The sequence below is a fragment of the Lepeophtheirus salmonis genome, chromosome 8 (assembly GCF_016086655.4).
Source record: "Lepeophtheirus salmonis chromosome 8, UVic_Lsal_1.4, whole genome shotgun sequence".
Lineage (NCBI taxonomy): Eukaryota > Metazoa > Arthropoda > Copepoda > Siphonostomatoida > Caligidae > Lepeophtheirus > Lepeophtheirus salmonis.
The window spans coordinates 10,774,571-10,918,749 of record NC_052138.2 but is presented as its reverse complement, the minus strand read 5'-3'; the positions used below and the strand labels follow the sequence as shown (position 1 = coordinate 10,918,749).

General features: G+C 29.9%; 1 protein-coding gene and 1 pseudogene across 1 annotated transcript; one reads left to right on the top strand and one right to left on the bottom strand.

Moving 5' to 3' along the window:
• The first annotated feature begins 47,849 nt into the window (after positions 1-47,849).
• LOC121123302 (cytochrome P450 3A29-like) lies at positions 47,850-49,515 on the top strand (annotated as a pseudogene).
• A 9,618-nt stretch (positions 49,516-59,133) lies between these two features.
• Positions 59,134-118,655, bottom strand: LOC121123214 (protein limb expression 1 homolog). Its single transcript, XM_040718346.2, has 4 exons — positions 118,299-118,655; positions 60,033-60,196; positions 59,835-59,975; positions 59,134-59,773 (listed from the first exon to the last, which is right to left on the bottom strand). The coding sequence occupies exons 1-4, from the start codon at positions 118,561-118,563 to the stop codon at positions 59,363-59,365; spliced, it is 981 nt and encodes a 326-aa protein (XP_040574280.1). The 5' UTR covers positions 118,564-118,655; the 3' UTR covers positions 59,134-59,362.
• Positions 118,656-144,179: the final 25,524 nt, after the last annotated feature.

The window sequence follows — 144,179 nt, the reverse complement described above, 5'->3', positions numbered from 1 at the left end:
TTGGAGTTTTATTTAAATTAAGAATAAGGTGCTGGAAAAATATATTCCTTTTTGTAATGGGTAGTAGTGGACGTGGTTTCATTATAGAGGCGAGATTCTAAAGTTTTCTTTTAAAAAAAACACAGTCAGTCGCTATCATGCGTTGGAGTAGTGAAAAACGTTTGTTTCCCGCGGAAAATAAATATTCCCAAAAAATTGTTGGTCATAATTCTTTATGAAATGAAACTAATTACAATTTAGCTCCTGATTTTTATTAAGAGCGATTTATAAAAATTAGTTAATTAGTTCAAATTCTAATAACAGAAAAACGACTTTTTTAATTTATTTTCATAATTTTAAATTTGCAAATTTTTTTAACGTGAATAACTCTACGTATAATTAAGCTAAACAGATAAAAATAGTGCCATCAGATTTGGTGTAATGCAAGAATTTTAAATTTATTCAATTTATCCAAACTTGGTAATTGTGCCCTTTTTTTCGGAAACCCCAACATTTCTAAGATTGTATCCAAAGTTTTATTTGTAACTGATAACTTGTAACTATATTACTGAGTAGGTACTACCTATACTAACGTAGAAAGCTACAAATATGGTTGAGTTTTAAACTATGGATACGTCAAGATAAGGAAAAATTGCGATTCATTTTTTTATTTCAAATTTTTATCTCTTGTATGTCGTTAAATCTATGAAAAAGCTTATTAAAATACCAAAAAAAATAACCAATGAAATAATAGTCCTAATTTCTCAAAAAAAAAAAAATAATAACAACTTAACTTATTCGAAGAACTGGAGACAAATAACGATTCTTCATGAAACGTATATAATTTTAGGACTTTGGCAGAATAAATGCAGTTTTTCTCAAATAAAAAAATCGGAATGGCAGAGAAAGTGTTTATAAACCTCATAAGAATTGCAGAACTTTTGCGAGATATTCAAGCTGTAATTGATTCTGTAAAGCTAGGAACAAGTTTGGCTCTATCATTGGGATCGACTTCAAAAAAGTTTTGGATTCTATTTCCCCTCATTTTATTCATCATGCTGCGAAGAGGATCCACCCTATTTTTTTTTAATCTGGAAGGTGCACTTTTGTTGAACTTTACATCCTCAATTTCGATTATTGGGGTGACGAGTGATCCAATCTTATTGAAAAAGTGATGTACAGAAGGCTGATCATTTACTCCTCTCCTGTTTATAGTCGACATTGAAAAGCTAGTACGGGTTAAAAAATGTGGATTTGGGTGTAAAGCTCCTGGATTCCTGTAATATCTTGGATCTATATGCAAACAGTGTGGCATTAGCTATAGAAGCTAACTCGGAGCCCCAACTAATCAAGAGGATAAAAGTGCCGCTGAATTTATTTACCAAGCTTAGAAATATATCTGGCTTTGATCTGAGCAAGGAGAATACATTGGTCCTCCCCATAGGATCATGGGTCCCCAATCAAAAACTAAGTATAAATACCTGCAGGGTAAAAACAAAAATTAATATTCTGGGCCTAGAGTGAGTTAGGGATTGAATTCATTTACATAATTGGGATCATGTATGTTCCTGATTATGAAGTTCAGAAGTTGAGTATGTTTAATCTTCAGAAGATGATTTATAATATCCAAGTTAAACCTTTAATACTTTATATAGCTACTGCATCTTCAAGGATTGCTGAAAATGCCATAATAAAAGAAGAAAAAAATGGTTACCAAAGCTATAACTATATGAAAAAATTTATCTTCTGTCAAAAATAATCCATTAAATTTATATGAAGATAATTATAAATGTGTCAAAATACTCGATCTTGGAATGGAAGAACACAATTACAACAAGAATAAAAATTCCAGATAATGATGAGAACAGATCTCACAAATTCAACCCTGGCCTCAGTTGAATTTCTCAGGATTGGGCTGCTGAACAAATAAGGATATGGAAATGCAGGCCTGTAGATCATGGAGATTCATTAATAGATATAATCTGGCAAAATTAAATTAATTTTTTTTCACTCATCTCAAAGATTTATGAAGAAATATGCAATCATTAATGGAATTCTTACCATTAATGATATTGACAACTTTGTACCATTTGAGGACAGAAGATTTAAGTTTCCTCTCACGAAGGCAGCAAATGCTTATAAATATTATAGAATCCCCATGGCATCTTAAAATGAATATCCCTAATTCATCACATGTTTGGGAATAAAATTGTGATGATCATATCAGGCTGTTAGGGCTCCCGGAAAACTGGAGAAAGAGTAAGTTAAATGTTCTGAGAGAATAAAAAAAAGACAGAAAATTTACTGCTCAATTTCAAATTTACGGTGCAATAATTAAGTTTTTTATGCCTTCCAAGGATTGAGGTAATTTTTTTAATTACACTCTACGTGTATTGTGCCGCTGTGGGTATTTTAAATTCCTTGGTAAAACTAAATATACGTACATGCTAATACTAACGTTGCCAAAGGCATGGTTTTGTTCGGGATTTGTGAAAGGAACAGAGCAGGCTCATTGGAAACCAAGGCTTTAGATTTTGATTTACCTAAACTCTAAGGGCTTTATAGCAAACAGAATAACAAATAATTATATGCTACGTCCTCAGGAGATGAGGGGAATTGTTATTGGTGTAGCAGCAAGATATGTTGCACTGTGTATTACCATTCCGTCTTTGGGGAATAATTCGTGGACTTTGACTGGAGAGGAAATTAAGTACCTTCCGTTAACTTCAAGACACCATTTAAGGCTTTTAAAGGGATTTTAAGAGGATCTAAAATTTAAATTTGAGACTTGTATTAAGTATTTTCATCAATTATCTTAGTTTTATTGTGAATATCAGTTTTACAACATATTTTCCGTAAATTTTAGTGACATTGGGATGTAATCTTAACCTGAAGCTTAATTTTAAACCAAAATGTTAATTTATGTATATATTTTACGTAATTGCTTCGGTATTTAAGTGTAAGAACGAATATTTAAAAAAAATCAAGCTTGCTTTTGTGTTGATGGGCTACATATACTTTTGATAAAAATAGTCAATAATTCCTAAAGAGGTTGTTACCTTTGTTTATATATTATTTATTCACTTATAAATAGGTCGAAGATAATCTAATTAAATATTTCAAAATAACTCTTTGTTCATTATACTAGTTCAACAGAATCTTCAGAATGCAAATAATTATTTAGAGAATTTGTCATTTCATTTATAAATCAATCCTTATAGTTCTTGTCACATTCCCACTCTCCTTCTCTTTAAACAAATAAAAATATTACTAAGATTTAAGAAGGCTTTTAAATTCTTTCACAATTCCATAATTCGAAATGGTGATCAATACTACTTTAATATGTGCATAAATACACATGTTATAAAATTCGCCATGCAGAAGTGAGAATCGTGGATCAAAAATTATTTTTCCCATTGTATTCATATCTATTTTATTATTAGAGAAATAATAAAAAAATGGTCAGAATTTCAATGCACTAATAATATTCTCCCTTATATTTATAGGGTCTTTTTATGAATTAATAGATTCTTTTGAATATGTCCAAAGGGAAAATTAATGATTATGGTCAGAGTCAATTATTTCACTTTCATTTTCACCTTTTCTACCTACCTACAATCCACATACCTAACTCTGTAACGAGTAAGAGTAATTTTCTAATTTTGCTTTTCAAACTACTTACATGCTTATAAAATGATTTATAATTTTGTCAAAAAAAAAAGAACATTTTACAGATATGCTATTAATTCATTACATAGAGGGTTTACATTTGATGTCAGTATGGTTGATGTCGGCCATCTTGGGAGCTTAAACAATAACGAATCTATTGTGTATTTAAAGGTCAAAATGGGCCTAATAAAAAAAAACAGAAAAATTTAAGCCTTTACTCACCTTAAAAATCTATCTTTTCAAAATTTATGTACATACCTATATTGAATACATTTGAAATCGGAACCAGTTAACAGTTAACAATTTTCAGCCAATTCTTAATTATAACTTTGCATATACAAGTATATGTTTAATACCCTTGTATGTTTATCAAATATTTAAAACTTTAAGTTTTTACTGTGACTGGATGGGACAGAACAGGACTAGACCGCAGTCCTTGTTCCTATATACAACACTAACAATATATATTAAAATTATGATAATCTTGCATTTACATTGGTAGTGTAGCCAATAAATTAACTAGTATTTTTGTATATATTTCTCAAATTACTCAACTTTTTTCGTTCCTATTCGATCAAAAAAAAAAAAAAAAAAAAAAAAAAAAAAATCACAGTCAAACTCTAGCCATTTCATAGGGATTTTCAGTACTTACTAATACAATTTAATGTCAATATCACTGTTTTTCTTTGGCATCAAATAGTATTCAGAGCAGGTGTTAGGTCCTTCTAAATTAATAAAGCTAATTTGACAAAGTTTTCCCAAGATTTCTACATTTTATTCAATAATATATCAATTCTAGAGCCCTAACACGAATTTACTACTTCTATTTATGATGCAATCTATGACGTCATTAAAAACGGTCTATTAATCATCCGATTCTCTTATGGCCGTATGTGACCTTCATTTGTTAAGTTTCAGAAATGACCCAATTTTCAATTCATACATCAATATCTTATAAATTTCGTTCTCCAAATTACAGTGGCGTCCACAGGATTATAAATGTATCTATATATATTTTTTTTTTTGGGGGGGGGAGGGAGCTTAGTTTTTGAATTTAAAAAAAAATTAAATTAATAAAATTGAAAAAAATCATCCAATATTAGATTTTTTGAATGAACATTTCAAAAATCAATAGCTATTCGCAAAAAGAAAAATTTAAACTCTGATCATTAAATTTTTCGAAACAACATTTCAAAATATTAAATTTGTAGGAAAAATTTTCAAAAGTCCATAGATATTCTCAGAAAATTAAATTATTTTGACACAAAATTTGACAAATTAAATTTTTCTGAAAAAAATTTCAAATATTACAACTTTTGCTCTTCTGCATAATTTGCTCAAATGACCATTTTTTATAGTCCCTCCATAAATGCCTTGCGGACGTCTTTGAATAATATGGCGTTTTTTATATAACTTTTCCAAATTTCGAACTGATCATTTGAACATCTATAACCTACCTAGTTCCTCTCCAGTCCTCCATGTTTCAGCTTCGGTGGGCTTGAACACAAAAACTAATTTGTACATATTCATCAAATAGTTTGTTTTGGTCCAAATTAAGGTTAAACATAAATAAACGTAGACTTATAAATAACCATGTCCGTTTAATATTTGGAGTCAAATAAATTTTATAGATCAAGGCTAATAACATAATTTGCTGTACGTGAGTGCAAAAATCCGTCAAATGATGATGACCAATTATCTTTAATGATCATGTATTTAATTTGTATACTTTAAAAACAAATATTTTCTTTATTTAACAAAGCAAAAGGTATTTCAACTCATACTTGATTAGTATCCCTATTAGCCAAAAAAAAATAGACTATTCACTAGAAGAAATAATTAGTTTAAAGTTATAATTAATAATAGTTACATAGGGTTAAGTCATGGTTGGGTCAACGTATCATGAAATAATATTTTTTCATTCATTAAAAGAAAAAATTATATGATCCTGCATACAAAAAATGAATTTCTAAATGAAGGCCACTTATAAGGGAGATTTTGCTTGTTGTAATTAAGCACCCCCCCCCCTCCCCAAGAAAAAAATCAATGAACTTTTGTTTTTTACTAGAAAATTAAATATTTGAAATTTCATTTTATTTTTTAAATTTTATTTTCAAAAAATAATAGTTAATGTTTAATATTTAACTTTTGAATTTTGTTTTTTTTAAATTATTCCTGTAAATATTTGTGGAAATTTGAATTTTTTTTCCTAAAAAATTAATTTTCTGTTAATAGCTATGAATTTTTCTACAAAAAATTTAATGTTTTCATTTTTTGTGAATAGCTCTGGATTTCTTAAATTTTTTTCAAAACCAATAACCCCCCCCCCCTTAAAAAAAAAAAAAAACCCCAACTATTCTTCTGCGGACACCAGTTAAGCCATCATCTTTTGAAATGACGATTTGTTATTTACATACATACTAGTTATACCCAGGTTGACTTTAACCTGAGAGTTCTGTGAGTCGAATTTTGTATTTTCAATCCGCAGTTAACACAAAGATCACATCTTTTATAACTTAACATTCAAGTTCTTTTGAACAAATTAAATATTTTATTTCTTATTAAACAAGTATTCAAATTCCAAGACTTCCAAGGCTTAAGCATAAGGCTAGAAACGCGGGTAACCCCCACCCTTTTCACACTCTTTCAAGTCACACATTGGATTTTGTAAACATATATTTGAATATTAAAGTGTAGTAAAAAGAATCCCATGATTTTTCGAATGGATGGCATTATTAATGTGTATCTCGTGTTATACAAGTACGATTCTTTTTATTTTAGACGTCGTTAAAAAAATAAATTTATTTCTGAACAAAATTCTATGAGAGTTCTGTGATTGTTTGACAATTAGTGTTGCAAAGAGAAAATACGACATATTTTACATTTTTCTTTGATTAAAGCAAAAAACAAGCCACGCGGGTGAATAATTGAATAGTGTTTATACTCCTAATAAGCCAATATTGCGCAATTTGGATTTTGTCGATTCCTTTTCGGTAATTTTGCTGCAAAAGACAACTTCTTTTTTTAAATATTGTGTTTCTACCCTTATTTTAACCCCTAAAATATAACATGCACAAAATTATCATATAGTTGGTTATACCAAATGAAAATTTAGATCAATAAAAAAGGTTTTACATATGTGCAAATAGTATTGAATTAGTCTGATACTCGTACAATAATGAAAGAAATATAAAGAAGTGACAAAATACAAGAATTATTGAGCAAATACATCAGCTGACAAAAAGAATAAAGCATTACGTCACATTTGTTTCTTTTTCTTACATTAATAATCCACAATTTCAAGAGATAGTCGACTCAGATTTACTCTAAAGATGTAATATAAAGTTAACCAATCTATCATTTAGGTGACGTTGAAAATATAAAACACCCATAGATAATAATAATATATGATTTTATTTCGTTCTTAGACCGGAGTTTATAAGTCAAATAAATTTATTCCAAAAGAAAGAAGAAGAATAATGTTTAATGTGGCTCTCGTGCTTAATAAAAAATCGTATCTTGTGGCACTTGAATCTCAAGTTATCATGTCCTTTATCTTTATTTTTACCATTAGCCAGAACTGATGTTCATTATTACAGGCTAAAGATTTTAATAATCAGCAGCCTTACTACGCCCAACTGCCAATCAAAATTCTCTTGATATCTTGGTGTATTTATTTCTAAATGACTCATATATACTAAAAAAAACCACTTTTATTTAAATGAATAGAGCTTGTCATTATGGTAAAATTTAAAATATTTTCATAATCAATAAAGAATCTAGAAAGATAATCAATCATACATGGACTAAAATTCAAAAAGTGATTTGTAGCACTTTAAAAAGTTTAAAGGAATTTGTCAAATCATTTCCATGTTAATTGTTGATTTGTGTGGATATCAAATATATTTTTCATTTCAAGTATAATAAGGTATTAAATGCTTACGATAACAGCTTTGAATAACCAATTAATGAAATATGAGGAACGTGTCCTTCAAAGAAACAGAAAATAAAGACCCTGCACACGATTGAATGACGTCTATAAATCTACTTTGATCCTTACATTATTAACTAAGTATCTCTTAAATCATTATAAAATGTACTCTCACTGTTGTGTTTGATCATATTTAAGTAACTTTGTAATGTACGAGCTATATAGTCATATGTGAAGGAATTCAATATTTTATTTTAATTTGTTCCTGTATTTTTGGGTTTTTTTCTTCACTACTTGGAAAAAATAACGACATTTTATAACGTTTACGCGTAAATATTAACGTCTACATTTGATCATATCCTTGACGTTTAAACGATTTTGAGTTTATTTGCTTAACCCAAATAGGTATAGGTTATTCCAAACCAAAACTTCCAAGAAATGAAGCCACATATTTAATAATTAGCTAATTTGATTCCCAAGCAAATATTTTTACTAAAAGTGTAGGTGTGTATCAATCTACATCCCGTAAAAAATATACAAGTTCTGATATATATATATAGTCAACTGTCGTGATTATTTTGGTGTGAAATTACCCATACGTCAATAAAATAAAAATAGTACACATTTTTATTAACAGTCCCACCAAAATTTTTAAAATTGTAGGGCTACGATCATAACTATATGGAATATGTAGAGAGAATAAAAATATAGGTGAGTAAGTATTTTAGAGTATATTCCGCATATTATTTTAATGTACATACCTTCCAATTACCTGAATATATAATCAAAAGTATACCAATCTAGGCTTAAATACATATTCCAAGCATATCAATCTTAATTGCATCTCTCCATCTTTCTTCCAAAAAGAGAAATCAATTGACACGAGTTGGATAATTACTTAATTATTCCTAACTGATCGATTAATCTCTATTTTATAGAAGAGTTTTAGTACTCTTGACCAGATATAAATCCATGTGTTATCAGACATGACTTGGAATCGGACTCAAAATCTTATATCTCAGAATTGTAGTTCTTTGGTTTTCGGGGCTGAGAGTTGTTTTTAAATGGATCTCATTCTAACAAAACTATTTTATACAAAATATAGGTTTCTTCTTTTTACTTATTCTCCGGCAATTAGAAACTGATTAATAAAATATCCGTGGTTTTTTTAACTCATTTACAATACAAAATATAATTTATTAAATACTAGATTTAGTAAATGCCATTGCTTTGAATAATTAGGGTTTGGCTTCAAGACACATTTTTCTTAATATAAAAGATAACTTCCCAACAAATCATCACTGTAACTCTTCGTTTTTTTCATGAGCACGATCACACGTAGCTACTTTATACTTGTATCAATTAACAGTGGCGTCGGTGGTCCCCTTTTTATGGGGGAGGGGGCTTGAGCCCTTAAGCCCTCCCAAAATTGCAGTCATATATAAATATATATATACGAGGTGCGTTTTTAAAGTTAAGATGACTTTTCAAATTTTGTGGGCAACGTACATTTGTTATGGTCAATTTTTTATGTTAGTACACACGCCACGAACATATATTTACCGTTTCAGCTATATAATATGTTTAGTTTGTTTGTGAGAGGCATAACGATTAGATGTGTTCTGCGTGTTTTGGGGGAGGAAGGTGGCTTGAGCTCTGAAGCATCTCAAAATTTTAATCATATATGTACACGAGTATATACAACAAACCCAGGTCTCCTCCCCAAATGATGAAAGCTAGCAAAGAGCCCTGCCCATTAATATACGTTATCTTAAGTGAAAAAGAATAATAGTATGAGTATGAGAAGAAAAATTATGATATCATGAGTAATTTAGTCGCTAGGACGCTCACAGGCTGTACTATTTTAGATAACAAACGCCTGCAGTATTTCATTAAATTGATTACATTGTTATTTCGTAGATTTCAAATATGTATATCATATACATCTAGGGGTACTATATGCCGTGTAACCTGTATACACGCTCGATGCTACATGCTAAGCAACTGTGAGGTCGACATTGACTACATTGTTACGTCTTATATCAAAAATGTTTTATTTCCATTTGAACATGCGTACAGAGAAACTTTTAAATATTAATATGCGAGTTTCATTTAATATTTTATCTTCTCAGAGCTGTAGTAATTTAGTGTCTACTCAGACTTGTAACCACCTAGACTCTTACCTAACTTTTAATCAGAAGTAGCAGACTTAAATACATTTCTGACTAATATTTAGAATATAAGTGCAGCGAGGAATGACTTCTTTAGGCATCAAAACAAGGACACTTTTAGTTCATCTAAATGTTTACTAACATTTATTTTTGAGGTGGATTCATTGGGCATTAGTCTTCCAGGCTCTCATAGGTTAAGCTAGCCTTTGATTAGCGATATTCACAGGTCAACAAATATCATTTGAGTTGAATACTCTGAATGCTAAGAGTGCATAAGTAAACAGCTAACTAAAAAATATAAAGGAATTGTAAATGTCATAAAGATGCAATGGTGATCTCATTTTCAGTATAAATCATTGAATATTTCCATTCACTAGATCCAAAAAAAATGTAATTTCACATAGCAATGCGTCAATTTAAACTAGAGTTTTCATTTCCCAGTAAATTTTCTTGGAGTGGGATGAAAAGATTTTTTTTTAAATGAGGAATGCCGTCAGTAAATAATAAAGCTGTATTTTTAGAACCCCCTTTATGAATTTCGTAACCCTATTCCGCCCTTAATAAAAACTTTAAATATTAAGTAAGTTAAGGGCTAATTTTTGGTGGAGCTGAGAGTTGCATAATTGTATAAGAAACAATCCAACTTGCAGGCTTAAAAGTCAACTCGGTATGCACATAAAGTGCATTAAATGCGGTATTTTTAAGGAAAACAAATAGCTCTTGTGAATTTCACGTATGTGCAAAACCCAGAGAAATCCCAGGAAAACGAGATTCCGGTAGATAAACCCCACTTCGTTTATGTGTACATAAACTAAAACATATTATATTAGTGTAATGATACTTTGACTCTTATCATATCAATCAAGTAATATATTTACTCTAAAATCCATCCAACTTAAAATCTACTGCTACAAAGGTATATCCTTTACATAATAAAGATCATAACTTTATAGTTGTCCAATTTGTTGTGCACTTTTTATTAAAAATACCTCTTGGATTTCTATTTTATTTTTCTAAAAATATATCTTTGGATTTTAAATGCCAAATATGCATAAATACATCTTTTTTGTCAATTCCATAAATAATAATACTTATTTGCATATTTTGCATTGGCTTTCAAACAAATTTACATTAAAAAACATGAATGAATGAAGATAATCAATTAATCGTAAAGAGGATGTCAGAGAATGCAGTATGTATATGTAGATAGATATATAAAAATCATAATTTCTTCTAAAATTTGCTATAAGGAAAACCAAATCATATCCTCAATGACAGTTTACACCATTTCGATAGCCAATTGTAAATCAAAGCTTTACTATAATCTATATTAATAAAGCAAGGTATGTCTTTGTATCGGTCTGTCTTATGTATGTATAAATATCTGACTAAATGTTACCGGATGTAATGTAACTTGTGTGTATAACAAGAACAACGTTTTTTTTATTATTGGTCTTTTATGCAAATCATTCATAAATATAATTCATGTTCCTTTCCAGTATATTTTCAGATTTGAATACAATACAAAGGCTGGTATGATAAATTAAATTTTGTTTGTTTTTATAAGGGTATGCTCATTTTTTTTTCAAACTCTTATTATTACACTTTCCTTCTTGAGGAGAGAATATGCCATATGAATTTATATAAGCAATGATGTAAATCCGTTGCGTTTTTTCATTCTTGAGGGTTGAACATCCTTTCCTAAATAGATTAAATTATATTCAAACCCTGATGGAACGTTCGTGTGTGCTCATAAAATACGGAACGTAATCCTGAGGATTTGTTACGGAATTGTATGTCCCACTTGGACTGTGAGTAGAATTGGGGATCGACATCGGGATATAAAAATTTGTACAAATGTCCTTGTTATTCCCTTCTCTCCTTCATCCATTGTCACAGCTGATAGTAGCTGATCCAGTGCCATGAACATTATTTTCTCTCTCCTCCAAAACATTCTTCAAATTGTAAGGGTTACCATATTGATTTTTGGTTTCTTTTTATTTAACATGCCCATTCTATACTGGATTTTCATCATTTCATCATAAGTATTATTGTGTTAAATAGTTATGTATGAGTTTGTTCATGAAAAACGGAGAGAAACACTGAAGATTTCTTGTGGAGTTATTTTCTATATTATTAAGGAAAAATCAGGGCCTTAATTACTCCCCGCAATGCCAGGTACTATCGTTAGTTAGTTATATTTAAACTTTACATCTTTCAACCTATCTACTTAAATTATTTTCTGAATTCAATACTACGTATTGCAGGGGTCAATCATATTTATTTGTACGATATAATGAAAGTTTTGTAACTTCCATTGATATATTTGTCTCAGATTTCGCATGTTTTATTATCAACAGTTCATGGATCTTCTGCATTGTAACTTGATCACTCATTTGTATGTACTTATATTGTATATTGAGTAAAAATAGAATCAAACGTAGTATGATCTTTGACCTTTTCCATTCTTAAAAAGGTTAGCATATACACAAAAAATAGTCAATATCTGTTTACAATTCTTTAATTATGTGGAGATTTTTTTAAGTAAGAAAATACTTTTATTTTTAGGGAGTGATCAACCATAAATCAAATCGAATACAGTGTGAGTAAGGAAATAGTTAATTGTTAATTAGAGCTCCATAAAGACATTAATAATTGTAATCAATGTTGGATTATAAAAAGGAAATTGTTATGAATTTTAACAGAATTCACTTATTCAGAATTCAGAATTGTCTTATTGTTTATGATTCGTCAACAAACAACGACAATTGAGGCAAAAAAGCAACATACTGTGGATCTCCTCCGTGCTCATCACTCTGTAAAGGAGGTTGTAAGCATTGTGAAATGCTCTGTTGAGTCTGTCCTTAAAGTCAAGAGGTTCATTAACAAAGACGAGAGCCGGGCTTTTTGACCGGTGCACCCTATGAAATTGAAGTAGAAAGAGTACCAGGAGGTGATGAATGAGGCCGTGAAGCCCTGGTTGGATACCAATTACCCTAAAGGGTTGACAACTGTTGGCAAAAAGACTCAGCATTTGACCATAAGCCCATAACAATTCAAGCTTCATGCAAGAAAAACCTCACCGATTTCTATCTTCAAACTTGTGGCGGCATCCCTCATCACTGAACTACTGTGGATTATGGAATATGGGGCTTTGTGGAGAGCAGGCCCTGCACAAGTTTCATACCATAATGTTAATTCCCTGAAAGCTTCAGTTGGGAAGGAGTGGGATGATATGTCCAATAATTACGTCATCAAGATGTGCAAGGCCCTCATGCCCTGACTGAAGCCCATGTTTGCTGCAGAAGAAGAACATTTAAGAAATAATTGTCGATATTATAACAAAAAATATTAATGATACTATGTGCATGGAGTTCTTGATGAAGATGCTTTAAATCTTTGTATGAAAAATGTTACAATTTGCTAATGCACACTGTATATCCATATATATATATAGTTGATTCTGTTTTCATATAAAGTTAATAAAATCTGTCATTGTAGTTAATAGTAAAGCTATATAAATAATGATACTCGTAGCTCAACTTTGACTGAAGCTAAATACTAATACCTATCACTAATAATTAAGAAATAAGAAAACGTACTCGACTCTATAATTAGTATCTAAGTGCATCCGAATTAGCCACCGATTATATAATTGGTAATAACTTGAATTAGGAGTGCAATTCGTTTTATAAGTGTACTCGTAGTCTGAATGGTTCGTAACTCAGATAGGATAAAGAACGACTCAGAATTTGGAAAACATGTTAATGGGATTCTTTGGCATCTTGGCCTGATTTGCATATTTATAAACGAAGAATCTTACTCACAATATAAGAAGCAAGTTGTACTCCCAATTCAAAAAGGGACTTGTAGTGCAATGCATTTGTACATATCGAAGTATTACTATAATAACATATGTATTATATATATGTGGTGCTCAGGCCTGTACATGATTTGGTATATGAAATTAAGGTCAACACACATAGTTATTATCTATCTTCTATTTTTCTTTACTCACTCCCTTTGGCACTTCTTCCTATGATGGGTGTCTCAGCATGGTAATTATGTCTTTTTCGATAAACAATCAAAAATATAAAAAATGCACAATATTAAATAAATTAAGAATAATTTGTCAACACAGAGACAATAAAAATTATTTTAATTCTGATGAGCTCAATGCATGATTCAGTCGGACGATGGGGATTACTACTGGAGGCTCTTCTTTTTTTTTTTTTTTTTCACGTCGACCCTCTCCATGGCTTCATTTAAACTATGGACCATTTTTCAAGAACTGAAACAGGTACAGGTACCGATTTTAAAAGCACTATAAAGGACCAATACAACCCTGGTTCATATATTCTATCCAAAGAAAAATTGAATAGAGTCAAATTTGTATTAAGCAGTCAGACAAGGAATAAAGTGAACGCATTATGCAGGTGATACCATAAACCACATTTCTTATTTTGTAACAATTATAAATTTGATAACTGTATATAGCCGATTAGTGCACAGACAGTTCTGAAACAAGTGGCCATTAAACCAAGTTTAACGTATACATATTTTTAAATGCATCAACATTTTTTTACACTAGTTATATCACTTTTAGGCAATGATTTAGCCTTTATACATTTATTTATTTTAACAATGACTAATTTTTCTAAGCCTGATATTCTTAATTATTACATAATCAAAAATTAAACTTAATAAAATATAATCTCTAAACAATGTGACATGGTAAAAAATAATAATATAAAAAAAAAAATAAGACAAAACGACACTAAAAATCACCTTTTTTAAAAATTAAAATATTCAGATGTCCGAATTAACGACCATTGTTGGAGAAATTTGCGAAAACGTTGAGTTCTTTAGCGATTACAGATTCCAAGTTTATTGGAATGTGATTCCTGTTGTATCTGTATGAATAAATTATCTCCTGCATTTGGCTGATGATGGCCTCCATCTTAAGAGTCATTGGAAGATTTGGATCCAAGGTCACTTCCAAATCAGTTCACAAAATCCTACTAAAGGATAAATCGTATCACATTTTTAGAAGATGTGTATTGATGTTTTTAGTTTCTCGCTACATAATTGTAATATATACGATTTATTCGTATAAATTGATGAGGCAGCAATTCTAAAACGGGGCCATTTTTGCTACGAGGAAGTAAACGAGTTTTTAAAAAGTGTTTTCGAATTGATGTCAGACTCTGGGAATCCTAATCCATTCAACTGTTTGGTTAATAGTTTTTCCAGTGAGGTTTCCCTCTGACCTAATAGATCCCTCCTTATCTGTCTATATTTAATTGACTCCAAACCTATTATATAAAGAAGTTGGTGGTCCAAAAGGCATAGTACCTGTGTGCTTCATCACAAGTGATCTATTCTTAAGGTAGACTATTTAATAATCCTTGCAAATAGAGAGACAGAGAGTAAACAAGAGGTATTCTTAGTTCATGATATTATCTCACTAGCACATCAGAATACAGTGCCTTTGGTTGTCAGCTGTCGATGCTTCTGATTTCCCTAACTAGTGTTCTGAAAGTTGATTGGTTGAAAAAAAAATAGCTTAAGTTAAGCTCTAGATGCTTCCCAACAATTTTTGAAAAGTAGTATAATAGTTCGAAAAAATTGGCAAACTACAAACTGATTTTAAGTCATTTTGTCCGTATGAAATGTTGGGTGATATAATAAAGTTAATGATGTGAGTTATATCAAGGAGGAAAAAATACATACATACATTGCCTTGGTCAATCATTCTACCGATTGAACATTCTTTAAATATCTTAAATTAACTTTTATTCTCTTTGGAAGAGAAAGTTCTTCCATGTTTGTTCATATACTTATTGAATGACCAAACTAAATGAACAGGCAAATGTCGAGAAATAATCAATCCTCAGTGATTAATTAGACTTTTGTTTGTTTGTTTATTATTATGATAAGTTATAATTGGTTTTTCTGGTAAAATCTCTCTAAGGGAGTAACACAACTATTTAAAAAATATCAAATATACCCTTGTCTACCCTATGAGCCTAAATGTATACTTTGCATCTCAAATTTCAAGGTTTACAACTCATTTCATTACGGCTATAAAGTCGTCCTAGACGTTGGTAATTATATGTATGTATACGAAAATCATGTAATGCATAATATGCATTTGTTTGTCGTATTAAAATACTTTTATTACAAAAGTATGTATACATGATATTTCGGACCAGACGACGATCTCAGACCACAGATCGAATTTTAATTGTTTTTAACTCGTACACCAATTTTATCAGTCTTTTTCCATACTCCTAATTTATGAGTTATATAATTATGATTTATGTAACACATTAATCTTCATATGACGTCGTTGTACGTCAATGTTCACAATTTTGAAACACAACTGACGTCATCAATAATGCATGCACAGAATCGGTCTCAATCTATGAACTGATTTTCTACCCACTCCTGATTCATGATTTGTACAAATATGATTTGAGCCCATACATTTAACTTCATATGAAGTTATTTTTACAATTTTGAAACGCATCAAATGTCAAGAGATACATTTTTTTTCTTTGGGACCGATCTATACGGTATTTGTCTTTGACACCGGTTCAGACCGGATTTTTTTTAAATGATCGAATAAGTTATGTCCCCTAAAAATGTTTGATCGTTATAATTGAACTCCAATAATACTATGCATGTAATATGTGAAATTTACGAATTTTAGATACTTGAATTGATTAAAATTTTTGTTAATTTGGGTCGTTCAAAAAATTTAAATTTCTCGATGATATATTTGTACTTATTTATTTCCCTTTTTAATATAGTCTTATTTTTTAACAATGAGTTATGATAATTTGAAAACTTAATCTCGATTAATTTTAACGAGTATCATATCGCAACATGTTGTGTATCAACATAAAAGTAGCCTTGAACAAAAATTGTGAAAAGGATAGAATCCCAATTAATTTTTTTACTTCATATATTTAAGGAATTAAATATTTCTTATATAAATATATTTGTGTCAACTATATGCTTTGTATTCAAATGAGTGGAATGAGTTAAGATACCCAAGAATTTTAGCAATATTTTCGAATTTTTCTTTGATTTAAGAGTTATAAATTTAACCCGATATGACCTTTCAAATATAATCCATATTTTATTGTGACAATCAACTTTGGTTAGAGTAAGTGAGATTTGCAGTGCCTCCAAAGGATTAATAAGGATAATTTATTGATAGAAATTGAAGAATAAAACTTTAATTCATACTCAATTTTGAGAAAAATGTTATTGATGTTTGCTTTTGTGTTGTCAGGCCACATATACATACTGAACAGGATCCAAGAATATCAACCCCTGATCGCAGATGGAACCAGCTTTAATTTCGTCTGACAAAATTAGACGAAATATATTCCAAGTGATGTTTTTTAGAGGTTGTCTGACTAAAACAAAACAAAAAATACTCCACTTGACGAAATAAAGACGAAACGAAATACTACAAAGGCTAAAAATATAAAAAAATTGTAACGAATTTAACAATTGCAAACCAAGCTAACAAAATGGGGGGAAAAATTACTCAATTTTCTTACTGTTTTTGGCCTATGAGGTCAGATAAGCCCAAATGAGTTTAACATCTCATCTCTAGAGACTTATAATCAGTACTTTTTGAAAAATAAATATCTACTACCTTACCATCAAATAAGTCTTTTTTCCTTATTATTAGTTTGTAAAGAATTTGACTGAGAGTGGCGCCATCTTGTGACAAAATAGTATAAAACTCAGAATGATCATATTATTTAAGAAAAATTATATGCATGTTACCTTCATAAAGGGCCCTGTAAAAAATTAATATTACGTCCCAAAAGCTACCGAGTGTCCTACCACCTTGAGGATAATAAATTGTATTATAGTTTGCTTATGCTCTATTAAATTTGTTTCTACTTTTACATTATTTTTTCTGTGGATTTGAATATCCTACATAGCAAAAGTACTTCTTTACTATTAGTTTTAAATTTCGAAATATATATAGTTATATCTAATCAATGAAACTCTATCTGACCAATATGAATAATAATAATAAATACAGTTGATAGTCGATTAGATATAACTTTGTAAGTAGACATTTTAGTACGTAAATTAATCCATCTAACCTAGGATATTGAAGTCCATCTACATACCTAATATAGGCCCTCATAAAGAGTGGGGTCTGGTGATCTTGCCTCGTAGGATCCTCCAAAAACCAGCTCTGCTCTGAAAAAAAAACTACAGGATATTATATCTAATGGAGTATTTTTTGGTAATTTTTATCCCTCAGAGCAGTGCCGGTTTTAGAACAGTGTAGAAAATATATCCTGGAAAGCGGGAACGACTTTTTGTACATGAAACCTTACCATGATTTTTAAAATTTTATAAATCTATTACACTTATTATTTCATATATGTAGTGAGAATATTTAAGTATAAAGTAATAACTAGGCCGTACGCTCATAAATGATTAATCTGGAAGTTATCAGTTTAGGTTGAACTTGGAGTTGAGTTGATTATCGACATTGGAGATATTCTCTTAAGTTACTGCACCAAGGAGGGTTCGAAGATATTCAATAAATAACTAAGGGGTTACTACTACATTCGCAAGTCTTTATTCTAAAACTAAAGTATCTTATATCTACATATTATGCATATTTTATGCATTTGAAATTATTTTGGGTATGATTACGGGCTGTGTTGCGATGAAAATAAAAACCACACCTGAAAAAAAAAATCATAAAAATATGGCTACTTTAATGAAAGGTTTGATGAATAATTAATATTCCTTTTATACCATCATATACTTTTTTGAATTTACCCTCTCTGCAATTTAGCCAATATTCACATCCCTAATTTATTTTTTACATGTAATTTCTACTCTAAGTACGACCGAGAATCAAGCCTACGTATTGTCCACTGAGCTACGTCGCTTTCACAATTAATTAAAATTACTTTAAACTCAGAAAAAGAGTAAAAATATCACATCTAGTCCAGAACTTGTTCTGAAAGGAAAATAATATTTACAATTTCATGATTAGCCTATATAATAGGGGTCGTCAAATGTTTGATAATGTCCAGTATTAATAATTCAAAGAGCCATTGTGATTTTATCGGTATATTTCTCTTAACTCAACGCGTCATATCTTAAATGGAGGCGACATATGGGGTAGACTTTGATTTAATGTATTTATTAAATAAGATGAACACATTCCCAATGAAATCACATAGGAATTTTAATATTTATTATTAAATCCATTTAAAAATGAAAAAAAAAAACAATCTACCTGCATCGAATACTTAGTTGATACCAAAGAAAAACAGTTTTTGGGAATTAAATCAAATACCTTATAGACGAGGAAAGTATGATAATAATATTAGTTAATCTATTGTCTACACTACATAAATAAGCATGGACCTAAAAACATATTTTGAATACAAATTATGATCTGATATATGTATACTAAAGTTAGATGTTAGAGATATAAATTTTTAATCGACACTTAAAAGCATATGTCTTTTTATTTGTCGGTACCATTTTGACATCAAAATACCGGGTGGAAATTTGAAACATACACACTTGTATTATATTGATTTGAGAGGTAATTTGTGAGGAAATTGAACTGTCTGTAATTGTATGAGTAGAAATTTATTTCGAATTTTTTTACATCAGACGATAAATGTTATTGCAGTGAGATTCAAGGCTCAGGGAATCAATTCTTCCACGTTTGGGTTACACTCCAACAGAGGTATTCAGGGTGACAGAATTGCTCGTAAGACCATCTACAATGTTAAGAAGAGGTTAAACAACAAGACCTTAAAGATAAGGAAGGCTCCGGAAAAAGCCCATCATTAATTTAGCATTTTCCATCCGAAAGTTGAAGCCATAAAGGCCACTATCGACGAGGAGTGGGTTACATCTGGTCCATAATATCGTTCACAATACTTGCATCTCTTTTTACAAGAGACTTGTTAACATATGTGAGGCCTATGGCGGTCGAATAGAATAAATCAATTTGGCTATGTTTCAGAAAAAGATTAATAAATCTTTTTTGTTAAATATATAATTAAAAGGCAGTCTATTTTCTAGTTTCTTTTCAGTTTCCAGACGGTCCAAGGTAGTGCCTCACTATTTTCTTTAATCATAATGAAGAAAGGATTTGTATTCTTCCTATAAAATTGATACTTTAGTTCAATATCTTTTCTTTACGCCTCCCCCCCCCCCAATATAGTCACCCGGCTAAGGGCCCTTCCCAAAGACTTTAATCTAATGATTGGGTGTTTTTTTTAAAGAAATCAATTGGAAAAGTTGATCCGTTCGGTACGCTGTATAAGTTTGCCCACACGTCATACTTTCTCTTTCTATCTTAAAATTGGAGACCTAGAAAGCGGAAAGTATAAATTCAATTATTGCAACCTTTACATAATAACAAAATAACTTCACCAGGTGTAGGGAAGCTGCACAAAATATATTAATAGAGTAAGAGGAGAGAGATTTCTACCTTTTCGAAAAATTAGGTCAATTAGCACTTCTTGTGAATTTTTATTTTATAGAGTATGTCGGGGGGGGGATCTATCCGTGACTGCTGGAGATCTTTATGTAAGGCACAACGACTTTCTCTTATTATGAGGAAATTTTGATAATATAATTTCAACTTTCGGCATACGCAGTCTCCAATTTCAATATAGAAAGATACATACGTGTGGACAAATTTATACAACTTATCCAATCCTTTTTCTGTTCTTTCACATTTTTACGTTGTTCCCTATGACTTTATTTATGTCTTCTTGCCATATTATTCAGATCTACGAGGTTTTAACCTCTCCAAAGAAAATGGACGTAGATGAGTTTTTATTTTTCACTCAATATTTTTTGTTTTTTTGTACTCAGCTTTTCTAATGCCTTTTTTAATCAATCATATCCATATTTTTTTTAATATAAAATTTACTCTTTATGTTAATATTTTTTACATAAATATATCTAGCACAGGGATCCTGTTAAATACAAGGCTTGGGTAAGTTCTCCTTCTAAAACTGACCCTCATTATAGTAACATGATTCCTAATATTTTAGTCAGTTTTTCCATTTTGTAATAAAATGTTAAATATTATGTATATCATCTTGTGAATCTTGACAAAAAGTAAAATATTGTTGACGTGAGTTATTTTTACTCTTTTGTGATTTAAAGTGCTTCAATATAATATTATATTTGAAATGAATTTAATAAATATTATTAAAAAACTATGCTTCATATTACTTTAATCAAGGTTAATCTTTATTACAATTGAAAATTATATCAATCTGTACATTTACACTGATATATATGTATTTATAACTCTGACCTTAATATATTGTATATACAGTCAAACCTGGTATAACGTACATCTGTTTTAAGCGTGTAAAGAAGTTGTTTTTTCAGTTTCTCTTGTCTGACCGCGTAATACAGGTTTGACTGTATATTATTTATATATCATAATAGCGCACTCACACCTTTCAAATTATGAAAAATCATCAATATCATACAATTCTTATCAAACAATAATTATGTAATGATTAGTGAAGAAATATTCCTGTTACTTCATCATCATTCAATATTTTATAAAATCATGGTATGTCAATGTTTTTTTGGAATTGACAATATATGTTTTGAAATATTAAATACACTTTTTATGAACCTAAATTTATTCACGTTAATTCACATTATAAATTAAATTCAATCCTTAAATCATCCAACAATTATTTAACTAATAAAAATGTTGATAGGATCACTATTTAAGAAAACCTTAATTAAAATTTTAAAAAAGTTCGATATGCACATTTCAACAATATACTTCTTTATATAGATTTAACCAGTATCCCATTCTCATTAAAACTGCGCATCATTGATATTGATCCCTTGATCATCTTCCCCATCCCTTGAGGTATTGCCTTTTATTAGTCCTTGCAGCGTGCATGACTGTCTGTATTTATGCTATCAAAGCTTATTTTTTGAATTATACTGGGTAGTATGATGCCGTTGACACTATACAATCACCCTGCAGTTCCACTTTTCCTGTCCTATCTCCTTCATTCTGCCAATTAATTGCCACACGGACGGGCAAAAGAAGAAGAGATTGTCTGAATTGCAAATGCAGAGAAAATGCATCATTTATTCCCCACTGCTCATTAAATATGCTTATACTTTAAAAGATTGCTATTCTGTGTATATTTATATAATAATACCATTACTATGTAGTGTTTACATGTGACGTCAGCATTGTTGATATTGACCATTTTGAGAGTCCAGATTATCCAATTTTATAAACATACAACCTCTTTATTTTGTTAAGATTGTGAAATATGCTGAATTACAATAGCAGTGGATTTGAAAGTCAAAATAGGCCCAATAAATAAAACAGGTGATTGTATAGCTTTAGTATATTCTAAACCTTAATATGTGTTAAGAATATGTAATTACATTGTTATACATAGTGTATACCCTTGATTTCCAACTGGGTATCCGCGAAATTATAAAGTTCATCAATCATTTGTTTGTTTCCAAAAAAAGTTAGTCCAAAAAATGTTATTAAGAAAATACTAAACCCAAAAATAGAGGTATAACTTGCTGATTTCCCCTTTTCAAAAATATGGGCATAGGGGCTCCGCAGTTATCAAAAGGTAGTAATCACTGTTGTAGACAATTTATTAACTATTACTATCGATTAAAGGTTAAAATATATTTTTCCCATTTGTAATGAGTAATATATGGGACCACTTACCCGCGGATTTTTTTTTTTTTTTTTTTTTTCAAAGTTCAACTTTATTTTAAGACCAAAAGATTTTTATTTTATTTATATTGGTTTTGGGTTGGAAAAAATAAATTATGTTGCAACTAAAATACATTATATTTTTTAGAAATTAATAAGTACGAGAACCTTCCTGTTTCCCTGTTAGTTAACATGTAAATATATCTAAAATGATTGGAATTTATATTGAATAGATATTATAATTATTTTGAAATATAACTGTACTAAAAATCGCTCCAAAACAAAGTTAACTATAATGACCACTCAGTAGAGTGCAAATCTCCCCCTACGATCATTTTTCCTAAAGTGTTTTTTTTTATTATATAAAACATCTTAATGAAACCTACATAAGGACACAAATTTGAGCTTTTTAGCTCAATATTTTCCTAAGTTATGGTCAATTAAGTATTTTTAACGTTTTAGCTTGACATCGACATTTCCAAAATGAAATATCCTCCTACTGTGACTATATATAATTTTCTTACCAAATAAGATATTCTGTAATTTTTTCCATAATTTTTGTAACCAAAAAACAAAGGGAGATGTAATTATAAAAATCTAGCCATTTCTTTCGGATTTTCAGTACCTCGATATTTGATTTTATTCAAATATCACAGCTTTTATTTGGCATAGAGTAGTTTTCAATAAAATTGTTAAGTCCTTTTTTTTTTAAAGGCATTGGATAGAATTTCTTGTGACACCGCCTTCAATTACGATGCAGTTTGTGACGTCTGAAAAAAGTTGTTTCTTAATAAGAATACCTTTTTCAACAATATATTTAGATTTTAAACTCCCCCGTTATTTAAGTGGCTAGAGAGCTTCATGTAGGAGACACATTGTAATAACACAAAATTATGCAAAAGTACAGATATAAAATAATCATATATAGATACGAAAAGTAAAAGTTGACCAATTATTTAAAGTCGAGTCTATAATTTTCAAAATAGTATTTTTGAAAAAAAAAAAAAACTCTTAAAAAAAACTACATCCATCCATACATATATTATTATAATTTATCTGCAATTTTCAGATTTCCATTTGAGTGCAAAAAAAAAAATACATTCACGTACAAACCTTGTTTCACCAATTAGAAGATAAACAAAAATTTTTTAGATAAATTAACTTTTTCTTTGATTTCAGAAGAGAGACATATCATTTTACAGCTTGTGATCAGTCCCACTGTCAACAGTTGAACTCTTTATTATTGTAATAGTGGTTATACCCGGTATTGTCCGGAGTAATTAAGTGGAATCTAAAAGACAAATTTTACTTTACTAATATCCAAGATAACTCCCGTTTTTAATGAGCACACACACACGTAGCTACTAAATACTTTTATATTATCTTTACTCTCTCCTCAAGAATGAAATATTAATAATAAAAACTTGCGAAAATAAAATGATTAAACGTTATGAGTGATGAGCCAGAGAGTACTTTATTCTCTAGAGGGTACCCACCTTACACACGCTATAATATACAAAAGAGAACATTGTTTACAGGATACCCTGGATACATGTTCAATGTTATATGTTAAACGCTTGAAATATTTCATTAATATGACTACATTGTTATTTCTTTGACTACAAATATATTATGAATAGGATATACATCAGAAAGGGCTATATACAGAAGACTTTATATACATGTTCGATGCTATGTACATGCAAAAACGGCTGCAAGATTTGATGAAAATAACGACATTGTTATTTCTTAGATCCGTAATATGAATATGGTATACATCAGGGAGCAATACATTCAGTAAGCCTTGCTCAATTCAACTTGAAAAAACATATAAATTAAAAAATGACTGTTTTTCATTCCAAGGTACAATTATAAACTTCATAGATTCGGATAAACTTTGCTTGGTTATGAATTTTTACTTAAAAATAGTGTTAACACGATTACAAAAAGGATCATATACGTTTAAAAACGTTCCTTACTGTCCCAGATATGTGACAGCATGCATTACATTTACAAAACTTATTGGTCTGAAATAGGAAATGCTGCGGCAAGTGTATGTTTTTAGAACACGTTTGTTTAAGTTTAATTTGTTTCTTTTCGGGTTTTGAGTATTTTTTGATAAATGATAAATGATTTTATAAAATTAAGAGACTACAGTCATAAATTGACATGGGGGTTTCCTGTATCTTGACAAAAATCTTTCACAAAATAACTTAGAAAATAGAAAATAACAATACATAAGAGTCAGAATAATAGAATCGGAAATTAAGCCTTATTTTCCCAATGACGATTCTACAATTTCGATTAATCTCCCAATAATTACTTAAAACGCTGTAATGGAATATAAATTAAAGGTTTTTATTATTATTTGGACACTTTAGGGACATTTACAAGCCACGTGGCTACTTAGGGGGTGGGGCGAAGGGTCAGGCCTAAAACTACATTTATCCTCGTCAGGGACTTAAAACTAGATAGATCTTAAATATTTGCTTTCAAAACAGTCGTTCGATGCAATTCTTTTGAAAAAACCTACAAGAAGGCCCTTAATAAATGTCAATTTTAAAAATAAGTATTAATCAGAATGTATAAGAAAGCAAAGAAACATTGAGAGTAACTTGAAAGATATTTTATAAATATTTTCAATGTCACATTTTCAAATTTAAAAGTGATATTAAATCAATATTACTGCTTGATAAGAAACAAATAACAATCAAAACGTTATTCATCTCCTGACAATACCCTTTAAAATATAGAAGATTTTTGAATTTACATGTTTTTTTTCTTCTCTTAATTGGATAGTTAGATAAAATATTCAGACATGTTAGAACTTAACTTATTTTCTTTGATATGTTAAGTCTAATTTTAATGTGGATTTCTGATTAAATGTAAAAATACTTATATATTAAATATACTTCACCACCAGATTTGATACGTAAAACAAATAGGATATTCGTAATTAGCACAGCAAATAGCTGTAAATGTCGAATATGGTAAATATTAATGGGGATTTCGGTCTTAAAAATTTACGGCAGTCTTAGACCGTTATGATTTTTAATGGAACAAATTTGGTCCTTCAAAGAAATTCGGTACGGACCAGCCTCAAAGAAAAATTAGTTCTGGATTTGACAAATAGGTATCATATAAAATTAGGTATAGAGTAGTTGTGGATTCGGTGTAGGTCCGAGCTCGAAAAGCTGCCATCCGAAACTCATTTTGCGAAACCTGAAAAGATGGTTTCCTGAACCTTCAAGCTCCACATTTATTTCTAATGTAAATCGATGACATCATGTTCGACTCGATGGAATTTTTTTTTTTTTAAACATTTTTTCCTTAGGAAGAAAACATTTAAGGAGAAATTGGGGGTAAATTATTTTAAGGATTTCTTTACTAAAAATAGGTCAGATGATTTTTTTTTTTTTTTTTTTAAACAACCCTCCCCCCCCCACCCAAAAAAAAAAAAAATTATATAAATATCCTCCAGTCTGTTGTATGATGTTTGAATTCATCAATTAGTTATGACATTCTAATGTTTTAGCTCTCAGATCTATATATTGGACTGACTACTTTTATTGTATAGATTCTCATACTTTGGTACGAAGCCTGTCAGCTTGCCCGACTTCTCGTAGACCAACTTAGCCCGAAGCCTGCTATTTTCTAGTCCGATACACCTCAAGGCTAGAACAATTCTATATATAAATTGTTAATGACATCAAATGTGTTTCAAGATTCTGAACATAAGCACAATAAAGTCATATGAAGTTGCATTAATCATATTTGTACAACTCATAAATCAGGAGTGAAAATTGATTCCATAGATTGAGACAGAAAATATGGCTCAACAATTTGAAATAGGTATAATTTCGGTTTACGGTCTGAACTAAAATATTGGTCCAAATCGGTCTAAAAGATCGAAACGAAAAAAAGTCCGTCTGGGATCAAGTTTCAACGATAATAAATAGGGTTCTGTCAGGTAATTTATTAAAATAAAAAAATGTTGTGGAGAAGGGGATTTTTTTCTGTCTCCGATTAGACTTATGTAAATTATTCAACCCCAACTCCAAATCCAACTATAGCAAATTAATCGTCTCCAAAACCAACTTTTTGAAATTATTTGGCTATTACTTATTGAAAACGAAAATTAAAAATGAAATTTGCAGGATTTGTTCACTTATCAGGCACATTATAATAAAAATACGGGAATCAGTACACTAGGAAATACGTCATATTTAATTAAGGGACTATAAAATATTTAGAATCATCATTCCAATGTGTGTAAAAGTGTATGTGACGTCATACAACAATAGTTTCTAGTTTGTTCTCATTTTTGAACATTTCTTTTGCCCTTTCAACTACAACGATTTAGAATTATGCAACTCCATCCATGTAAAGTTCTACTACTCTGACTCCTTCCAGAAACATCCGACAACAATAGCACTGATTTCACAATCCTGTAAATAAGGTTGGCTATCAGACTAGGCTTATAGTTTCGATTTGCGATCATTGTCCATACACAAACTCAATATATTACTGAGCATATATTATACAAACAATATATTACCGCACTATATTTTCTCTCGATTCCTATGCAAGTAAGTAAGATAAACACAGTTTGAAAACAAGACGCATATTTTATGGGATTCAGTGGCCTCAAATGCAAAAAAAAAAAAAAAAAAAAACAGGACTTTTTTCCATATTCCTTGTGGAGTTCAGATCCAGGACATCCATAAAATCTTTTAAAGACTGAAGTACTACTATGGATCCAGAAGTAGTTTTCAAATGCCTAATTTGCTTACAATATATTAGAGCACACTTAAACTTTAAAAAAAACACTTAAAAGTTGTCCAATTTTGGGCATCTTTGACTCAAACATATTGTTGGCTTTCTTCTTTTCCTAGTTGGAACCCCTGGACATTGTCATGTAGAATATGTTGGAGAGGAGAAGTAATGATATTTCAAGCTGCAGCGGCTGCATAAATTATGCACACCAAATACAATAGTACTATATAGAACCTTAACGCTGAAACACATGCCAAAAAAAGAGTATTTTAATTACCTCGATTACATTTTTTATTACTTTCGTAACAAAGTCGAACGGAGGTTATCGTTTTGCCTCTGTTTTTTTTTTTGTTTTTGTCACCAGGATTACACCAAAAGTTACGAATCAACTTTGATCAAACTTGGTAAGAAGAATGGTCACAGTAAGAACCCATTATATTTTGAAAGGTCAATGCAACACAAAACTTTAATTAAAAATGCATAACCTACCATATTTGTGGAACGTATTGAGGTACAGAGCTCAAATTGGTGTCATGATGTAGGTTTAATAAAAGTACTTCATAGAGCAAAGAAAGTCAATCCATAGAAAGTGGCAATGGGCGAAAGTTTGCACTCTACCAAGTGCCCCTTCCAGTATATAAAGAGTATCCTTTTTGGACAGTAAATATTATTTCATTTATACTCTATAGCAATACTTATTCTAGAGGAGTTATGAACACATTTTGATGATACGTAATTAATAACAACCATGTATGTAAAACAGAACAATTGCTATTAAAAGCATGAACGACTTTTAGGCCTCACTCTAATTAAAGAATGAAATAAAATGATAAAAATCTAGGAATGTATAGGATGACAACCTGAAAGGATTTAAATTTGGTTAAACACTGATTAAATAAATGCATTACTTTTTAATTAGATATTTTTTTAAATACAATCAATTAATGTATAATCACGAGGTTTACCTGTCTTCATATGTACCTATTACTTCCCTCATGATCCTTACTCTTCAATTCATTTCAGATATTTGTAATTAGTCACTAAATATTACGTATTTTTGCTTATTTGTTAAACATATTAGTATTTGTTGACGACGAGAAATCATTATTGCATAATAAACACGATACAATATGACTATAGATATAATATTATGATATGTTATAAAGTATTTGGTTTCTTTTGATCAATGTTAATCCGAAGGAATTAATATTCAAATCAAAATTAAAACAATATACTTTTACGTTCCTACAAAATATTGTGCGCATATATTGACGTAGTTTATACATTGTTCTTTAAAACCCTCTGTTAATGAACTCTGGGATATTATAATCACTAGATTTATAAAATTAATACTCCTTTAAATCTACATTTTATGGCATATACTTTTCAATATACTCCTAAAACATTAAATTAGATTGTGTACGATTCGAATTCACGTTTTTTTTGGTTAAAGTCATCATGCTCCGACTCTTACGTCTTTCTAGTTCTATTTTACGTGTCAGGGGCGTTGAAACTGTGGACTGTCGCAATCCCTCGTACGCTCTTCCCTGATTTTTTTTATAAAAAGTAAAATAAAGATTCTGAATTGACAATTCGTCTTTTAAAATTAGTTAAAGAATGGTTATTCTAAAAAAAGACCATTTGAAATAAAAATAAAAAAGTATTTTCTTTGAAGCAAGATCATGTGATTTTTTATTTATTATTATTTGCATTGGAAAACTACCAATAAATACGCATCCCCTCCCAAAAAACAGTTTGCTCTTGGTTCTGAGTTCAAGCCAAGTCCTAGTCCAGAGTCGAGTACTGCAGCCAGATTCTTAATTTAAATGTTTCCGAGACAAGCTTAGTCCATATGGTTCTGAGTTTTCATGGTTCTGAGATCCTGGAAAAATCACTGTAATCCAGACTACATCTCTTATTGTAAATTATAGTAATTTTTAACCTTCTGTTAATTAACTGGGACATTTTGTACCCCAAATTTATATGAATTCTCCTTAATTCTTTGAATCTACATTTTATCGCCAATACTTTTTATTATGGTGCTAAAACATTCAATCAGAGAATATGGTATTCTTTATTTACCTTGATAATGCCTTATTTAGACTTTTTTGTATATTTAGTTATGTTTAAGCTAGGCTTAGTTAATTTAATTTACTGTTTTGCTTAAAACTAGTTTCTTTGTCTTCCCTTTTGTCTGAGAGGTACAAGAGTAATTACAAAGTTATGATATTGTAGCTATTATGTAAAGGAGGGATAGTAGAAAAAAAATCCATACAATCTGATTTAAATTTACAATAACCCAGGCTTCAAGATTTAAGAAAATTAAAGTCCTAACTGTATATCCAAATAAATTACTGGCATCTTTGTAAATTCAACTAACGTTTTGGTGTATAAGTCAAACCAATGTGCAATGTAAATCTTAGAAATGAATAATGAAAAGAATGAGGGGATTTTATATTTTGTAAATCATGAAGTATGAAGTTTTTCATTCTAATTTTGTACTTCTTCATAAATTAGATCTAGATATTATTAATTTGCAAAAAAGTTGAAACTTAATTAATGTGAATAATTCCATTTACTCTGTTTCTTTTTTATATTTCAAATATGTATAAATAGAAATTATGAATTTTGCATTCCTTTACTTTTTTGACTATAACAATGGAATGGACTGAAATTATAGTTAAACTATTATGCTCATCTATACCTAGGTAAGTCTAATTTGATTCTCCCGTTTCTTAATTAAGCGGAATTTACCTGGATTTATTTAATCGTAGTGGTAGTACCCGTCATTTTTCGGATTTATAAGTTCAATTCGGGTCGACTTAATTAACTCAAGTCTATCCAACACTATTTACTATTAGGTATGTATTATGCAACGCATTTTAAATACCAGTGTCCACTTTTTTATCTCTCGAAATTACATAATAAATAATGAATGTTTACTAATGGATTCAAACATGATAGCATCATTTAATGGCTGGAAATTAAAATGACTGGTGTTATAATTAATTAAATTTGACATTTATGACCAATTTGTACAATCTGGCTGTACAAGTTATGATTTGTACAATGGAGTGACGTAGCTCAGTAGAAATTATTCTCAATATGTGTAGATTTACGACAGTAGTACACGTGATTGCCCGGAGTAATTAGGCTAAAACAAAAATTTTATTCAATAATATGGAAAATAACTTCCCTAGAAATCGTCAGTGTTACTGTACCTTTTTCATAAACACACTCACACGTATCTACTTCATACTTATATTCATTCATATATACCCATTATCTCCTCAAGAATGATATATTATAATTAATATTATGTGATGACTTTAGTTCATAGAGCACTCACAAACAAAACACAATCCTACATACAAAACTCATATATTCAAAAATATATGCATGCAGATAAGCTTCGCTTTATTCATAAGATGTATATGGGCTTCCCAAACAATTCCTAGGTCAAATCAAGGTAAATAGAAATACAAAGTTATATCATAATGCTTTTCCGACTGATGTTTGACTTCCACCACGCTTTTTAATAGTGACGTCAAAGAGTATATACGGTTACTAAGAGTAGCTATATATCGTCTTCTTGACTATTAGACACGGCGTTACCTCGCTAACATAAAAATGCTCTATGTATTTTGTTGTCAGCCATTGATTTCCTCCTCTAGCTTGATACGTTATGGCAATTTCCTAATAAATTCGGTTTGATTAATAAACAAGATAAAACTAATAAGTTATGCTCCGTTTTCAAAAGAACTGGAATACAATTTCTTGTTGATCCCTCGTCGTTTATATAATATACATATATATTGGCCAGTTTATTATTTATAATAAGAAATTTTGGCTATCATACACAAATATGTATCATACACATTTTAAACAAAAATATACTAAGCAGTCTAATACAGTATTTAAAAATATTATAGAAATAATATGACGGTGATAGTCTGGGAATGCATAACAGATATATGTATAGAAGTTTATATGATTCACTTATTTGGCTAAATACCAGATGATTTTGGGCCTTTTTTCTATTTCTTTTCGGAGGAAAGATTGCGTGATGCAATAAAAGTAACAACGTGTAAAGTACTCCAGTTATACTCTATGACGTCAAAATCTATCTTTCTTGCCAGCAGTTGGTACGATACATCAAGTCGAAAATTCTGGTAAGCATGTTTACATGATGACGGTAACTAATATTTCTATTAAACTAGGATCAGATGGCGTAGCTATAATTCTATAGGTATTCTTAATCTGTACAGCTCCGTCTAGTCTAATTAAGGAACATTGAAATAAAAAAAAGTTATGATCTGCATAAAATATACATCCCTACTCCGCTGCCGTGCAGTTGACAATGAATACATATCCGCTTCAAATTGTCTGTAAGCCCAATTCGTCCCTGTTAATATTTACTACATTTATAAAACTATATAAATACACATCATTTCATTCGTTAATCGTTCATTTCCTTACAAAAATTGGTCAAGGCACTCATTTGTTAATTCATTTCATTTCAATCGTTCAAGTTAATGAAACAAAATGCTGATTATATAATAAATATTTCTTCTAATTTATTTGTTGATAAAAAAAAAGTATTTGTATTCGTAGTATATCCGTTTTGAGGTACTTTAAATGACGTCACTTAATCATTTGCCGTACAAAATTATATTTTTCATTAACAGAATTCTCCTTGGTTATATTCTTGAAGGTTGTGCAGTTAGTTATAATTTAATTCATGATACCTTTTGGCCCTTTAGCGAACAAAAAGTATTCATTGGTCAAGAAAATGTATACAAAAAATTGATCATGTGGTTTTAGCATTGCCTTGAGGCATCATTTTCACAACAGTATCTCCTTTTACCATTTAAATTAGTTGTGTAACACTTCAAGTATCTTTAAAGACCATAAATATATTGCCATCATTCATAATGTTAGGCTAATGTAACTCTAAAAGATTGATTTACAGTGTTGTCATCGGTAGATACATATATACGAGGACGTCAATAATTTAAGGTTTTATATTTTATTTATATTTGGGAGTTTTTGTGTCTGATTTGGACACATTCTTTAAAATTTAGAATGGGATATCAATATTTTGGAAATGATACATCCCTAATATATTCCCTATGTGTTTATTTCTATTTTGGATATATTAGTCACTAGTGGTAGTACCCAGCATTGCCCTGAGTTATTAGGTTTCGACAAACATACAAGAATATAATAATAATAATACCAGCTTCATGAATTTTATTAAGTATGGTTTAATGTGTGAGGGAGTCCTTTGCCTCGTTGCTAAACCTCATCTACAGTGACATTCATTTTTTTAAATTTTATATAAAGTACTTCTCTTTTTTTTCCAAACAAATTACTTTATTGTGAATTAACCATTAAAACTAAGGATAAAGTTCATTTTATCTTAATAACAGCAACATACTAAAAATAATTTAAAATGAAATACACGGGATAAAAATAATGAAAAAAACATTATTATTTATAAGCATTGAGTATGTGTTTCCCAATTGAAATCCATTATAAAAAGTAATGATATAAATAAATAAAAAATCTTCTGACCCCCACCCCTTCAAAGAAGATCCCAAGCAAGTAAATCTCTCATTAAAAATTCTCAGAGTTAGAGAAGAAGACGGAACAAACAAAGCTCCTTGTATGGACGCTATTTGTCAACAGTGTGATGAAATACAATTTATACAGTGCATCATGTATATTGTCCCCATTTTTTTTCTATATACTGTATTTGTACATGATATACACGAGGGAGCACTATATACAGTCCACATTGTTATTATTTTTTCCTTTGCTTTATTAATATGGATTTGTAAATACTATTTGCTGCAATTATTCTATATTTTCGAACCTTCACAACCCCTTATTTTTTGTTTGTTGATTAGCGCAATTAATTATAATTATTTTTTATTACCTAATTAATATGTTTGATATAATATCTCATTTTACAAAGGCAGTACTGATTAAAATAGGTATACATACGTAATATTTGCAATTGTTATTTAAAATGCATGACTACAATACAAACGGTCGGCTTAATTGCAACTATAATCCAGATGTATTACATATAAATTATAATTCTTTATTTTGTGCATTTTTTCTTCAAGGTGTCTAATACACTTGTTGTATGCATTAGGTCGGTAGGCATTTAGTCTTAATTTCATAGATACACATGTCCTCAAAATTATTTAAAACCTTTATAATTTTTTACTGAACATTCATATGCTCAAATAGTTCTAATTTTGTCTCATCAGACCACAAGACGGTTGATCAAAAGGTGGGATCTTCCTTCAAATAACCTCTAGCAAAGGTCAGGCCAGCGTCTACATGTTTTTCCTGAGCAGTGGTGTCCTCCGTGGCCTACGTCCATGGAGACCTCCTACGGTCAAAGAATACTGGCTAGAGAAAGAATTAAGACAAAGTTGAGTCACATCTTGACAAAAGTCCTTTAATTTTATTACTCATTATTATTTGAGACTTTATGAAAGTGATTTTATTAAGTGATAATTAAATTAAAAGTATTCTTGACTCAAAGTAATTCTTCCAAAGATGAGTTGGGCAACCCAAGAAGTTAATTTCAAGAATCTACTCTTTTCACGAAATAAGAAACGTATGAAGTTCTTCACACCAGTAGTCCTTGAATTACAATTTGGATTTAAATCCATTAAAACTAATCCATCTATTAGTCAATCTTACTTTTACAAGATTAGGCAACAACAAAATGGTTTGTTTTTTTTCTTCGGAAAGAGTTTGTAAATGAATATGGATTGCTCTTCTTATTTCGAAGCTATTGTCAAATAATTTCAATCCTGGCAATCTGTTTCTTTAGTGAGGAAGGACCGACTCACCAAGATAACGAAGGACTATCATCCTATGGGATTAGGATCTTTCAAGCTAATACAAATATAGTCCATTCAGGAATTACTCATTCTCATGAAGTTGAGGAAAGGGACCAACATTTCTTCTCATGAAAATCAAAATAATTTCTATTGAGGAATGATTACCTTCTAGTTCCTTTAAATAAACACAACAACAGTCAACATCTATAAAGAATTTATAGAAATCTAAATACTAGTATGTTTATCGGAACCCTTTGATCTCTAATGCATTGGAAATAAATAACTATGTTTTGATATTTTGTTGTAAATTTTATAGCATTTTTGAATAATATACACAGGACTCATAATTATCACTTCGACCCTTCTTTTGTTATGTTAATATTTAATAAATACATTATGATATCTTTTAAATATATTTTTTTTATTCTGAAATACATTTTAATTTATTTAGTTAGTATTTACCCTATAATTGTTTTGATTAAGTTTGGAGTTTAAATGCAATTATTTATTTTAGAATCCATTGGTTGTGCCTAATACCAAATTATTTGATTTATGTTTTACAACAGTTCTTTCAAATATTTTATTAGAAATTGATAAGATACAAGATCATTCTCGTATTTGTAAATTTCGACTGAAGTTCTCTGGCATGTAGAGGTGCATTTTACCATTTTTCTTTTACAAAAACCAGAAATGCTGATTTAAAATGCAACTTTAGTATCTTTCTATAGAATATCCCAGGATGTATAGTATTTTATTTATTTACCTGATGGATTAATAACAAAGTTTTGAATCGAGGACATAGGTCGAAGGAGTTCTTCTTTATTACAAGTAGTTTGACCATATTGATTCTTTGTGGTCAACGGATCTGATTGGTCATCTTCGTCTTGTGTTGCACTTAAAATACTCTCGTTGATCAGTCTCAGTCTTTACCTCTTCCACTAACATATTCAAGTATTGATCAGGAGTCATAATTATGCTGTTGTCATCAATATTAATTATGCTACCATTCTATAAAAAAGTATTAGTTTATAAATTAAAATTTCTTAGGAAGACTTAAAGACCTTAAACAAGCGCCATTTTCAATATTGATCATACGAAAATTTTCCTCAACTGGATTTTTTACTTACTTGTGACAAGGAAAAATAGATGGAACTGCATCTTATTTCAAAGGGCGATATACTTTTCCTCTCACAGAAGCTAGAGTTTGTCATGGGACTCTGAAATTTTCTTGCTTAAAGTGTTTGTCCATAATATAGAGTATGTGATGACCTCCAGGGGTAACCATTATTGTCTTCTTGCTCTGAGAGCAATCCGCCATTTAAAACATGTACCTTCATTTGAATTGAATCAAAATGATCCTCTTCTTGAGTACGCAGGACAACACAATACGATAGCATATGTATAAATTATAACAATTAATAACTATCTTACAACTTACAAATACCGCAAAAGTGCAATTTGTAAAGATGAAATATTCTTAAAATAGTTAAAAAATACACTGGCATGAAACATCAGTTGACGTAATCTTAAGCAATACTAACGGCCTTAAGCATTCCATGCTGATATTAGCCCAAGCGACAGTGAGTTACGCCCCTGACGGAAAATGTATATTTTTTAGTTTACTCGTACCCTATTGTGAGCAAAGAGTTGAAACTCGGTTTGGAATTGCAGTAAAAGAACCTTTTCCCATTTCTGCATTCCACAAACTCATTTTGGGTCGTTATTCTACTATTAATTTGGGAGAAAAGTTTCCAATTTACAATAAAGGTAACGGACCTGTTCAGCTTTAGAAATTAAAACCCTGAAAGAAATACATTCTAGCCACATAATATAAATTCTACAAAAACTTCCTCTTCAAAACAATGGCTTATTTTTTTTCATGTATTTTTCTCACTCTCTTATTGACTTCTATTCATATAGTTTGCAGTTCCTACATTTTAATTGCAAATAGCAGAAAGAGAAAGCGTGTCCCATAGATACACATGGGCCATGTAAATATACAACGTACTAGGTACACACTTGCATATACATATGATCATTTGTTTTGTTTACTCCCCCCTCCATGATCATAGAAGCGATAGAAATCCTTTCCAATTCGCTGATCAAGAGACATAATAATATCAATATATGCATTTTTTTTGCAAATGAATAGTCCAACTAATAAATAGAAATGACATTGTTTGATCGAGTACTGTGTAGTAAAATGGATTAGAAATTCCTTTAACAAACAAATGGACAAACGAACTAAGACTCATATAATTTCATTTCAAATATTTATTGAATGAGTCATGACTAAAATTGATGGGACCAAGTCAAAATCATTCTGGTTAAATAAAGAGTTTTTACGTGATGTCCCCATTATTTGAAGATACATAATAACCCAGACATGGAGTGAGACAGTTTGGACTGTTGAAAAAAAGTACCAGTAAAATGACTCTATCATTTAAAACAAAATATTATTAACCATATTGAAAGGAAGTATTTTATTCATTTTCAATGCAGTATGCAGTAGTAGTCACGATTTTGACAGTTGAAATAAGAATGAGATAAATCAATAATAGAATTATCAATTTAACATTTCTAACAAAATATTTTTGTAATTAATCAGTTTTCTGTGGCACATTATTAAATATCAATATCCGCAATTATATTCTTTGTAAATCTATATTAATAAAGCAATGGTTTCTGGATGTTTGGATGGATGCATGTTTGCCGTAAAGCCTTTTGATCTAAAAAAATAACAATGTAACAAATTCTCAGCGTGAACCAAACTCAGAGCATCATATTAAAAAGGAAAAAATGAGAGTACTTATTTTGTGATGAAAATCGTGAGCATTTTTTAGCTCGGCCGTATTTGTAAGAGTTCGCAAACGGAGGAGTAAATTTTCCTTTCCTGTGCGTTTGTCGTTTCTATTTAATTAATGAGAAATGAACTTCCTTTTCTAGAATATACAACCACCATGAATTCTAAAGACCTGGAATAATCACACAGACTTTTTATTCCGCATAAGCGAAAAATGAAAGGAGTGATCTCCTCTAAAGCATTCTTTAAATTATCAGGGTTAATATGGGTAAGTTTGGCTCTTTTTTTTTTTTGACATGCATAAAATAGGTATATTATGAAATCAAACTAACTCGACGCCTAATAACTCCAATCAATGCTATGTACTTCCTCTAGTACATAATAATTTCATAATTTTAATAGTTTATAATGAACGGAAAGCATCCACAATTATGAGTAAATTAAATGACTAAACTTATAATTAAAGCGTAATGATGAGTAAAAACTGTAACTTGTACAATCTCATTATATAAGTTAAAAATTGTACAGAAATCGCTGGGTGTATACAAAGGCTCTATTGAATAGAGATAATAAAAAATATATTAAAGAACTGCAACGAAAATGAGTCTAACTAATATAAAACAGCACCGCAGGATCATAAGAATTTGACAACCCTGAGTTAATTGATGAAATACTCTAAATAATTTATTTTGAAAAAAAAACAAAAACATTGGACTCACACTGTTTTATTGAAATAACATTGTAGTTTTCTTAATTGAGGTGGTTTTTATGATAAATAGGAACAATAGTTTTTTTTTATCTTATTCAAAAATAATTAATAAGAAGAAAGAAAAGATACCATGTATAGAATTCGGTACTTTATGAGAGGTCAGAATTGGGGTCGCATAGTTCTCAGAGAAAACTTCTATGGTGTACAAAAAGGAAATGATTATTTTATACATTTCGGATACAGGGTGCAGCAACATCACTTCCTTCTTCTAAAAGGCAATAAATACAAGTTTTATAATCATAAAAGTTCTATTTTTGTTTCCTAATGATAGTACACTTTTAATGTTTTGATTTGCATAGTTTTTAAAATCATATCAAATAGGTGACGTCCCCATTGTCCATACAATTACTTTTTCGTAGAAGGTTTTAGAGGGATAGTTATTTTATACAGAAAGATGCAAAATTTAATTAACAACCTATTTTTTATAGCTATTGATAATTGGTAGATAAAGTAATTAGTTATTGGTGATACTGCAAAGGTCTTAAAAGTGTTTGGGTAGTGCAAAATAAATCAGATTCTAATAACCCAATTTGAACAAGCTGCAATTCAAAATTCTTGGATGACCCCGGAATTGATTGCACTCAATTTAACTCACTAACACATTTTGCGTGGATATTTTCCCGTTCCATGTATGTTTAAATATCATTTTACAATATTTTCCTTGGTCTAACGAAATTTTCAATGTAAGAGGTTCTTCGTTTTATAGCAATAGCTCATTTTCTTTGCATCAACTTCCCCCATATGTCAACTAGCCCCTCATTTTCCTTTAGTCAAAATATGCAATCCTTATTGTTAAGAGGCAGACAAAAATATGAAATTGACCACTAACATAAAATTGACAAGGGATTTATTTTTTTAATCAGTCATAAATTCATGTTAATATAAAGAAGTCGAGATACGATAATTTTCCTTTATGTCTGTAAATGTAATTTGCTATGAAGGTAATCCTATCCCAAGTTATACAAATTAATCTTCTCTCTCTCTATTTTTCTTTACCTATAGGTAGGTAATCTGCTTGATATGATCCATGTTTACAATTGTCCTTATTGTCCAGGTTTGGAACCTGTCACTCAAAATATATCAAACATCTGTATCTTTGCAATTTCAAAGGTTTGCTGTATCTCATTGTATACCTATATGTGTATATATGTGATACACAATCTTTTTAGCCTTAAAATTAATGGGCATACAGATTGGAGAATCAATCAGATTAATTGATTTTTACAATGCGTCATTTTTTATTAAGAATAAATGTAATTTTTTCACAAATTATTTGACTAGTTGGTTCATTTTAATTGTCGCATGACTGAATTAAATGTTCAAAAAGTGACCAAAATCATTTAATCTTTGTGGAAATCAATGATATTGTATTAAAAATATAATTTTATTAATTTAATTTAATTGGAAGAATTGTGAGGGTACAGGTTATTGATATCGCGTAATTTTAACAAAAAAATTACATTAAATTCATTATTAATGTTGTACTAAATATTCTACAGCCGTGGTCATTAATTGGAGAGGGAGAAAAGGAATTAGATCTTCATAAAAAGCGTCCATCACAAATAATTTCATATTTTTATATTGTATATATGGCGTTTACTAGTTTCAATTTTATACAAGTTATAAGTTGTACAAGCAAATTGATCAAGGAACAACCAAAGAATTATTTGAATAATTTAGAGTAAGTGTGATAATGAAAATATTGAATTGAAATGTTCGATATTCTACGATTGTAATTGTTTACTATTTTGATGTAAATTACTAATAAATGATTATGTAGCATTAGTGCATCATAAAGTTCAAATATCCTCTCTCCGTCCTTCATGAGCACACACTTATAATTACAATATATTTGGCTGTTCTCTCTTCAAGAATTAAGGAATAATGATGGTATAGTTTTAGGGGTTCAACAATTTAGTATTTCAATTGATATATACGAGGGTTATTTGAAAATTCAGTGCAAAGTCCGAGAGATGGTACTAGTGGCACCTATCGAGGTTATATTTAGTTAGTAGCATCTCTTGGAAGAACACATATCAACTTTCAGCCAGATTGTTCTTGTTTTTTTTTAATGTTCCTTTTTAGCCACATAACTCGCCAAGTATATATATGATGGATTTTTTGTGTGGAGCTCAATCGAATCCCTTGCAACACCAAAGACTAAGCTATTAGTCGGATAAAGAATGAATTCCAGGGTTTACCGTAAGACCAAGTGGCGAATCCCTGTTTGCACTTTTGGCCTCGTACAGAGACTCTAATTGAGGGTGGAAATAATTTTATTAAATTTAAAATAAAAAAAATAGAATCCGTCAAGCTTTCAGAATTTGTTTTTATTTTTTAAATCTGATTAATGGGTGGAGAGAAAATTTCGTTTGAAAAAAAAAATCCTTTTTATGGGACAGAAACCTTGCGCATCCTGTATGTAATCAACGTGTAAAAAACCTTTTTTATACGAGTGTAGTTAATAATTAAGCATCACTCATTCAGCAAAGACATCATCAGCAATACTTTATATTACAAATATGATGTATATTTGCATACTTAAAATAATCACGAGTAGCATGAAACTCCAATTGGACTGTTATTAGAATATAAAAAAGAATTAGGCTTAATGGAATGTTAAATTACTTCATAAGATGAAGTCGTGTCGTAGTTTTTTTTATTTTATCTTAAATTTATGGCCTCCTATTATTATATAATATAAAAGGATTTGAAATGAGATGGACTTTGTCTCTCAGATAGAAGTCCTTAATTTTATTTATAAAGACTCTATGAAACAGATAAGCTTCTAAATGTGAATTACGATCAGAACAAATTGTCCATAATAGTCCACCTTTGTGTTGGTGGTTTTTTGTTATCTAAAGGTAGATACAGTAGCATTGTGGAAGAGCAATCATCACCATTGTATATTCATGTTTCTCTGTGTACATTTGTGGTGGGTCAACATAAGAACAATATTGAACAAATATCAAGAAAAAGATAAATCCTAATTTATTATATAAACATATAGTTCTATATATCATAGAGATCATTGAGTCCATTATTGACTTTGTATTTAAATTTGTGGGAAGAGGTCAGTTACCCAATAATTTTAGCTATAGTTTAGAACCTATATTGTATTTACATGGCCCCTCAAATCAAATCTGTCAACTTCTCATTATTTTATTGTGACGATCAATTTGGGCTACTTAAGAAAAGCTTGATGTGTCTCCGAAGGGTTAATAAGTTTAATTTGTTGCCAGAAATCGACAATTATTCGTCGAAGAATACAAATGTATTCTCAATTACTTTGGATTTGGAGAAGAATTAGATTTTCGTCGTTAGATATTCAGGTCCGGTTTTAATGTAAGGAAGGTAAAAGGCAAAGATAAATTAACAGAACCTTTCTTTTTTTCACTTCTTTAAAAAATAGAATGAGGGGCATTTATCTTTCAAATGCCTTTTTCTTATAATTTGTTAGAAGAAAGTGTTTATTTATTTTTAAATATCCCTTCATTTCATAAGTCCTTTTTTTAAATACAATTTTCTTTTTTGTGTATGAATATAAATTTTTGCAAAAATATATTCCTACACAGGCCCTTAATCAGGAGTGAGACATATGGAAATCGATGGTTTGACTTCCAATAAATACAAGACACGACTCAATCAGTGTTAATGTTATTGGGAGGAGGAGGGGAGGGGGTTGGGGGTTATATTTTGAATTTGTATATAAATTTTTATACTTGGTTTTTGTCACTCTTTTAGTTAAGGGGTCTCATGATTTTTTTATGAAAAAAGGTAAGTCTCCTTTAAAAAAGGGTAACAAATTATTGAAAGCAAATTAAATAAATTGGTAAGATAAACCTTTTTTCTTTCATGCTTCCAACTCAATCTCGAAAAGGAACTGATACTGTGAGATGTTTCATGAGCTCTTACAATATCAGATTTGGGGTTAATTTATCTATCTAGATTCTAAATCTAGCCAAGGACAGTATAGAGTGTATCCGAGTCCGAGACGCTCCAACTAATCACCGACTTAACCCATAAATGCACAACATTTCAAGAATTTATAAAAAACTATTGGGGCAGAATGAAAAAGCGTTCATTTTCGGGCAAAAAAGGACAGTTGGTTGTCCCTATATAAACATAAAATTACCATTGCTTTAATAATCATTTTTTAGAAGGTAAAGGATTATAATTTATAACCTATAGCTCCTTATGGTCGAAGTGGACGATCATGACCTTGAAGAAGATTGAGTGCTCACAAATATGACTGATTCTTCAAGGAATTATATTTTTTCTAACAATGTATAGCTCATTTGTATGTAACACTTCTGATTTAATCATAAATAACAATCCTTTATAGTGGCATTGAAAAAACACTGAATATAGACGTATTGCTTAATAACATGACGTTTGTAGTTTACTATATAAATCCTTTTATACAAGCATTTAAATATTCTTATCAACGTTGGCAAGGTAGGCTTAAATATTGTTGAAAAGTTGTCAAAATGTAGTAATAGAAAATTGTTCATACTTATTTAGTTTATCATTTTTCACAGGGGAGCCTCCAAAAAGGAATATGGATACAATACATACATATATTGAATAATTTGTAAGGTATATACAGAAAGTTTATTCATGGTTTGAATACAATACAGGCCATAATGGTGTTAAAAATCTTTGCAAAGGGATTAAACTTAGAGTTTAATGTACAAGTTCTAAGAATTTTGAGATATATGAAAATATGAAATAATAAAAAACATAAACATATATCAATTAAAAAAAAAATAATAATCAAAATGCAATATTATCAGGAAAAGTTTGTTAAAAATCAAAATTTTCACAATCCTCATAATCATTTAAAATACATACAATACGTTGATTACAATCACGATATCGACTTTTTGAGACAGTGGAGGATGACATGAAAGCTGTTAAATGATCTCATTGCCATTAATACTCAAAATATTAATATTTTAATGAATGAAAATAATTATTCTTATATTTGTTAGAATAGGAGTGATCTTGATTTCTCATATTTATTCATCTTAAAGTATTTTTCCCTCTATAATATGTAAAGAAATAATGTGCTTCCTAAAGCCGTCGTCTATCTAAGAACCTTAATCAATTTCAATTATTCCCATAAATAAAGTTGTGAATGGTTTTTCTAAAGTCTCCACATACACGTGGTTCTACACAGTCACGTTAAGTTTCAAATCAAATTGAGAATATATTTTTAGTCACGAAGAAAATTATTCAAATCAATTCTAGCTGTTTTTTTGTTTTGTTTGAAATTGGGAATTTAATTTGCCCAGGGAAATTTTCTGAGAATCGTAAAAAAGACATTGTGGGGCACTATTTCATTGTTTCGGATTCAGAATAAAGATTACACAACATACATGGTACGACAATGCATGGCACTCAGGATGTAAAGGTTGCAGCAGGGTAGGCATGGTTTCATTTTAGATGTAAGATTCTATAATTTTCTTGGAAATAGCGTCAGTCGCTATCATACATTGGAGTAGTGAGGAACGTACTTTTGCCGTCAAAAATAAATATTGTCAACAAATAGTTTGACAAAATCTACTATAATATAATATTACACTTGTGTGTCCGCTGATAAAAACGTATAGAGTATTTATTTAATTAACAGAGACTGACACAGACTTTAGTTATAAAACTAAAGTTGTTCAAAATTTTCATTCTGATGACATCAAATGACTGGGCTCCGGAGGGCAAACTTGTTTTTTGCCAATAAGTTGATTTTCTTTCAAAAACAAAAAAAAAAGATTGGTTCCCCGTGTATCAGAGTTTTTTTGGTTTTTTTTTCAAGTATGGATTGTCAATTCGAAAAGGTACTATAAAAGTTAAAAATTAAATAAACGAATTATTGTCCTAACAGAAAAAGGGAGAACGTATAATGAATAATACAAATTACAAAAGGGAATTCGGAAGAGGATTAACGAGTTAGTCTTAGTTTGTCTCTTCCTTATGGTTGAAGGAGGAACCTAATTGGCAATGGGATAGAAGAACTTTAAATGTTGTTTATCGACAAGTTTTACTAAATTCTGGACTTATTTAAAGCATTAATAAAATAATTTGAAATAGAATATTTAATACTAGTATTTTATAAAATAAAACTAATTGCAATTTATCTCCTGAGTTTTTGTTGGTGCAATTTATGAAAACAAGTTAGTTGTTTCAATTTGTTATATGCAAGAAACAATATTTTCAATTAATATTCATGATTTGAAATTATCAAAATTATTTACTTCTCCAATTTTTTTCCAAAAACTAAATTTTCTCGTAATAGCAATGGAATTTTGATTTTTTCCCCTAGAAAAACGTAAATATTTGAATGGTTTTTTTCAAAAAATTTAATATTTAAATGTTGTTTTCGAAAAATTTAATATTTGAAAGGTGTTTTTGAAATTTATACTTTAGTTTATTAACTTATTTTCCAAAATATTAATTATTTTTTAACAATTGTGGATTTTTCTCAACTTTTTTTCCAAAAAATTTAATATTTGAAATTTTTTCACAAAAAAGTTAAAATTTGAAATTTCATTCATTAATTTTTTTTAATTTTTTTTTTTCCTAAAATTTTTAATTTTTTATGAATAGCTGTGGATTTTTAATTTTTTTTCTAAACAATTCAATTTTCTATGAATAGCTATGGGTTTTGAAATGTTTTCTAAAATATGTAATACTTGAAATTTAATTTTTAATTTTTCAAAATATATAATTTTTCAAATTTTTTGTAAATATCTAAGGATTTTAATTTTTTTTTAAAATCTTAAATTCAAAAATCCCCATCTATTCATAAAAAAATTAATTTTTTTGCTCTGCTCTGTGGGGGCTACATCCCACCCCCTTTTGATGCCTTGTCTCCTGTCCCGAATTCGAAAGGACTTGGACAACTTATATTTCCTGCTCCGGAGACTTTGAAAAGTGGGGGGAAATGGATCCTATTGTATAATCAAGGGCTCAACAGCTGCGATAGATCACTGCGTGTAAAGAGCAGAGTAGCTTGTATCCATCTCGTTTGGCTACTTAAATACCAAATAAACAGGGGCAATTTTGGATTCAAATTTTTTCCTCATGCGAGGAAATTATGCAGCAGAGCAAAAAATTTAATATATTTCAAATTTGGTTTTAGAATTTATTTTCTTAAATATCTTATTTTCTGTGAAAAGCTATAGATTTTTAAAATTTATTTCCAAAAAATTTAATATTTGAAATTTTTTTCCAAAATATTTAATTTTTTATAAACAGCTATGAACCTTTAAAAAAAATTTGGAAAAAATATAATATTTGATTTTTTTTTTTTTAAATTAATTTTCTGTCAATAGCTAAGGATTTTGAACTTTTTTCCAAAAACGCCTCTGATGTCATTTTTCATAATCAAGCATACAATATGATATATTAAATATATTTTGAAACTAACATTTTTAAGTTGATCAAGAAATGAAACCAACCAAAGTCTGAGAAGTTTGACTGGATTGGGAACTTCTGATTAAATAATTCAAACATAAAAACTAGAGTTAATTAACTTAAGTTTATTTGTAACAGCTTTATTTTTTGTTTTTAAGACTATAAAGGTTGTTTTTTGTTATGGTAGTTATTTTGTCTTAAAAAGTACATCACGAAGCAAGGCCGGTTTTAACAGGAGCAGGCTCTGGGTAAAAATTAATTGTGCGAGCCCCTTTCATTCTGTCATTTTTTTAAATAAGATTTTTTTATTTAGATAATTTATTTTTTTTTATAAAAGGTCAATACTTATTTAATCAAATTTGTCCATATTTCATTAAATGATGTTTTTGTAGAACATTTTATTACTTTCTTATTAATAAAAGGTCGTTACTTTTTGTATAAATTATTTAATATGTATATATTTAAAATTCAGCCTAATGAGGGATCCCAAACTTCCTAAAGTTGGCCTTCCTTGGAAGGATAGAAACTACTGTAGATTATATCCAATTGATACAAGTACTCTTAAAAAATCAGAATCGAGTAATTATATGAAGGTGATATTTATCCCTATTTTTGCAAAATATAAATATTCTAAGAAATAATATTAATAATAAGAATTGTTACCTGGGCATACTAAGTTAACAATTCAGTTTCGTATAGAGTCCAAATCGGTGTATGTATATACAGTTAATTACAACGTATTTTTGTTTCAAATATGAAATTAATTACAATTCAAACGCAATTGTGTTTTCAATTCTACTTTGATACAATATTATGAGTAATTTGCAAAGATTATTTTTTAATGACTGTAATTATGGGAAAGCGATTAGATAATTGGTGAATTGTATATTCATGTTAAAATGCATTGCAATATTTAAAGAAAAGTGTGAAATCATTATTACATAGCAGTTAAAGTATTACATCATATAAGGATAATTAAGTGGGTTGAATCTGGCAATAACTAGGACGTCATCAAACGTATAATGGACCTGTTTTGTAAATTGAACAAATTATCACATTGTAGCTCAAACAAATCCCAAGGGCCAGATTAGATTTACAAGTGGGGTTATTGGAGGTATTGCTGTTTGTCTTTTGACAAATTTTTAGAGAAGTTTTCTAATGTTAATTTTTTCAATTTTATATTTAAATTTATGGAAAGGGATATAATTTGAACGAGTAACCTTATTTTTATTTGAATGAGAGAATGATTATACTAAGTGATGTATTTCTTAGCTGGTCCGTTTTTTTTTGTTTTGTTTTTTTGGAATGGGTAATCAAAATAAGTAATTTTCTTTTCCTTAGCAATTTTCATTATTCTTTCATTCCTGAGAAAGGAACATCCTTTCCTAAATGGATTCAATTATTTTCAAAACATGATTCAACATTCGCGTGTGCTGATAAAAGACGGAGCGTAACCCTGAGGATTTGTCACAGGGATATAATTGTAAATACTGTTTGAACTCAGAGTAGAATAGGGGATTGACATTCATTAATTCCAGGAAATATTCTTGTTTATATCCTTTTCTCCATCCTCTCTTTTCACAGCTGATTGTAGTTGATCTAATGAAACGTCATGAGCATTATTCTTTATCTCCTCCAAAACGTTCTCCAAATTGTCAGGGTTACCATGTTGACTTTTGATTTTTTTTTAACATGCCCATTCTACACTGGATTTTCATCACTGCCTATTGGCAATTTTAGAAATCTTTTGTGAAAATTGTTTTTCAATGTGATTGCTTCAAATGAATACAAATGGGATAGTGCGTTATAACTCAAAGAGACAATTTAACGACATAATGTTTATTTATGATATTTAATTTCCCATCTTCTACTATTATATAATATTATGCATGTTTGATATACATTTTTGTGAATAATAAAACCCCTACGAAAAAAAAGCAAATTGAGAGATTTTAATTTCTTCTAAAAGGACACAATAATAAATAACTCGATCACTATGCTAATTCCACAAAAGAAGGACGTGTGAGGAATGGTCCATTGGTCCCTATGGTTTCGACACCACAACACCAAAAACATATTATATTCTGTGTATAGAAATTATAATACATGAAGAGGTTTTGTGATTAATTATTGAAAATTGTTCCGAACTTTATTAATTAATTAATATACGTATTAATTATTGTATATGTACATTGTATTATATACATAATATGTGCCCATCTATAATGCTGGATCATTGATTTTTTTTAATTTATTGATTATTATATTAAAATTGGGGTGTTTTTTTTTTAAATCTCATTATTTAGAATAAGTTTCTTACTTATATTTAGAAATAGAATGGTCAAATGAAATTAATATCATAAAAGGGATTAAAAAGATATATTTGATATTATCATGACGAACCAAGGGCGTCTGCAGTGTACGGCTGTACCCCCCTAAAAAAAAAAAAGAAGATCTGAATGTTTGTTTTCTACAAAAAAAAAAATGTGGACGCCCCAGCTAACTATACATTTTTCACAATTGTGGGAATTAAAGACTTTTTTAACTAATAGAATATCAATATTTCAACTGGAATAATAACAATCATTAAGATTTTTAAGTAATTTTTTTATTACAGTTGTAAAGTTTTGTTGCTATGCACACTTATTTTTTTATCTTAGGGCCAAAGTCTGGCGTGTGATGGAGAAAACTTGTTACGCAATTAATAAAAGCTTATTTTAGGCAGGTATTAAGACTTAAGAGGAGTGAGTTTTAAGTGTTGTGAATGAAATACAATGATTTTTTTGATTCTATGGTTCGTGATTAGTGTATCTCTGCTATACTTTTATTTAAATCGCCGTCATGGATATCTGGAAAAGTTATCACTTCCTCACGAAAAGGCATTCCTTTGCTTTGGAAGCCCTCCCATCCTCTGGTATGACCATATCCATCACTTCTACTTCATGGAGGCATTCAAACGCTTTCAATCTCAAACCTTTACTAGATACAATGGATCCCTTCCAACCCTCACTACTATCAATCCTAGCATCATAAAACAAGTTACTATTAAGCAATTTAATCATTTCCACAGTACAATGCAAAGTGGCAAGTATTTGTTTCTGTTTTGGAGTGAGATTAGAAACTAACATTAGTTTTTATGATTTTAGAAGTACAAGATAAGAATTTGTTATTGTCTTTATCGGGTGGTTCCCTTTGGAAACTTCTTCGTAAAGATATGACACCAGTGTTTACTTCTGGAAAATTAAAGGAAATGATGGAGCCAGTTTCTGAAATAGCAAATCAATTTGTAGCTTATATTGAGACGCAAAGTTCGGAAGGAAAGTCAATCAAGATTAAACATAAGTTTCAAGGGTTAACTTTGGACATAATTAATGCTTGTGCGTATGGAATTAAGACAAATTCCAGTGAAGAGCCTGATCACGAACTTTTAAGACATTCAAATATGTTATTGAATGACTCTTTTGGAGCCAAAAATGTTATAACAAGTGTATTCATTTTATTATTTAATCTTTTTCCTGGAATGTTGAAATACGTGGATATATTTGGAAAGGCTAATGATGAGTTAATTAAAATAGCAAATTCCATAATTAAAACCCGTGAAACCCACAACATAGAAAAAAAGGACTTTCTAAATGTTTTAGTTCAAATGCGGAAAAAAGTCATGAAGATCCTAATTCATTGTTGACTGACGAAATTATAACTGCTCAAGCCATTATTTTTTTCATAGCAGGCTATTCTACTACGTCTATGACACTGTGCTGTTTGACTTACATCTTAGCAACTCATCCTGAGATTCAAGAGAAATTGTATAAAGAAATTGTGTCATCAGAAGACAAAGACTTTTCTGAACATAGCTATACATCAGCTGTAATTAAGGAAACACTCAGAATGTATCCACCCGTGACATTGCATCTCAGAGCCTGTGTGAAGGATACTGAAGTTGAAGGAATCCTCATAAAAAACGGAACTATTGTTGAAATGCCAATCTATGCCTCACACTATAATCCAGAGTTCTTCCCAAACCCAAATGAGTTCAAACCAGAAAGATTTTTCCAAGAAAATAACTTAGAAATTATACCTAATACGTATCGACCATTTGGGGATGGAAATCGATCTTGCATTGCTTATCGGTTTGCAATGATGGAGTTACAACTCATACTTGAAAAATTGGTTAAAAAATTTGAAATTCTCCCAACACATGAAACCAAAATGGTGCCCTCAAAAGGAAGCCTGTTTTTGTTTGAGGTTGAGGACATTGGAGTTGAATTCAAAGCGAGAGTTTAACAAAATAATTTGGTACTCAACCTATTATATTACCAACAAATATATGAGAATCCCATTGACAACATTTATTATAATAAATTTGCTTTTCTACAAATTTATTTTAAAACTGTACGTATCCTCAATTATTTTTGGTCCAAATAAACCAAAACTAATTCATAGCTCACTAAAATTATATCATGTTATAAAAAATACGTATTTATTTAAGTAAAGCTACATTTTGTTATTCACTAGATACAAAATTAGAGGTTAATTTTTCTCAACTATTTATCAGTCTTACCCTTCCACGTATTAGTCATCTGGATACAAATATCTCCAAACATTGAAAATTAGGTAATGTATATCTCTCACAATGTCAAGCATTCATATGTAGGGAGCTGGACTAGTTGAGATAAAATTTTTGGCATATTTCTCACTTTGCAAAAGTGATATTTAATGCTTAAAACAATTTCCAACTGTCTAAATATTATATTATTATTTTACATGTAATATTTTTTTTTTGTCAACTTGCCGCATCGATGCTGCATACAATATGGATTATTTTCAATAAATGTTGATAAATAGTAACAGAAAATGATAGTGCTTATTGATATAACTGAAACAAAATTTAATGTACCCCAAAAAGATGAATTATTTGACTCCTGTAATTTCTAATAATTTCAACATTTAATAGCTTCTAGTGCTCTCCTCTACTTATAACAAATTAAAAAGAAAAATGTACAGTAACAAGATTGACTGTTTTACTAACTTCTGATAAGGTATGTCATAAATACAATCACTCAAATTTTGTATTTTAGTTTCATGAAGTTTTCAAAGAAAAAATTTCATAAACATGGGCTACAAAATTCCGGGCCTCACACATAGATGGTGCTATTTTTTTTTTAATTCACCTCATTTTTAGTTAGTAACAACGTTTAAAATACAGCTGTCAAAATTTGCATAACAATATATTCCTTAGTTTGTGAGTTATTTTGCTAAGTTATCTTCCAATTGCTTTTGATTTCCAAGATGATAATATATATATATATTTTTAAAGAAATGCCTCATCCTCTCCTGTACATATGAATATAGAGGATACATTCTTGAATATGTACCTTTAACTTCATGAACTTATATTAGTAATTAAGAACCTAAGAGTAGATTTCTCAACATGCAGCATATTTCTGTGTCGATCGCGAACGATTCATTCTTTTGTAGCTTAAGTTTCTCATATATAGAATATATCTCTCAACTTCATTCAATTGTTTTGATCCACTTTGAATTTTTTCTTAAGTAATTATGAAATATTAATATATTCAAGTGAAGAAGTATATATTTGTGTATCGCTCGGTAGTAAAATCGCTTGATATTTTGAGGGTACTCTAAATCGCGCACACGAAAGATTCCTAAGTCACCAACTGAACTGTTTCAACAAAAGAACGGATCCATCAAAAGAACTTAATTTTAAAATAATTGAATCATAAAAAAAAACTGATTTACTTTAAGAACTGATTCAACAAAATCACTGAATCCTTTACAGATTATTCGTATTTCGAAGAGGTGAAGTGCTGAGCCCTCAGATAGTTAAAACACCACCCTGGCTGCATTAAGTACCTCTTCTTATATGCCATAATACACCCCAACCATAAATTTTGCATGTGAACTGCTAGGCCCCAAGGCCTGCATCACTTTACTAACACATACCTTTTGGTGTCAGATGTGGATGTTTTATATTCATTTCCCCGTATCAGTGTTCTGAAAGCTGATTGATTGAATTAGCTCTTTTTAAGCTCAAAAATAATTTCCAACAATTACTGAATTCAATAGTTGAGAGGAATTGCATTTTTTTCTGTTGATTTTTGGAGGAAAGGTTGCAAAACTCAAAAAAGGTAACGACATGTCATTAATATATTATTTTAGGATCGTCGGAAGTGTAGTGGAGTAACACTTAAAGGCTAGAATGGCCACTCCGTAGTGCGCAAAACCTCCATATAAAATCCCTCATTTTGTTCCAAAGTTAAGGTTGACTATTTATTTTTACGTTCCGTGTTAAGTAGACCTCTCAAAATTTAATGGGATTTTATTTTGACCATATATTTAATCTTCGTATCAAGTTGGATCAAAATCGATTTCTAACCTTTGCCTTTATCCTGGTGACTAACAAACAAAAAAAGGCAAAAAAAAACTACGTTCTACATCGTTAGCAGAGGTAACCAAATATATTAGTATACTGAAGATTTGGGAAGGATCACTCAATCGCTCAAAAATGGCTAACTTTGCCCTTTTTTGTGTGAAAATGGTTAATTTTGGCCTTTTTTATGTGAAAATGGCTCATTTTTCTATACTGATATAAATTAAATACGTAAAGTTGGGGTTCTAGTTAGATTACACAATAGCTTTGGATGATTATTTGATGATATTTTTTTAAGGAAAATGTAACTGCGAGAAACCTTCTTTCATTACGTTTTTTTGTTCTTCTTGTAAAATATGTATGTATATTACAACATCAGGGTTATGATTACACAATCGAATATATGAGGGAGCTGACAAACAGCTAATTAGAAGAACCATAAATTTGGTACAAAATTGACAGTTGAATAATCCCCGTAGAATCTTGCAACAAATGAGAAATACTTTTGAGTAAAATTGCAAAATACAGATGCAAAAGGTTGTACTTAATACCAGTAGTGGTGATGATAATATGCCTCCATTTAACAGATCTCCTGAAAATCTTGCAAGCTTCAAATTTCCTTCAATGACTTATGTGGATGTTTTTATTATGTTTAAGAATTATCAAAAATGATCGAGGTTAAAAATTAACTTGAGATAATCTTTCTAAAAACATGATTTGTCGATAAATTATAATCAATATAAAGTAACACCAATTACTTTTAACTTATTCTTATAAAACTGAATTTTTCTTGACATACAAATGGCTTTATTTTGATATTTTGTGTGCTCATTTTCCAAAATTTTAACGAACTTTTTTGCAAAAAAATACGTCAAAAATTATATGTAATTATATCAGTAATAATTTTTTTAACTGCGCTAGAGAGATCTGGCAAAAAAAAAAAAAAAAAAAGAAGTTAAGTGCGTTGAGTATCTGATTGCCTCTCGCCATTGCACAGTCAACGCACTTGATAGGCATTATATACATAACACTCCTTGACTTATATTTGAAAGATTTATACTTATAACGTCACAAAATGGGGCCTGTTTTTTTAATTTTTTCCCTTAAAAACAGTGTCCATGACCAGAGCTGTATAAAATCAGGGGTGTCCGCAGGAATATATTTTTGGGGGCTTGTTTTGGAATTCTTTTGAAAAAATTCAATAATTGAAATATTTTGAAAATAAACTTTAAAAATTAATTTTTTTTTTGAAAAAAACTTTAAAAATTAATTTTTTTTGGAAAAAAATTCAAAAATCTATAGCGATTCTTAAAAAATTAAATATTTTAGAAAAAAAATTCAAAAACCCTCAGCTATTCAGCAATAGTTATATTTTTGCAAATAAAATTTAAATCTTATATTTTTGCAAAAAAGTTTCCAAATTTAAATTTTTGAACAAAGTTTCCAAATTTTAAATTTTTTGAAAAAGTTTTGAAAATAAAATTTTCTTGTAAAAAGCAAAAAAATCTTTTTGTAGGCAACTTCCCCTACATCTCACCCCCTGCAGACACCCCTGAAAATATGTCCTGGAAAGCCGGAGCTACATTTTCTAATTGGCAATTTGAACATTTCAGTTATTTATTTTCCAAAACTGCTCTCATTATTTTTGAAATTCTTAAGAAGGGAACATCTAAGAATAAAGTAATAATAAGTGCATGGGATCATGATAGATGGAGAGTAACAATGAGGTTTTGCCCGGGAGTTAGAATTGGACGTCCTTATTGGACTCAGAGTAGAATTCAGGATCGACATCAGAGTAATTCCAACCTATATGTCTTTCATACTGGCTATACATGTTTTATGCATCACTGACTAAGTTATACCTTATCACTAGGTATCTTAGAAGGAGATACGAGGCATTTGTCCTCCTCCCCCAATAATTAAAATTTTATTAAATACAATTTTTGCACGTCTTTTTTCCTCTTCAATATGGAAACAAATGACCTATGGGTATATTAATAAGCAAAAACGGAAAATAAAACATGGTAACCCTGACAATTTGAAGAATTATTGGGAGAAAAAAAGCTTGGCTCTCATGACGTTTCATTGGAGTACTTACAAACAGTTAGAAAATGACGAAAATAAGTACAAATACCAATCTGATTCAATTCTCTCCGAGCCAAACAGGAACTTACTTCTATAATTCCCATACCAATCATTGATGTTATTCTCCGTCCTTTTGGAGTACACCTACATGTTGTGACTCCCCTGAAGAATTATACAAAAATGATAACAGCTTTGGATAATATAAATAAAGTTGTATAAATTGCAATCAACAGTAGTATCGATCTCATTATAAGTCATAGTTCATACAACTCTTACTAAAGGTAACCAACCACCGATTTAGGGCCTTTTAATTTACTGATAAAATCTTGTGGTATATCTAATTAGCTTAATCAGAGTTGCACTTCTGAGTCTCCTGAGTATTTATTATAGCATCAGCTCTTTCTTTCTGCAATCTAAAAGAATGCTCCATTAAAGAAATTAGGGCATTTCATTATGTGACTATGAGGTACAATTTGAAAATTGAATGAAGTAATACAATTTGACTGAATTGAGTTTCTTCTGCAATTTTTTTTTTGCTAATTGTCGTGCAAAAGTCTTTATAAAGTAATATTCATTCAACATTGGAGCCATCTAGTGAGTAAAAAATAATTAATGAAAACACGTCACCGGGTGCAGTGTATATAGTGCTCCCTGATTCATACACCAGTACAGTATAAAGAAGAAAGTATAGGAGTATAATATACAGGGAGCACTTTATAAAGGAAATGAAATCTTGAGGCGTTGAGTTCAACTTATATTTATAAAAAAAAACAAAAAAAAACGGGAAGTACTTCATATAAAATTTTAAAAAAGAATGTAACTTTCTATCAGGGGTCGGGTAACTTATTTTAGCATTAACCAAAAAGAAAAAGCTTAGAAACGAGTTAAAGTACATATAAATTTTTTTATTTTTTTTCTTAATTGACAATCTATTTTATTTTTGAGGAGAAAATGTATTAAGTAATTCACTACGTATGTCTGTGCTCATGAAAACAGAAAATTTATTGGGGTGTGATCTTTTATATTATCAAAGCAAAATTTGTAAGTTCGTCAACCCCTCATAACTCCGGACAATCCCCAGTACTACCGCTATAATACGATAAGGATCACATCAAGATTTTATACATTTAAAAACAAATGGAATATGACGTTCACTAAAAGTATTGCATGATGATCATTTCTTGGTGAATCCCAAACTCTGTTACTACTCCACCTCTTTTTCCCCCTCATTTCATATTATTGGAAGGATGTTTGAGAGAGTTATGAACATTTTAAAACTTCAAATCATGTTAATTAATTATAATAACTAATAATAAACAAACGCTAATGAACATATTATTTATCCTTAAAAAATGCAACATCACAAACGTATGTATGTTCTTTATAAATCTAATTAGTATCCTGAGTGAACGTTCCCACATCCGACTTTTAATTGGAAGTAATTTAATTATCATACATAGATTAATTATTTAGTATAAATATTGATATTTTGTATCATTGTCTTTGTATGATTTGTGAATGATATTCAAATATTAAAATTATTTTAAACAAAAAACCACTGAGTTGCAATAATGGTTCAAGAACCAAAGTACAGACATTTTAATACGTATGTGAGAAATTAAGATAAAAGATATATGTGGTTCGTCAACACAAAATCAAACAAGAAGAATTTATCTTATAATTGAGTGCGGATTACATTTGCATTCTTCGACAAATTATTCTCCATTCCTATCGACAAATTATTCTTATAAACCATTTGGGTGCGTCCCAAATTTTATTTAATGTTGCTAAAATGGATTGTCACAATAAAAGAATGTGAATTTGATATATTTGATTTAAAAAGCCATATTGGTGTCAATACAAGTTTTTTAAACTATAGATAAAATTCTAGAATATCTTAAATTATTCCCAAAATAGGAGTACAAAGCATCTAATTGATAAATAAACAAGTAATAAGTTATTTTATAGTTATGCTCCGTTTCCAAAAGGACAGGAATACCATTTCAAGTTGATCTCTTGTCCTTATATAATATATATATATTGGCCATTTTATTATTTATATGAAGAAATTTGGGCTATCATATACAAATTTATAGTGGAAAGCAGATTGGGGTTCAAAGTTCCAACGTAATCTCTACAAACAAAGGAGCTGGCGGTTTCTCTGAGGGAACTGATGTTGGAGTTTTCTTAGAGTGGTCAGCTACATGAGAGGTAAACTTGTCAACCAAAGATATTGGAGAGCTACAGATACAGCATAGAAAACAAGATTATACCTTATCTTGGGATATAACTTCAAACGTTTTGTCTAACAATCTTCACAATTAATCTTTAACTCAAAAAATTTCTGATGTTCTCTCATAAGAGGCAGAAAGGGAAAAAGTAAAATAAATTAATATAAAGGATCGAAAATTCGAGCGACTTAATCGAGAGAAGAGCTAAAATGGTGAGTGCGCTCCCGCTTTTGCTCGTTATTCAAAACGATGAGCGTGCTCCCGCTCTCGCTTAAGAATTTAGAGCAATACTCACTAATGCTTTGTAGATATATAATTCCAACCTTATAACGTGTGATGTCAATAGCACAACGAAGTCAGTGGCAAAAGTGGGTGGGGAGCAGAATTGTCTCTTGGCCCTATAGTTTCTGTACCACTAGAATAAATACATATAACATAATATAATGGAGTACCTCATTATTATTCATCTAAAGGTTTTGTGATTAATTAACGAAAACTGTTCCGAACTTTTCTATTTCTATGAAAAAATTAATATATTGATTAATTTTCCATATACATTGTATTATCTACATCATATGTACCCATCTTTAGTGCTGGATAATGGATTGTTTTTTTGTAGACTATATTATATTAAAATTGTTACTTTTTTTAAAAGTCTCATAAGTTAAATTTAGAATAAGTGTATTTTTTATATTTAGAAATAGAATGGTCAAATGAAATTAATATCATTAAAAGATTACAAAAAATTAATGGAAATATTGCAAAAATTAAATAATCTGCAGTATGGTAAATACAGCTTACGTAGTAGCAGTTCAATAAATTCAAATTAATTTCGAAAATGTCATCCATTATGAGTAATTTTGAGTAGAATAATTATAATAGACTTTTAAGTATTCTCACTTTTAAGAAATGTTTTCTCGCATGACAGCAAGATATTATATTATATCAATTAGTAGATGTGTATGTATATTACAATAGCCAATATAAATTGGAGTCAATGTAGACCCATTAATAAAGATTGAAATGTAGCTATATATAGAATTTTTATCCGAACATATTTGACAAAGTTATTTAACACTCTATGAAATTCAAGCCCATATTTATAGAGCAGCAGAATGGAGAATTGACTTAAGCTGCTTAACTTAATAATCATGACTTGCAAAAATTCCATATTTAATAGTTTTAATTTAGAACATATTAAATAAGAGTTATCTACAAGTTTGTTTTTGTATTAGAATGACCAATTTATGCAAATTACATTATTACTAAAGATTTTTTAGAAACAAAAATGACTTCAGATCCTATTTACACAAAAACACACTTATAAATGTATTTACATTATTTTTTAAAGACTTTCAAGCATATTTTTGTTATGATTGTTGTAAAGATTTCAAATTTGTTCAATTGCTATTCTTTTTGAAGAGTTTTACTTGAAACCATACAGATTTCTTCCACTCTTACTATATTACAAAAAGAGATGACTTCTTAAGCCGAATCACATTTTAAAATTTTAGCATTCGAATGAGATCACACAAAATAATATTTTTCTCGTACAAAGGGGACGTATTGAGTTGTGAACCCTGAACGCAACGGCGTACCTTATATAACTTTGTTGTTGAGTCACTATTAAAATTATATTTGAGTTCATTACATTTTACAGAATTTAATTAATCTCTCATCATCAGAAAAAATATCAAATAAAGTATCGAGTCTTAACTTTGGAGTCCAAATCAAGTAGTGAGTTGTTCATAGAAAGGTCATGTCGAGATGAAGTCCCTATCTTTGTCTGTTAGTATGAGCTGTTTACATATACAATTATCAATCAATCCCATGTCAATTCATCAGGAATAGAGAATCAAGGTGAAGTCACATCTTACAAAAAATACATCTTTCAACTGAATTTTTTTTTTTTTTAAATGAGAAGCAAACGTTTTGGACTAAAAAAACTTGTTTTAACCAAATGTTCAGACTTTGGGTTCTACATACATTTATTATAACATTTTTTTTAAGACCATCACAAAAAAGTTAGATTGACTTTGTATTGAAAATTTTAGACCTTAAAGTAAGGGGTTGGAAGGAATTACATTCAAATTATTCAAAGTATTGAAAGTTTGCTATATATTGTCTCATTTTTTGAGAATAGGTATAACATAATTAGATAAAATTATACTACATAATAAAAACATACAGTTGTTACTTTTTCTTTAAAGTCAAATTCATCAGTTTAGATAATTAATTCAATAATTTTTTTAATATTTACTTTAGAAACCCCTTTAACTTATATCTATTTTGAGTTTGAATTGTATACATTTAGCCTGCCCCTCTATTTTTACTCAAAAATATTTTTTGGGAATTTTAAATATTACATCAAAACGGAAGAGTTGATTAAGATTCACATGATGTGTTGTATGAAATTACAACTAAGATAAAACATTACTTTTCTCTAGTTATACAAAGTTCATACTTGTTTACCTATAGAAATTTCTCAAAATAAGTGATGTTTTTCACAGCAAAAGCTTACGTGATTTGAGCTGATGATCCTCTAGATAGTAATATAAGGACAGGAGCGACCGCAAGGGGTGGACAGGAGGGACTGTAGCCGCCCCTCCCAAAGGAATTTTTGCTTTTTACGCGAAAATAGGGATATAAATTTTAAAAAAATTTAATTTTTTAAATTTTTTTCCAAGAAATTTAATTTTTGTAAATAGCTATGGATATCTGATTTTTTATTTTAGAAAAAATTTAATATTTGACATTTTTTTCCAAAAGATTTAATATTTGAAATTTTATTTTTCTATTTTTTTTCAATAAATAGAATTTTTTTGTGAGCAGCTCTGGATTTTTGAAATTTCTTGTGCATAGCTATGGATAGCTGGAATAGCAAATATATGATTGTGGCGAGTGCACTAACATACAAAACTAAAAAAATTGAGAATATCAGAAAATATACTAAATTAACAAAAAATTAAATATGGAGTTCACTTCCTACAATATACTTACATAAACTTATAATTTATCACAAAGGTACTTCAATGTAATATATTTGAGTTCATTACATTTAGTATGATAACAGACTATTCTGTGCATGAAAGATACTTGATGTTTTGCTGAACTAATTCAATTTGCAAACTGAGGCACTATACTAAAATATTAGTGAAAATGTTGCATTGCAAGAGGGCTTTTTGAAACTTGGGACTTTTTCAAAGAGCGATAATAGAGATGGGACTGATTTTAATTAGCATATTAAGGACTGATACACCACTAGTTTTCAATAATATAACCTCACAAATCATGGCACTAAATTTATATTAAACACAACAATTAATTTTAAAAAATGTGTTACAATTTCAGATGTATAAATTCCAATAAATTAATATAAATTTCACAAGAAAAAAATAATGAAATACGACATCATATATTGAATTAGAGATTTCTTTTTTTACATGATAACAATATCTTATAAATATAATTGCAACAATACACCATTTGTGAGAAGATCATAATGATATATTCATCAATCACAAACTAACACCGTTCATTTGACTAGCCGCCAACATAAGGATGTCCTTTTTCTCTTTTGGAAATCGAAGCTCCTTTCCAGCCAACCTTGAAGTATCTAATTCCCGTTCACAGACTCGAAGCTCTTCCTGTAAAGTTCCTGGACTTTCTTGCTCACGACTAATCCAATCCAACGCCATTTGAGATCGCATGTCATCGTTTAATGGTCTGCTTGAATAATGTTCCACGACTTCTTGTCTGGAGCATTGACGCTCACGCATGGCTTTGAGAGAGCCATTCCAATGCAGAAGTTGAAAGACGGTCATAAGTTCTTGGAATTCTAGCATGGTTTTACCAACATTTGTTTCCAACATGAATCGAAAAGCTCCAATCCCTGTGCTTGGATTGTCTGCAGATCCGTCAGGATCACCCTAAGAGATCAAACGTTAATTTTCTGAGTATCAACACTAATGCATTCTATCATCATCTTACCTGAAAGGACTGTCGTGCTTCTGCAACTGCCTTTTCAATGAATTCATGTGATATTTTCCTAGAGGGGTGTTCATTGAAAACAGAGTTCATGAGGGCAATTTTAGCAGCCGAGCGCCGGGCTTCTGCCTTTGTGGGACAATTCTGCAAAATTAGAGAAAATTAAGGATCCGTAAAGGAATATAAAATTAAAAAATATACTTGAAAACTTCCAAAACATGATCCACCAGGTAACGTGACGTAGCAAATATACGGAGGTTTAGAACTAGGCACAGATTCATAAATGACTAAAGCTCCATTTTTCAAATTGGCCCCACGGGATTGCTTCATTTGCCAAAAGTCCTGAAGAGCTTCCACAATATTGACTGAAAATATTAAAAGATGAAATGAATAATAAATATGCTACTGAAACAATTAACAAAAAAGTTAAATAAAATTTGCATGAAATATTATGCTAAGAATAGGATTATTTTATGAAAACAAAAAAGAAAATAGCTTGTACACAATATATTAAATATAAAATAATTCTGTGAATTAAGAAGTGAAAACAAAAAGATGTGAATAACCTGTTATAATGCAAAGATTATAATTGCTTAATACTCGAAAATATCTTTTGATTAATAATTCTATGTATTTAGAAATAGGTATAAATTCCTTCCGTCCCATACAAAGTTTTCCAATATAATGTAAATATCTAAAAGATTAGCAGAAAGACCAATTTTTAACACTTCTACCGCATTTTTATTTGCAAAAATATAAAATATTTTTGCAAATGATTAATGAAAAACGGAAGGGATTTAAATTATCTCACATCATGTCAAGGCAATATCCCAATAATTTAATTACATCCATTGTATCCCGCAACTTATAATCAAAAAAAAAAAGAAAAAAAAAAAAAGAGGCTTGAAATCAGTTGTTTGTTGGACATTTTTAGGTATATTCTTCCAAAGTAGTTCTATATCTATTAGGAATAGTTAAGAGCTTTAAAAGAGTGAATTCAAATTCCTCCAATTAACGTTTAGAACACTGAAAACAAGCAGAAAAGTGGATAGCTGACGACAAAATACTTTGTAAACTGTTGTTTAAGTAAGGTAAGACCCAAATTTTTCCCTTTATTAGCGTTCGGGACGTTGATCAATTAAAAAATAGACAATTCCCAACTATTTTAGAAAAAATATTCCAACAGCTAAGAAGAATTGGCCGACTCCTAACTGATTTTGACTATTTTTTTTCTTTCTCATTAATGAGGAAAAGTTGCAATATAACACATAGATTGAAAAGTCCCGAGTAATAAAGAAAATACGTTTTTTTTTGTTCAAAATTGATTAAATTATATTATTATTATAATTTATTTACTTTATGGAACGAAGTCCACATAACATTTTTCAAGCCATTGCTTAGCTTTAAGAGTATTTTTTCCCATCAAGAAGCTCTGTAAAATTAAACTACTAAATTGTTTTTGATCCATTGTTATGAAAATAACAATGGATCAAAAACTAAACTACAGGTTGTCATGAAATTTTGACAACCTTCTTTTGGAGGTTGGTATTAACTGAAAATGAAGTGAACTTTTAGAAAAATAGCGCCATCTATGTATGACACCTAGGACTTTATATCCCATGTGTTAGATATTCTAAAAATAACTTATGAAATGTATTTCACAATAAACTCGACGTGGTATTTGATTTGATATTGAAGGAATATCGTTTATTGAGAAGATTTTATCATCAAATCAGTTAACCGACTTGATTTTATGATTTAAAGAAAAAAAATTGCAATATACGCAGATATGCACTAGTATAAGCATTTGAATACCTTGTCTTCATAATATGAAATAAATGAATGAAATTTTTCAACACAAGCAGTAGCCTCTTATTTTTTTATTCCTGTTATAATTTTTAATTAAAACTCAGTTTGCCAAAAAATATAAATACATTTTTACAATTAATTTATGCACTTCTTAGTGAAAAGTAATTCAAATATTACCTACATTATACACTATAACTTTAAATGTAATTTCAAAGTGTATCAAACTCAAATCGAAATCTGAAGTAAGCTATCTCGATTTCTGGTTAATATTTTCCCTGATGCCGAAGACATTAAATGGGACCATCAAGAAACTTACTTTGGCAAAGTTTGAGGTCGCTCAGATCATTCCTGGCGTACCACAGACAGTTTAACCCTTGAACACTTTATTATTATTTTTTTGGCTTGAGAATAATTTTATCGAGTAAACAATATTTCATAGAAGTATTATAAAAAGAAAAAAATGATTTTTGGTTTATTTTTTTCCAATTAATAATTACCTACTTAGCTTAATTGCCGATGAAATATCATAAAAGCAACTACTCACACTTACCAACATAGTTGCTACAAATGTAAAGAAAGTTGAAATTTGACATATTTTTAATGAATATTATATAAAAAGGCGTTTATGGTATGTTGCATCTGTGCAACAAAAGCAATTAAAAGTTAAATTTGAAAATATAGATTATTTAGTTCATAAGTGGCCATTTTTAGGCATCTTGAACCGTTCAAAATATAAATGCTACGATTCAAAAATGGGACTTTATATATTAGGTTTATGAATGATAAATCTTGTGGGTCTTTTGTTTAAGAACATATAATCTAAGACAAGGGTCTATAGAGGCGTCCCCAGAGGGTGGGTTGTAGCCTCCTCCCCCCAAAAAAAAAAAAAAGGAAATTTTGTTTCTTACTAGAAAATCTAATATATTAAATTTTTCAATTTTTTTCCTGCAAATTTATTTCCTGTGAATAACTATATATTTTAGAAATTTTTTCCGAAAAATTTAATGTTTGGTGAATAGCTGTGGGTTTTTAATTTTTTTCCCAAAAAATTTAATATTTGAAAAGTTATTTCATTGTACCCAGCAGAAAATGTATTTGTGAAAACGGGACAACCTAATATATATTGTACCTACACTGGAATGCATATATACTTGTTTAACAGACCAATTTGTCTTAGTAAAATATTATTCTATAATTGTTTCTATATATTACGATTGTTAACGTATATGTGTAGAGCATTTGTCACGATGAGTGGTCAAAGTGTACAGTAAATAAAATAACATTCTCATTACGATGTTTAATACATTTACAGATTATTTGCAAAAAGGTATTCGTAAAGCATTGAAAATATTAGATTAATAATAATTTTTTTAAAAGGACTCATTTTAAATTCATCATATTGTTAATGGAAAAAACTGGTTAACATAAATGATTTTTGGGTAATTTATATCCCCTCATAACTAGGGAAATGATTTTTGAAGTGCACAAGGAGAAAGTGGGAGCAAGGCTTTTGTGATTACTAAATTAAAACACTTGTAAACATCAGCTGCCTTTTATATGAGTATGGTGGCAAAAAAGGTATCATTGCTATAAAAGGAGAACCTTTTTTATTTGAAATAGGATATAGTGCAGGGAAAATCATTTAGTCGTATCAAATCAATATGTATATATTATTAATTTATTATACTATTTTTTTTTTAAATACACCAAAGATATGCAATAACTATTCCTTCAGTGATCAACATTAACACCACATAAATATATACAAGATACATCGTTCCCTTTACCGTCTCACACAACCTTTCTTCCGGAAAGAGAAACTAAAAAAGAACCCAAATCAGTTGGTAGTAAGCCAATTATTTCCAACTATAAAACTATTATTGGATAACTCTTGAAAATAGTTCATAGCTTATTAAGAGCTCCTTATAATTCAACAAATCAACGTTCAGAACACTAATAAGTGAAAAAAAAGCAGATAGATAAACAGCTGACAACAAAATATACTGTTTATTTTTTGTTAGCTAGGTAAGGCTCTGAAGACTGAATAATATTACAAAAAGAACACATTTCACACAGTTTTTTCTCTTCTAATCTCAAAAAACTTGTTTTTCTCTTCAAAAATCACATCATTCATAATTGATTAATCAACTATGTGTATCGATTATCACGATCCCTTTGGAAACTATAAAACCCCGTTTCTTATAAGATTAAATAAGAACAATATAAATCGATGAATGGACTTCCTCAATTCAGATATTTTTAATGCAGCATATATTTATGTGAGTTGTCAAGACAGTCCCATTACCAGCCCTCTAAATTATAAGGGGCCGTGACTAGGATCTTTCTTTGGAGTGTTGACTAGCTTGAAATGACATTTTTATATATGTTTTCTTGTAACTTTTGAATGACTTTTAATTTTATACTCGATGCAAAAATTTATAATTAATTTTGTTGGACGTCTTTTTTATGAAATATATTTCTTATTATTATTATTACAGGTCTGATAGGCAATTGGTTTGGCACAAGAATCTAAGATGAGATCACAGTTCTCTAGTTTTAGTGGAATATAATTTGAATTATGATCTGCGATGTCACGTGACAATAACACTATTATGTATTTTAAGGGTTCAATGTATGATAGGACTAATGTATTTTAAGGGTTCAATGTAATTATCATTATCTTCTAATTATCCAATGTAATTTCATGTTCAACATCAATTGAAGTTGCATTAATTATGCATCCCTTGAAGCAATTCCAACTTGTATATGTAGCACCTATTATGAAGAATACATTAAGGTTTGTTTTATGAACAAAATTATCGTGATAAAAGAACGTTAGGAACGTTCATGGAATGATCCATAATACAAATGGGATTGATATATGGGAAAATGAGAAAATGCATGTACAGTTAAACCTCGATCAAGCAATAGAAAAAATCTGCTACACCCAATTTTGTAGGCTTGGCAGTACAGGAGGTTTCTTTTGTTTACCGCAGGGCTTCAAAGGGTATTTTAAGCTATATCTATCTTGTTTTCATTATATTTTGTAGTGTAGCATTATCATTTTGCAACCCTGTGTTCCAAATTATTACCATGGTACATGTAGAGAAAAGAAACCTATGTGATTCGGTGCATTGGTTATATTGGCATTATAACAAATTATGAATTTAGAAGGTACTGTTTCTGTGTCTGCTGTGTGTGAAATTTATCCCTTGCTGTAACGGACTATCGGCTTTAATGGACACACTCTCCCCATATCAGTCCGTTAGATCGAGGTGTAACCCTATATATATTACGTAAGTGTATGTATTTGTGAGTAGAAGTGTATTACCCCTTAGAAAGTCTATTAATTAAGGATGATAACAATGCGTCTGTCTTGTCTTTTTGAGTTATGAAGAATATGGATTCATGAAGTAAAGTATCAATATTCATGTTCCTTTTAGAGGCGACAGACTTATCAATGTAGAAAAAAATCATCAACTTTATTTCTGATAGGTTTAAATATTTAAAGTGCGTATCTTCTGTCTCATATCATTGTTAGGAATGTGATTTTTTTTATACATATTACTGTTTATTCTCCTAGCATTCTACAAATGTCCCATCGCGGATCTTTTTTGGAGCATGGGTGTGTGAATGTCACCTCTTCCCTTTAAGCTTCTTTTGTTGATACCTGTTAGAATATAAACACAACGCTTTTTGTGCTTTTACAAATAATTTTTTTACATAGTTCATTTCCATTATGTCAGTGTCTATTATCCTTTCAAAGACATTGCAAAATCATCCCTGAATGTACACTCTCACAACCTTTCTATCAAAAAGGAAAGAAAACAGACCTGGAACGTTTATAGTACGGTAATTAGTTCGACAATAACGCCATTTTTCTCAATATTGGACTCTTCTTCATTTATCACGATAAAGAATGAAGAAAATGCCCAAAGTAATTAGCCAATGAGATTAAATTAGTATAAACTCCACAGCTGACAATTGCAAACAATTCATATTTCCTTTTTCCGAAGAACAATAAAACAAGTTTTGAAATATAAGCAACTTCCATAATTGTACATACACTAAATTAATCGTACTAAATTAATACCTGGTGATTTTTTCATTTTTTTGGCGTTTCTTTAAATGACTTATCAATAAGAGCTTATGGACGGATAATTACATTATACAAAAAGATGCAAAATTTAATTAGTTATATGTGTTATATTAAAATTGTGGATAATCAGTCGTTTAAAACAATAGTGATTGACAATTCCACAAAGATCTTAATAATGTTGGGTTGTCCGAAATAAGTCCGCTTACAAATATCTGATTAAGACAAAATACAATAATTTAACATTCTGACATGTGATTGGATGTTAAGGTACTAATTTTAGCACCCTTGAACCTTTATCCAGGGAATTATTGACGTTTATAGAATTTTGCAATTTTCAAATTATAAACATGAATTAAAAAATCGTTTTTATATATTATAAATTGAAGCAATTAACTAATTGATTAGTTTATTTTGATGACCTATTCGGTCAAACCATTTTTTTGGGAATATTTATTTTCGATAGCAAACGCACGTTGTGCATTATTTCAACATGCGATGCGATTGACTGTATTTCTAATAAAATTTTAGATTATCCCTTTTTAAAATGGAACCAATCCCACTCCGAAACTACATCTACAGTCTGATAGTCACGCATTATAAAATAAAGTTATGTTGCTACACCCTGTACAATTTCTGCCCTCAGGTGATAAAAATAAAAAGGATCAGAAATGATTATTTGTTACTCAATGCACAAATTGCCCGACACTACATACAAAAAAAGACAAGCACTTTGAAAAGTCACGACTTTTTTTAAAAAATATTTTGTTCTTTTCAGTCTTTGGACAATAGAATATGGACGTTGAACAAAAATACGAGGATTTTTTTGACAGTAGAATTTAATCCGCTTACTTTATTTTTCTTCTTGCTGACTATAATTTCCTTTTTAAGGAATATAGAGTTTTACCTGTTTTTATATTGCTTGACTAAAGCCGGGCTATGGAGTCGGCAAATAAAATGCCCAACTCCGACACCAACACACGATTTTTAATAGTATATTTTATAGCCTTATAGTACAATTGAGTCCTTTGAGCCTAGAGACTATAAATCTAAATCTAATTTAAAGCTATATACTATAAATAATTGTGTCAAGAATAAAGAAAATATTTGGAATGTTAGATATTTAACAAGATGAACAACAAATGAAACTGATCAAAATCTTTGCTACGACATTCACAAGTTTTTGAACATAATTTATGTACACGTAACCGAGGAACATCAACACAAACAACATTTCACTGCAATGTTATTCTTTACTCTGATGACACCGACAATTCACAAGACTAAGAAATAAACTAGTATGGCTAGTGGCTATTCTCTACCCAATATAATAATTTAGAATTTAAATATATTCGAGAATTGTCATTGTATAGACAAAAGAAACCGTTCGAAATGTTTGAATCAAACTAATAAATGAGCTAACTTTCAAGTTTAATAAATTAATAGAACTTAATACCTGCATTTTATAATCATGCAAAGAAGCATCTGCATGATTATAATATTTAGGGCAGAGGGGGCTTAGGTTTTGCATTTTTTTTTTGAAAAAAATACAAATAATAAAAGTCTTGGAAAAACATACGAAAATTGAAATTTTTTGGAGAAAAATATCAAAAATTCAGTGGAATTCGAAGAAAATTTATTATTTTTCGGGAAAAAATTCAAAAAAAATAAAATCATAAACTCATAACTATTCTCCAAAATTCAAAAAAAATTTCCAATATTATATTTTTGGGAAAAATATTTTAAAAATTAATAGCTATTCAAGCAAATAAATTTTTTTGGAAAAATTTCAAAATCCATTGTTATTCTAAAGAAATTTAATTTTTTGAAAAAAACTAGAAAAATTAAAGTGTGTAGAAAAAAAATTTGAAAAATTAAATTTTTTTTAGTAATAAGCAAAAATTCCCTAATTTCAAGGGGTGCTAAAGCCCATCCAGCCCACCCCCTGCCTACGTCCCTGAGGTAGGAAAAAAAACTTTACAAACACTCTATATAAAGTTTTACATACTGTAAAATTTTTTGTAGCCGGAGCGTAGTTGGTACAAATGTTTCTGACTCCAACTCCACAATAAAAGGCATGAACTTCGACTCCGTAGCTCTGGGCTAAAATCAAATTGATCATTAATAGATATACAGTAATGTTGTGATTCGGATTTACAAAAAAAAAAAAAAAAAAAAAAAAAATCGACCTCGATCAGGTACCACGAGGGGATAATAGGATTTGTCTTTGAGAGAGGTTTTGAATTTTTTTTTTTTTTTCAAATTTCCCGACTGAAATCATATTTTTACGACTCTATTATGAGATGACTTCTTATATAAAAAAAAATATGGGCCTTTTCAATTTTGAATGACCTTTTTTAATACAGGCAAAGCCTTGATTGGTTCCCCTTTCCTAGACTGTGTCGAGATTTAGTGTATTTTAAAGCCCCTATTTCGATTTTTTTTAAGTAACTGCATGAATAATCCAAAATGTATACTGATATCCAATTTTTACGGACTCTAAAACTCCAAGGGGTTCCTCCATGGCACAGCACTGGGTCCCACGTCTTTCTTATTCATAGAAAAAGAAACCACGGCTTGAATTTCTGTCCACGATAAAAATTTCTATCCAGGGCTTATATTTAAGTCTGCCTGAAATATCAGATTAAATAACTTAGGACAGAACCGAAATAATTATGTGTTCTCTAACTAAGTCTCAACTCTATTAGGCACGCAAAAATTTCAAGATTTTGAATTATATTGAGGAAGCTTCATATTTTTGAAATAATGGTTAATCATCTTATAATGGTTTGTGGATAAATCAACATATAAGAAGTGAAACCCACCTATTGATTTATAGCAATTTCTTGTATCTAAAAAGTTGTACTCATTGGAATTCTAAAAAATAATGTTTAATTTTTGATTGCATTGAAGGGAGATAAAAATGCATGAAATGTCAAAATAGAATCAAACTTATAAATTAATTTACATGTTTATATATGTACATATTTAAGATGCATTTGATTTTATAGGTACGTCAGTGCATACTTAGGTAGGCTCGTAGAGACTCAGGCCTGATATTTCCAATAATTAATCATTTCGATGGAAATCATGAGCTCATTATTAAGGTATATAAAGAAACTTTTTTCTATATGATTGTTACGTAGAAAGTAAATTGATATTATTTATTATACCTGAAGACAAGACGAAACATTGATATGCATATCTAAAAATAACGAGTTATTAGTAATAATGGTTTGGATAAAGAAATTATATCAGTCTACTGCGTTATTTAGGATTTAAGACATAGATTTTATTGGGTAGATTATGTTCATTTAGTGTTGATATGGAAGTTTTATTTCATTTAGTAATTTAAATAATGTTTTGTTAAATAAATAATTTAATTTTGATAATTACATTAAGACATAATAATATTAATAACTAAATTGCATTTCTATTATAGAACAAAACGTTTCAAACGTTTATGCGTCCAAACAAGGTGTCAGAATAAATTTATAAATGGGTTTTAGAAAAATACCATCACATATTGATGTTATCATAATCACGAAACCATCATTGCTATTTTCAATCATTTGGGGACAGATTGATAACCCCTTGCCTCTCCCCATGTTTCAAACCTACTATGTTTGTTTCAAATATTGAGTCTTAGAGGTCGAGGCATCTTATTTCGAGTCCGAATTATAAGTTGAATTGTAGTTTAATTATACTGACTTAGAGTTGGATCGTTCCTAAGATAAATTGCAAGTAAATAATATGATCAGAGCCGATCTTACGCCCTTAAAACTACAGCAGTCGTAGTGGGTTTTATAATAAGTTAATTCTTAGAAAATAGAAAGGAATTTTTTATATATAAAAAAACGTCATTAAATGAAACATTGAAAAACTTTATTAATAAGCCGAAGGGAATAGAGTACCGCACATTTTTTCTAGGCCCTGCTTACGCTAAAACTGGAACTGGCCTCAGTTACTTATGATTTATTATTATAGTTGTCAAGAATACGCAATCCTTTTTGGAGTTGCAACTTGCAAAATAACAGCTTTGGAAAATAAACAAAGCCAACATCATTATCTGTTACACATAAAAGATGAAGAGTTATACGGAAGATTTGTTGCAGTATTTTAAGTGTAAGTCTTTGTTGAACTCTGTGTAGAATTGACAATCGACAAAGTAGTACTTCCTTCCTATACCCTTATGAGTGGTATTTGTGTTAATTTCTGTCATGCCATATCTGCTTGCAGCTAATATAATGAAACGTCATGTCAACTAATCTGTTTTTCTCCTAACATTCTTCAATTGTCAAAGTGACCACTTTAATATTTTGTTTTTAAATTAAAATATCGATAGGTAATACTTTTTCACGTACAACTATTATCATTATTACTACCCAGATTAGGATTTGACCATGCACAATCTGTTTCACATAGGGAGTGCCATATATATCGCCGACCCTGAATATAATTTTTTTTCTATTTAATATACAACTTTTAACCAAAAAGATTAATTTCAATGCTTAGAAAAAACAAAACAAGAACACGTGTTTTTGTAATTATGTGCACCAATATGATGGATTGACAAACATGAATGCAATAAATACATATATATAATACAAAATATCTCATGATTTGAAGTCAATATTTTCTTAATTGCAAAAGTAATAGAACCTCACAGGAACGAACGATTAGACTATATTAAATACTATAATGTTTGTTCTCAGTACTTCATACTTCCCTCTTGAGAATGTACCCATCGATATCATAATCCCTTTTTATATAGCACCGTCTAAAACTGTTCTTTTAACTATATTTTCCTTCAATTGATGATAATTTCGTATGAAAATTATATTTTTTTCGAGTTTTAAAAGATTTATTCTAAAAGCAAGACTAATATATTCACCATTTTACAATTAACTGCCCCTGTTTAATTCATTTTCCATGACAAACTTTATTAATTTTTTTTATTTGGATGGTTTTTAGGAAATTTTGAGTTTAATGCAGAAACTTTTGTTTTTTTAAATCTTATTTTATCTGTACATATTTATAAGTCTGCTTTTGGTGTTATTACACATGAAATCCAAAACGGTTAAACATATCAATCTGAAATTTAGGAAATCGACATGTAAAATAACTAAGCATTTAACCAATAATTATAGTAGTTTTTGGACATACGAGGTAATTAAGAGGCTCTTTTTGACCGAAATAAACCCTTATTTACCTTCTCTCTTCCTTCTTTTCTTCTCTCTTCCTTCTTTTCTTCTCTCTTCCTTCTTTTCTTCTCCCTCTGTCTCTTTCTATATCTTCCTCTCTGCCTCTTTTCTTCTACCTCCATTCTTTGTTTCTATTCACCTCTATTTAACCTGCAACGCGGGCTCCTTCTGCTAGTTAATTATATTAAGACTGAGAATTTACCCCAAAACTATTCTTAAAAAATAGTAGGGATAGTCACAAATGAGCAAGATTCGAGTTCTGAAAAATCAACAACGAACAAAAAAAAAATTTCAAATAATATTTTTTCTTTCTACGAAATATATTATTCATTTTGACAAATCATGGGTCATATTATGATCTATGAACGTCTGGATAGAAGTGAAAAATTTCCTTTTCATTTTAATATGCTTATTTGACTTTAAATGACGCATATAGATGTCTAACAAAAGGTCTTTTGAATGGCTCATAACACTTCAAATTTGTCATATTTAACTCATTAATCAAAGAAAGAAAGAAAAATGTAATCATAATGAATCAAGGCTCTATAAATGAAAAAGAAGAATAAGTATGGACTTAATAGTAGTCGAGGAGACACAAACGAATAAATACTGTAATTGTTCAAAACAAATTCGTTCAATGTATTACGAAACGGTGAAAGTTTTTCTTAAATAATCATAATACCATGTACTTTAAATCCAAGTCTCTTATTAATTGCTGTACATTTATATACCCCTTAAAGGCATGGACTCTTCACAATCTATGATTGGATACAATTAAAATAAGAAAAAGGACTTGGGTAGACCTATCGCATGTTCCAATATTATTATATTCGTATATACAAATGTACATGCATATAGGTATTGATATTATTTTAGAATTCAGTGAACGATGCTACACGAAGGTGCTACACATCTAGCATAATTAATTTGTTTCTTCGTATTATATATTATAGCTAAGCAGTGTGGATTTTAGAAGAACTACACTCAACTTAGAGCCTACACTTAATTGTAAAACGTAATGGCCTAATGCTAGTGTTGTGGCAGTCTTAAATGGGACCCAGGACCTTGGTCCAGTCCACGTTCACATGTCGCTCCTTAAAGAAGGTAAAATCGATTAGTCGTGACGTCATAAAGATTATTTTTTCATTATTCCCTTATATATTATAATAAATTACAGGAGTTTCACACATAGTGTAGTTTCAGAAACTGCAGATTCCGCATAAGGCGGTACATGGAAGACTATATAAAACAAGAATTTTTAAGTTTTTGATGAGTTTGTAGATATTATGCCTTCATACTCATATTTCTAGAGGTAGTGTCCTGTAAGTATTCGATTTGGTACAGCTAGACTTTGAAACTTTTGGTTATTATACAAACTTGCGATTAAGAAGTTTGCTTAATTGAATTCTGATTATTTAAATTTTAAAGTATTGAAATGACCGGATTAAGAATCAAGAAAATAACCAAATAAGATTAAATTTGACAATTATTTTACAACTATCTTGTCTGGCATACACTGTTTTAAATAATTCATCATGAATAAAAATGATTTTATTGTCCTAACCATACTTTAAAAAACAAACAAACAAAGGAAAAATAGTAAAGCAGTTGACTTTGTAAACATTTTAATACTCAAAATGTCTCTGTATAACGTGGATTTCATATAAAGCGGCTTTTTCTTATTCCTAAACCCGCAACCCCTGTAAATAACTAAGTAAAAATATAATACGTTTATATTATGTTGTATTATAATGAAAACATGAATATTTATTGTAATATATGTTCGATGATCTTTATACATATCCCACATATCTTATTTTGATTAATAATCAATCGAAATTTTTATGGAAAATTCTAAGGCCCGGCCGTTAAAGACCATGTCTAAGACTGGACTCGACCGAATAAATAAGGAACGACACAACACTACTCTACGCAATGTATATATTGAGAATGAAGAGCCTTGCTTTTTGTTTAAGCTTATTGCTCCACTCACTGTAAAACCAACCCTCGATATTATAAGGCAATCGTAAGTTATGCATAGCATACGTTATTATTCTTATCAAGTATGTATTAGTGCTGAAACTCGGTCTATGAAATAATTTTTCCCCGGTTCGGTCTTAAGTGCATTTTTCTTGGCCCGTTGACCGAAATATAATTGCTTTCAAAATGTGGATCGATAAAAGGACAACTTTATTGGTCTCAATCTATGAAGCAATTTTTTTCCCACTCCTGATTTACAAAGTGTAAAATTATGACTTATATAACACATTAAACATAATATGACGTTATTGTAGGTTGATTTTCACAATTTTGAAACAAACATGATGTCATCAACTATTTATCCTTTGAATTGGTCGCAACCTATGGACCAATTTTCTCATCTATTCTGATTTATCAGTTGTACAATAAATATAATTGATGTAACACATTTAACTTGATATCACGTTATTTTTTCGATGTTCACAATTTTTAAACAGACATGACGTTATCAACATTCCAAATTACACTGAATTTTAAGTGACTGATTCACACCAAATTATTCTTAAGGACTGATCATGAACGAGTCTTTCTTTGAGACAAGTCCATACCGAGCATCTTGAAAAGATCAAACCCCAACATTAATAAATAATAAGTATGTATTTAGTGAAGTGCAATCGATTTACAGGACTATTTTATCAAATATAACATTAAATAAACAATGGAGATTGGACTTGTCTCGTAAAAATATTACTAAACTTATCACTACCAATTTTTTTTTTCACTCCTTCAATTTTAAGCTGTTTTACAGACCAAAATTAAATACATGAAAGTATTTACAACAGAATATACCTTAAAATAAACGACTTTTGCCTTTAAAATAACGTAAACACCGATGTTATTTATTACAACATGAATTTTAAAATGACAATATTTATTTACAGCAGTTAATCATTTAAAATGGACCATTAATAGTCGATAAAACTTTCATTAAGAGCTCTAGGTTCCTTTGTTAACTGATAAAAATCTATAAATTGTAAACACATATTTTAGGATTTTGATATAAACACTCATTAAGTAAATACTTCCACCATTAATAATTCCCAAATATTAACATTCTATAATGGTAATTCATGAAAGGATTTCCCCAGAGAAGAAGATTAATTCAATGTCATCAAATTCTATTGTTCCTAACATAAACATCTAAATTTTGATACTCATAACAACTATTAGTAGTTTGGAGGCACTCATTTTTATGTTGCTTTATAGGCATCATATTTAGATTATATAAATAAAACTAAAAAAATGTATCAAAATCTTGAAAATATACCCAATTCTTTTTCTAAGGTTTTTTATTTATTTGTTTTTTATTTTTTTCACAAGTTAGTATGTATAAAAATTATAACTCAGCAAATGTCCTTAGCAAGGAACAGAAATACATATTGAGTCATTTTTCAACCTGATATAATATATTTTGTTTACTGAGGTTAATTTAGGGTCAATTGTTCAAACCTGAAGGTCATGAAGTATAATAAATTATAAGAAATCTACAAATTTGTATTTCTAAAAATATTTTATTTGGATAGTTTGAATCTTTGGTTAAGAAGATTTTGTATGATTTTGGATTTAGCAATTAATAGTAACAGAAAAATAATCACGCCACTGTTCATATTAAGAAATAAAATTGATAGAATTTAAGTTTAAAAGTAAAGAAATAAGCCAAATAAAATTTATCAAATCAGTAAGGAACATAGCATTATGTGGCATTCACAAACCACGTTCTAAATTAGGGGGGATCCGCCCTAAAACCAAGTAGACTTGAATAACATGCCAAGATGGCAAAAATGACATCAAAGGGAATATGGGACAAACATTTTTATAGATTTTTTTTTAAACCGTAATTTATGACAACTTTTTAAAAAGACCATCAGAAGGCTTAGCCTCATCTAAAAAAATGGTCCGTTTTATAAAAAAATTTAACATTTTGTAATAAAAAAAACGCCATCAAATGAAATATGTGGGAAATTAATATTTATAGGGCGGGGCTGTAACAAAACCACATGGTTCTTTGGAGGGGATTAACAAATAGCTACGTAAGTCCATATGGGGGTTGAGTTTTATATTTATGTAAAAAAAGAACAACGTGGTTTAGGAGTGAACCTAAGCAGTTACCTTTTTCTAGTGAGCGGTGGAATTTGAAGTGTGATTTTAATTTCAACTTTGAATTGAGCAACATTTATATGCAAGAATATTCAGTATTTTCACGAGGGATTAGTGATGCATTCTTTTTAAGATCACTGTCACCTAGTGTTGGATCTATCTGATTTCCTAAAAACTAAATGGGGGTCGCTCCGATCTTTTTCCCCATTCAACAGTCCTTAGAACCGGTTAGTCATCCTAGCTATATTTTTATTTTCCTCATTCCTAGCTAAGATGGAAGAGTATAAAGTAAAAAAATAATCAATGATAGCTAGAACTTTTTATACTGGAGTATTATAGGATGTTTCCTACTTTAAACTTTAGATATCTTGTCTCTTTGAAAGAATATATATTGAACGGTTGAAAAGACGTAGTAATAAATACTTCATTTCAGCTGTTGCAGTTTTATTAGGAATGTACTGATAAGACTGCAGTCTTTTTAGTTTTTTTAGGTCGATCCAACACTACTGGGACTTAAACCGGGGCTCAGGGGCGTCGGCAGGGTTATATTTCGAGGGGAAAAAAAATTGGATTTTTTTTTCCAAAATCTGCAGCTTTATATTTCAAATATTTATTTTTTTCGAAAATTTTCTTATAAATCTATAGCTATTCACAAAAAATGTCAAACCTTAATTTTTTCTCTGCTGCATAATTTGCCTGAATTAACTTTATTTTAAGAAGATAAATCTTTAAAAAAAATATTTTTGACCGTTATTTTTCTATAAAATTTGGATTTTTTTTGGAGAGGGGGGACTACAGTCCCTTCAGTTCACCACCTACAGACACCCCTGATACTTTAAAACCTTTATTTGATTTATCAAACTTAATTTGACTCCGATATGATCTATAAATTTATAATTGTTTATTCGTTACTTTGACATTGTGATAATTTAAGTGTAATTTGTGAGACTTCCAGAGACTTAATCAGAGAATAATTTGGTAATAAAAATATAAATGTTGTCCAGGCTCAATTTATGAAATCCGTCACTAAAAATATTTTATCGACAAAAAGGAAATCCTGGAATGTGAACTATACAAATAATGAATTTGATATTCCCTTCTTACTTTAAAGAATGAGACATACGTTTATATATAATGTATGTTAGAGTTGATAAGAAGCAACGCAAAAAAATATGTAAATCAGTTCACCTAAGGCCAGTGTCTGCCTTTTTTTTTTTGGTAAATCTATTTTAGAATAGTAAACATCATTAATTTATGTTTAGATATTGAAAATAACAATTATTCGGAAGATGAAAGAAAAAAAAAGAAGAAAAAATAATCATTAAAAATCCACCTGATGGGAGCCAAGATCACAGTGACTAATAAGAGTATAATATACGATATATCAAGAAATATATATAATTAAAATTCGTTAATATACACACATATCATATATAAATTTTCAAAAAAATTATTTATTTAGTTCAAGGAGGCACAGCGTCATTAAATATCCCTTCAAATAGTAGATAGGAATAGTTAATTAAGCCAATGTTATTTTCCTTAGTTATAAGTTTTAAGAAAAGGAGATAAAATTTGAAATAAGAGGGGCGTAGCTAGAGTATGATGTATGATATTGTTTGAAGTACAAGGATAGCCAATAGGGGCCCCTCTATCCAGTCAAAACTTAACAGAATCTCAAATTTTAAACACAAAAACAACGTTGAATTGTTGTCGGAAAATTCAAAATGACACTATGACATCATTGTCTTGTGATATAAACCTGTCTTTAAGCTTGGATTTTCACATTTCATAATATATCACAGTATAATTTGTAATTAAAGATATAATATTTATCCTTAACTTTTTTCTTCTTTAATATTTTTTATTTATTTTCAACACAAAGAAAGCCTCTAACTCCAACCGCCCAGGGGCGTTGCCATGATTTTTTTTTGTTGGGGAGGTGGGTTCAAAACATTTGCTGATCCTGGTCTTCATTTTACCAAATAGCTTTTTTCTTTAAGAAAAGGTAACTTTTCTTTTTAATGTAAGACTATAATTTTGTGTTCTTAGCAACAAAAATCCTTCATATGAACGGTTCCATCCCCTGCGGACGCCCTGCTTCCAGGCTGCTTCTAATATTGGATAGAGCAAAATTGACATCCGGCAAAAAATACAGAGTAAACTTTTGAGACGTTGTAATATTTAATGTATGATCCAATCTTTTCTTCGAAAAGAAACAAAAAAAAAAGACCCTAAATCAGTTGGTAACTCTTCCCAAAAAATGGTATTATTAAACAATAATTTTTTGAAGAATTGTTCACAGCTTAGTGAGGGCTGAATTGAATTCAACCAATCAAAGTTCAAAACACTGATGAGAAGAAAAGAAGCAAAAAACATTTACGGTTAACGACAAAATATACGGTACATTTTCCTGTTTGCGAAGTAACGCCTGTTTACAATGCAATACATATAGGGACATATATTTTTTGCAGAATCCAATGACTATATGATTTTTTTCTCCCTCATTATTCTGATAGGCGCATTTATTTGTCAAAGTCATTCTAATGAATCTCTTGATTATTATTCTTCTTTAAAGGAGCGTTCAGCTATATCATGTTCGATGATGATTAGTGATTTTTCTAAGACTTTTGTGTTCATTTTGAATATTATAGTAATTCCAAAAAATAACAAACAAATACTGGCAAAACACATAGCTTTTATTTTATGACGACTCACCTAACCTCACCATCACATACACCATTTTTAATGAAGACTTTTAAAATACTATAATGAAATGTCTATTTATGGTTTCTTTCTATTAAAAATGTTCCATAGAAAAAAAAAAAAAAGATTTCGTGACTTGATGTCACGAATAAAAAGAATGTTAAACTTTTTTATTTATTTAACAAAGAGCTAATTAACTACCTTACTTATTCACATGCATGCGTCATGCATAGGTATGTATTTCCACAATCTTTCTGATATTTGTAAGGACAATTATGATACTCAATTGTTCTTCTCCACAAATGATTAATGATTACTAAACTAACTTTGTTATTTCTTTGTCATTTGGGGGTTGACCTTCAAAAAGGACTTACTTATCCTCTTCCGTCCCCTTAAAGTTTATCCCACAAATTATACATCTCATAAACATTCAATTGGATTTTACTCACTCAACCTTTAACCCTTTAAATATTATGTTTAATAATATTTATAATTAAATTACGCCAAACAATATATAATAACTTTTTATGGCAAAGGTTGAATTTGCATTTATTCATAATTTACAAAACCCTTCGTTACATCTACCCTACAGACTACAGGCTCAGGAACCACTCGGGTCAGTTTGATGTTGTTGTTATTTTTAATAGTAACTCATAATGTTTTTGCAAAAAAATGTTGTATTTATGGGTGAAGATGCACACCCATTCTCTACTCTCCTCTCCTCTGCATCTCCTATTATTTATATTGTTGTTAAAAGGGTTTTTAGTGATCATTTTGCCTAGTTTTTTATGCGTGCCTAATATAATTTTTGTAAGGTCAATAAATAATATGATATCACACAATGCTATCCAAAATAGCACAACTTTTATACATTTTTTCCGGATCTCGAATTTGACCTTTTCTTTACTCTTATTTGATACAAGAGTTCCTCAATATCCGAAAAATTCCGGGATGAGATAGTATATCTATATTAATAAAAAAAGCTTATATGTATGAATATATGAAAAGAGTCATGGGGTGCACTGAATTTAGTGCTCTCTGATGTATATCATAAACATATTTTGATCTGCGAAATAACAAAGTAGTCGTATTTATGAAATAAATATTCCTAGCGTGTACATATAGCATCAAGAGTGTATGTATACAGGGTATATTGTATATAGTGTTCCCTTATATATATCACATATATATATATAACCCTTCTCTCCTTCATGTGGACTTACGTATTCATTTTTTTCACTCCCTCCCAGGAATCACGTGTATATAAAAAAAAAATTCCTCCATATTTCATTTAATGTTTTTTTAAAGAAAATAATGTTATAAATAATTTTTAAATTTAGTTTTTTTTTTAAAGATAAGGTTGGATTATATTATGACCTTTTAAGAAAGTTGTTCCGTATTTCATTTAATGATGGTTCTTTAGAAAATATTTTCTAAAAAACGTTTGTCCAATGTTTCCTATAACGTCATTTCTGCTATTTTCAGTTAACCTTTTTATATTTCGCCTCTATTAATGGCAAATCCTTCCATAGGTAAATAATTTGGCTTAAAACTATTTTTTAGACCGATTTTTTCTAATAAATTGTAATCTTTGATTTGGAATTGGGAAAATTAAAAAACAACAAACAATTATCCTCCCCTCTCAATGAAGATAGACGTGGTTTTAGCATCTTCTTAAGTGGTTTGTGAATACCCTTGATATTAATTTGTTGAACTATAATTAGCTCTGTATAAGCTGTAAACAATCTCCTACCATGATATGTAGAATAGTACACGTTTCTGATTAATTTGTTTACGACCAATTTGGTCTGATTTCTTTATCTTTTTGTAGGAAAGGTTGAGAGATACAATGAAATCTTTATATCACATATGATCTTCGGATTCTTTATCGACATTATATAAATACACAGTAGGTGGGTCTAGTTCATATTTGAAGGGCTTCAAAGCAAACACATATATAATTAATTATATAAACATGAATATTTATTCCACAGCCAAATTTACGATTTTTAACACTCCCCTTAATTCTTAGCTTATGCCCACAACCAAAGGATTGTTTAATCATTAAACTTTTATTTTTAAACCATGGCTATATACATACAATTAATCCTATGTTAAAAAATGTGTAAAATTATATTTGTGGAATATAATTTGCATTCTTTTAAAAAATTAATTATTGTACTCATATATTTGAACTAAATAATGTCCAGTAGAAGAATATTTTTCCATTAATTTTGCTTGATTATGAATATTAGGCTCACAGTTTTTCTGATTTCATTATCTTAATAATAATTGTTTTAATCATCTAACAGATGTGTATTTTGCCGAGGAGAATCACGTTTATTGAGGCTCGTTTATACCATAGTAATAATTATCATAAAGGAGTAATTTGCAAATTCACAAAAAAAAAAGAGAATATTTGATGTAATAAAAGTTTTTTATTCGTTCATATTAAAAAATATGATTACACTATAGATTTAGATGAAACATATATGAAGCATCATCTTACAAGTCAGGCTGTAACAGTTTTAGACCATCAATTAATACTTATTATCCGTCATTAAAATTGATCGAATTTTACAAGCTCATAATTATTATGGTTGGGTTTCGGTTTGAAAATCTTATACCGATCTGAGATCTTTGCAATTTTTAGTGGACTGAAACTTATTCCTTAAAATCGGCTCCTTAGAAGAATTCGTCCTGGATCGGTCTTACAAAAAAGTACGTCTAGATGGATGTCCTGTCAAATTCGGTGCATACTCATTCCATAGATGAATTGTTGATGAAGTTGTAGTGTCTTCTAAAATTGTGAACATAAATCTACGATGGCGTCATATGAAGTTAAATATCGTATTAATTGTACAACTGATAAATCAGAATAGGGGAGAAAATCGGTCCACGATTTGAAAATGATTAAATTTCCGTTTGGATCTAAGATCCCGGTCTGGAACGAAATATCGGTCCAAATCGTTCAAGAAAAAAATAACTACAGACCGAACCAGGAAAACATTTTGGTCTCGGACCGAGTCTCAACACTAATTTATGTGACAATCAGAAATTTATGGTAAGGGGAGGGGGATGGGGGGAGTGGACATACTTTACCTTAATAACTGGGACTATGATTTTTTAAAAGATATTTTTTGATGGCTTATTATTTTTTTTTTTTTTTAGAAAAAACTGAATTTTGCAAATTTTTTGAAATTTGTATGTAGCAATTGCACTTCCGCCTATTTAACCTATGGATTTATTCAATCCTTAGTTGAATAAATTTTGAATTTAACTGATTAAACTTCAAAATAATAAAGGCAACATAGTGATAACAACAGCTGAAAATAAAAAAATTAGTCTTGTTGTTGCAAGGGTAACATTTTGATTAAGGGAGGACACACGGTGTATCCTTTATTGTATCTCGCAACCTAACTTTCAAAAAGAAGTATAAAAAATGGGCCAAAAGAAAGAACAGAAAAGTTAAATAATTTTGAAAGAAAATTGCTACAATTGTTAAATAATAAGTTTTTTATAATATTATGGTAACAATTTCTATCCTTCAACTTTCGTTGTCAATGACTGTTATTTTTTATGACGGAAGTCTACTTGCAGAAAATCTTACTTAAAAGTTACAAATGTTCTTAAATTAGAAAGGTGCTCTAACGATCTTGATCTATATATACTGAGCCACAATCACGATTTTGTTATTAATTTGAGTTTCAACAGATGATTCACCATTAATAACTGACAGAAGGGATAAAATGTATAAATTATAATTTCTTTGAGTAGCTAAAATAATCCATAATTCAAACCTTAAATTTAACATTGAGATATGGTTTCTAATGTACTAAATAAACATGATCCTAGTTTTTTGAAATAAAATAAACATAATGTAATGTCCGAAACTATCAATTCTACAAGGCATTTATCAATGAAATAATCTCCGACCTGTTTGATTATAAATCAAAATGTATATAGGGTTTTTTTCAAAGGAAGAAATTAAAACAAAAGAAAATTGGTCGTCATAAAATAGTTCTATATAACGAATTTATTTAAATAAAGGGAGGGCCTCTATTCAACAACCAAAACATGCTTTGTTTTAATGAATTTTCTCCTAAACTAATCATCCAACTTTAATAAAAGTCTTTACCAAATGGAAGCTGAATAAAAAAAAATACTTTGATTCAATATAATTACCTTTGGAGTCAATAACAGCCTCAACTCGACCAAAGAAACAGGAGCAGTCTTGATAACAGTCTCCTTTGTGAGAATCTGTAATGCCTCTTGGATGCAGGACATCAGTTCATATTGTTGCAGGAGGATCTCTTGTTCTATTAATCAACTTCCCTCCGCAGAAAGAATTCGGTAGAGTTGACGTCTGTTGAGCTTGGAGGCCAAACACTGGGTCCAAAAAAGTCAAAAAATAAATAAAATCTTACAATCAGTTCAACGTTTTTCTTTACAATGTGGTATGGAACAGTCTTTTTGATAGAGGAATGGCCTTCTCAAGAAGTTTGCAATCTCAATACCCTGTGCATATTGCAACGAGGATACTCTGCCTTTTCCACGATTGTGAATAAACACTTCGTTGATCGATATCCTTTTTTTAACTGACGGCAATACTTCTAGCTAGTCGTCAAAACAACAAACGACATTTTACTTTCGCATACTATCAAAGTTTCTTGTTAAACAACGGCCAAATGCTGTATGTAATGCCTTATGACAAAAACAGTCTGGGATTTTATATCTAAGAAAAGAGACATTCTAAATTGATTTTTTAACTCACAAAAACATGTAGTCCTAAAATATATAAACATATTTTGATTAGTTATGGGTTTTGCAGACAAATTTACGGGATGAGTTCAAATACTCAATAATATTCACTTAAGTTCAAAACATTCGTTTGATGTATGGGTTTTTATGTGGGCCAGCTACGGTCTTAAGACAAAGCTTGCTTTAGTTTTCGCGGCTATACTATTAATGAAAATATGATTAGAGGCACTGCCCATCTGTGATTACAACAAAGGTAGAAAGGGCATGTTATTCAAATTCATTCATTCCCGGTTGTTAATTTGTAATATTTGAATGCATGCAGTATTGTAAAAACATACATAATGATGCACGAATTTAAATTGTTGAAACGTGCATTGACTTAGACAAATGGAGGTGATTTTTGCATAATATAATAATCTCCATACTTTGGTTTGGGATTGAACCAGCTATTACGCTAATTGTGATTACCTATTAGGAGAAACATTTGTTCAACCGCTTATTTATGGTATTTTATTAATTTGCTTAAAACATAATAACTAAATCATAGATGAGAGTTCGCACTTTATGAAGGTACATTAATGAAGAACAATTTACACCTGCCCTTAATAAATAATGTAGTATAATGATCAAAATATCTTAATGGATTTTAGAACGACGGCCATCATTATGTATTATATTTCAAATATCGCAGATTTTTTATTTATTTAATGAAGATACTAATAGAATTCCTACCCCTAATAATTTTTGTATTTATTAATCAGGATTATTTACACACAATTTCATTAATAGTTTCTGTTATGGGTTATACCAAATAATGTTAGGTTTATTATTTTGATAATTATTTTCAAATGAGCAGAATACATTGTTTATTTCTGAGTTAATTAAATGGAATATGCAGACAATTAAATTGATTTATGTTTCGATGTTACACGTATTGAATTCCTTTTAATGAACTCTCAATTATTACATACATATATAGTATGTAAATTTCCTTTTTAACACGATTGGTTTTCTCAAAATTTGCTATCTAACAAGCAATAATACAAGTCCCATGTTTTTTACTATTGTCTTATTATTAATATATCCATAATTGTAAATTCTAAGCATTTTTTAACTTGCATTTTTTTGTATTTTTATTTTCCAAAGCTGTTATGGTGATCAATGACTGAGAGTTATAAGTACAACTTTTCTATGGGCTAAGAGTAGAATTGAGAGAGATAAAGGAGTGATTTTTGTTTAGAGTGGGGATCCAAAACTTGGAGTAGCTAACTAAATTACGAAAAACATGATTTTTATGTAATACAAAGAAGACAAATCAATACTAATTTCTGATATATTTAGCTATATTTTAATTGAACATGACCTCATTCATAAGCAATGTCCGTCTCGATACGCCGGTGAACAGATTGGTAGCTCTTGAGGATGAAGGGCGTACCACATTGTCATGATGGCAGCTCGGAGCGAATCCAAATTTTGATGAGAGGTTGTGGTAGATATTCTTCCCTAAGACACCTCAAACTGCATTGTTGAGTTCAGGGCTGGAGGAGGGCCAGATGGAGGCAGTCCAGAAGTCATCCATAATATTGCTCCAGAAGTTTTGGTTCTTCTTGTCCATTAACACCTTTCAACACCATTCCCATCCTTATCAGACTTCTTAATGTTGTAGGCAGTGCGGATGGAGATGCCTACGGACTCTGTAGTCTTTTGTCATTGTTCCGACATTTTTACAGTTAGAGACATAGTATAAAAAACTTGTTTCTCTTTGTTTTAGCTGTCGTTTGGTTCCCTAATTAAACAACTTTGTATTTAAAAATAACAGGGATGGAATTGTAGTTAAATCCTACTGCAAGTTTTGGTTTCCTACTCTGTTTATAGATTTACAAGATATGAGTAGGGCTTGTGCTTACTTCTTTATTCTCATAGATGCATGCAGCTAATCCAGTAAAAATTCATGACAGCTAAGTTGCTCTTCTCCCAAACTTTCCTCAAATTGTTATGGTTACCAGGGGAATTTTTCGTGTTTTTTTTTGTTTTTTTACGTGATTCCCAACCTATATATATTTATCTGATACTTTTTCGAGTAAAAAGCTTGTTGTAAGAACAAGTTTTTATGTAGTTTTAACGTACCTTAAGGTAAAAAAATAAAATAAGATTTTAAATAATAAGTAATGATCGATCAATGTACTCTCTAGTATGTTTTTATCATATTACAGTCCCTTTTTTTAAATTGACTCTAGAAGCAAAGAAAGAAAATTAGATTTTGAGAGCAAGGCCGGTTTTATCGTAAGTAGGGCCTGGAACAAAAATAAACGTGCAAGGCTCTTTTAGTTATTTCCTTTTTATAAATGAGATGTTACTAAAATAAATTTAGAATGTTTTCCTACAAATAATATCACTTTTTCTTAAAAAATAAAATGAGAATTCCTTTAAAAAACATCCTATAGTCTTTCTTAGAAAATACTTTTTTTAATGACATTTTTTATGAATATGTATTTTTTCTAACCGCTTTTTTAATCAATTCTATATATATATGTATATATTCTTTGAATAACGTGTATTTCTTAGAAAATAATATATATTTTTATTTAAAAAAGGTCAATTATTTTTATGGCCTTTTTAAAAAAAATATCCACCCAGACACGCCCCTCCTCCAATAAGGAGCAGTGCTTGGGACAAGACCCCCCTAAAATCGACCCTATTTGCCAAACATATTTGTGAGAAGTTAAAAATACATCCATTTCGCTTTCATAAGAAAGGGAATTGATCTTAGTATGTAACAAAACCTTTCATTTTTATTAAAACATAACATGAAATAAAATAAATCTCAATTCAACCTTTGAACCATAGAGAAATAATTGGCAGTAGTCGCCTTAATCAAAAGTAATATATATTTTATGACCCTTGTCGGACATTTTGGAAGTCTGTCAAAAGAGATATTTATATTACTTGTAAATATTCACAATTATACCCATAACCATTGTCTGATTTTATGGTCAATATAATATGCCATATGTACATATTATGTTTCCTGAAAGACTCTAACATAAAACGTCAATTTTTGTAATCGAACAACGTAATTGACATATGATATAATGATATATATGCCATATGATATGAATGCATTTTACCTGTCTTGTAATTAAGAATTTATTAATAGAATGCAACTTCTTAGTTCTATTCCTGATTCATTCATCAATTGATTTGAAATACGAATTGACAATATATAAAGGTAATTATGAGGTAGGGAAGTTTTCAGTTACCTCAAAAGGATGTATAGACTAAACTGCCTGGATTCGATTTAATATTTTTCGCCCTCTGAAGAAAGACTTTTTCTGCTGGGACAATAAAAAAACGAACTTCGCTGCGGTTTGAGGCCTGTCAGACCATTTTTTTTTTTTTTTTTTTACAGAGCGTAGTATTTGGAAAAAATAGAGCGTATTAATTTCCTCTTGCACTGTCCCAAATATATATTATTTGTATAGATTAGTTGTTTGTAATGAAAAAACTACCTTTAATAATTAGAAAAGGAAAACGATTGTGCTCTTTTTCTTTTTGTCCATTATTGAATCGGTCGTCGTGTTGTTAACTTCTCCTTCTAATGTGTGCATTATTGCCTATTTTTGGTGTAAATTGTTTAAAAAATGTATAATAAAATAAATGATATAAATTTAAGTATAATTTCAATATATTCCAAGCACTACTGCTGTCTGAAAAGTTTACGACCTAACAAAGATATAAGACATTTTTTCTGAATTTTTTTTCATCTTTATAGTCTCCTTGTACTTCTATACATTTCTTCCAGTGATGCTCCCATCTCTGTAAACCTTCCAACTAGTAATAAGCATTTTCCTCTGCAAAATAATTGTTCACGTGACTCTTTTTGTTTTGGGGTCAATTATTCCGAATTGGATTGACTTAGACGCTTCCAATTTTAACACACCAAGCATTTATATGTTTACCATTGTTTGAATCTACTTAAAGACTACACTTTCAAAAAAATATAGTTTATGACAGCTCGATACTCTTTTTTGTCTATTTTCACAAAAACACTTTTTTGGAATACCCACGTATATTTAAAAGTGGAAGGTTTTCTTCTTTATATCAGTATTTCCTTTTCTCTCACCCCCCTCTCCAAATAAAAAGCGTATAACAAGGCTTAATATTTACTACAAGAGTCTTAATTCTGATGTCCCATATGTTTTGCTTTCGCCTTCTCCTAGTTATCTACTCAAGTCTTACTATAGATATAATATTGTACTTCTTATAGTTTTTAGTAGACGTTTTATAAGTAAAACATATTCTACACTTTATATTTAATCATAAAATGCAGTGTTGTGTCGGTCCTCATTTAGGACTAAAGACTGCACTCCCTTCCAGATCAGTCTTGGTCCAGTCCAGTTCAATCCTGCATATCAGTCCTAAAACTTATATAGTTCAATTCTTGTTCACGTAACACAACTTGATTTCTTCTTTTATATCAGTTCTGTTACAGATAGTCCGAAGGACCAACGTTCTTAAAGAACAGTCTCAATGACCTATAGGACCTGTCTTACGACTGAATTGAATCAGTAAAGACTGACTCAACACTAATAAAAGGAGTCTAATATGTCCTCAATGATTTACATTTTCCATGTTTTATGAAACATAACACAAGATAATATTTCTCGTTTTTGTTTAACAGCTAAGGTTAATTTTTGATATACGGTACAAGATAGCTAAAAAATGGCCAATTTTAAACAAAAAAATAGCAATTTTTTCATACTAAAAGAGCCTTTACCACTTGATTTGAAACTTTGCCAGAATTTGTCTTTGAATGTTCCCAGCAGAAAAGGTCTTTGAGCAGGGAGTTATAATTTTACACGAAGATAGATCAGTCTAATGTATAAAAGTATACCATTAAGAACCATATGAAATACTATAGACTTATTTTGCAATCAGGTTTGTTGAATTTAATAAAATAACACATGGGCTGAAAAGTCCCGGCCTTAACAAAGAAAAAACATGTTCATTGAATTGGAATTTAAAAAAAGTAGACTATCACTTAACACAATAACTCACAAACTAAGGAACAGATTGTCATGAAATGTTAGCATCTGTCTTTTGAAGGTTGATACATCACTGAAAATGAGGTGATTTCTAAAAAAAATAGCTCCGTCTATGTGTGCAGCCAGGGGTTTTTTAGCCCATTTGTTATGTATCATAAAAAAATAGGAGTGAACAAACTGTTCAATAAAACAGCCACATTAAAAAAAATTCTAATCTTGAAAGAGTTGCATTCTTTACTGAATGTGTCCCTATAAATATTATAACTTTTTTCATGTAGTCCATGAATTGTTACGTTTGCCAAGTCTGGTAAATGTGAATTTATGGTGATTGGCAATACTGGATATATAATATGATTCAAAAGTTCTTTGTACACGTAGACCAATGCTTCGTTTAATAATAAACCTTATTTTACAAAATATTTATAGGAATATATAAATTATATCTCTAAATACGTCCACACTTTAATCATGAAATTAATTAATATAATTGCTTACTCATCCATCTAAATAAAATACCATTTAACTCGTTTATAGATTTTATGTAGCAAGATCAAATAACTAACTAACTAAAAAACGTTGATTAGAAAACTCCAAATAGAAAAATGAATTATCTTTTTTCATTAACAATGAATAAATGATAAAAAATGAATCAAATTCAAAAGACTTCCATAACAGGAATGAAACCTTATATTTGTTTGAGCATATACCGATAAATTTAAATGTATGTTGAACTATGTAAAATATACTTATATGAGAGTGGTATATCAATTAGTAACGAGTGTTATCATCTTGTAGAGCTACGTATATAGAATATATTTTAATAAGAATTATTTATCAATTACTGTAAGGGAACAAATCAAAATCTTCTTGCCCAGTTATTGATCACCAATGATCGTTTTTGTATCACTTTTGTCATATAATACACATTCGTTGACAAATTCATTTCTTTCATGCATAGGATGCAACCAAATTATTGATTAATTAATTATCATTAGAAATTAAATACATTATCGAGGAACGATTTTAATTTCAATTATAAGAATATATATCTTGAACAAATGTTTGTTCAATACTCCTAAAACTATTCTGAATTTGTTTGTAATAACTTCTGTACATGGTTTTTGGTCAGTCAACTGCAAATATCTAATGCAAAAATGGGCAATCCTTTTTTTAATTTAAACGTCAAATATACATAAAAACACATCGTTAAAGTTTTGTTCAATAAAACATTAATTTTGTAAAATTGGGCAAAATATTTCCATAGAAAAAACGATTGTTTTTTAATAGTTTATATTCAAATACAACAATATCACGTTTTTGCTATTCTGCGGTTCTTCATTTCAATATCATTTTAATACAATTCACCATATAATGTATAATACATACAAAAATAACAAAAAGTTAGTTCGTAGCACTGAAACAACGCCTTCCGTTTCCAACATTACAGTAAATCCACCAGAGCAATTACCCATAATATTCGGAAAATTGATTTATGTATATTTGATTATGAACAAATCCTATGAATCACATTTATAACACACAAAAAAAAATATATATATTTTGCAGTCATATTCTTTTCGACGAATCTGATAAAATCATTTCTCAGGATGCTTTCATTCAGTCCACTCATGATCTAAATAATTTGTAGACTGCCCCCATTCCCCAAAATTTCACGAGTCTGACTCTTTCTAAAAATCTTTTAGACGTTTGCATATGGTATGAAAACTATGACGTCCATTTCAAAAGAGGTTCCTAATCAATTTGCTACTTGTATAATTTAAAATTTGTACCCAATCTCCACCGTTTCCCTTGGTAACATGTATAGATAAATAAATGGTTGTTATATGGCTACCATGTGCGATGTTGAAATGTGAACAATAAGTAATTAGTAATTCATAAAGATCTTAAAAATAGTATTTTGTTCGGAATGTATCCGGTTCCAATTACCTCATTTGAACAAACTGCAATAATTAAAAATTTGGCTAATTGAGAGGTTCTGGTGGGTTTTTAAGAGACGGACATAAGTAAAGTTAGGCACGGTCAACATTTCATAACACTTTATATAAATTTCATTTGTTTATCTTTTTTCAAGCTATAAAGAATATGACGTCTGAGCGTAACACTCACGTTAAGATCCGTGTGCTACTTAATACAGGACATAAGATATGGAGGCTAACTTCCTCCTGTGAGTTCGGGCTAACTTTCTTGATGATAATATGGTTCTGAAAAAAGACAGTGTCCTGGCGACACTACTAAAGATGATTGAGCAATGATATCCCACTTTGGACCACGCCTTCTGATCGCATGTAGAGTCCAGGGCCTGTACTCTTAGGCACGAAAACATCATGGCCATGAAGGCTACCCTATACAAACACTGGGCCAATATGTTTAAAGAATACATAAGAAATACTTGCCAAGCCAACAGGAGGCGTCTTGAGGCCATCACGGACCTCAAAGGGGGCGTCATTGAAGATTAGATGAGAAATATATCGTTCTAGGTAGTCTCCCAATTTGTTTTGACCAAGTCCAGTGGCTACAAAAATATATCTCGTTAAAGTTAAAAGTATTGATTGTTCAGATTTCAACGTTTCACCCGGTATCTTATAATCATTTCAACCGAAAAAAAAACAATTATTTTTGACCTCATAAATATGTAATTAGCCACATATATGGTCGCTTTTGTTGCCAATATATGGATCTACACAAAGTATGAGAACAGTCGTGCCTAATTGAATATATGGGCCCTCATTATTCAGAACAATATATATTGATTTTCTTTCAGATGATTGTCAAAGATTGTTTGCAATATTAAGATAGATAAAATAGATAAACCAAAGTTTCACATCCTATAATTTTCGTTGAATATAGCGTCGATATAATCTTTTTAAACTACATACAACCATGAAAAAAAATGTACAAGGCATGATTATATTTTTTATTATTACCTTTTTGGCTTCATAGATGGAATCTTAACTTTTAACAATACCTATGTATATTATTATCATTATAACGATGAGTAGGTATTATTATTATTAAAATAGATAAATGTATGATAGAGAAACAGAGAGAGAAGACTTGGCGCAGCTCATGAGATAGTCATCTCCACATGACAAATTATACAAAGCATCAGCTCACTTTTAAATAAATATATATTTATAAGATAATAAAAAGGAATTCTCAGGAATCTAAAAACATAGAGCAATTTATTCACTCCAAACTCCATTTATGATGAATTGTAACAGCACCACATACTTTGCATCAATTCAACAACAGCCTCTAGGTTTTTTTCTCTCTTCTCTTTGTGTTTTTAATAATTAACATAATGAGGAATATAATAGACCTGGAGTACCTTTAGAAACGCAAAAATGCGACTTAGGTAATTGTAGGAGAAAATAGGGCCTAAGAAAACCATTAAAGCATATACATTATACATATTTTTATGTAATAACACAATGCTATCCTTAGTACAAAGGAAATTACCCAGGTTTTAATTATGTCAGCTGTGGATTTATCTACTCTATTATCCCGTATTAACAGTCTGCAAAAATATTAAATTTAGTCTGGTGCAGTATAGTCCAAAAATAAGGCCCTTGTATCCTGAAACGTGACCGGTAAATAAATTCTAGTACATTAATTCCCATCTTTTCCTTGTAATTTCATTCCCAGTAAATTATTGCCCTTCACAATTCATTCTGGGGCATTTAATTCCCCTTTTGAAGAGGGAACATCTATGATGGGATTTACTTCTACCTCCAAAAGGTATCAATAAATAATGATATCCACGGATTCATTCCTTCTCACCATTAAAGACTTATAATTATAGTTGAGTAGTTTGTATTGAAAAAACTAACATTAAAATGTGAAGCGTGTGCTCTTTTTTATTTTTTGTTCATTATTTAATTAATCGTCGTTGTCTTAACATATCCCTCTAAAAGAAGAATTATTCCCTTTTTTTTTTTTAATTGATTTAAAAATAAATATATAATTTAAACATAATTATAATATTTTTTCTGCACTAATACTATTTTAAATGTAGAAGGTTCTCTCTTAATAGCAGTAATTCATTTTTCTCCTCCAAAGTCATATAACTCTACTTATGATGACACCATTTCTAATCCATGAACACCATGAAACTGAGTCGCTTATAAATCATATCCATCTCCCATCAATCACTAGACATCTAGTGAGCCGCCCATACTTCTTTTACAGTGTTACACACAAACTATTAACTAGGTTAAAAAATAAACCGTATGACGTCACTAAATATCCCTCTACAAAATGGGAAAGAAATGTTCGGAGATTAATTTTGCTAATTAATATGTTAGGGAACTAACAGGGAAGACAGGAAATTAATTTACTATGAATGTATTTGCATAGGATCAACCCGGAGGTTGTTGGTTTTGGACAAGTGGGAAAACTTTTCATTGAATCGACCACATCAAGCTAATTGTAATTTTTTAAAGGATAGATTTCGAAAAAGTACATTTTTTTTAAAAAAGTTGAGCTAAACAAATATTTAATTTGTAAAAAAGGAAAAACATAATATTTATACGAAAATACAATTAGCATGAGCAAACTAAACCTAACATATTACCCGCAAGATGGTGTGACAGTCTGTAGCTTGTAGTTTAAACTAATTGTTTTAAAAAATTGGCACATGCCGATAAGAATGTTCACATCACCCTCTATATTAATAACATGCACCTATATTTTATAGGTAAACAATATAATCATTCAGGGAGCTGTATTATTTTGCCCTTATGCTATGTTTACATACTAATATAAGTAAACAAGGTTCATGCCACATTAATTGTTTATAAAGATACGTACCCCAAATTATGAAAATATTTTGTGTATTTTCCACTTTTCTTACACCTTACTGGTATTTTTATTAACAGTGACTGGTTGAATATGAATTCACGGTTGCTAAAGCTTCACCTTAACCTGTTGGCTAGCTACAATATACATACTTTAAGATTTTCTTTTTTCTTTTTAGAGAATGAAAGGTTGAGAGATACATAATATTGTGTTTTATTAGTATATTCTAAATAGTATAAAAATATGTGTGAGATGTACGTTCCGCTTAAAAAAAACAAAAATAAAAACGTATTTATTTCAAAAACGGAGACAAATACACCCTCTAGACATAAAATAATTGTTTTTCAGAAATATGAGTTACGTATGTAAGGCTATTTTTCTTTTTCTGATCAGACTAAATTCATCGGCTCTGTAGAGCAAGTTTGATTTTTGGCAAATAAGTTGATTTTTTTTATTAAAAAGATCGATTCCCTGTGTCTCAAAGTTGTTTTAAGGTATGGGTTGTAGTTTGTCCCCTTTTGGTTAAGGGTATGACTATTGTACCCATATCAAACTCATTTTGACCGATAGTTACAGCAACATTATTGTTTCGCTCTAAGACCAAGAAAATTAAATAAATCTAACAAAATTACTTCACAAACTAATCTTATCCTTAGGCCTGTATTTTGATAGCCATGTATATAGATATATATATTCATAGTTTAACCATCTTTGATTGAGATGAGAAAAAATAATACTCAGAACGTCATCAATGATCTTACCACTTCTTAATAATTACTTATATATCTAATTCTTTTATGTTTTATATGTGTGGGAGGATCGAATTTGATTGCAGTTCTTGGTAATACATCATTTAAGGGAGATTCAATACTAATAATCGAGTTTAAATTACATCTTTGTTAATATATTGATAAAATTAAATAAAGACGAGTTAAATATTGGGGGGAAAAGACCAACGGATTTGAGGCCCATTATAAGGTTGAGAGGTGCAATTATGATCCCTATAATCAATACATAACTTAGTAACATTAATATAAAATTTTCCCAAAATCAACATGTATAATATTATAATATCGAAAGAGCTTGAGAAATAATGTCTCTTCTACAGATTTTTTTTTTTTTTGAACAATAGATTCGAAATAGAATATTCTTTGTATATTCCCCTTAACGTAAATAGTTATAATCCCTTTTTATCAATTAATTAATGATAGATGAGGGATTATGTATTTGAAACTCCAAGTAATGGAGATTCACTCGTCGATACCCACTTGAAAAAGTAGTTTTTATAATACTACTACCTGATAAAAAGCACTCCATTTGACCTCTATATTTCTTAGGATGGGTGATAATTAATTAGTTAATCTATCTAATTATGCATTTAGTGCACTATTTCCTTATTTTTTCATTATGATTGCATGCATAATATCTACATCGTACACACCCTGTCTATTAAATTTTAATAGACAAAGAGAAATATTCTTTCATCTCGTCCGTTTTTGTATTATGGAACTGTATACCTAATAAAGACAACAATTGTATTAGGATACATAATATGAAGAAAACAAAATGTCTTCCATAAGTTGTTCATACATAAAGATAGTAGTCATGTTGTTGTACATAGACATATTTAATACTATTAGGTGTAGGGATGTGAATATTGGCCAAATTTAGGTTAGTGTAAAAACTACGCCTCAGGGAATAACATAAAAAATATGTTAACTTGGAGAGATAACATATTTGACTGAGATCCCTTAGAGATGTTAAAATTGTCTACATCCTCGTGAGTGTAAATCAAAAAGAAAAGTATATTTTAACAAGTTTGAGGGACGATATAATATTATTAGCTGACAGATATCACTATATAATCTATTATACTCCTTCATTGCTTGTGTTGAATCGGTCAAAAAAAGCTTGCAGTTCATTCCGGCCCTGATGAATAAGTTCACTCTTAGGACCGATCATTATTGGTATTTTATTTTAACTACAACAACTGTTATGGCGTAGTTAGTAACTATGTTATTTCAGATGTTGAAGTTTTATTATAACTACTCTCAACATGAAGAAATACCTGAAGTTTAATGTAGGAGGTATGTGGCTAGAACGTATAATACTCAAACAGTATAGCTACTATTCATTATTTTGTTCGTATTTGTTTTTTTTCAAATCTAGCTAGGAGTGAAGAAAATAAATACGAGTTACAGACCGACTAATTGGTCCTTAGTACTGATGAATGGAAAAAAAGACCAGACTGATTAAAAAAGACATGTTGAGGAATGCAGTCCTAGAACTGATCCAACATTATTGATCGCTAATACGTTTGAATTGCTAAAAAAATGAACAAATAATAATTGAATGCACTGATCATATTTTGTAGGTCACTAACATATACTTTTTTTAAATGTAGGTTCACAGAAATTTTGACCATTTTCACAACCCTAAATATAAGCTAAAGGATCCAGGCTTCCTGAGACGCTATAATTTTCAACAAGAGAATTATAAATGTTATATATTGATAGAAATAGTTTTACAAGATAAAACTAATTGACATTTAGCTTCTCAGTTTTTTTTAGTGCGATTTATGAAAATCCATTAATTGCTTCAGTTTCTAATATACAAAAAGGATTTTTGTATGTCATTTTTATAATTTGAACCTCTCAAAATTGTTTAAACGCAAATAACTCTACAGATACTTATGATAAAGAGTTCAAATTAATACTATTAGATCTGGTCTCATGGAAAAATTGGTGTAATTTGTTCAAATAAAGTAATTGGAACAGAGTTTAATGCTGGAAAACCCCATTTTTTTAATAATTTTGCAGAATCGGTAATAACTAGTTACTTTAAAATAAAATACATTTATCGTCAATTTAAAAAAAATATTTAAAGATAAATGGAAAATGAAAAAACTCACCGGCTATTAAAATACCGAAGCTCGGATTAATCAACAACGGGGAAAGTCAACTGTCGGATATGATTTTTAAAACTATGTAAAACAAAACTTTTAAAGTCTACTATCAATATAAAGCAAAAATAAAACTTTTCTAATGTATGAAACTTGTTAAATTGCCTTTTGGAAAAAGGAAGTTATGCTGTCGCACAATGTATTATGAAATAATCAAATTCGAGATTTCCCAATAAACAATAATTTTTATAGAGAATTTCTTGTGGGTGTACAACCCAAGAAAGAACGCATTCAACTTCTTGTGACAATATAGGTTGATGATTTAGTTATAGTCTATTTATTTTTTGGAGCTAATAATAAGCTTCAACTATTTACTAAGCACTCGAAGGGCTAGTAATCCGTGGAGTTAATGCTATATATACCTACTTATGTATAAGTTAGTGTTTGGTTTCTGTTTGAAAGTACGATACTGGTCTGGGATCGATATAATTTTAGTGGACCGAACTAATTTAAAATATGTTGGTTTTGGCCAGTCTTAAAGGAAAATTTGATTTATATCGGTCACAAAGAAAAATGCAGTAGATAAATTGGTTTATATCGTTCTATAATTGAATTGTTCATACCGTCATGTGTGTTTACAAATTGTGAAAATTCAACTGCAATAACGTAACGTCATCATGTGAAGTTCAATATTTTGCATAAATCATATGTGTACGATTCATAAATCAGGATAGGGGAAAAAATAGGTTCATAGACTCAGACCCGAAAAAATCAGTCAATATATGGAGGCCGAAAAATCGAACCAAGATTTAAAAATGATTAAATTTAAATATACGGTGAGCGATTGTTAGTGTTGGTTTATTTATTTGGTCCAGTCAAGTCTGAGGACCAGTTCTATAGGTCCTTAGGAATATCGGTCCTTGAGACCGGGTCTTTGAATTTTTTATAAAAACATTTATAGCTTATCAAGCCAAATAAGATATATGAAATATATATTAAGATTATTGCACATATCTTGCCAAAAATATTATTTTTTCTCTCAATATAATACGAACATATTATATTGTTTTTTAGTTATATAATTTAATTTATTAAATAACCGAATAATCAAAAAAAAAAGAAAAAACGCCCTCATTGACGTCACGAGGGATCAATTTTGCCATCTTTAAGACCATACTAGACTGGACACAACACTAGTGATTGTAATCACGACCAAAATATTGGTCCAAATCTATCTAAAAGAATAACTTAACACCAGACAGAAAAAAAAATCTGTTGTGATCTGAGTCTCAACACTAGTTTCTACGCTTAAATATACAGTCCAACCTGTTTTAACGTCCACCTGTTTTAAGTGTGTCACTACAATATGGGACCGAATCCGTCTTTTATATTTAGAACTGTTACAAAATAATATACCCGGTTTAAGCGGTCACTTGCAATAAGCAGTCGCTTTTTCCCTAGCCTGACTGCTTAATAAAAGTTTAACTGTATTTATGAGATGTTCATCAGAATGGAACAATAATGCCTAAATATCATACAAGCTACAACGAATCATCATTATCGATGTATTCATAACTTATGTATGGATATAATTGAGATAATGATCCTATGATATTTTCTCTTCTTTATTTCCTAATCAATTTCTTCATTTTGTGAGTCTATGAAATTTAGAATTAGTTTATGCGTGAATAGATTTTTATTTATACATAAAACCTTGTTTATTAGAATTGTATTTTATATGTACATAAACTTAAAGACGTCTTCTTCTTTTTTATACCTACACACTTACATATAGCATAAACGGATCATCTTGCTAAGTAATTATTTAACATGACTCAACAACAACGATCATTTCCATAAATTATTTATTCTCCCGAAATCCGCCAAAATGGTCCTATACATAAAATCCTAGGGGCGTCCGTAGGATTATATATTTTTGGGGAAGGGGGGCTTGGTTTTTGGATTTTTTTAAAAATAAAATCAAAAAATTTGAAAAATCCACAGGTGTTCACAAAAAAAATTATTTTCTTTGTACAAAAATTAAAATATTATATTTTTTGCAAAAAAAAATTCCTATTTTAAAATTTTAGGAAATTTTTTTCAAAAATCCATTGCTATTCACAAAAAGTTATAACATTTGGATAAAAATTATAAATATTCAATTTTGTAGTAGAAACATAAAATTCGCTAAAGCCCAGTCCCTCCAGAAGCTCCAGTAACCACATATATCTTTTTGTTGTATATGTTTTTTAACATAAATATCGTATGCATTCATATACAGGCTGTGGCAACATAATTTCCTTTTTTCAAAAGACAAGAGAACAAGTTTTATAAATGAAGATAAGTTTTATTTTCAAGAGGATAATTTCTCCGAAACGCGAGTTGTGTCTTGAACTACATCGTTCCATATTTTTGCTTTCATAATGATGGTACACAATTAAAGTTTTGTTTTACACAGTTTTGAAAATCATATAGTAAGATGACCTACCACATTGTCCATATACCGAACTTTGGTATTGTAATATTCGGTAATTTTTTTGATTTTACTGTTTCTCTTTTAACTCTATTAAATATTATTTCCAGCCAAATTTAATGTGTTTTTAGGATTGATATGAGTAAGATATTATATAACTGGAAGAAAATAAAAAAATAATCCCCCCCAATTACCAATTAGTAGCTCAGGCTAAAACAGCTGGATGCTATTACATATTATTGTAATGTTTCATGTCCATAGCTTACCTAAAAGTGAAGTAAATAGACAAATTAGTGGAGTAAGATGCACTTGAGTTCTACCGCTGTTCCTTGCATTCTAAACAATGATACAAGACACTATGTAGCCTTGTTTTTTCTCTAAATACTTGAATGAATGATAAAATATATAATAGTACTCTACTACTCCAGTTGCAAGACTTTTGTTCAACAAAGTATTTCTGCTTCTATCCACATTTGTTTGAAATAGAACATATTTTCCAATCCCCCTTTTTGGATGAAATAACTTTTCATTAAGAAATTTTAGAGGGATACTTATAAAATACAAAAAGATGCCAAATTTAATAAGCCACATGGCTTAGCCAGTAGTTGTAAATGATTAATTTATAATTGGCGATTTTACTAGGATCTTAAAATGATTGGTTTTACCAGAATAAATCAGGTATCAAAAACCCGATTTGAAGAAATTGTACCAATTTAGATTGTATCTCTTTAACATTATTTGTGGAGTTATTTGAATTCAAAGAATTATACAAATTTCAAATTATGAAAATGAATCAACAAATATTTTATTAAAAATTGAAATGATTAACTGATTTTTATTAATTTCACTAATAAAATCTTTGGATCAAAATAGCTATTAGTTTAATTTTATGAAGTTATGTCAAAATATTTATTTGAATTATGTCTGAGTTCGTTAGGTTTAAGTGAGTTCAAAACTGAATATTCTTCATAAAATAATGGGCGAAAATATCCGTAATACTCGACAAACTTTGACCGATTGTCGATTATTATCAAATATCCTATATAACGCCTGATACATTGATAAATCCCTAACTATAGAATTCCTACAAAAATCACTCGAAGTATACTCTGAAATGATGGGGTTTCAAGTAAATAATTATAAACCACAATTGATCGAAAGGTTCTAAAGCAACAATTAAATTCTGTAATTGAGTTAGTCATTTTAAAAACGCAACATTCTTTGTACTTAGTTAAAAGAGAGGGGAAATAGAAACTTAATTAACCTTTCAAAGCATTTATCATGGTCTTCAACCATACTGCAATATTTTCAACTTCCCCTACATGTATTGTTGAACAAAAAAAAAAAAAACAATGACCTTAAAGTCATATTACACAGGCGTTGACTGACAAGAAAGAATGTCTTTTAGACATTCCCTTAGCATAGTTTGCTATTAAAAGGGTAATTTTGGATTTCAAACCATTTAAGCAATTCTAAAATATACACCTATGTTAAAATTTCCTTAATTATTTTGTCAAAGTCCAGACGTTTTATTGTATATATTATGTGGATACAAAGAGGCTTTTCATATGTACATAAATTACTCTGAACGCTATGTATATTAGGGGGGTTTGTTTTTAACTTTTTTTCAAACTTCAATTAGGGCTATTGAAGAAAAGTTGGGACATGCTATGAAAATTACCTTTGCAAAATTGTATTGTCCAATGAGGAAAAAATACAGATACTAAGATGACATTTTTAGTTATTTTGTATAAAATAATTTTGATAGATATTTATTAATCTATAAGAAATGTTCAACCAGTTTTTTTTTCAAATTGTTGAATGAAACGAATAAAAGAGAAAAAAGTTTGGAAAATTTTGATGGCCCGCGTAGGGTTTGCATCATTTTTTTTACATTTTTAGAAAGGAAGGTTAAAATTTTCTTCTGTTATTCTCACTTTTGCTCCAAAGGGTAGCTTTAGAAAAAAACATTATTATTATACTTTTTTTTTTTGGTGGGGGCTGGGGGCTAGAATAATGTTTATCATAATATATAGATGTAAAATAATGATTAATACATTATTTTAATCTTTATTTAGTAAATAAATAACTTTTGTCTCCTTTCAAAATTTGAACGAGATGTGTTACTTAAGAATGACATTCTATTGTAATGAAATTTTTCATAGGTTATTTCCTTACCAAATTCCAACTTATCCAAACAAACTATAATCGAAATTCGAAAAAAAAGTTGAAACCCCGACCACCCTAATGTATACGTATAATAATTATTATATACGACCAATTATGTATTCAAATTTTTACCTTCTCTAAGTAAGTCAGTCAAAGGAGGGAGTGAAGCATTCTTCTATAATGGTTATAATCAGAATTGCATTGTAATACCTAAATTTGTGCCCCATTTAAATTTCACGCTCAGAGTATGTAAATGAGGAATCCTCTTAATTGGATTTTCGTGAGGGTTTTTGCAGTTTGTTTTATTTCATTCTTTATTTTTTAAGGGCTTATTATTGTTCCTTCCTCTGTAGCCACCTGTACAATATACAACCATACAACAACGGGCCCTATGTAAATAGTTATGTGCATACATATATCACTCTTGGGAATTTACAATACGCACACAGACTAATCACATATATATATGTATGTATGAACTAGTGTTCAGACTCGGTCCAAGACCGATTTATTTTCGGTTCGGTCTTAAATGATTATTTTCTAGACTGATTTGAGCTGATATTGTGGTTCCAGAACGCGAGCTCAGAATGTAGACCGAAATTTAATCGTTTTCAAATCCTTGACCAATTTTTAAAATCTTAGTCAAGAAGCAATATTCATCCCTATACTGATTGATGAGTTGTACAAATATAAATTATACAATCCATTTAACTTTACATGACGTTATTGTAGATCCAGGTTCATAATTATTTTGAGACACAACTGACATCATCATCATCCCCTCATCTTTAAAATTGGCCTAGACCAGGGGTTGCGTAACTTTTTTTAGCGTTACCCCCAGAACAACTAGTAGTAAAATTAATAATACTCAAACTAGTGCCATGATGTTTATTTGTTTACTTCATTTAACAAATAAACAGGAAGTAAAGTCCTTATTTATGACATGGAAATAACACACAAGAAAAATCATTGTAAATTACACATTTAAAAAAAAGAAATGGTCTTTTTATCTTTACTTGACACACAAACAATATTAGTTTACGTCATATTTAGAATTTTGTTATTAGAGTAACACAAGAAGAAATTTAATGAAAAAATATTTAAAATCTTATTTATATCAGCTCTCTGGCCTAGAAAAAAGGATACTGTTTCATCTTTGATACAACAGTCTGAATATCAGGGATTTTTCATGTAATTGCTATTTGGATGCTGTCTTCAAGATCCAAATGACTTATGTATTTCGTTTTGAGATTTATAAGTGTAGAAACCTTGTTCGAAATGATAGGTTGTTGCAAAGGTATCAACATTTTGGTCGCTTCCAAATCTGCAGTTCTATAACCCTTTGCAGCTTCTAACATCCAAAAGCTTGAGAGGTCATCATTGGCCTAAAATCCATGCTTTTTTCGCTGTTGGAACAAAGTTTAATATGTTTTTTTGCCAATCCTTCAAGCTCGTTAGTCAAATGAGTCAGTATACATTTGAAAGGATTAAAATCCAGCTGAAAGTATGATCATCAGACTCTGGAATGTAGTCACAGAACCGTGCCTTGGGACTGGTTCCATTATGTTATTAAGACTGCAATCTTCCATTACCCCAAATTTCTCTAAATTACCCCATTTGAGGTAATTCACCACTTTTCCCCGACCACTGATCTATACAGAACTTTAAATTAGACCAATTTTTCTTCAGGACCAAATTTGCCGGATTTTAGATTTTCTTTGGGACAAATCTAGATCGACCTTTTTTAGTAGACCGAATTAATTTAGCCTACTAAAAGTAATAGGGGTCTCAGACCACTCTATGATTCTCAGACTGAACCTCAACACTAGTATGAACCTATAAAAATCAACCCCAGACTTATGGCCCATTATAATAGGGAGCAATTAAAGTGTCTTGCAAAATGAAAGTCATACGTACTAATAAAGACGAGAAGAAGGTTAAATACCCTCATAAAGAATATTTAATGACCTTTTTACTTTTGCAATATGACGCGTAGAAAATAGGCAAAAAATAACATTATCTATATTTTTATTAGTTACCTATGTTAGCTGTAAGTACAATTTACTTGTCCTATTTTTGAAGTTTCTGTATTATATTTAAAACTGTTGCATAGATTGTTCAATGTACAAGTTGCAATTTTGTAGGAGCTGTAACTTGTACAAGCAGATTGTTGAAGACTCAATTTCTTCGTCTCATAACATCATATTTAGTAACAACATCGTTGAATTACTAACTTGTAATTGAAAATTCATTTAATTCTGATCTATTACAATTGCATATACATTATCTACTGGCTAAACTATCCGGCATTGCTCGGAGTTATAAGGCGGCGATGAACAGACAAAAGAAGGACAAAAATTATTTTAATAATATAAATATCTACTTCCCCTTTTCTCTTCTATTTTTAATTTGATGCAATCCATTTTTTTACATAAGCTAGTTGCTGCATTGATCAGTCTCATCAGGGGCATCTGCAGGATTTTTTTGAGGGGGCAGCAGCTCCTGTGGATACCCCTTTCATAGATCATGTAGTAACACAGTTCTAAGATATTAAAGGCACACTCAATTAAAAATGATCTAAAGAAAAACTTTGCTTAATTAATATAGATTTACAAATACTATAAATGTGAACATTTGAACTACATATTTATGCAAAAAGAGTATCAAAATACGAATATAATATTTTTTGTACTAGAGTTGGTATAAAAAGATGAGAACACTACTACATATCTATGTTTTGACATCGTGTTTTCAAAAATGGATATAAGTTGAAAACGGAATGCCAAGTTTATAAAATAATAACTATTATTTGTTTTTCTGTTTGGAGCTACTTGATAACAATTCAAAGTGGATTTTGACAACCAATTGTTTTTTAATGTATTTTTGTTTTCTGGTAAATGTTGAATGTAAATAAGTAACCATAATGATAATAAAAGCAATAATTTAATGACATCACAAAACATCAAACAATGACGTCATAAATAATATTTTAAATTAACATAAATTGGTCATTTTTCAACATTTGTTCAAAAAAGAAAAACTGAGCAGCCGAACCAATTATTGAGAATATATCTAACTCAAAGTAGCCTCCATTGGTCTCAATAATGGCATCGATTCGGGTCCTCAACGGCACACAGACCCTGGAACTAGAGCCGGATTCTAAATTCTTGCATTTCGGGACGATAGAGTCGATCAGGACTTCTTGGATGTGTGAGGATCTCTGTTGACCTTTGAATCAATGTAGCTTCATACAAAATATTCCATTGGATTCAAATCAGGGTGCTAGAAGGCCAAATATCTGCTGTGTTTTTGGGAACCTCCTTCCTTGTGATCCTTTCTGTTATGTATGTAATTAATTTTGAATCTTGATCCTTTGAATCTTCTTCTTCCTTCTTATTATGGTTGTTTGAGATGTATATATATTAGTCTGGGAGCCTGCCACGGAAGATTTCACCCCATAAGCTACAGATGGTTTGACACCCTGAAATTACTAATGCCACCTAGAAAATTGATTTCTTTTGTCAGTCTGCCCATTCCCCTGCTGGGTCTGGCCTCCAGACCCCCCTGAAAATAGCCTCTAGACAGATTTTTTGAACCCTAAGGTACATGGACAAAAGTTGCAGCAATGTATAGTAAAATGTCAGGACATCATAAAAACCAAGATAGACAAAAAAAAATCGGTCTTAAAAATAGTGCAGACCCAATGTCGCACCAAAAACGGTGGATTTACGGTTTATTTCACCCCATTAGGTACATGGACAACACTTGCATCAATGCATATTTCTATGTCAGAACATTATATAAAACCAAGATTGACCAAAAATTATTTAATTCCAAGATTCAGCATTCTAATTACCAACTGTACATTATCTATTAAAATAACAAGGTTTTTATGTATTTATGAGTAATATAACAATGGTCTTTTGAAGTTGATAACGTGCCTTATGATACTTATATATTAGTAATTTGTAATGATATAGTCAAGAACTACACCATTAATATATTGATCATCCATGGAATATTCAATGATTGCATGATCCTCATCCCAGTACTACTGTAAATCCTTCATTTACAATTACAAAGTTGTAACTTGTACAGAATCTTGTATACACTATATATATAGATATATGATAAAGTAATACCCTTCTATTTACTAGTATAAATAGCTTGTCTATCTTGTTACCGTCAGAGTAGTATGTATAATTTGTGTATGCTAATATATTTGTATATAGAGTATACTGCATTGTCTTATTCCTCCACAGTTATATATCTTCATTCTTTTTTTTTGATTTTGGATCCTTCCTAACAGTTTCTGTCTAATGACCTCGTCAGATACAACACTTCCTCGGGATCCGTTGTCTCTACTAGGCCCTTCCTCAACTCTGCAACCCATGTCCAGTCACTTACTGTCATCGTTGACAACTTAGCATTGCTAATATCTAGATCCTTGTTCACCAAAATCATCACACCAGTTTACCAGTGTTGATCTTCTAAAAATGTAATTGGCTTGTAATCTTCTGCTATTGACTCCATGCCGGTGTTTTGGCTACTATGTAAAATGTTTATATGTATATTTCACCACCAAAAATGGCATTGTGTAATTGTGTCATCATATATCCAGAAAAATCCATAAATCTGAAGCAACAAATTGGTTATTACACCCTGTATATGTGACACATTAAAAGTTTTTCATCTGTACCCGGTAGATATTAATTTATTATTGATAAGTCATTTAATTTAATTATTTGATATAAGATGTGTCTTATACCTGCCAAATGAAACATCCAGCCACACCCAGTTGTATTAAAAATAATTAAAATTAATTATTATATTCCTATCAAAAACTCTATGTAATATTTAAATAATTCTGTTAATAGAATTGACGTTTTGATTGATGTAATGTAGGCTTTACGTTACATCCTTCAAGGATAATTTAATCAATTTGCACACTATATAAAGTCAAGGGATCTTAGGTTTTCTTACAACATACATACAAAGATATAAGAACTATTTTGAACAACACAATCAGATATAATTGTGAGGGATGATAATTTTTGGGTGTGACCACAAAACGAAGATGAGATGATAATTATTCATTATTACTACTACCCTTAAGATTAAACTTGTTGTTACTAGATGATGTAATGAAAGTCCCAGATCTAAGAAAGATTTCCTATCAACAATGATGGTCAAAACAAACAAACAAAATTAAAAAATGACTAATAGATAAATTAATATGGCTTCTGTTTTTGAACTTATATACACATAGGTACAAAAAGAGCCAAATGTAAAATATATGCACTTAAGTACGTGTATAAATTATGTAGGTATTTATAGATATAATAAATCTATCATCAAAATATCAAAAAGATAATCAGATTGTGACGAATTTATCATTAAATTATACATATTTATATATGTTATTTATACTATTTAACCAGTACTTGGATGTTATTCAACCACATAAATATATCTAGCTGTAGCGGCCTGGCTTGACATTTACAAAGGGGACGGGGGGACGGATGTTTTATTATAAAAAACGCAAAGTGGTCATTTTTTTATCAAAGTTTGTTTTCTTTAGAAGAAATACAAACTTAATCTCCCCACCCCTTGAAATATTAAGTGCTGGAGTCCCCAGTGCAGGTAGATTCTGATATTATGTACAGAGTTGAAGGAAACACTTGCAGAAGCATGACTTAAGCACGCAAAAGAAAGGACATCTCAAAACTATTTTGTGACATGCTTAAATACTATATTTAGCTATATTATTTATCATATGTGTCCTCTATCACAAGCAATACCAGCCTCAACATCGGACAAATTGGCAGCTTTTGACAATGAAGGCTGTGTCCATGACGTACAACCTGTACAGATGATATCTTGGAGATAATCCAAATTTGAATGAGAGTTTTAGCATACATTTTTATCAGTGACGCATCAAACATCAAAGTTCAGTGTGAAAAGATCAGGCCTGGAGGAGGGCCGCCACATGGAGGGAAGCCAGAAGTCAGCCATATTGTTGCTGCATAAGTTTTGGTTCTTCGTGGATGTATGTAGTGTTGTGTAGGTCCTTATTTATTTGGGACAGTCCAGTTCAGTTTTAGGACCGGTCCTTGACTGTCGGTCCTTGGAATTTATCATAAAAATATCGATGGTTTATTAAAACAAATAACATATATGAAATATTTATTAAGATTATAGCAAATATCTTGCAAAAAAAAAATATTTTTTTAAATTATAATACGAAATATTATATTGTTAATTAGTTATATAATTATTTTTATTATTATATAACATAATATGTTGAAAAAAGAACAAACACCTTCATTGACGTCACAAGAGATCGATTTTACCGTCTGTACGGAACGACAAATGGGCCTGGACTGGGCCGAGGTTCTTGGTCCTACATAAGGAACGACACACCACTAGCTGTATATACTGCAATGTACTTTTTCACGTTAAAGGCAGTCTAGACAGAGATACCAAAGCTCACTGCAGCCTTCTCAGAACTGACAATGGCACAGAGGAAATCGCTCACACATTACCTTTTTTGTTATTGCTCTGACATTTTTACACTTAAAGACATAGGATAAAAATTAAACTTGATTAATTTTGTTGCAGCTGTCGTTTTGCTGTGTAATAAAACCTCGTAATTCAACATAATGGGGATAGAATAGAATTAAATGCTACTGCAAATTTTGGGTATATTATTTTAATATTTGTAAATTCAAAATTGTATATGGGGTGCTAAAAAAATAAGCTAAAAAGCAGAACCATTTTGAATTTACTTACGTTGCACCACGGAACTTTATACTGTCATACTACTACAGGGGTAATATCCATTTTTTTGTTTTACTCATACCCTATTAATTGATTAATAATTTATCAAAATCATCATGTTATTCATGTTAAGTGGCTATGAAAGGCCTAAATTGGCGTAAGAAATATAAATAAAACTGAAGATATTTAAGAATATTTTATTCAAAAGGATGTTAATATACAAATTTCAAAACATTAAACAGGATGCAGCAACTTAACCTCCTTTTTTATAATGCGTGAAAAATCACTTGGTATTGCAGTTGTTTAGTTTAATTTATTCCTTTTTGTTGACAATGAGGACGTCACATATCTTATATGATTTTTAAACTGTGAAAACTTTTAAATATTTTCTATCATTCTCAAACAAAAAAAAACCTTTTTTTTATTTATAAAACTTGTTGTATTTCTTTTTGAAATAAGAACAATATGTTGCCGCATCCTGTACATGACTCACTCACTGGATCATTTAATCATAATGTTATATATTTAAAAAAATAATATAAATGTCCAGTAAAGGATCCAATTTTGTATAAAAATGAAATGAAACATCATTAGTTAAATATTTATATTACTTGTGATATGTACTCAAATAATAAAAATTTCATAAAATGTACAATTTATGAAGGATGTATTTATTTTTACTTTTATTTTTTAAAGACAATTAGTATTTGATAAATGTTATGTGGTACATTATAAAATGATAGTGCCTATTGTTCCTAAGTTTCTGTATGCACATGATGAATAAGTAATTTTAATAGATTAAAATGAAATGATAGCATCAGATAATTGTTGATAATTATAATATTTAAACATAGCGCTATGAGTCGTATAAATTCAAACTTGTACAAAGCAATCCTATATAAAAGATTCAAAAATGTGCTATTTCAGGATCCACACAAAAGGGGATTTTCTCTTTTATAAATGGATCTCTTATAGTTTTATCAATAACATCGGGGGTCAGGGCTATAGAAATTTGAGCTATTGCATTTTGCAAGAGGATCAGTGTCAGAAGGAAAAAATTAACATGGTTCATTGATAACCTTATAAAAACATGCTATACGTTATACGTGGATATTTGTGTGTTTTAGAGTATGACGTCTTACTAATGTAGAAAAACACTGGAAGATCCATAAATGCAAAAGGTAGAGTGCATGGGGCTCAATTGCCCTACCACTGCTTAGAAACTAATCAAGATCAGGGAAATCACGTTAGATATATATGTAGGGATGTTGGAGGTTTAAAAAATTTCAACTTTTTAATTTTCTTTAACAAAATAAAGTGGTTGTTGTAATAAAAAAATACGTCATCAAAAAATGTATTTTATAAAAAAAAACATATACTGCTCTGTTAACAACTTTAAAGAAAAATTAATTAATTCTTAATTTGTGTAAAAATATTCTGAGCCTGTAACACTCCCTTATCCCAATGAAAATCCTAGTCATAGGCAATAAACCTATATTCTCAATTTGATATTTCATTAGTTGCTAATATTCAGAAACTAATTGATCTCCCCCCCATTAAAATTATCATATCCAACGCCTCTCAGATCTACATATATAGAAACATTCATTCACTATGCAAACCTTACTCATCAGTAATTATAATTGAACCACTTCGACACAAAACTGAACTCACAAAAAAATTGAATATAACCTCTCTACACAATAATTACAAAATAAGAAGGTCAACGCCTTGTTTTTCAACAACTAAAATACATATGTATGTATGTGTATTGAATGCAAAGACTTAAAGCTAAGCGACTAATACTTACACTCTACATCTTCATATAGGTAGGTAACATCACATGGCTTGAGTTCCTCCTTCATTACAACCCATAATATTTAATTAAGCTACACATAAACATTTATATATATGAGTACTGGTGTTGGGTTTCGGAATGAAAGTCCGGGACCGGTCTGAGACCGATATAATTTTTAGTGCACCGAACTAATTCAGTTCCTAACATACGTTCCGTCTGGATTAGTCTAAAAAAAAAGAAACTAGATCGGTCTCAAAGAAAAAATCAGTCTGGATCGGTCTTATAAAAAAACCTGGTATCATTTTAAATTCGGTCTAAATATGTAGATTCTAGAGTGTGGGGAAGAAAAAGGGAGACATTATTTTGGTGACTTGTATTTTTATAGATTTTATTTTGAACACTTCTTTTCTATGGTATCAGCGTTTTAAGTAGTTCAAACAGGACAATCTCCACCTCGATCCAAGATGGAGACCAAGAGCTAATGCGTTTCAGAACTTTTAGACACACAAATTTCAACTGAAGATATTTTCCATTTCATTCCCTCCTCCAGAAAGCATGTGGCTATTGTCACGAAGCTTAAGGAGGGCGGAGAAGATTTTATCAGGAAACAAAGTAGTATTGGGCACAATTTTTGTGCTAAAGAAACACTTGGCGGGATTCTGCATAATGTGGCCTCCTTCATTAACTGTTCTTTCACCTCTCGACTATACGGTGTGGGACGAAGTGGGGATGAAGGCCTGTAGGACACCTTCAAATATGTGATAGATCTCAAAGCCACAGTTGAAAGGGAGTGGCTTATATGTCTTAAGATTTCGCCGTGCAAGGCCGTCAAGGATCGTGCAGAAGTAATGTTGCCTGCAGAGGTAACAGGTATTTAAAAAGTTATATTTTGTATCTACAGTTAATCTCTTACAAAAAAACCCAACTATTTGCATAACTTTTCTTGTATATGAGAATCAGCTCGTCAACGCTACTTGGGATAAATGTTTCGAGTTTTGTTTCCTACACTTTATAGATAAATTGTGTTCATAACGTTATGTTTGATTCAAAATTGTGAATATCGACCTACAATAACGTCATAAGTAGTTTAATGTGTTATATAAGTGATAATTTTACACTTTATAAATCAGGAGTGGGGAAAAAATTGGTTCATAGATTGAGACCGATTCTATAGATGAATGGTTGATGAGGATTGAGATTTAAAAAAATGTATATCTTCTAAGATGGTAGTTTGAGCCGAAATATTGTCCCAATCAGTCTTTAAAAAATCACGTAAGTCCGAATCGGGGCAAAATTCGGTCTCAGACTGAGTCTTAACACTAATAAGTACATAATATGTAGAAAATTAAAGGGGTAAACATAACAACGTCTGATGTTCTTATTATAATTTTCATGTATGGATGTAGACAAAAATTAGCCTTTTCTGTGAAATTATAACAATAGTTCTTATAATTTAAATAATACTTTTTCTTTTTGAGTAAAAAAAAAGGAAAAAAGTTTGCAATAATTAAAAGAACTTAATTACCTCGAAGAATTTTCTTTTCAAAAGTGGAGAAATTAGATATTATATTATTTTTTTCAAATAACAAAAACAACTCAGGCAATGTAGATGAAAACTCTCAAAACAAAGTGTTTAAAAATTTAATTTGCTTTAATATATGTACCCAAAGTTGTTTCTTTTCTAATCGTAATATTTATTCTACTGAATGATAAATGAGGTTTAAAGTATCATGCATTTTTTTTTCAAATACAACATATACATATTTATAAAGAAATGTATCTACTGCATTGTGTATACTTAATTCAAAGTATATAAAATAGGCATTTACATAATATCAACATATAAATGTATGAACTAAATTAACCTCTCTTGGTGAATTGATATCATTTAGTTAAACTTTCGTTATTTCTATGTATGTGTTGTTTAGTGAAACAATACTTAAGTATTGTATTCAAATTATTTTGAACTAATAAGTTTGTGAGTTATTCCACACCAAACGAACACAGGAGTTAACCACATGTTTCAGAATCATCGGATATTCTGCCACATACAGGGTGTGAAGGTTATCTGTAATGAGGAGTGGATATTTTCAAAATCAATTTTCTCTCCAGCCAGTTATTGGATTAAAATAATAAAACCAGTTTCTGAAAGCTTGAAGAATTCTGGTTTAATTTATTTCGTATACTCCACTCCAGTCTCAATTACAGTCTTTATACGAGGCCGAAACACGAGCAAGTCTTCACCACTTGGTCCCTTGGCGAATCCCGGAATTCCAACTGATACGTTACCTTCGATGTTGCAGGATGTTCGGTTGACCTATCGTTCGATCATGCCCTACACAAAAAAAATCTGTCACATTCAAATACGAAAAGTCCGGCAAAATGATTGTATCTAAATTGTCTAGGAGGCATTTGACCTCAGTCTGTATTACTGTTCCCTAAAAATCACCCTTTTAGGCCTCAAATTCCCTCCTAACCTTGAGAACGAACGGTTGACTGAGTCCCAGAGTTAAGCAATTGTTATACTTTGGTTCCCGCATGGATTCCAAGGAGGGCTCCGTGCCTATTCCAAATATTTTGGAGAACGGATTAGTCCATTATTAGATTTATTTCCTAACTGGTGCAAGAGAGTGCACCAAAGTAGCGGCATCGACAGCTTGCTTACCCTGTACTTAAAATTGCCCTTGAATATGTGTGTAAGAAATTACTGCAAGTTAATTTTTATATATTGCATTCCATTTGTTAAATTAATATGCTTTATATAATCTACACACGAATTTTGACCATAACTACCCAGATAAAAATTGAATGAATGATTGATTTGAAAGGGAAAGTTTTCCTTCAAATTTTCCCAGTTTTTTTTTGAGGAAAATTTAATTAATTTTCCTAAATTTTGACGCCCATATATTTATACAAAATCAGCAAATTGTGAGATTTGTGGCTATGTTTGATAAAATTTTAGAACGTTTTAGGGCGGATGTTATGAGAAAAATTACAACTTCCAAGTTTATTTTTCATTTAATATTTGAAAAACTAGTCTTAAGTACCTACATAATATATCAATTGTCTATTTTTTTTTAATAATAAAGAATACACATTTTGACTGCTGTTAATATAAACAGTCTCTGATATAAAATATTTTATGGGATGTAATTACCTATGAAACTTGGATCACTTTATAACGAATAAAAAAATGAACCATGGATGCAGTTCAAAAAATAACATCATAATTAAAGTTATTTCTAGGTATTTATAAGTAAAGAGATGAAAACTCGTTTTCATCTTTTAAGTGGAGGTGGCTTCATGAAACCCCTTAGCGAAGGCAGACTCAAATGCAGTGAATTTTTTGACTAATATTGACACCATTACAATTTTTTTTTATTTTTTTTTATAGCATGTATGTTTGTATTAAACTTTGTAACTTCAAACATCTAAATCTATGACTAAGGCAGGGCTTTTCAAATATTTGTCTTGAGGCTCATAGTGTTTGAGGATCTGCGCCCATATCCTTTCATTTTATTAAGGACTTTTTTTCCTATAAAAATATTTTTTGAAAATCTTTTCGCGTTCCCTTTTGTGATGTACCTTGTCGGTGACTCTTTGTCTTTTTTTTCCGAAAAAACTTCAAAAATCTATAGTTATTCAAGATTGAAATTTGAAAAATTAAATTATATTTCAAATATTAGATTTTTTAGAAAAAAAAACAAACATAAATATTAAATTATTCGAAAAGAATAAATAGATATTAAATTTTCTACTAACTAGGAAAAATTGCTTAATTTGGGGGACAGACCTTCCAGCACACACCCTGCAGACGCCCCTGTACTAGTTGTCTTTCATGAACACATCCACTAGTTATTTCTTTATCGATACTTAGTTGATCTGTCTCAAAGAATTAAAAAATAATAACATCTTTGGAAAACAACAAATCCTGTCCAGATTACCGACTAGAAAAATTCACTCCCCTTTCTAGGACATGTTTTATACACCTCTAAGTATTAACTTCTTATAAGAACATATTTACTTCCAACCATGAAGTAACTTTTTCACAATTAACATTCACCCATCGTAAAAACCATAAAATATCCATTTTTACCTACAAAGATTCTAACTGCATTTTTGAACTGGGTAGGGGTCATCTCTATTTGGATAAGATCAAACATTACATTAATGAAAATTTATGCATGCACATATTGTAAAGGTTTTTTTAATTAGTTATGTACATTAGTGTTTTTACTTTTTTTATAATCTCAAAGTCCTGAACTATGTTTAAATAAATTTAATAAAGAATTGATATAAAATGATACTTTTATAGTAGTTTAAGCTTAAAATTTCAGGCATAAACAACATAAATATTACGTTTATAAGCTTATGAGCGTAAAATTGGATCTATGTACAAATGATAATATAGGTACTTTAATAAAGACTTAATAATCACATCAATAAAAAATTAAAGCAAAACCGTTAGAGCCCTCAATAATCCTAATTAATTGTAGTACAGTCATCGGATTTAATTAATCTCCATAGATGAGCTATCTTTTTTTACGATAGTATCCGCATAAATCGTGTATTAATTTGAAACCTTAAAATTTTCAGCATAGAAGTATAAATAGATATTATATTTACATTTTGGGTCACCTTTTTACACCTACCTATAAAATATCTGTCATCACCTTTTGGGTCCCGACTCCATTATTCAAAAACATTTCTTTAACACACCCCTAAACATCGTCATAATATTAACATCTATAATAAATTTAGATATCTGTAGGAACCATGGGCTAACAGAGTTTAGGGTTCCCTGATATTCGTGTAAAGCATTATTTATTTCGAAACTACTTAATAAAAAAATAAATTGACTTGTGGGGACCCAAAATATATGAAAAACTACGCGTGACAATATTACGCTAATATTTTATAAATATATTCAAATCAATCATCTTTAAAACTGCCTATGCGTGACATTTTATATTATTATAAACAAATAGAAACTTTTTTGTCATTATGAGATATCAATATATTCATTAACGTTACAAAAAACTTATTGAAAGAATAAGTCATTATCATATTGTACATATTATAAAATCATTCTTGCAGTGCAATTTGTACTTATCTAATATTATCACCTATTTTATGTACCACGTAAAATGTTAGTGAATCAAATGGTACATTAGGTACAATACACATTTAAGTAACACTGATATTTCATGCATTATATATCTGGCATATAATACGGTTGTAGGTATATGACATCATATTCTTACACTTCCGTCATTTGTTTTTTTTTTTGACAACATCCATTTTGAATGGCATAATTATGGACCAACGCATGTCCTTTTAAAAAAAAAAACAGATCTCTTTTTTATATCACATACTAGAAACAATGCGTTGATTCCTTTCTTTTTATGCTGAATCATTTGGAAATTGTAAATAAAAAATATTTGTTTTTTCTGAATAACTTGTTTGAATTTATAAGTTATGCATAAGAAAATGAGTAATTACTCATAAAAATGATCACCTAATAGTACAGATTAGTGATGTACATAGTTCGGCTTTGGTATTGAGACAAATGTTTAAAGGGTATTTAACTTAACATCTCAACCCCCTTTACAGACTTGATAGCCTTTTCAAGAGCAAAGTAAATGTTTTCCAATTCTTTTGGCACTTTTTCATTATCACATTTTTTCTTCCTTGCCAACATTTTCCTCTTACCATTATTTATAGTCAAATCAATGCAATTGGCTTAGAGATTGAATACCTAATATTAAATAAAAAAACATGATAGCGTTTAATAAACTATCAATAAAATAGTACAATAATATAGCCCTTTCTAGCAGAATATTAATCCTAATAATGACCAACAATTGTAATCTTGAATCATTTTTTTAATTTATCCTTAATACCAACAAAACATCCATTTAATGCAATAAAATCCACGAAAATGTGCCAAACATTAAATTGTTTTACAACTGCAACCCTCCAGTTGGTAAGTGTGAGTAGTTATTAGTATGCAACAACATACTCGCTAAATAGGTAATTGTAATTAGTGTCTTCAATGTCACGAACGAATGAGGGTGGGGATGTCCACTGTTTCAAGAAGCTAAACTTTTATAATTACTTGTTTATAGTGCTATTTAAAAATTGTTTTATGATTATTTAAATGCAAGTATTACAGTGTTTGGTAACTATGTAAAAAAAAAATGGCCTTTATCCCTTATGCAGTACATTTTTTTGCAACAAAATCAATTAAATGTACAGTTAAATATTTTTGACTTCAAATTTTTTTTTATAAATAATTCATTCTAACTTATATTAGCACATGTAAAATTTTTTCAGCGAATACAAATTTTTTACAGCAAAAATAAACAAATAAAGTATTTAAGGGTTGAATACATAGTATGTCCTCTCCATTTAATAGCAATACAACACCACGATAGTTGAGGGAGTGAGCATGTCGGTCAACTCAATCATTTATAGTAATATTTGGTTTCTCAAAATCACAAAGAGTTTTTTGATAATTTCCGGCTTCTCAAAAGGAAGCACATTTTTTTATATCAAATCCCTAAAGAAAGGCTAGCCAGCTATTAGGAGCAAAAGTACAGTTAGACAAGTTTTACTTCATTCATAAATTCAAAAATAAAGGAACAAGATTAGGAATAATATTAGCTAGTTCTAACAGCTTAGACATCATCGCTCAAAGTAATTAGTCTTCGCTCCTGAAAGGTTTAAATCTAGAGCACAACCCTAGTACAGATATTCAAATCTATTATTTTTTGGAGCAAAAATCATCTGAATTTACCATTGATTAATAACTCTTACTTATATTCTAGTGTTTTCACGGACGTCACAAATTGCAATATAGTTCGTGTTGGATCGGTCTAAAAAGACTAAAAAGTTAACTACAGTCCTATAAGTTTGGACCTAATAAAATTTGTCAGTCCGAGGACCGGTCCTTATCGGTACTTTATGGAAATTAAAATAGCAGAAATTACGTACCTACTACTTAATAGTAACTACATCATTAGTCCTTGAAGTTCCATTATAACTCATAACTTCTTTTAAAAAAATGATACCTGAAGTTAAAAGAAGAAGTGTGTAACTAGCGTTATAAGTATCATTCATTATTTTCTTGGGTTCAAATATTATTCAATACTAGCTAGGAGTGAAGAAAATAAAAAGATAACTAGGTCTGTAAGACTGAAAAGACAGATGTATCAGTCCTTAAGACCAATATAGTATTAAAAAAGATGAGATTGATAATAAAAAAGACCAAAAAGGGGGGAGACCAATTAGGAAATCAGTTCTAGAACAGATCCAACACTTATCAAAATAGAATTCAACGCCGTCTGTGTGTCTCATAGTTAATATTTTTACTAAATAAAATGGCCTAATTTCAAAAAGATCTTGATAAAACTTTGTCAAAGGGTTTGAAAAAAAAAAAAAAAAATTAACAACTGGAATGAATAATGAAAAACATTGATTTTTGAATTAAATCTAGTTAAGAACTACTGAGAATCCCATTTAAATGTCTTTTTTTTCAACCATTAATTTTGTTTTAGATTGATTATGATAATTGGAAACAAATATCCGATACTTTGTAAATGTGATAATTAATTTATTGGCTACATTATTTAATGCTAGAATAACATATTTTTAATGCATATTATTAGGATCTGATTAATAATAAAGCTAGACTTTAATTGGATTAATCTATTTTTAATAGACAATAAGGTTTAAGTTATTCCCGTATCACCATTCAAACACACGACAGTTCTTCACCATTTTCTTTAATACCAATGAAAAAAGGGTATTTATTCTTATAAATTTTGATTATTTAGGCCCTCAAGATGACCAATGTTAATCAAGCACCCTTTATTGACCAATAAACCGTTAAAATGTAATTATATTCGATTATAAACCCTTTTTTTTAAACTGCAAACGAATATTCTTGTTATTTTCCTTTATTTGATGAAAGGTAAATATTAAAATTGCAAATTCCTTGATTTACAAAATACATAAAAAATCAGAATTATCAATTAATATTTTAAGTAAAAATATCATTGCATGATTGTAGAAAAAGATTGAAAATTTGTTTTTTTATGTTCATTATAAATATTTTGCCTTCATACTTAAGGATATATGTATTTTTAAGCAGACACATTTGTTATTTTTATGGCCATTTCTTTAACTGCATTGGATATTAAGTATTATTTTGTATGGTACCTAAAGACTTATGTAGGTATATACATTTTTCTCTTGTTGGAGGTAGATATTCTAGAACTGTTTTATGGGATTTATTATTTTATATAATATTTCCAAAATACGTTCGTATGTTTTGTTTTTTTAAATTCTCATAACGAAATAATCATAACCATATTTTAAACCTTCGATGATAAAAATACCATTAGCATAACCTTTAAAAAATAATTAATTCAATGACTTATCCGCCTAACAGACATATCATACATAAATTTCAAATAAATAAGAAACATTTAGTTATACAATTATAAAAATAAACGAGTTGAATTCACTTTTTGAAATACTCAAATACAATCAAACAAGTATTTCAAGCATTTGAAATGAAGGTAGAAAATAAATATGTTTCAATTAAATAAATTATTTATCTCCTTAACTGCAGGGAGCTGCTGTCATCGAAAGATGATGTTTAAATATATTTAAGAGAGCCCTTAGGGTTGATCAAAATTAGGGCGTAAGGACTATGGTCAAAGTTGTTATGAATTGTTGTCCCGTCCATTTTTCGACCTTTTCTCTCGATTTTTAGGCATTTTTAAGGTTTTGTTATGATAAACAAACTTTAAAAACCAAACTCCTTGAAAATATCCATAAAAAATCACATTATTTCTATATTTTTGATAGAATAAAATTTTCACAGTACACCTATAGGGACTTCTTGAAGACTAAGGTATCAAAAAAGAGTTTTTAGAGACCTAATCTGCAGGATGGCTCATCCGCATACAGTGCCAAAATTGTCCAATTCTGAGCATTTTCGGCATCATTTTTTTTTTTACTGACTGCAACCCTCGAATTTACCGTGTAAGAGCTGATGAATGTGTCTTGTAGTTTTAAAATTTTTATGACATTCAACTTTCAGATTTAGATTTTCAAAGGTAATGGATACAATTACAAATTTGATTCAGAGTTTAAAGAACACAGGACTGAGTGCACACTATTGATCCTCAAAATATATATAATCTTAGATCCTCTTTAGAAATCGGTTAGGGTTTGTATTAGGTAATTATGGATCGTTTTAGCGTAGATATATATAGAATATCTGATTAAAGAGCTGTTTGATTTTGTAAAGTTTTCCTTTCCTTTGTGCGGACGAACAATATTATCGACTTTTTATTAAAATAATGGGATTTTTTTTGTAAAATCTTTTGTGTTTTCGTGTTTAATAATTTATGATTGTATATAGATAATTTAGATGTATTTTAAACAATCCAATTGAAAAGATTTCCCTCTCGAAAAAAGAAGATGAAAGAAACCATTGTAATTATACCCGTGAATCGCCACACTCTCCCTAATCCCATTTAAAGACAACAGTCCAAAGGGGAAAGGCGTTACCCGGCCATCATCATTTTCCTCTTTTGATCAAAACCTAAAAAGATGATGCTATCTTTGAGACGAACAAAAATAATCGTGAGATAGATAATTACATATATCTAATGAAAAAAAGCCTCAAAAATCATTTGTATGTACATACATATTGTTGTAGTTCTATATATCTATGTGCGTAAAATGCAGGTCTTACCTTTGTTAATCCCTTGAGTTTGTTTGGCAAAAGATTTGGCTACGGCCTCTGCTGCTTCATTTAAGATAGTCTTTGTACGATTTTGAGAGTTCAATGCGCCTCTTCCTCCTTCTCCAGGAGGATTCAAACCATTACTGACCTTTTTAACACTTTTACTACTTTTATTCTCGGATTCACCTACATCACTACGATGAACCTCTGGCTTGACGGGAATGGGTCGAGCCACAGTCACCTTTTTATTGCTTTCCTTTGTTTTTAGATCCATGAGGAATTAACTAATCACAAATATCATTTAGAAGTACAACAGACCACAAAGAACCGACATGATGAACGACAACTAAAGTCAAACTAAAGGCTTTACTTTTTTGTTTGAGTAAGATAGGTGCATGCGAGTCGTCCTCTTAAGAAAAATATATATCATCTTTGGGTAGGACGTGCGTGTTCGTACGTTGGCGTGCGATCGTTGCAGTGTTTTGCAGTGACTATATAACTTGATAATCTATACCTATATATTTATATATAATAATATATTATGTTAAAATACTTCCATTATAACAATAAAAAACATTTAGAACGATATTGTTTTAGCTTATGATGTACTTACAATCTACACAATATATAGTCGGTCAACACAAAAACAAGCTAGAATAATTTTAAATACTATCGTCAATTTTGTATATCAATAAATTAATCTGATTAACCCAATGGAGGCATCGCAAATTGCATTTAAAGTTATTAGCAAAAATTAATCACTGCGTCAAAATAATAAGAAAATTGCTACATTTTTTCAAAGGCCATATCAGCACTAAATTTAGTCTCACAAATCAAATTCAGACTATAAAGGGTATCTCTATGAATTGCAAACGAATTTTCTCAGGCTCAACTTTATCAAGATTCCCAAAAAGTACAAGAAGTTAGGCATAGATACATTAGGTATTTATTTTACTTCATACAAACAATTAATTCTATAGAGGTCACTCTTGTCCACCACTATTATCTCAATCCTTGACCTGAAGGGCCCTTTTGGCGTATTTCTTTAAGGCATTTACATTGGGGGTGGCACATGCCTTCTTCTTAATATTGCCACAGATGCCAAAGTCCACCACATTGTCCAGGCCCAGGAATTTGCCAATTTGTCTCCAAACGACTTTTGAGTTTTTTGGTCTTGTGGCTTTAAAAAGCTCTTGTTGTCCTTTTTCAGCTTTTTAATATTGGCAATGAGACCCTTAAGGAGTTTTCTTCATAACTCATTCTCACGTGCCAAACGATATTTTTGCTCTATATCTCAGCTGTCCTATGTCTGATGAAGAAAACTGTTTTACATGAACTATTTATCTTTATTGCTCTATCAGTTTATATTACGGAATAAAATCAGTAAATTTTTTTGTAAGTCAATGAAACTTTTCCAAACTATAGTTAATATCCTTGGATATCTCAACTCGTCCTATAAATTTGAATACAAAGGCTATAACTTACCGATATATATCTATAAAGTAATAAACTGTATATTGTATATTTGATGTAAAATAAATTATTGGCCATTTATCTTTTTCTTGATTTTTGTTCAATACTGTTTTGTGGAAAATTACAACGTAGACTACATTAATACCATGACAACCAAGTTTAATTCATTCCTGGACGGAGATTATAAGTCAAAGCAATTTATTTTTAATGAAAATACATCAAAAATTTACGCTTCAAGTGGCTCTTGCGTTCAGTTGTACATCAATGGAAATTTTAGGGCAAAATTCAGTTCCTATCTCAAAAGATTATTGCATTAGAATGAAATATGGCAGAAACAAGGTTACGTTGAACTGACATAAAACTTTATCTAATAATTAGGGATGACACTATTAATCGGAATAAGATAATTGGGGCTGTTTTTTCTGGAGTCAGAATCGGCATACAGGAAAATAATGCTTAATTTGCAATTCCGATTCTTATCTATTACTGGTAATTCACTATTAGTTACTTTTAAAGTTATGAAAAAATAGCCCGGGGGGGGCAAGAGGGCTATTTTTTACTTATTAGACAGTTTTTTTTCTCGAAAATATTTAATTTTATTAATTTTTGTCCAAAATATTTAATTTTTTACCCTAATTATTTAATTAGATTATTTTTTTCCAAAATTTTGAATTTTTTAATTTCTTTTCAAAAAAAAAAAATTATTTATGAATAACTACGTATTTTTGAAATGTTTCTCCAAATTTTTTTGTTTTTTAGAACAGCCTGGGATTTTGAAATTTATTTCCACAAAATTTAAGATTTTGGATCTTTTTTACAAAAAAAATTTTTTTTTTTGTGAATAATTGTGGCTTTTCGAAAAAAAAAAAATTAAATATCAAACTGTATATTTTAAATTAATTGAAAAAAAATTTCATATGTGAAATTTATTTTTCAATTTATTTTCAAAAAAATTCAAAAAGCAAGCCCCACTAAAATATAATCTTGTGGAACCCCCTGATAGGAAAATAGTATTTTTAACTATTGGAGTTTAAGATATTAAAGAATTGGAATCGGCATCTAGAATATTTACTAGAATCGCTTTGGAATCGGCACCGGGATTTTTTTTTAAATTGTCCCATCACTACTACTCATATTTTCAACGACTTCAATCTACAAGTATATCTATTTTGGGAGCCATGCTCGCATATGGACGGAACTATTAAATTATTGCTCTAAATGCCTTATTTTGCTAGGCACTGCCTTTATAATCATAGTGAATACCTACATATACTAACTTAATTACCATAATAAAAGGTGTATTTTCATACTTTATTATCCAAATAAGATCAAAGAACTTTCAAGCACTAAAAAAGAAAGAAAAAACAGCTCTAAGTAATTTTACAATTTCTTTCTTTATTCCTCTGTATATTGTTTTAGTGCTCTTTGAGTTTTTTATTAACCAAAATATACATACATATATTGAGGGATAATCAAACGGAATCCAGGTCTATATAGGTATACGTATATTATGTAGATTGTACATACCTACATGATATGTAGGAACTTTACCTAAGGCTATGAAAGTGTATGCAATAATATCTCTCATTAATGAAAGCTACGAAACGACGAAATTCAAAAGATACTCAAAAAAGGTAAATAATAACAATACTATGTATATTAGAAGAATCAAGTCATAATCAATTACATACCGTGGCATGTATTCTATACCTACAATATACTTCTTCAAGGTAATTTCTGCAATTCTGGAAGGGGAATGCAGGTTCAACTTTGGCTTTGACATAGTTTCTATGAAGTCTCCGGTAACATAATTGTAGTAAAAAAGTTCTTGACATAATCACTGAGGTAATATCGATGTGTTGTAAAGTTGTGGTTTATATTATCATTGTGAGACAAAATGGTTGTGGGTAATATCATCGTGTAGCATTTTTATTTCAAATAATATGATTGTGAGTAATTTCATTGAAAGACGATAGTATCATGTGCAATATACAATACAATTATATTATATTCGAACAATACAACTATCGAATGAGAAGAAAAAAAACTCCACCGCCGTAGCATTCCTGAGTATCATGGAACCCTTTTAATATCCAAAAATACATTTCAGCCCTCAGACTATACAAGTTAAATGGTAAGACTCAAGGCAGTATAAACTTCACCGCTGCCGCGTCTCTGAGCATCAAGGAGCCCTTCTAATATTCCAAAATACAGATCAGCCCACAAATTAGGTAGTTGAACTTACCCCTTATAATACTCTCAAACAATCCCCGGCCTACAGATTGCACAATCGATTTTTGGGGTGGGATGTATTTTTAGATATCACAAGGAATTGAACCTACCTTTGGGTCGAGAAATTTACCAAGGTGTATGATAGGATATAGGAAAGAATCCTTGATGCTCATAGAATCCGCGACGGTTGAATTTGACTCACTCTGTTTTCACCTGCACTACCTTTGGGCGGAGGTGTATTATGGGATATTAAATGGGGTCTTTAATGACATATTTTTTCATTATTCAATAGTTGTATTCCACGAATACAATGTAAATGCAATGAAATTTTACTCTATAGTATTGGCTTGCAATGACTCACAATAACATTGTTTATAATGATTTTGCTTCATAATGATATTACCCACAAGAATTTTGTCTCACAATAATAATGTACACTGGGATTATACCAAACAACGATATTATTGCAACAATTTGGTCTCCAACCTTTTTAGCATAATCATTTTACAGTGAACTTATTTGGAGGGAGTTGATAATTATAATAATATATAAAAATTGGTTTTTTAAATGGACTTCGCCGTTCTGTGATTTATACCAAGTTTACATAATTTTTATTCTAAATGAAAAGATTTAAGTAACAAGCTAAATGTGCAGTATTTTTTTTTTTTTTGATTTAATAGGTTTAATGGTAGTGAACTTTTGATACAAAGGAGGAAATATTGTTTCAAAAAAAGTATTTAAATTATTTGTTCTACAGTTCGGTATAATTAAAGAGGCGTTACATCACAAACATACCATTTGACACTTTATTTTATAGTCAGCTGTCCATTTTTCTGATCTTTTTCCGAGTATTCTGAGTGTTGAATGTTTGAATTCAAATCACCTCTTATTAAGCAATCAACAGTTTACAACACTGATATTCTTATAATTGCGAGAATGGGCAAACTACCAGTGTTTTTTTTACCTTTTTTTCTGTTTCTTATTGGAAGAAAGGTTGAGATGTACAATCAAGGTAGCAACAAGCTAGATGTTCTATGGTGAATGTTATAGATCCGACTCTGCCAAGATTCTATTTTAAAAATACTTCCGACATAAACTTTTTCCCAGAGTTCATATGCCTAAATTGGAGGGGGATGTAAAATAGCGTATTTTATAGTTATAATTAAAGATTTTTGGTAGAATTATTTTCTTAGATCCATCTTGTGTTGTTTGGTATACCGGTATTATAGTGGCTCTTGGGTATTGATGCATTTATAACCGTACTATCCTCAGTTAGTATTGGAACAGGTATTTACGGTTATTTTCGTATAAAAGTAAATAAATATAGATTAATTAAATCACCCAAATTTCTTAACTAAAATAACCCCTTTCCGTACTTTTTCCCCTCTCGTACTTCCCCACCCCAACAATATTGGGCATTATTTTATAAAGTAAACATGAAAAATAGTATTTCAAATAATTATACAAAACCTTTGAGCTAACTTTTTCTTCCATCTGTGACATTGGAGACGCCCCCTTAAGTGCATGTGAATTGCTCTTAATTATATTGTTGTTGTATATCTTTATTTTTCCTTTAAATATATTCAATATCATATATCCATTTAGATACAAGAATCGGTGCAAAATATAAATATCGTGGCAATCGTAGATACATCTCTGAACACTTTCCGAGTCTTCTCCAGCATTAGTACCTATAAAAATAATTTAGATACTATCATACGACTTCTGGAAAACTATTTTTTAAAGATGGGAGGCGTTTCAACCTACATATTTATAAACAAGTTTTACAACAAAAACAGCCTGGATGAATGTCATAAAACTAGTAAGCGAACCTCTGAACCTAATTCATTTAATATTGCGAAAATCTACACAAAGAATTGATTTTAAATGCGTCAGGACCCCTGTAGCACTTTAGTACAGGGGTACCAAACAACACTAGTGATAGGCAATATGGATTTTTATCGTTCGGACTGGAAGATTTTGTTAAACATTGGAAAAAAATCTTCAAGATTTTCAAATAGAGCACAAATAAAGGTTTTTATTCGTTCGTAATTTGTGTCACTTAAGCAAACAATGCTCTATTTTTACATTGAATCTAAAAGGGTTGAAATCGAAATTAAATTTTCATGACCTATCAAATAATATATATTATATTTTGTACACTCAGAGTTGCAGTTCTGGATTAAGAGTTTTTTTATGGACTCGGAGTTGACTCATTTCCGGAACAATATGGAATCGGAACTCATATGGACTTTATTTGGACATAATGATACTACCATTTAGAGTTTTGTATACAGAGTTTTGAAAATCAAAATCAATATAATCATTCCCCATAAACTGAATAAACGAAACTTTGGTATTTAAATACTCCATGATTTTTTCGATTTTGTATTTCTCTTTAAATAATTTTTCATTAAAAGATTTTAGATGTATAATTAATTATTTTATACAAAATGATGGTAAAATTTATTGGCAAATTGATTTATTCTATACTTGTAGATGGTTAGGTGAATAACAAATAGTTAGATATTAGCGATTCTGCAAATATATTAAAAATGTATGTTTTCCGGATTAATCCGGTTTGAATTGTATGATTTAATGAACCAACTGAATTCAGAATGCTTGCATAATATCAAATCTTTTTTTTAAAAAACAAATAAATATCTTTTGGATGGGGAATTTTATAAAAACAACCTAACTTTTCCTATTGTCCTAAATTATGACCCACTTAAAAGTTTGCAAAATACCTATAAAAAGGAAAACACTAAATACAATTCAATTTTTATACATTATGAAACAACAACAATAAACTCAATTGCTTCAATACCTATCGAACAAACAAATTACTGCATTTTCTAACCGCAATAGCAAAAGGAAATGGGTTACCTAAAATGAAAACAATAACAAAAACATATATAATTTTTATTTCAAAAAACTAGATAGGTAAAAATAAATAAAAAAATTCACAAAAGGGAAGGGAAATGAATATTTTTTTTCACATTAAGAATTACCTTTGCGATTAAATAAATGATTTTCTTTTGTTATTGCATATCTTTTTATGTCGAAGTTGATGTTCCTTGAGAATTTTTTGGGTTTTTTGTAAAGATATCATTATATATTACCAACAAATGGAGTAAGGTCATTCCTTTTTTCGGAGGTAAGCCTCTACCTCCAAACATAATTTGTTAGAAACGTAACTAAATCATGGCACAAAGGAGCAGAGATTTATAGATATTCATTTTGAGTAGAACAGTGCATTTTAAGTTTTTCTCACTCAGGATCCCATTTTTCCGGGGTTTTATACCTAGAGGAAATTCCCGAAAAATCTGCATCTAATGCAGATTTTTTTAATATAAGTTTAATAACATTAAACAGGGTGAAACTATTTAACTTCCTTGTTTATAGTGTGTGTCGATCAGGCTCTAGTAACGGGGGATGGCGTCATTTCATTTTAGAGGCAAAATTTTAAAGTTATCATAGAAATAGAGTCAGTAGCTATCATATGTACGTTGGAGTAGTGAGCAACGTGCATTGCACATCCAAAATAAATATTGCCAAAAAATTATTTGACAGAATATTATATAGAATTAATTTAATTTCAATTGAGCTCCTGAGTTTTTATTAGTACAATTTATGAAAATCCGTTGATTTCTTCAATTTCTAATGTTCACAACCTGATTTTTTCAATTTATTGTCGTAATTTGAAATTTGCTATTTTTTTAATGCAAATAAATCCACAAATAATGATACTAGAGAGCTAAAATAGGTGATAAATGGTGGAGAGAACGCTGAGGACCTATTAGTGTAAGTCTTTGTGAGACTCGGAGTAGAATTTAGGATCTAAAAAGTAGTAATCCCTACCAATTTTCTTCCTTGACATTAAAGGAAACTTGAGTTTTTTCCTTTACCGTACAGCTGCTGGGAGCTAATTTAATTAATTATACTAACAGCGAAGCTGCTTCAATCTAAACATTCTTTAAATTTGCCAAGGTTACCATGTTACGTTTTGGGTGTTTTTAAAGCATACTTTATTGGTCATATTATTTAAAACTATACTTACTGTATGATTCTCTTCAAGAATTTAAGTATAATGTAAACAGCTTTTGGAAATAAAAATACTCTTCAAATTGTTAACTAGAAGAAAATTTCACAATTATTCAGGTCATATTTTATACTACTATAGTCCTTTCCCTGTTAGTAGTTCTTGAAATTTTTCTAAATTTTAAAGCACTCTCTAGAAAAAGCATCATTTTCACTAATATTTTACTAAAATTCTTTTCTCCGTTTATAAACTTGAATTTTGTAAAACTGATTATCTTTCTTTGGGTTGTTCTTAATTAAGGCCTAATTGAAGTGTTGATTATTCTTATAAGTATAACATGGTCGAGATTTATTGATGATGACATAACTAAATGATATTTATGATTTATCAAAACTTGTTCTTTTGGACAAATATTGCGTCCGATTAGGGAAGACTATTTTATTAATTGTAATAACTAATTAATATTTTGGAGGCAAGAAGATTTAAAATTTTAATGTGATTCATATCCAATGTATTTGATTACTATTAATTGATTAAATGTAAGTAATCTCATCCATATATTGATTTTGAACTTTGAACTTTTCTTACATCGAAAATATTCATTACTTCTTACAAATAGTGAAATAATTACCTCATTATATTAATTTCGAAACATTTACATGCAACCTTATATGGCACATTTCTTCAATATTATATTACAAAATTAAAGGTAAAACTGAAAAAATAAATTATAGACAAAATTATTCTTGACGGCAGATCTCCTAAGTTGTGTTATAATGTGTATCCTTAATTTTTGGCTGTAATATAACACTATTGAAAACAATATTAGCATCCAAATAAAACCCTTGATTTTCGGGTTTTTTTTAATGATTAGACCCATTTTGTAGGAAATGTTTTCAAAATAACTTAATAAATATTTTATTTTTCAAATACTAGGATGTTTTAAATCAATTATTATTCAATCACCCTAGTTTTTATATATATGAAGTTATTTTACTTCCAAATATGCCTCTGAATCGAAATTATAATGTTAAAACGTGTTTAAAAAAAAAGGTTTTATAGTCCAAAACTTCTTCAATAGATAATTTTATTAGTCATTTCGTGTTTTATGGATTAAATATCAAACAAAAAAAGTAGGGTTTAACCGCCGGGAAAAATTGATATTGCATATTGTAATTTATGTCAGAAAAAGTGGGATATCAGTCGGGAAATATTTGTATTATTTATGCTTCAAAATAATTTCATTTCATATATCAGTCGAAAATATATACCGGGCCGTGCAGAATTATTTACCGATTTTTGTTCAGAACATATCGCAGACAATAATGACATTTGAATGACTTAAGAAACAATTTATTTATACATTTTTAGAATAATAAAATAGTTTGTGATCAAATTTAATCAATGTAGCCACCATTTGACTCAATGACACTGGTCAAGCGACATCTGAAGCTGCCACAGACTTGCTGGATGTAATCGGCGTCCATGGTGGCCCAGGCCTTGTTGACAGCAGCCATTAAGGCATTTATGTTCTTGTGTCGTTTTTTTGCAGGCCTTGGTCTCCACGTGTGCATAGATAGGGAAGTCTAGTGGGTAAATATCTGGGCTCTGAGGGGGCCAGTAGTCCTTGACCAAAATTGCATGTTGTCCTTGATCCACTCCTGAGCTTTCTTGGAAGCGTGGGTGGGTGCTCCATCTTGTTGAAAAACCCAAGGAGAGTTGCCGACTATGGATTTGATCCACGGAAGGACCTTGGACGCCAGAATCTTCACATAATCCTCCGCTGTTAATCTGAGCCAGTGGGGAACCATACCAGCTTCATGGCCTTCCCGTTGGATCTCCAAATATCTACAAAGCTCACAACACGGTCATTTTGCCTGTTGAAAACAAGATCGCCCCTAAAACTTTTCTCATCTGAAAAAATGATGATGCGTCCAGATAAGCTCTTGATATCATTCAAAATCTTCTTGGCACGCTCAAGTCTGACTTCTCGCTGACGGTCAGTTAGCAGAGGGCGTTCAGTACGCCTCAGGGACTTTCCTCCAGCCCTTTTCAATGCCCTTGAAACAGTTGATGTCGACGTTCCCATCTTTCTGGCCATGTCGGCAATGAACTGTTGGGAGTCCTCTTGAATACTTCCTTTACTTGCCTTGTTGAGACAGTGGGCTTCCTGCCAGCCCCAGGGGAATGCTTGAGATCACCCCCAGCCTCCAAGTGCTTGGAAACGTTGTAAATTGTCTTCAACGAGGCCCCAACCTGTTCCTTAATGTTGTTATGATGCACTCCCGCTTGGAGGAGGGCTGCAATTTCGATCCTCTTTATTTCCTGATTGGACATGGTCTCACGTGTGGAAGTTGTTGCCCTCTCACAAGAGGGATTTTTGTTTATTCTAACAGTAAAAATATGAAACAATCAGATTGGTTGCCACAAAACCTCTTAAAAAGTATATTTACATCATGTAAATAATTTTGCACGGCCCGGTATATATCAAATGGACGAGACCTTTTGAAAAAAAAAACATTACCTTAGTAATGTTCCTTTCTAAAAGCTGTCATTAAATGAAATATTGACACAGTTTAACAAAAAAGAATTTTTATTTAAAAAGGTCATATAAACGATAAATTATTAAGAAATGGCTTATTATTTTAAAGAGATAAATGAAAGCCATCTATTTTATTGAAAAAATAAAATCATTCCGTGTTAAAGTCAGAAAAAAAACGATATTAGCCTGAAAATTTGAAACCTGAAAATCTAAGGACCGGCAGAGATAACAAAATTAATATCAGTATTTCGATACTTGTTGGAATAAAAAAATATACAAAGAATTTTGGTCAGGGCAATTCAAATGTACTAACAGAAGTGTTTTAGTGTTGGTTAGCTCAACTTTTTTAAATAGAAAAGATAAATATTCCTTCTTCCTTTTTTTTTTTTTTTTGTGGGGGGGTACAAACTCATAAATTCGGGGGCTACGTCATTGGTGGGCCAATTTTTTGATAACTTAGTGGGTCTTCAAGTACCATTTACATTATCAATTAAGTATAGTTATGTTTTAAATGCGTCAGTTCTCCGACACGACTCTTGTACCTGTATACCCTGTGAACCTACTTCGAAGTAATGCAATTTAGTTGTAAATAAAGCCTATTTATCATTAGTCAACTTCCTACAAATTATAATAATATAATACATAATTACATTTGAAATTGTGAGAATAACTTCCCATTATCATTGTATAATTCATGCCATAAAAGTATAACTTGATCACATGGAATCAACCTTTTGTCAAGTTTACATTATTCACTCTTATGTTAAGAGTTTTTTTGTAAATGTACTTTAAAATTATGATGATGGTTGAGTTGTACCAACTTTGGAAGATGACGGGTAGGTAGGTTATTCATGGATGACGTTTAATCCTATTAAAAGCACAATATATGTATTTACGTTCAACCCTTTAAGGTTCGTCGCATTAAAAAGTAGCTTTATAAATTAAATTAGGTCTAAGGTTAAGGACAAGTGAATCAGTTGTTTTTATTCCATCACCAAGAAGTACGGAAAAAATGAATAGTCTCTGAGGCTAGTTTCTTATCAATACCTACATAAATACGTATGTATTTATTTCTGAAGAAGCGTTAGTGAAAGAAGGTCTTACATTTAATTTAGAATAACATGAATACAGATTATTTCTGATCGGTTTAAATCAATAATTTTCAAACTGTATACCCAAAAGAATAGCTAGGTGTTTAAAAAAATATTTCATAAAAGATCACAACAACATATAAAACTAGAACGGTCACTCAGTAGAGTGCAAAACCTCTGCCTAATATCAAAATTGAGCTCTGTATCGCAATTTTTACGAAAGTTGTGTTAGATTATGTATTTTTTTTTCGTTTTTACTGACTTTGATCTTTGACCTCATAAAATTTAATGGCGAATTACTATGACCATATATAATCTTTGTACCAAGTTTGATCAATATCGATGAATAACTTTTGGGGTAATTCTGGTGACTAGAAAACAAAGGCAAAAATATGACCTCAGTTCAACTTCAATTTTCATCACAAAATATATTGATAATTTTAAATGTATGGTCATATAGGAGGTCTGAGAGAGACTTTTAGATCTACAAAAACTTTTTTTGACACTGGTGCTCTTCTGTTCTTAAAAACAAACAAACTTTTTTTCTATGGTCTTATCAAGTTATTTTTGTATTGAATTTTGCTCCAATGAACTGTTTAAAATCAGTTTTTGGGTCTTAGCCCATGGTTGATTTAGGAAATTAACTGTACTTTAATTGCTCAAATGTCGCATTCAAGTCCAAACGATTCATCAGCAACGTCCGTCATGAAGAGGTAAATGAGACTTACTGATTGGCACTGATTGCAACAAAAACTATATTTAATTCTCGAAAATACTATAACAATGATCCGAGGACGATTATTTTGACGTCATCAATAACCAAGGTCCTTTCCTATCATAAGACGTAATTTATCTATGTACAATTGACTAGGATTCCTTGAATTTCTTAGAAATTTTGTACACTTTGGTGAGCAACATATCTGAAATCTGATTACCGATTTCGTTTGGGATCTCAAAAATACCTTTATATATATTTGGAAACTTGTTTAATTAATGCATAGCTGCTGAATAATTACTATTTACGGAGGAATTTTTGGATTGTGATTCATCAAACCTAAAAACAATAAAAATAATTAGAAAATGTTGCACATAATTATGTATATTTGCACCCCTTAATTATTAGAATTAAGTATACCTCTTAAGAGTTGAGTCAGTCGGGATATTGGCTTAATTACAACATATATAAATATCGAGTATAAATAAAACATAATTAGGTTATTCAGCTTATTACATTGACTAATAATTATTCAGTAGTTTATGATAGTGTTACCCAAAACTGGGTAATTTGGTACAAGTTTAAATATTATTACAGATTATTATATAAATTTACTAAATTTTGGGAGTCCTTTGTAATTTTCAATTATTTTTTTTTTAAAGAAAAATAAATTGTACATCTGAAAAAGTATATAATTTTCAACCCCTCAAAAAGATTCAACTCCCAAGGACAGTCACAGATCTCTGCCTCACACCGACAAGGCCGCCCTTTGCAAGAATAAAATCACTACTAAATATTATGTACTTCTTCATTTTGCTGAGTTAAATAATGATATTGTCCATACGACAGTGACATAAAGAGTCCGTTACTTTAGCTTAGACGCATTTTTCTAATTCCTTAAGCTATTCCCTTTTTTCTTTGTTAAATACAAAAAAAAAAAGAAAAAAATGTAATTTCAAGGGAGGAAAAATGAGTCTAGGTATACTCTAAATACCGTTCTATATCATTGCATGTCTGTTGATATGAGCCAAAAAAAAATGACAAACAAAATGAATTCCATAATTATACTCATGGTATAGAAAAATATATGTAACATATCACATAAAATGAAGTAAGTACTTGTATTAGTGGTGGGTTTCGGTCTGACAAATCCTAGACCGAAACAAGAACTCTATGATTTTTAGTAGAATGAATTAATTCAATCCTTTAAAGAAGTTCAGTCTAGATCGGTCTATAAGAAGAAAAGAAATTAAATGTGTTGCATAAATCATATTTGTACAACTCATAAATCAGTTGGTAGAAAATCGCTCCATAGATTGAGATCCAAAAAATCGATCTATATATTGAAACCAAATAATTGGTGCACAATTTGAAAACGATTAAATTTTGTTCTACTCCCTGAAATCGCATTCTGTATTGAACTATCAGTTCAAATAGGTCTAGAAAAATCAGATAAAACTGAACTGCAAAAAAATTATTTCGAAAGCTGGATTTGAACAGATTTCAATGCAAAACATTGGTCTAGATCTGTTCCAAGGCAAAATGGGTCTTGATCGGTCTTAGAAAAAAGTAGGTCTGAATCTGTCCCATTTATCATTCTGTCTAGACTGATTCAAAAGATAAAGTATTGATGATGTCAAGTGTGTTTTAAAATTGTGAACATTGAAATCAAAAATCACTTAATACAAAGCTGATTTTTTTTTTTTTTTTTTGGTCTTGGTCCGTGACTTAACACTACAAGGGGCCTAAATATGTACAGTAAGTATGGCATGTTCCTAATATAAATTATAGCTATGTAATAATTTTCAACAAAATATCATAAAACTAACTTAGTAACTTTCTTTAAGTGGATTTAAATCCCAAATGAATACTTAAACAAATGGATTCGGTGCATAACTCATCTAAATTATCTTTTAGATTTTCTATTTTTTAAAAAGAAAAAAAATATGTCAAAAAGCAAAGTTGATGGTCAAGATTTTTTGTTTTGCTTTTAATACTTTTTCTTTCCTGTTGGAAAATGAATGGAAGTCATGATTAAGGGTGTAGAGTGCTTTGTTTATATTTTAATGAACTTTACATGCACGCTCAACATGTACAAATTACAGGGCTTTACTTCTTAAATGAATGTATATGGTAAGAATACATTAGTGGTAGCTTATTGCAATGCATAAAAATGTATGCAAAGTAGAGATCATTGTTCCTATCTTAAAACTGAAAGAAGTGTTTGAATTGAGTGCAAATGTAGTCCCAGAAAACAAACTTTGTACAATTACGTAATTATATACAGTAATGACCCAAAACTAGATGTATTAATACTAAATTACGAAACCCGTACTTTTCCTACTTTTCATGGAACCAATAAAAGTCAACCCAAAATCAATTTGTGATATGTTCAAATACTATATTTAGCTATATTTTTTAGACAATATGATAACGGCCTTGACACACAGCCAAACAGATTGACAGCTTTTGACGATGAAAAAAGTGTCCATGGCGTACCAGCTGTCATGATTGCAGTTCGAAGCTAATCCAAATTTGGATGTGAGGGCGGTAGGCCTTCTTCTCAAAGACGCCTTAAACTAAGAATTCCAGGGGATTGAGGTCAGAACTTGAGGAGACAGGACAGAAGTCAGCCGTATTGTTTTTGCGGAACTTTTTGTTCTTCTTGGATGTATAGAACTGCAGTGGATTTCTTGATGCTTTAGACAGGATGGATGGAGATACCAACGTTATCCTACACGCGTCACCTTCTTTGTTGGACATTTTTACACTTAGAGACATGAGATAAAAAAATAAGTGTCTTATTTTATTTCAACTGTCATTTGGTTGTGGAGTGAAACCTCGTAATTAAAAGTATGGGGGATAGAATTGTAATTAAATATGATTGTAAAGGTTATGCCCCCACTCCTTAAATATAAACTATTGATGGGGGTATTAGAATAATTACAAGAATTTCCTCAGGATTTGTCTGTCCCTAAATGTAACAATGAAATATAATTAGAGTTTTTAGTTTAAAAATTGCATGTTGGTAGTAAAACTGAAAACTTGTAGATGGTACTTGAGCCTCGTGTACAGACACTTTCCCGAAAAAAAGTAATAAATATCTTTGATGATAATTCATACGAGCCTTGTTGACTAATATTAGTTTGTAAACAAAACGGTAGAAATTGAAGCAGCCTGGTGGCAAAATAACCCTACTCCCTAAATGATAATATTATTTAATATAAAATATAGGTATTTTGCTCACGTAAAGGAGCCGTGAATTTTTTTGTTAGCATCCAAGCTACAGACTGTCCCATTGCCCTTAGAATGGCAATAAAATAACTGGCTTAGCTTGAAAAATAGTTCCTAATTGTACAAAAACATTTGGAATAGTTTGAACAGTTTTGAATAATATTTAGAGGTAGCTCAAGGGCCCTAAACTTTTGAAAATTTACATTTTAAAGAAAAACTGAGTATTTGCTTGAATACTGTCCATATATCACAAATTAAAGTATTTTTTTTTTTTTTTTTTTTAAAAACAATAATTTGAGGTTACTAAATTTACAATAAAATATATTTCATAAGTATTTAAAAAAAAATAATGTATATATGTTCAAAATAACGTCAATAAATTTTAATTGAAATTTAGCTCATGTCCCTTTATTTTAAATCTTTAGCATATTGCAACCAAACTATTGGACTGATAAATATGAAAATTTGTAATAACGTGTAATTTACAATAAATTCAACGGGAAAAAATAAATTTTAATTACTATGACCGTAGTGACCTTTTCACAGAAAGTGCCCTTGTTAATTCAATTTTAACACATTAAAAACAGCAATAAAAATCTATTTCATCCTTGTCGAAGATGGTACATTAAAAAAATATATAATTTGGATACATTTATATTCCTTTTTCTTTATGATGTATCAAATAAATTATAATTTCTACCTCCGTATTGCATGAAAACAAATAATTCATCCTAGCCCAACGAGAGAAAAAGGACAAAAAGGGCCCATGGTTGGAGTTGATAAAAACAAGAGCTACAGAAAAACCTTTAAAAAAGGCGGAGCATAATCATACAATCTTCTTCATTAACCTTTGAAGCTTATACTTTGACTTAATGTAAATTAAACGTAATTGCAAATTTTCATATTTCAAACTTCAAACTTTTCTTACATGATTTTTTGTACAATTAGGAACCATTTTTCGACCTAAGCTTTTTCAAAAAAGTTTATTTTATTGTCACACTAACCACCATGGGGATAATATATTTCTTTAGTTTACTCATGCCCTAGTATGATTCCCGTTCATGTCAACCAATTTAAAAAAAATTTGTTAAATTATTTCCACGAATTACAATAATAAAGTGTTCATTATTTAATAATTTATTCATCTCAATTAAGAATCATATTTAGAAAATTATTTATCTTTGTAAATTATTTATTTATTGGGCGGTTGTTATAATTTTTGTTACAATCAACTGTTGAAGCATCTGAATAAGAAAAAAATTAAATCATTAATTAAGGAACACTTAAAAATTGCAATTCGTGGGAAATAATTAAACATTAATCTTTTTTAATGGATAATCATGAATGTAAATCATAATAATTAAGTATTGCAGCATAAATCGTCATAGAATATATTTTGTATTTTTTTCTACAGTATTCCATATTCACGGATGTTGTAAGAGGGGGTTGTATACCCTATACTCATCGTACAATAGAGTAAAAAAAATTAGATATCACTCAAAAATTTTGGATTATTTTTGTAGTGACTTTTATAAAAATATAAATGAAGGCTCTTTGAAAAAATGACTTTTGTGAAAGACAGATAAAGTATCACTTTCCTTCAAAATATTATTAAACTAAATAAACAAACTGTTAGGAAAAAAGGTCATTCAAATAATTAAATATTACTCGTTAAAAAAACCGTAATTTGATTGAAAATGAGTCAAATTATTAATCAAAAAGGTTTTTTTTAATTATAAATTGAAAAGGCATAATCTCATTTTCAAAAAACAAAAATTCACCACAAATTAGAGTCGAAAAAAATGAATGTCATTGAGAAAAAAAAATTAAAAAAAAAAAATAAAAATCTTTTTTTGTGTGGGCACAGTCGAAAGCCAAACAAACAGAACCCCCAGCAACAACAAAGATGAACTTATAAGTCAGAATCAAGAAGTCATTCTAAGATATGCCAAGTGACTAAGTGGTGAAGGCCTGCTCGCGCCTTCGGCCTCGTATAGAGACTGTAATTGAGGTTCTAGGTGATTTTAATGAATAAAATAAATCAGATCCATCACGCTTCAGAATCTGGCTTTATTTTTAAAAATCTGTTAACTGATTGGAGAGAAAATTGCCGTTGAAAAAAAATAATTTTCGCTGCACAAATAGCTTGCAGACCCAGTATATCTACAATGTATCTACATATACGTGAATATGCCTACATGTACGTTAAATGTGATAACCTGAATTTAGAGGGAAAATAACACTCGTTATAAGAGAGTTCACTGCAAAGAGATTTTCTAGACATTTAATACTCATGTTCGTCACGTTTTATGTTTTTACTTGGGGTGTAAGTACTTATATTATGTGAGTTATTGTGTTTATGCGAATATTAAAGATTTATATTTCACAATTTCTGCTTCTTTTGTTGTTACTTAGGCTTTCCATAAGGAATTTGCTAAAAATAGTAAATCCTCAAATATTGTAACTAAATAACTCATTAAAATGAATATAAAATAAGTTATTTCATCCAAAAAGTAACAAAACACTTTGACACTTTGACAAAGATAAGGTTTTAACTTTGTACAATCCCATATCATGTGGCATAGCTGTCCAAATGAGCAACAAAAACTGCATTCATGTAGTAATAATTTGCAAAGTTGTTCCTGTAAAAATGTATCTGCATCTTATATTTGCAAACTGAATTTGTAGAGGTTGTAAACCATTTTATCAATAGAACAGGTTCAATAAATTTAATAAAGTTATTGTATTATAATAACTTATAATAGAAGTTATAAAATTGCTGAGTAATTCCGTAGCACAGTCCCGGAGTTCCAACCTTTTTACAATGCATTGCCTTAACAACTTATTTCAATGTACGAATCTACTACAACTTTACATGCATAAAAGCAACTACCTACATACTATTTTATAGGACAAAGTCATATCTATATAAATCTACAATGCAGATAATAATTAACTAAATTGCATTTTAATTATCAATATGTTTATTATTTTGCAAAACAGTGTTTGAAACGAGAACAAAACTATTTAGGAATTCAAGTTTTTTTTAGCAGCCCTTTTGTATTAAAATGAATTATAGTAAAATCAAAGAGTAGTGAAAAATCAAACAGTTATTCATTAGAACGGTTTGAAAGTTGTAAAATCCGGTTAAAAGTGATGCACATACAATTAATTCAACGGTTTACCATTTTTTAATTGTCTCAAGTCAGTAGATATTAACATTAGAACCCCAAATGTCGGGGCCGTTGCGATAGGGATGAGTTGGGGGCACGCTTTTGGAGTATCAGGGCCAGAAATTCACCCGGAATTTTGGATTAGAAAGTAACTTTAAACAAATGGATATGAAGGTCTTTTGAAAAAAAAAAATACCTTTTTCTAGAAAAAGTCAAAATATTACTTTTTTTTCAAAAACATCATTGGAACAAATTATTTATAAAAAAGGCCCTATTATTATTTTGGGCGGAAATGAAAAGGGCTAACATTAAGTTTGAAAAGATAACCTTATGTCAGAGTAACAAAAACGTAGATGTCACTAGAGATAGGACGGATCTTGGACAATATGGTCTTATAACAATAATTCTTATTGTCTTGACATAAGTAGATGGTAAAAATGTAACCTTATTTTACTTAGGTCTTCAGGTAAAATGTATATAAAATTCAAGAAAAGTATCCGTTAAATTTTGGTTTTGAATCAGGATCCCAAAGTTCTCAAATTTCACGTCTAAAGATTTGAGCCGACCCAGGTCCGAGATATTGTAGATTCATCCTATATTTGTATTTCGGTCGGAAAATTAGGGGAAAAAAATCAGCCCTCCCCAAGAAAAAATCCTACCAATTGTCCAGCCAAGTGATACGATTTTTTTTTTTTTGGACAAGTATCGATTACTAATTAATCGTACAATTTATTTGAAATTATGTAATATTTATGGAGTAGCGTTGTAAATTTGCAACGAATGATTTATAACCTCATAAATTCTTAATGTATATCCAAATCTCAATTCTTTTTATATAGATACAGGGGTGTCCACAGGATTATATTTTTGGAGGGACTTAGTTTTTGGAATTTTTTTTTAAAAAATTTTCAGTTTTGGAAAAAAATTTCAAAACTCCAAAGCAAAATTATATGTTTAGTTATTTGGTTTAGTCTGAAAATAATTTTTGACTATACCGGGTGGTCCATTGACATCTGAACAAAAAAAGATATAATTTTTCTATTTTTTTAACATTGAAGGTTTTTTGGCTTTTCAAAAGGGGTTAAGTAATATATACTTTGTGTTCGATTGAAATCTGACTACTTACTAATTGAATAATTAATGAAAATAGAGTGATTAGAATTAATCTTATTTCGATATATTAAAGGATAAAAAATGGGTTACAAAACAAAATACAGCAGATCGCTCTAGCTTACGTACAAGTGAAGAAAATGACACTTGAATGTGATCGACGAATTTTCATTCGCACCCTCCAAGTAGTTGGGTGTCTCAAGGACCACAGTCTACGACGTCAGCAAGTCTGAAACGTTGGAGAGGAAGAAGCACTCTGTCTAAAAGACCAAGCTGGGTCCGTAGGAGTTAAAGAAAACAGTCCAAGCCATTGCCCTCAAGCCCATGAGGGCCCATACAATATATCTTAGGATTTCACACCACCTTGTCCAGAGAGCTATCAAAAAAGTGAGTGGAAAGTGCCTTGTGAGGGTGGAGAGGCCACTTTTAATACCAGCTATTGAAGAACCCCATTTCATTTCCTCCGTTACAAGACTCTTTTGAACTCTTTTTCGACAATTTTGGCCCCCCTAAAGCCATGATCATAATTTCCTACACTACAATTTAGGGGCCCATGTCGAGGGGAAGGCATGCAGTATCTGTCATCCAAACACTGAGGTCCTCAAAGCCACTTGCAGTCAGCATTGTGACATCATGACAGAGGACTGCGTCTACAGCAGGTGTCAGGTCTTCTGCCACCACCTGGAAGCCATCATTGCCGTTAAGGTGGCTGCATTAAGGATTACGAGAGCTCAGCCACTCATCTATTTATCGTATAAACTTTTTGAAATTCTAATGTTAATTAATAAAGTATATCTTTACAAAGTTTCAAATTGAACTTGTTCATATTTCAATGGAACACTGGTTACAAAGTGGAGATTCAAAACTTGATTTAGTATGCATTAATTACGAAAAACGTAATTTTTATGGAATCAGGAAAAGACAGCTCAAAACAAATTTGTGATATATTCACCTATGTTTATTATTCACTATGTTCTCTTTCACAAGCAATTATATTACCTCGACATGGCGGCAAACAGATTGACAGCTCTGAAAGATCAAGGCCGTGTCCATTGTGTATCACGTTGACATGATTATAGCTCGGAGCGAATCCAAATTTGTTTGCAAGGTGCAGCAACCCTTTCTATCTAAGACACCCTAAACTGCACAGACTAGAGGATTGATGTCAAGGTTGGAGGGGGCTACATGGAGGCAGGGCAGAAGTCAGTCATATTGTTGCTTACGGAAATGTTAGATAATTAAATTCAGAATACAAATTTCAACGCCAATCCTATCCTTAAAAGGCTTTTTGTGGCTGTAGGCAGTCCGAATGAAGATTCAAACGGTCTCTACAACCTTTTCAGGGCTGAGCCTGGCGCGAAGAAGATCGCACGCGTGTTGCTTTTTTGTTGTCGGTCCGACATTTTACACTTTGAGAGAAATGTGATAAAACCAAAACTTGTTTATTTTTTGCTTTATCTATCGTTTGGTTGCGTAAATAAACTTCATAATTAAAAATAACGAGGATAAAATTTTAATTAAATGCTTCCGTAAGTTTAGGGTACCCATTTTTGAGTTTTGACAGAGTTAGTAATTATTTATGTTACAGTCTTAAGATATTCAAATACCTTCCATCCCCTCTGGATATAGATGTGAATCCCATGATAAATCATTTTTCTTCTAATAACTGTGCAATTATTATTAATTTAATGATCAAGCCAAAAGTATGTGCTTTTAAACTTAGAAATGCAAATGGAATTTTAATCACTTTATATACAACAACAATAAAATATAATTAGAATGGTTTTTATTAGCTAATTCGTAGAGAAAAGGGAAATTTACTGGAGCGGATTGCAAGGTAGGTATATCAATGTTTGTTTATTAAGATAATTTGATGTTTTTTAAGCCTACTTGTATCCACCATATTAGTAGTTTGGTATTTAAAAAAAAAACGATTTGTCCATATTTGTTCTATTTAATTTATCACTTTTAGTACAAACATAATTTTACTCTGCTTAATCATCCAGACAACTCAAGGTGATTCAACTTTAACGATCGATATAATTGAATTTTTTAAAGAAGACTTTACGATAAGAAAAACCCAGAATATATCTTTACATTTCATTTAGAAAAAGAAATAATATTAGTTAAACATTAAGCATATCATGAGCATCTATTTATGCAAAAACGAAATTATAATTCTTTTATATTGAAAATTAAATAAATATTCAATATACAATTCTAAAAAATTATTAAAAAAGATCAAAGTATCCTCAATCAGCTATGAAATTGGGAGTAATTGAAAGTGATGAAAAAAACATTCTTTCTATCTGGATAAATGGCAAAATGGATAGCATTTCATGCAAAAGTGTTCGAGCGATGTTAAGACATGAATATATTGAGTTCATAGTATAATTGTATCGATGTGAATGCAATTAAATTATCGAGTAGCTAATAATTAACTTAAACCAAAACAATCATATTCAACATTAGATTGAAAAACACAAAAATAGTTATTGAGGAACTTTTTTTTTTAATTTGTCATAGAAGGTATATAATTTTGGTTAACATACTTTTTATTGTAAATTTTTTGCAAGAAAACCCTTTCTGGTTATAGTTATAAGAAAACAAGTATATCAACACATATATCTGTAAGAACCTTGTCTGTTGGGACCAAACCTGAACAAGTAAGTGACTGTATGGTGGTTTTTTTTAAATTATATAAATCCTAGAAGTAAGTATTTTATTCACGTTAAACATCTGCAGTTGAAAAAGTAGTCATATAAAATATATTACTCTATATTGCTGATAAAACGTAATTTTTCAAATCTGACATAACAGCAATATAGCACAAACATGGAGATACTTGGAAAATATATGGAATAGTACTACCAGATTAGTGAGATCTAAAAAATAAATTTCCACTTTTATTTGCATATTTTTGAATCCTCCTCGATATTAAAGTTGTGTATGCTCCTCAAATTAGTATCTATATCTAAACTATGTAATTTTTAAATTAAACAATAGTGTTAATTTTCCGAAGTAATTGAATTTTTATAGTTTCTCCAGGTACAGTAATACTGGGGTCCTTTTTTAAAGGAGGTTATTTTTTTATCTAATGTGTCCGTTCCAAAATTAGCTTAACTTTGGGACTATCTAGAAGATCCTCCTGGTGTAGTCAATACGTGTGGGGCCAGAATATCAACATTGATCTCAGATTATTTTGGACAATATGCATAGTGTTTTCTGTTCCTTTTTTTAATGGAAATAATATCACCCAAATGGTCGCCACAGCTACGTGAACCGTATCCTTTACTTATACAATATTCAAGACTAATCGTTCACGAATTCCATCTTTGAAGTCTTAAATCGATGCTGAGCTATTGGCGTAGACCTTATCTTTCAGTCTGGCCCCAAGGAAGAAGTCGCAAGGTGTTAAATCATAAAATCTCGATGGGCAATTTTGAGATATCTATGAGAGAGATAACACGGTTAGAAAAGGTTTCCCTTAAAAGAACTATGGTTTCTTTGCTTGTGTGGCACGTAGCACCATCTTGTTGAAAATAAACGTTGTTCAGATCAATACTTTCCAATTCCGGCCATAAATAATCAATGATCATCTCTCGATAGTGCAATACATTTACCGTAACTATTGCTCCGTCCAAGATCTTGAGATTTAACACCTTGCGACTTCTTCCTATGAATGTTTCGTTGTTGTAGAAAAAGATCCTGATAATTCTCTTGGATTCTTCAAATTATACATATCTGGTTAAGTAAGGTAATCCACAAAGTCTTATCATAGAAACCATGGAATTGTTCAGAGAAACACAAACCTATCTATATTTTTTTTCGTAATTGGAAAAACAAAAAAGTTACGAAGAATAATGTTGTTGTAAAATAACCCCCGATAACTGGTTCATTTTTGGAAATATTGAAAAAATTATATGAATCTTTTAAAAACAATTTATAGTATACAAATAATCGTGTATAAAGCTTACCGACGGACCAGAGGGATTCGGAATGGTTCTTCTGTGTTATCACTTATTATAGAATTAAATAAATAAACAAGATTCCCGCATATTCACATCAACGTTAAATGATCTATACTAATTCATATAATATACTGAGTGATATATTGGAGAAAACGAAAAGAGTGAGCGATGGGTCTATAAAGAGAAACACCTAATTTCTTGATCTGATTACTTATCTACCGGTTTTTGTTTTTGTTTTTCCTCCTTCATTAATTAAACATATAATATTTCAAATTCTTACATTGACTTGTTTGTATTTTTTATTTTTATATCTATTTTTTGACATTGTATGTTTCCTTTATAGCATTACAAACTTTTATGATTTTTGACTATTGTGATATGTGTAAATAAAAACAAAGTTATAGTCTAAAATTTCATGTCCTAAATGTATTTTTTTTTTTGTTACATTTATTTTTTTTAAATTGAAAATGAACGTTTGATGAAAATATGTGAAAAAAAAGAGAAAAATAATTGAAAATCATTCAGAAAAGGAAAAATATTTCAGTTAAACATCAATTTGTATGAGTCAAGTTAATATACAAATGAATTTTCAAACAAATTTCGACAAAATTTATTATATTTACTTATACAATCATTTTTTTGCATCTGAAAAAATCGAATTTGCAATTGTCACCAATTAATTTTTTTGTCCATAACTTTTTTGATTTAAATAAATTTAGAAAATGTAGCTCTTAATATAGTTGTTTTTTGAAATGCTAATCACTTTTTGAACAAAACTCAACCCCTTTATCTAGTCTTCTTGAGCTGCAAAAACGGTTTTTGTATTTTTGGTATAGTATAAACCCCCTTATATGACCCCCTAACCTGGTCTTAGCCTGACCAGGTTCAAAAGAGAGACCAATGCAAAATTTCAGCCTTTTGGTTCAACGGCGTGGGCACCTATAAAGGACAGACACACACGTATTCTCTTTTATACATATACAGATCCTGAATGAAATTTTAAATTCCATTATTTACTTATGACATAATTTAAAGCATCAATTATATTTTAAAAATTAATTCATCAAATGATCAATCTGTCAATTGTATTAGTGAGTTCGATTAAGTAACGTTAGAAATGGGATGGGTTAGACCTGTTCAAAAAAATTATACAATGCACTTTTTATACACGCTCGATGCTACAAGTAAAACGTCTAAGGAATTTCACAAATATGACTAACCTGTTATTTATTGTATCGAAAATGACAGTTTCTCATTTTCAACACACATTTAAACATTCATACAGATAAACTTTGCGTTATTAATATAGATTCGAGAATATATTTTATGCATGGTAGATATTTCATGCCAACCAGTGTAGGTTTGCCCAGCATTTCCTGGATATTAAGGAATTAAAATTTAATTCTGAACTCTTTTGCTTGATGTAAAAGAAAAAATTAAAAACTATTCTAGCTGCATGTTGTTATATTTCTTTGCACCCTTTTTTTATCAAGATTATAAGGTTTAGAGAAAAAAACAACTATTTAAATTGAACTGTTGGTCACCCATCTTTCATATTATTGTCAAAAATCCTTTTTCTTTTTCTCTCTTTTCCTCTTTTCTTCCTTGAACCTCATAATCTCCTTTAAAAATCGTGTGTTAAGGTACACACCAAGTTGCAGGAAAAATCCTTCTTAAAATTTTATGTTAGTCAAAAAGTTTGTTTTTAGAAAAATGCTATTTAAAGGCCGTCATGGCCTTGAACGCTCAACGACAAACACACACAAACATACATTTGCATTTAATATATAGATTACATTCACCAGAAATCCATGTCTGCCTCATAGCTTCTCATTCAGAAATAAATAAACAAACAAACAATAGTATTGATTGTTATTTACAGAGCAAAATCAAATGCTCTAACTTTTTTTTGTTTAAATTGAAAAAATTCAATTTTAAAGCCATTTATTATTTTTATCTTCCTTTAGTCCCAATGTAGTGAAAGACGAAGAAACCATAAAAAAACTCATTCCAATGAGTATTATCTATTTATCATAAGGGAATCATTTTATAACTATATAGGAATGTAAGGTTGAAGGGTTTTTGTTTTACCCTAGGGTTAAATGAGGGGTTGAATGTTCTTTTCCTCCTTCAGAGAACCTTTAAATCAATTTTTAATTACAAAGTAAGAATAATTCTTTGAAAAAATTGTATTTCTTTCAATTGGATGTTTATATATATATATGTACTTCTTAATTGAAGCATTGAGGTACTATTTTGAGAATGAACGATATTTATAAATGTGACCCATCAATACAAAAGCAAGCT

Excerpts from the sequence above, each read along its gene's own strand:
- LOC121123214 (XM_040718346.2), bottom strand. The coding sequence starts at position 118,563 with ATGGATCTAAAAACAAAGGAAAGCAATAAAAAGGTGACTGTGGCTCGA. Across the intron at positions 59,976-60,032 it reads CATGTTTTGGAAGTTTTCAA|AATTGTCCCACAAAGGCAGA; the intron begins GTATATTTTTTA and ends CTAATTTTGCAG. Across the intron at positions 59,774-59,834 it reads AAGCACGACAGTCCTTTCAG|GGTGATCCTGACGGATCTGC; the intron begins GTAAGATGATGA and ends TTGATCTCTTAG.